This window comes from Chaetodon trifascialis, chromosome 5, assembly GCF_039877785.1.
Source record: "Chaetodon trifascialis isolate fChaTrf1 chromosome 5, fChaTrf1.hap1, whole genome shotgun sequence".
NCBI lineage: Eukaryota > Metazoa > Chordata > Actinopteri > Chaetodontiformes > Chaetodontidae > Chaetodon > Chaetodon trifascialis.
In genome coordinates, this window is record NC_092060.1 from 13,604,003 (window position 1) to 13,748,181 (window position 144,179).

The 144,179-nt window shown below is 42.0% G+C and overlaps 2 protein-coding genes across 6 annotated transcripts; one reads left to right on the forward strand and one right to left on the reverse strand.

Moving 5' to 3' along the window:
• Window positions 1-25,601: 25,601 nt before the first annotated feature.
• Window positions 25,602-109,399, reverse strand: gria3b (glutamate receptor, ionotropic, AMPA 3b). Of its 5 annotated transcripts, none has more exons than XM_070963456.1 (16): window positions 109,159-109,399; window positions 108,524-108,682; window positions 81,120-81,359; window positions 65,024-65,211; window positions 54,170-54,223; window positions 53,010-53,171; window positions 52,037-52,204; window positions 51,433-51,537; window positions 49,295-49,399; window positions 47,182-47,388; window positions 43,781-44,154; window positions 43,071-43,269; window positions 34,870-35,117; window positions 30,526-30,640; window positions 28,816-29,063; window positions 25,602-27,278 (listed from the first exon to the last, which is right to left on the reverse strand). In XM_070963456.1, exons 1-15 carry the CDS (start codon window positions 109,235-109,237, stop codon window positions 28,818-28,820), a joined length of 2,649 nt encoding a protein of 882 aa, XP_070819557.1. In that variant the 5' UTR covers window positions 109,238-109,399; the 3' UTR covers window positions 25,602-27,278; window positions 28,816-28,817. The 5 variants fall into 5 exon arrangements, 4 of the variants coding, with proteins under 4 accessions (XP_070819557.1, XP_070819556.1, XP_070819555.1 ...); XM_070963455.1 differs by lacking the exon at window positions 30,526-30,640 and adding an exon at window positions 33,981-34,095; XR_011602203.1 differs by lacking the exon at window positions 25,602-27,278 and adding an exon at window positions 33,981-34,095 and having other exon boundaries at window positions 28,925-29,063.
• LOC139331824 (zinc finger BED domain-containing protein 4-like) lies at window positions 83,407-87,451 on the forward strand. The gene is made up of 3 exons (XM_070963459.1): window positions 83,407-84,206; window positions 84,319-86,081; window positions 86,118-87,451. The coding sequence occupies exons 1-2, from the start codon at window positions 84,100-84,102 to the stop codon at window positions 85,424-85,426; spliced, it is 1,215 nt and encodes a 404-aa protein (XP_070819560.1). The 5' UTR covers window positions 83,407-84,099; the 3' UTR covers window positions 85,427-86,081; window positions 86,118-87,451.
• Window positions 109,400-144,179: the final 34,780 nt, after the last annotated feature.

The window sequence follows — 144,179 nt, forward strand, 5'->3', positions numbered from 1 at the left end:
TTCAAAATAGCATGCACAGAGCCACTTAGCGCTGTCGGGGGCTTTCTAACCCTAACGCTAACCCTCATCTGCTGTGTGGGAGACAGTCCCAGATGTTTCCCATAGAAAAGCTTAGTTAAGCGTCTGTGTGCTGCTCAGGTAGAGAAACAGATGCACAAACTAAACAGTTATTCTGTGTCCTTGTAGTATTTTGTCTTAACCACTTAACAATAAAGTAGTGCTTGGATAGTTTTCAGGTAAGTGATGTGCGCTTTCGAGTGTAGCACCTTATTCGCCTCATTCACGTCCCCCATTGGCCACAGGGGACAGTAATAAGGCCGTTCCACACTCTGAGGCCATGTTTACACTTAGGGAAAACGCATATGTTTTCATGCGGTTTGGCCTCTCGTTTACACGCAAACAGAGTTTTTTTCACAGAAAACGATCATTTTTAAAAGCTCCGGCCAAAGCGGAGATTTCTGAAAACGGCAGTTATTTGTTGGCGTGTAAACTGGGTTAAACAGCGTTTTAGGTTCTGAAACGTCACAACACGCAACTGAAAATACTTCACGTCATGTGAGCGACCCATGTTTACGCTTGCGCCCATAGGTTTGGCATATTTATGATTCGCTTGACGGCGTATTTATCCGGGTTCATGTAAACGACAACATTTTTGAAAACGATGTTGTGTGCACAATGTTTTGGAAACAGAGGGGCCAAAATACCCTGCTACGTGTAAACGTAGGGTAAAACAGCCACAGAAAATTGAGATTTTGCTTCACTGCAATTATGTTCAGACAGTGTGTTTGGCTTGACCAGACAAACTGCTTGAGAGCAGAGTACATTTGCTTCTCCTAGCTTTTCATTGGGAATCAAGGGGCTGAGGGCCACCATGACTTTTATACTGCAGCAGCACTTCCCTCTCATTCCCTGCATGTTTGAGACAGACTGGATTTTTTGAGCATAGGCTCTGGCCTCAGTTGTGTGTGGTTTAAAATTGCATATGTCTTGTTGAATTCACAATCCAGTAAAATTAGAAAAAGTAAACCTTTGTTTTGGATTTATTGAAGGGGCCATGACACATAAAGCCTGAGGTTCTCAATGATGTAGTTTTCAAACTATTAAGATTTAATGCTGCCAAGCCCCGAAAGCCTATTAGGGAATCACAATGACCATAATTCATTGGGCCTATATGGCACAGTGCATTTGTGCATCAGAGCGTCAGAGCTCCTCTGATTTGCAGCGTGTCTGTGGCAACACAGGCTGAAAGGAGAGTAAGTTTGAAATGTGGCCTCGGTGTTGAGGTGGAAGCACAGCAGTCAGACTGTTGCAGTGTCATTAGCTCATACAAGTGGGCTTTGGCAAATATGATGTCATGCAGTCGTTGCACTTTCTCCGCCCCCTTTTGTTTGATCAAGCAATGTTTGACTGACTTTTTTTCCCCTTGTTATATGCTCACATTCCTTAAGGGTTAGTTTTGATGTTAATCCATTCACATTAGATGGAGGAGGTAAAAGAAATGCTCACAAGCCATCACTAAATCCCCAAAAAGCGCCTTCCAAAACCTGACTATATAAAGTGGGTATTTTCACAGTACAATTTAATCTTGGCATCGTGAATTTGACTTCTTATTTTCCAGCCAGTATATTTAAAACAGTTGGGACACAGTGTAAAACATAAGTAATACAGAACGTGATAACTTGCTAATCCTAATCCTCAATTGAAAAAAAATCTATTTAAAATTTGACCTCATCAACTGTATTGATTTTTGTATGCTAATTCTGAATTTGATGGCAGCCACATGTTTCAAACAAGTTGATATAGGAGCAACTAAAGACGGGGAAAGTTGCTGAATGCTGCAAAAACACCTGTTTGGAACATTGCACAGGTAATCGGGTTGATTGGTAACAGGTGATAGCATCATGATTGGCTATGAAAGGGGCATCCTGGAAAGGCTCAGTTCTTCACAAGCAAGGATGGGGTGAGGTTCACTGCTTTGTGAACACTTGATTGTATGAGGGATATCAGTACATGGGCTCAAGAATAGTTTGGAAAACTGCTGTCAGTTCATTTGCAAATGTCTGCATTCTGTTTTTATTTACATTTTACACAGCTTCCCAACTTCTTTGCAATCAGGGTTGTATTTGTTGAAATGTAGAAAAGTGTTTCAAAGAGTGCAAGTTTCTGCTCCGAATATCTCAGTTTGACCTTGAAGAGTGCCTCAAACCCCCATCTGTCAGTTTGTGGTAAGACTTTTCTGCTGATGATCTCAGCTCCTTCACGCCCTCTATCTCCTTCCCTCCATCTCATTATCTCTCCAAATATCATAACTTATTCAGAAGCTCTTAAAAGGCAGACTATACCCTGACACAGCAATATCCACCAGGAGTCCGCCAGTTCATTAAAAAACCTCATCAAACATGCACAGCATAAACACACCGACACACACACACACACAAAGAAATACACACAGAAGCTAATTCAGCTTTCTGAGAAGTGCTGCCCTGTGGTGCTAACAAGTTTCTCTCATATATAGTGTCTTATCAGGGTGCAAGATGTTGACGTTGTCCCCTCTAAAAGGCCTTTGTCTCAGTAAAGTCAAATTTAATGTAGGGAGAGCGTGCTGTCTGCAACCTGTGAGCACCGTGTGCAGCTTTGGTCTGTCACAAGCAGAACTGCTGACCTGAAAACATTTATATTATGTCATCAGCTGTCACATACCCTGATAATTTTCCCTTCTGGTATCCAGCGCTCAAATTGCCCACACCTGGTTGCCATGTTGGTTGCATGTTTTTGATGAAAATCACTTGCCAAGAAGGAATGCTTTTCAATAGTCTCTCAGTAGAATAGCTTAGGGCTTTATTAGGGACCATACGCCTGTCTGACAACACACTCCTGATGTTGTGTTAAATCCCATATGCAGCTGTGTGTTATTCAGAGCCTCTTAAGGTATGTGTGCCTGTGTGTGTATGCTGTTGGGTAAACGGCCCTCTTCAGCTTTATTACCTGGCCATGAATCATGAGCCTTCATTACAGCCTGCTCATTGTGCTCTGAAGGTTAAGCAAACCAATTAGAGTTCCCCACACGCCGTTGGGGTTCTCGGCAACAACTGCATCCCCTCGTCTTGCATTTTAAATAGGCAGGCGAGGGCCGGGATTAAAGACAGAAAGGAAGTGAGAGCTAGGAATGAGGATGTTTAGGAGGCTGGGAAGGGTTCATGGTTGGCAGTATACAAGAGAGGAGACAGAAACTATGAGAGAGAGGAGGAAACAGACTATGAGAGAAAGAAAATGTGAGATGGAGAAAGAGAGAAAGAAGCCCTATTAAAAGAAATGACACCGTCATGGTTCACTGAGTGCCTGCACTGGGCGGCAGTAGCCCTGTGCTTAATGCTCTTTGGCTGTCAGCGCCACAGTCAGCAGCACTGCCTGGCTGCTCCCAGAGGGAAGCTGTGTTGGTCTATGCTCTCGATTAACTCTGCCGCTTATTAGAATAGATACTGGGAAAGGACTCAGCCAACCAAAGAGCAGATCCGATAGAGTGCAGACGTGGCACACTGTAATCATAATGTGAAGTGTAATTTTGAGAGTTCCTCTGCAAGACAGATCTGAGGTTTAGATACAGCCGCAGCGCCATCAGATTCTTTGATTGCACTGACGTTTGAACTCCTAGCGCATTGGTTTTGACTGATACGCAGAGGCCTTTTTAATTGTCATCACATTCATTTTCCTTGGATGAATGAGCAGTCAGACTTGCCTGTCAGGAGGATGTAAAAGCCTGTGTGCATCTGCATTGGGAAGAATCTGGCACCATGCGTTGAGACTGTGAAAGCACTCGTCTCTCTCTTATTCTAGTGAGCACCCTTGGGATGCAGGTACACTGAAAGAACTGTCAAAGGAAGTTTTGAGAAACAGCTGAAATTATGGCTTTCATCCACATGCAAAGTGGATAAAGGTGCCTGAAATTGGTTCTTTTCAGAGCGGTACAAAGAAAGGTCACTGCGCTGGCGAATTGTGACTAGGGGTAGTGGTTAATAGTATGTGGCTGTTTCTTTTTTTCCCCTTCTTGTCAAGGAGGATGCAAAATGTACATGACCACTGACCTTCTCCTCAGTTTGTAGGTATTTTAAATAAGCCAGAACTCTGCTTTTGTGCAAGTCTAGAAGAGGAGGCAGAGGGACTGAAGAGGGGAGAGAGAGAGCGATCTCATGCAGGAGATACATACATCTGAGGTGAAGGCTGGGAAAGGCTGACGCTGGCGCAGTAAGTTGCCATATTAGCATTTCAGAGAGAATAGTAGAGGAATCAGCTTGGAAACAAAAAGGCTGGATCAGCACTGACTGACAGAACCAAGGACTAATGTTCAGTGGGAAAAAAACTCCTCCTCTTCCTCCTCTTCCTCCCTCTGCTTTTCCTTCCAGCTCCACTCAGCCAGAACACCAGCTAAAGATGAATGACTGTCAGGCTTTCATTGTGTCTGGGCTCATTGTTGGTGCATAGACTTCATATTTCCACACATTCATCATTATTCTTATAAGAAAATAATGTGTTCTTGCTTTTTTGTGGCTGCAGTGGTTATGAAAAGGCCACAACTACAATTACTCCAGCATTGTTATTGAGTACAATTTGAGGTACTATGAGTATTTTTACCCACAAAACATATGCACATCTTTTAAAGCATGATGCATTCTTACAGATTAAGCAAACCGACATTGAATAAAATTGTCAACATTAGCTCCACTTCGAACAGCTACGACATTAAAAAGCTTCCTCCATGCTAAACGCTTCAGTAATAATAATCACTGAATACACCATCAAGAACGTCTTAGTTATTTTGCTATTGCTATTAACTGTAGGTGTTTACATCTCTGTACATTTTATACTTCATGTGTACATTTGCAGATGTATCACTGGCTGAACATGCTGTTCTGTTCTGCGGTGTGTGTAATGTGGCTCCAAGAGCTGCCCTGGCGGTGAGACAGTCCAGTCGTCCCCTCCTTCTGTCAGATTTCCTCGAAGCGGAGCCGGGCACAGGGGTCCCGGCTGCTGCCCTGTCAGCTTGACCTGCTTTAAAACGCCACCATCATCAGAGGAAAAGAGCCTTGAAATGCCTGTTAGTGCTGAGCCCCAGCTTCCCATTCACAACCCTCTGAAAGCCCCACTCACCACAACCTGATAACAGCTCCAGGTGTCTGGATGGCGTCCAAATAGCTGCCTATAGTCTTCACTCAGTTAGAAAGGCCCAGTCCTAGTGCCCATGTTGGCACCGTCTCCCCCCTCTACTCCCCCCCGCTCCTCTTTCATTTCATTCTCCTACTCCCTCTTTCATGCATGCACTCGTTTTCCCTACGCCTGTGCCTGAAATCTTTGTTAAAACCCCCTTTAAAGGACGATTCTGCGTTGACAAACTGAGTGCCTTGACAAAGTCACTCCAGCCTGTATAGTCTTCAGCTCAGTGCTTTCAGCGCCAGTTAAACTGTACTCTGAGATGGGAGTCATATTTACTGCAGTCAGCAAGTTTATTATGGCTTAGATTGCTTGGGTAGCTGCTGTTTCCATATGATTTTTTGTAATGTCACATCTCTTGGGATAGTTTGTATAAGGAAAGGTAAACCATTAAGTTTTTTTTTTTTTTTTTGCAATTTTATGGCCTTTGTGAATTATTCATGTGCTACAGTGTGGGTCATTCTGGGTAAATTACTTTGGGGCATCCCTGTTCTCATTTTGAACCCGCAGGATGTGTAAATTTCTCTTATGTTGAGCACAGCACTAAGTTTAGAGAGATTTTGGCTCCGATAACCTGTCCTTGAGGCAATGGGTCTAGGGGCAGAAGTAATTCTTACAACTTTTTCCCCCCTCCTCTATTCCCTTACCACAGCTGTGTTAATGGTCGGACACTAACTCCTTCCATATCCCACTGGAAAACAGCAGTCACCAAAGTTCACTCAAAGCTGAATTAAAACTTGCTCTCTTCTTTCCAGCACCCCAGACTACAGTACAATGCAAATGCTCAAAAGTTCTCCCTCCACTGAAGTTATGTGACTGGAATGTGAGAGCCAGTTTGACCCAGTTTCTCTATTATCACAAAATGTTGAACATGCAAAAATGGGAAGATGAGCCTTAAAATGAGAAGACCCAGTATATCCCTGAGGCATATGGCTGGAATGAAATCTACCCAACCCAGGCAATCTGTTTGCCAGGGAAAGAGACATTCAAGGCTTTTTGATATATTCATGTTGCACTCGTCCACTGAGCACCTACCTTCATCTCATCCCTGCCTTCACTTGCTTCTTGGCTTCCTGTGAGGATGGCTCCTGTCCCACGGGCCCTCTGGCACTCCAGGTAATGGAATCATGAGGCAAGTATCAGTTAGACATAGAGGATGTGAGCGCCTCTTGTCAGTGTGACTAAAGAGTCAGATGAGACGTGTCCTCGGCCTCCTGTCGAATCATAACCCCTACAAGTGTCATCATCGCTGACCAGGAGGACACCTTCAGCTGGTGGATAAGATGATAAGGTAATGTCATTACCTTTATGATAATGTTCAGACAGAAATCACATGTTTTACAATTTAAAGCAGCTGCCAGCTTTTTAATGTGGGACTATCAGTTCTCGGTACCTGCAATACAATTAGGATAGATTTAATAGAGCAATTAAAATACTGTCAAGGTTTTTCAATTGTGTTTGCATTTGAATTCTATTATTGGCGTAAAAACTGGCATCTAATCAAAATGTTGGCGAATTGACCACCTCCCCCAAAACAGTGACTGTCCTGTCATGGCTCAGAAATCATACCTTGGCTGGGCAGGTCTGTCAGAGTGTGGATTTCTTCACTTGTTGAGGCATCTCACATGGAACCAGTACATGCTAAGAGCGATACTCTGCAGCTACAGAACTTCAAGGGTGGTGTTTCTCTCTCTCGCTCTTTTTTAACTAGATCAAAATCAAAAACACAAGAGCAAATGTGTTAGCGGTGAATTACAGTACCATGTGTTTGTCATACTAAAGCTGTAAATGTTAGCATGTGCAGCTAACTAGCTAATTGCCACTTCCAAGGGCAAAAGCATTTCAATAGCTTACTACATTTTGTGGGCTTACGGGGATGTTTAAATAATGCTAATAATAAAAAAAAAACCAAAAACACCTATATAGCATGTGTAGTATTTCAATAGCTTACTACGTTTTTCTGGGATGTTGAAATAATAATAAAACTCTATATAGCATGCGTAGTATTTCCCCTCTGTGTGGAAGCTGGTCCTAGAGGCTATGATATCAGTAACACGGCAGCTCTGTCCTGCCCCTTTACAGGATTTTGGTAAGTTTAACCTCCAGCAACCGAAGCCAAACTTGTTATCTGAGATAGCATTGTGCACAGTGGCTAGTCTTCATCCTAAAAGCCTTTTCTTATATAATGTTAAAAGTTAAAAAGTTAAAGGTCTGACCCATTTTACTTGTCATACTTATTGTCATACATACTTACTCACATATATAATACTAGAACTAACTAGCTCTACGCTGCAATACAGGAACAAAATTATGTTCTTTTCATCAAGTCAGCAGGGAAGAGATAACGCTAACTTAATTAGACTGCAAGCTACAGCTAGTAAAATCTGTGGAACCATTTCAGCTGTCAAACTTGACGTTTGTGAGTTTGAGATGAGAGGCCTGCTTTTGTGCCCCTCTGTCTATTGTTTGTTTCAAAAATTGCCTTGAATTTCAATCTCTTTTCAATCTGCCACTCGTATCACTGTGGACATATGTATTGTGTGAGAGCAGAAAGCTTGACGGTAGCAGCAGTAACTGAGGGGGACAGGGCTAACGCACACTAAATTCACTCAATTCAGTACACAAAACATCGTGTTATATGCCAAACAAGCATTCAAACTGACAAACAGATGACAAGTTGCACCTGAGACGTGAGCTCTACTTTGGTGGAATTTCCAGTTATTAGCTGAAAATCCAACATTCATGCTGAAGTAATGGACGGAGCTTAAGTTGTCAGAAGGAGATGAAAAGTCAATGCAGGCTAATAAAGATGTGCAAAAAAAAAAAAAAAATTCTAAAAATATCAACTCTCTGCATGCACATTTCCGTGCACGCGCGCGCACACACACACACACACACACACACACACACACACACACACACACACACACACACACACACACACACACACACACACACACACACACACACACACAATTTGCTTCCTGTGACGCCAGCTGTAGGTTTCAGCGTGTATTTCTGCTTCTGTTGATTCCCTCATCCCTCTCACTTATCCAACGCCTTTCACTGCAGATGGTGCAACAAACAAACTGCAACCATTTGAGTCATGTTTCATAAAGGCAAGCCAATTATTGAAAACATATTCTTTCATCCATTTGCTATGAATGACTTAAATTAAAGCATTTTGGAGCCTAATTCACCCTGCATCATAGAAATTTCTGTCTCAGGGTCCAATTTACAACAGGGAGTGACGATGGAGGCTTAAGGCTTCCTTGCCGCAGTAGGAGGGTGGTATCATGATTAATTTAGGCTTGTTTTGTCAGTGCAGGAAGCCACGAAAAAGCTCATTACAATCAGCTGGGTTTTGTCAGTCTAGGTTCCCTCTAATCTCCCATAGAGAAGCAGAGCGATACTGCCTCTCTGAATATGCATTTGATGATGATTGCATGATTTATGCATGAGCGTCATGGCACCTTAAGACTATCCCACCCAATAGAGTCTTTGATATTCTCAAATTAGAGCTTTTGTCACTGTTCTCAAAATGTTTGTTTAGGCACTCGACTACATCACTCACAGGGCCATTCTTGATGTGAATGTGTCGGAATGCAGCTGAATAAGTGTTTAACATGGAAGTATAAGATAACAGTGGCTTGTTTGTTTGAATATTTACCAAATGCTTGTACAAAGTCATTAGGAAACATGTTGTAAGCTGTCAAGTTGAGTTCAGACTACATTCAGTATTCAGTTTGTTGCACAGCTCTGTTTGACTTTGGGCTTTCACTGACATTACCTGCAATTAGGCTGCCATAATTGCCTGACTTGCCAGCAATAGACTTGAATTAGGACGGTGATTGATGGTTATATGAGAGTCACAGGAGTGATGTGTGCATTGACCTTCCAGTGAGCTCCTCTCATGAGGGTGCTGACCCTTCGATAAACACAGACAAAGCATCCCAGACAGCCCCTGTGTGTGTGGCTTTGCAACATGCCCTAGAGTTTTCCTGTTAGCTCTGATAGATGATGATGCACTTGTCTGTTTACTCCTCCTACCAGGTTTTCTCCACAGTTGCAGCCTTTTACTAACAACCGCCTCACTCTGGGGTGTGCAGCGGTGGGTGAAGTGTTTAGACCTTTTATTTAAAGTAGTAATACCTCCATATCAAAATGCTCAAGCCCTGTATTCATATTCTATTTGAAACAGAGTGTTAGCAACAAAAATGTACTTCAAATGAACTATCAAAAGTAAAAGTATGTATAATACAGTAGAAAGTAAGATTATTCTTAAAGATGCATTAATGTGTAAGCACATTCCTTTACACATAATTAGTGACACGGCTGTCGGATAAATGTAGTGCAGTAAAAACTGTAATATTTCCCTCTGAAATGTGGTGAAGTAGACGTAAAGTAGCATAAAACAGAAGTACAAGTGCCCCAAAATTGCTGTGAAGCACACCACTTCAGCTGTTTTTAAATCACAGAGGACAGTCCAAGTGAAGTTTCATGTCTTCATGAGAAAATTGCAGGTCACGATTTAAGTCTTTCAGATCTGAAGAGCACCATTAAATGACACGGCGTTTGACTGCGTTCCTTTCAAAACTGTGTTTACAGCATCTTCACATGTTGAGACCAAGTCCTTTCAAAGCAATGGGCCTGATAATGAAATAAGCCAGTTGTGTGGCTTGGCTGTGCACAGCCAGCGTTTCACTGTCCTATTTAAGGCATGCCAATGATGATCGATTATTCCAACTCCCTGCACTAAGACCCGCCCCTACCCTGCTTTGAATTGGTCCGACTGTGACATTTTTTTCTAACCCTAACCATCTAACCCCAACCAAGCATCTTTCAGCTCAGTATTTTGGCTTCACATCCTGCAAGCTTTCTGTTTTGCTTCACTCTTACAGCTCATCAACCTCACTCACATAAGCTGTGAGCACAAAACGGCAGGAAGAGAAAGTTAGAGACTAGCTGGTAAACATAGCGGAGCATCTCGCTGTTAAAGAGCCAGATATTTCCCTCAGGAGTTGGTAGAGACCATAACAGAGATTAAAAAAAGAGTCAATATCAGATTTCATCAGTGGACCAAACCAAACCACAACTGAATGCTAATGTTGCTCTGTGTCTGCTGGATGTGGAACTGTTTGTGAACATGTACATATTACATGAGTGTCAAGTTTCAAGTTTCCAGTTTCCCACATGCTGGTGAAAGTGTGCATCCTTTGTCTCTGCCCGCACTGTGGATGAATAAACCAGCAGGCTCAGGTGGACAGACACATACGTCACAGTCAGGTTACTGAACGTAGACTATAGCGATTGACAGCTCAGGGTGGATGATGTAGGGAGGAAAATTCTTCTCAGGTAGTGTTCCCTCCTGTTGAAGTGGAGGCTGTGACGCTCCGTTACCTGATTGGCAACAACACAAAAAAGTCCAACCAAATCTTGAGACTTTGCTGTCCGTTTGCATGCCAACTCTCACTCGCCTCTCACCACAGACTAGTTTTTTCCCTCCCGCCCATTTATCCCCTCCCACTCTCACTTTGCTCTCCAACTTTCTTCTCTCCTCGCTCTCTCATCTCCCTCTGCTGAGCCAGGTCTCTTCCATATTCCTCTTGCGCAGGTCTGCGGGCTGAAGACAGACTTACTTAACAAGGCCTGGCAGGCTGGGTGGTGGATGTGGCAGCTGTGGAAAAGAGGTTGATGTGGCCCTCTCTACCACAGGAGAGTGAATCCCATGGAGGGGGTCTCCAGATGGGCTCGGTTTGAAGCAGTTCATCCCTGGTTCCCCTAGATGAGCTCCATACGGGATAACACGGCATATCTGAATAGTAAATGCAGATTGGGGGTAATTAATTACCTGACTGCATTTTGGTCTGTATTTACATACAGCACCTGACACTTCTTCCTGCTCAGAATGTGCATTATTTAAACTACATTTCTCATTAACACGAAAGCGGATGGCGCACAGATCCCATGAAGTCTGAGTGTGTTTTTCGACATTAATGCACACAAGAAACTGACCTCTGTCACCACATTTTCACAATATGTGACAGATACTTTGATCTATTCCTGCTTCAGTGCTCCTCTCTCTGACTTGTACGGGCTGCTGGTATTCTCCCTGCGTGCCTCTGTGCTGACACTGCTTTCCTCTGCATCCCATTGATTCAGGAGCCCTGAGTGATAGATGGGTTTAATAAAGCAAGGTGCAGTCCCCCCAAATAAATGAGCAAACGCAGGATTTATTACCCACATCTGCATTTTAAGGGGAGTAAACAGGGCCTAAGCTGGGAAACACAGTTTCACGATACTCCCACAATCCAAAGTCTGGGCCAGAAACATTCAGGCACGCACACAGCTGTGCACATAGACACAGATACACTAAGATGCCTATTACACACACACGCACGTGGACGCACACACTTGCAATCATTGCCTTTTCTCGTTTGTTGTCCTTCATTCTCTCTGTCATTTAGATCTCACATCTTTTGCCATTCATCTTCCTCCTTCAATGAAACGAGACCCTGGTTTGCAGAAGCTCTTTTTGGCATCTCTCTTCTTCTTGCTCACTTCTTCAGTCTTTTCTTTTGTCTTTCCACTCTTATTCTGACAGACATTTCCTCCTTTTGAAGCTGCGGAGCGGCTTCTCTTTGAACCAAAGTGCTCATCACGAGTTTGTCATCATATATAATGGTCTTTTTGTCATAAACAGCAGCACACTTTATTTGCCCTCTCCTTTTTTACCATGGCAATGCTACAGGCTGCTTAGTGGGGGTGATTTATCCATGCACGGTGTCAGTGGAACTAAATCTCTACTCCCCTTGGCACTGAAACAGTAGTGTGCATGGTTTAATTTCAGCTCTGAAAGACTGTCGTGCTGCAGTGATAACGCAGGCCTGTTTGCCAGTGATTGGACTAATTAAAGGGCTCAGAGATGATTCGTGGCTGTCTTATCCAGTCATAGTGGAGGAGGGCGAAAAAGGAAGAGAGAAGAAAGGAGAGGGCAAAAATAAAGTAGCTTGACCTGTGAACTTAAGAGCCTCGTTGGAAACGGTAAGTCCGCTCAATAACGTTCATGCGCACGAAAAAGAGACAGAAGCTCTCAAATGCCAGAAAACTGCTCTCACAGGTGACTGCAATTTTTCCAATTGGGTTTGTTTATTAACGACAGCCTTTTGACAACTCGGTCGATAATTACAAACACATTTAGCAGCTCCTCCGCGGCGCTCAAACACTTCTTCATTTGCCCATGTGTACTCCCCGCTGCTGCTTGCAAATGTGATACTCTGAAAGGTTTGAGCAGGACTTCGTTTCTTCCTCTCTCTCTCTTCTGTCTCACTGCAGATGACCCACTAAAGCTTTTATACTGTGAGTGCTACTCTGATAGCCATCCCTCTGTGTAATTACACACTGAACTGTGATTAAATGAAAGAAATGGTGTGTTTACCACACATGCATTAGTCAACTATATGATTCACGAGGGTGAGTGCTATTTATGCACAGACCTGACTATAGTGTACAACAGTTGGCCAATTTGTCCCCCAAAAATCTTAAATCTTGAATCAAGTCTAAGCTGTGTGTATGCACATTTTGCATCCCTTTTACCAACCCCATAGACTTGTGCTTGTTTGTCACACACATGTCTGTTTTCATCTGTGTCTGTAAATCAAGTGCATAATAAATAAGAAATGTCTTGTCTCAGTTTGAAATGTCTCAGTTTTAACAGAGGGCAACATACAGCAGCAAGAGTTCTCAAACGTGTGTGATTAACCCAGTTTATCCAATGTAGCAGCATTGATGTATTCAATTTACCCTCACTTGTGAGACATATGTGTGTCTCTGCAGTGGCTGGTGATGGTAGCAAGTTTGTGTGGGTGTCTGCAGACTGTTTTGCTGATTTTTAGTAGGGCTGTGCTCGCCTGACACACTGCACTAATTTCAGAAAGTCGTGGCCTGTACAGTATCTCCACTTGTAGAGTCACTGGACTATTAATGAAGCTGATCATAAATCATTACTCACCCTGCTGCCCCACTCATGTTTTACTGCTATCTGCTGTTATAGAGGGCCATCAATGTTTTAAAGGCAATCCTTTTCATTCCTGTCAGATTCAAAAACCCTCTCTATGTTCACAGTCTCCATAAATGTCTATCTAAAAGTGACTCTTTTTTTTTTGTTGGATCATGAGAACGCCAAAAAAATCAAATATGGAGAATAAGAGGCTCTGTGCACTTCAGAAACAGTTCTTGATAGCTCCTGTCAGACATGCATCACGTTACATAAATGTGATACGTTAGTTTAACATGTCTGAGTGAAGCCTCGCACACATCCTGTACATAAAAGTCTTGACATGAAGACGTCTAAGCACACTTGACTAAAGTTCTTGGCCATGTGACCTCTCTACCTTCCACATTTTTCTCTTTTAGCTGCACATAGTGTTTCCGTCAGTTGGATAGAGGCATTATTTTCTGCTGTTGTCTCTCAGATGTCTTTTTGCAGCAGAGACGCAGAGTCACTTTGGAAAACGCCTTGAATTACAAGAAATCAAGAGATGATTCTTCTCAGTATTGTGGCTCTTTGCAATCTTGTTGTGTCTGAATAAAGCTGTAAGGAGCATTTTCATAAATGTCACCTATATCTGAATCACATGGAGTGCACTTCACAACAGTAAGGTCCAAATACAGAAACTAAACCATGATATATCACAAAAACTGAGAAAGACATCATCAGAAATGATCAAGTGTAGTTTTGAACTTAGCTTCAAAATGGTCTATGATGCAAATATTTGTAGAAATATTTAAATTGTGTCTATTACATTACAATGTCCACTTTTTATCCAGCATATAAGCATAACAGACATTTCTGGGGGTAAATTGTCAAACAGTGCTATATGTCTTTTTTTTTTTTTTTTTACTTTGAGCTCTCAAAAGGTCTCAGTCCATTTCCTGGGATCACAAAGCACATGTGTGACAAGACCACAGAAGAACCTGCCGTGAGGCAGAGCCTAATCCAGGTCCAACCCACCATCAGAAGAGGAAGAGTGCAGTCAGCCCCGACCTAACACTAAGCCCCCCCAGTGGGGTGAGCAGTGTGCAATGCTACCTTAACTGCATAACACTGCTTTTCTGTATGGACCTCTAGGGTCAAAATCATTGTGTATTCCTGAGCTACTGGTCCAGGGTTGCTGGGGGGAGTCCGAGAGCACGGCAGTGTGTTGGCGAGCTGTTAGAGCACGGCTGTAAATGATTCATATTGTACAGGCAAGCACGTTCATGCTAGTGCTAATTTTAAAGCAGCAGCTGAGTGATGTCCTCTAACTCAAGGTTTGGGCTCCCCAAGTGGATATTACGCCTCAGGTTAGTCCTAATAATGAGGAAGAGGTGATTTCCTCCCCTCTCTGTAATGTTGTTCACATACGTTCCACGAGACTTTTGATGAAATGTGGCATTGGAGTGCCATTAGTCCAGGCATGTTCCAAGCTACTGCAAGGCTGATGGTAATCCGCTTTGGGGGAGCCTGTGCTGGCACCGCTCCCCCTGTGGGGATGTGTCGATCTACTAGCAGTGAAATAAACACCTCTCATACTTTACAGCCTTCTCTTTCTCCCTTCTCTGAGGGCTCATTCTCTCATCTTCCCCTAATCTCAATCTCTTTTTCTTTCTCCCACCTCATTTCCCTCCTGAGTTTATATTTTACCTCAGTCAATCCCCAAAAAGATGAATTGGCAGGATAAGGTCGTGGCATCTGTAAAGGCTCTCACAGGGGGTCTAATGAATACTATTAATTCAATCGGGGGACTTGTTTGGATGGCCATGGCCTTTGTCCACTCATGATTAAGCGATGCTATCAGTTATCAATTGTAATGAGCTTTTGTGGCCGTGGGAGACAGGCGCCGGCTGGTGAAATAATAACATCTTGGTCTGATGATAGTAGCTAAGGCCAGACACCTATCTCATCCCGACCTAATGATAAGATGACGTGTGGGAGGTAGTATTGGTATACAGTATTTCATAACTCAGTACTGGTCAGATGGAAACATCAGCACTTCCTTTTGTGCTGAAATAGTGATTATGATAATTCATTTAACAGTCTTTCTTGCTGAAATTATATATTAGTTTATTTCCTTAAAGTGGCTATAATCAGTATTTTAAAGTGATCTAATGACTATCTGCCATGTAGGGATTGCCCGTAATGACCTAATCATGATCCAGCTCTGCAGCTCTCTTCAGCTCTATAGACTCAAGCATTTTCAGGCGGCTTTCAGCAAAGGACTCTAAAAGCAACAGACAAAGTTGGCAACTGGCTGGCTGCCAGCTTTGTTTGGAATGTTTCCCATCTGAACACAGAGTAGCATTTAGCAGCTAAAGAGTCCCATCCTTTGGGAGCTGCTGGAGAGCAAAGCAGAGTAAAAAGGAGAATGAATGTTGAACTTACATTCACCGGGTGGCCAAAAACACAACGACAAAAAAATGCTATTATTGCTTCTCCATATCAGCTTGTTATCAGCATGCTGATAAAGTGTCTTTTTTTTCAACTTATTTCTGTTGCTCCTCTAAAAAATTAGTTTATGCAGATTTAAAGAGGCTAGAGACAATATTTTTATATAACAAAATCAAATGACAGTGTAGGAACAATGTGACAATGTCACAGGGTTCTCTTACAGGCATGAAAACAGAGAGAATATCACCCTTTTATAGCAAGTATCAGCTCATTGTTTCTCTATGGCACCTGGAAATTTACTGTTTTGATTCTCTCTCATAACATCATTTTTGGCCAATTGTATATAGAAATTAATATTGTTCTCATTGTGTCATTTTCAACTGCTTGGTGTGGCTGCTCTGTGTGTGCTGAACTGAAAACATGATAATATGTCAGCGTTGCCTTGACAGCTTGTTTCTGCTGCCCCCAAGTGGCCAAAAAAAAAAAAAAAAAATCATGCAAAATGGAAAGGTTTTAAAGTTTAAGTATATTTTATTGGGTTTGTGCTGGTTTCAGCATCCCAGAGAGCACTGATTTGGTTATTTGCAGTTCAAGAGATGTCAAGCCAAATCCAGTTTATTTGGTAAAGATAGCATATCACCATATTTCCCATATATTCATTAAAATGACTGTTAATGGGTGTGAAGCATATCCTGAGTACATGTTTTAATATTATCTTTAAAAGCTTTTAGAATTAGACGTCTAAGAAATGGGTTATGAAAAGACCATGTTTTGACTTAAAATACCTGGTTTAGTCTCCACAAGCACGGCTGGAAAACATCCCAACGCCATGTTAAAAATACCCAGTTTTGTAGGCACAAACACAGCTTGAACAGTACTCTGCTGCTTGGCAGCCATCTCACCTTGCTGTCACGCATACATCCCTCCTCCTCCTGATGATAAAAACTCAGCTCATATACATGTACCAGTAATCTGAACTACAGTGCTTTGATACCTATTGTAGAACTGTTGACATGACAGATATGAGATGTACAAATTTAATGAATCTGTGGTTTGCAGAAACAAGCAATGGCAACATTTTTGAACCCAGTTTTAACCAGACACCTTCTGAAAATCATTAAATCATGACTGATTTTCTGCTGATCATTTGTGGGATTGCAGGTTGCTTGTCATGTCAGAAATGATGTCCATGCTCACACATACTCATCGAGAATGCAGCGTCTGTATGGTCTTTGCCCTCCGGATTTAAATAATTCACACAAAGCACAGTCTCCATTCAGTTTTTATGAGCCCCCAGTGGCAGTTCAAGGCAGTTTCAGCCTGTTTATATCACAATCTCCCTTATGTTCCCTCATCCCAGCCTTTCTTAATTTTGCATTTGGTTGCAGCCTGTGAAGCCTATAACCTCTTTGTTCTCTCCTGGTCTTTAATAACAAGCCCCAGCACTATTATAAGGTTTCTGTAGCCTTTACAAAGAACTACTGTCTCTGTAAACGCTCAACACCACTATGATTCATGGCACAGGTTATATAAGTGCACATATGACTTTTAAGATAAACCCAAGGGCAAATTCCTGGATGGATCAGCAGCATACCAACAAACAAAAACAAACAACCCATCATGCAGGGACACCAACAGCTATGGGAAGAGCCTGTTGTACAGGATGGCTGAGCAGAGCCACACCAGGCCTGGAGTGATGCACTATATTCTCATCTCTCTCATAATGTTATTAAAAGTTTGAGCCTGGAGGCCATGAAGGTTTAGCAGAGGATTATTATTTCAAGCTCCCTGCAAAATAAATCAATCCTTTATCAAAGTCTGCAGTCCCCATGAACTGCGTAATCAAATTGAACACTGTTCTAGGCTAGTATCCCGTTACTGTTCTATTAAATTGAGCTATTGCTGAGGGAGATGGCTCAAATATAGCCTTCCACATAAGACACGGGTGTTATGCACAGACAATTGAAAAATCCCATAAATTTGGCCCTGTAAAACATTTTTCCTAAAGGATTCTTTCTTTGAAGTTTTTTCTCCCCTCATTACCTCCTGAATGCAGAAAAAAAGAGTGCGACTCTGAGTCCACGGTATGTAAGGTCAGCGGTGGTGGTCGCTATGCATTTTTAATATGCAGGCATTTCACTCCAGGTAGCAGCTGAATCCTCATTTCTTCAAAACTCTTTTTGAAGAAACTAAGTTTGCATGAGGTAACCGGCACTGCCTCTCTGACATTTACAGAGAATATGTCGGCCAGAGCCATTCCTATTGTTATAGCACATACTCCTGTGATGCAATTTCTGAATAAGAATATCTCTCCTGCTGCTCCGGCTCTCTCTCTCAGGCGGCTCCGCGCCCTGTGATTGGACGAGGCCATCCTGCAGGCTCGGCGCTTCTATTCAGTTGCTCCCTGTTGAATAGCGCCCGTCAAGCGGCGGAGCAGATGAAGTGTTTTTGCTGTTATGGTCAATGAAGGAAATGACAGTGAATTTGGGAATATGCTGATGACTCCACTTGAAACAGCAATTCCTCTGAATTTAGAAGAGTGGTGTTTCCATCACAACCCCCCTCCCGCCCAACACATACGCACACACACACATGCACACCGCCTCACAGGGTTTTCCATGGTACTGGCAGGGGTTTCACCTTGATGTGAAATTATACTGTACTGTCCAGAGCAATGGATACAATGTGTGTCTGAGACCACACGACAGGCTGTGTTTTTCAAACAAGGCTGGATTTCAGTTTTTTTGTTTATTCCAGTCAGTCCTCAGCACAACGTGGGAATACATAAATATTTGGATGTAAACATTTTATAGAACAACAACATGATGTCCCTGTGTCAGCAAACTGTACAGACTGAACCAATTCTGAGGCTGAGAGAAAATCACATGCATGCACATTTCCTGGCAAACATGGTTACCCTGAACTTACGCCGCTTTTGAGGGATGAAACTGGAGAGCTGATATGTAGGGTTAAGAGCCACTTAACACCTTTCACTTACTGAAAAAAATGTGAGAATAAATCAGCACCTCGTTAATTTCCCATTCAATACCAACAGCATTTTAGCGTTAAGCTCATCAACATGCGTGCAGAGGCTAAAATAGCTCATTAAAAGACTTCTGGCATCCTTACAATGCCGCTATATTTGGATAATGTAGCAAAACAGATTTTAAAAACACAATTTTGCAGAGATTCTTTGTGCTAGATCTTGTCATATTTTTTCATACGTGTGCTTGCAATGAGATTCATAACTGCTGTGTATGGAAAACACGGATGGCATTTGCACTTTATATCTTATCCACTGTAACCTAGTGTGTGTCATTAAAGGGAGCGTAGAAAGGCAATTTAAATTGAGGCTTTCACTGAACTTTTGATGATTGCTCGAAGGTGTTTTGAGGTACACCTACGCAACATACCTGGACGACAAGAAAGAGCCGCTCTGCTTTTACAGCTCTAATTAGGTTCTGGAGGAGTGACTGTGACAGGAACATCACTTCCTATTCAAAGACGTGGACTATGCTACTCATGTAGTGTACACAGTTTTTTTATTTTATTTCCAGCAGTAATGAGCTGGGCACATCCCTGTCTGTTCGACTCATGCAGGTTTTGTTTTTTACATTCTCGCCTTCAGACGGTACATTGTATTTATTTGCTCAAGGGCTTGTCAAATTTAAAAAGCGCTGCCATTATCTTGTAACGGCTGTCAATTGTGAATAGAAACATCAAACAACCAGAGTATTACCACATCTTTTCCTCTTCCTCTCACACTCTCTCACAGACACACTCCGGCTTTCTCCTCTGATGCTTCAGTGAATGAATGAAATTACTTCTCTGACTCTGCTCATTCTTGTTATTCAAGCAATGTCTCGACCTGCACCTCGTTCGACTTTGTTGTGAGAGCTGTAGTAGAAGCCTGGTGTTTTTAAACAACGATGAGGCCTCTTCCCCTGACAAGTGTCGACGGAGCCTTTTGCCTTTGATACACTGAGCTTCTAATGGACAGGCAACGACTCTAAAACAGAGAAGAGTCCATATTCACTAAATATGTGAAATGTGTTTTTGATCTTCCTAAGTACACTGTAAATTATGCACGCTGAAATGATTCATAAAAAATAGAATTAATTTTAAAGGTAGACGGTTACCGTAGTAAGTAAACTGTTTCTTCTTGGATGCATGCTGGTAACTGATCACCACCTTTTTCTACCTATGTACTGTTATTAGCTGAAGGCTACACACTCACTGCTCAAAGTTTGCAGCCCAGAAACGCCCTGAACACGGCAGAATAAGACGAAAATATAGCCAGAGGGCAGAATTTCTGCAGATAAATACACCGCCACATGCATTTTTTTTTTTTTTTGTAGGAAAATTCTGCTTAGCATACCTTCAGTGTAATCTAATTAAGACTCTATCTTGGCAAAGAGTGATAAGTCAGTAATTGTAATTGTATTTCTGCCTTGGGGCTAATTATTGTGAGCTTGAAAAGATTCAGAAGTCAAAAGTTGGTTAAAGTGGGTATGCAGCGAGGTGATGTATCATTTTTCCCCAAATTTTCCAAATAGACTTGAATGAGACAATTCTCACCACTCTCATGTCTGAATGCTAAGTTAACGTAAAGACCATAATCAGGGAAAAAGATAACCTGCTTTTCAAAAGATTTCAAAATACTAGCACCCCTAACAAGCCCTGAAACAAATACAACACACTGATTAGTGAACCTTCAAGGCGTTATTTTTGAACTTTGGGGATAGCAAAGAGAGCTGCTTCCCCCTGGTTTGAGCCTTTATGCTCCAAGAGCGCAGCTGCCACACGTCAACAGGAAAGTTACACTGCCATGGAGTAGCTGTTGCTATGTGTTACATCACTCATTGTGATTGGGAATCAAGCTTGTAGTCACAGACATTTTATTAAATGCCTTAAACCAGTATTCTTTCTAATGGCCATCAGGGGGCGACTCCAGCTGGTTGCAAAAAGAAGTCTAATCGCATGTAAGTTTATGAGAAAATGTTCCTACTTCTCACTTGATTTATTACATCAATAAACATTTTCCTTTTGAGTTAATGTCTCAATCACCAGTTTCATTTCTTCTTCAGTACATCTTGATGTTCATTTTGTAAATTTTGTTCATGTTTAGAGTAAAATAGACAATAAAGCAGAACATGCTGAGGGTGTGGCAACCTTGTGATCGACAGGTGTCCTCTGGTTCTTGGTCAGATCCAATCAGTAGAGAGGAATAGCAGTGTGTATCCTCCCCAGCTTCACCCAAATATGATCACTTTTGACCCCCAGAAACCAACCAGGCCAACCTGAACTGTCGTCCACTGCTTATATACAGTCTGTGATCAGAGCAAAATTTCACTGGTATATGTGTCGTTACATTCAATGACATGTTTTGAATAAAATCATTTGCCCTACAAATCGCTCTCCTTGTCAAAGTGCATGAACTCCCAGCAAGAAAGGAATTAAACGCATCTCTCGACATGTCAAACTATTCTTTTAAAGTGAGACGATCTTACTGTGTGTGTACGCCTGTGTGCGACAGTCATCTAGGCTTCAAGGTGCTGTTGGGAAACTTGGCTCTGATCAGTCTCAGATATCATTGCATATGACTCACGGAGGAGTCAACAAATGATGTAGTGGCCTTTCTACGGGCTGATCTGTTTATTTCATGAAAATGTGAGAACGTTATCATTCCCCACCGTTTAGTAAAAATCCATTGGCCCCCTTACACCCCCACCCTCACCCCCACCCTGTAGGCCAAACAGTGTCATTTAAAAAATGCTGCAGTTGAGCAACAACATGCAGTTGAACTTTCATCAAAAGCCAATCAGTGGTTTCTAGAGGGATGGACCACAGCTGACTCATATTCCCTTTTGTTATTGTGGGGAGCAATTATAACATCATAGAGAAACTGTTATGATGTTTGGATTACACATTAGACTGTAAAAGCCAAAGCTGAAGACCAGTGACCCAAACAAACAGTTACCAAAGCAATTTCCTTTTGTGAGAAATAAAACAACTTGCTGCATGGTGGCAGCTGATGACTGATGATCGCTTCATAAATGTAGACTGAGCTGTGCAATATATTTGGGTCAACATGAAATCTGCTTCAAAGGGGGTACTTCTGCAGTCAGACGTATGCGAAATCCGTTGCTGTATAGAAGCCTGCTCGCCTGAGCTGTAATGAAGAAGTGCAGTGTCCAGATGTGAAGTCACACTGAGCTACTTGTCACTTCTAATGGGGCGTATTAATGAAGCTCTGCAGGACTTAAACCCCTGCTACTTTTGCTCATTTCTTTCTGATCCCAACACGGCAAGTCCGTCCTCTGTCCTCCACATGTTCAGTGGAAGTACAAAACTCCATACATGAGCAATCTACCATAAACCAGGATAAGATCTGGGAACCACTGGAGCAGATTTAAAGAGAAAACCAGAGAAAACATCTCGTATACTGTTCATGATTCCTTCAAACTTCAACGTTTTGCACCTGCAAATAGTGTTAATAAATGTTTCATAACATGTAATCACATATGATTAAATATGATTATGATGTATAAATCAATCATTAACAGTTACCAATTACAGATGCTTGATAGATGTTTGAAGGTAATCTACTAAGAACTGCATTACAGAGCGTTCTAAACCATGCGGTGTGTTTACTGTCTGTGCTGCTTAGAAATGCTGGTGTCATTTTTTCATTTTGAAGTTAAGGGTAAGTGCAAATGTAGACGAGGTCACAGCACAGCCACAACGGCCTTTAATCAGACAGCAGTGTTCACCCATCAGCTTTGACTGTCTGCCCCTCAGAATCAAAGAGCACTCACACATTTTGCACTGGCGCTCCTGTGAGAAATTATCATTGAAGAGTAAGAGATACCAATTTCTCCACAGAGCCTCAACAATCAATAATGTAATGCAGCCGCAAGATGTTTTGCGTTTTGAACAAGAGGTTCACCATCCTCCACAAAGCTGCCTGAGCACGACTTTGCCTTTTTTGGATGGAAATGAGAGAAATGTAGGAAACCATGACCTGGGGTATGACTGAGGCAGGTTGAAGGAAAATGAAAACAACACTGACGATACGTTATGGAGCTAGAGGGTCTGAAAATTGACTTTTTCTTCAATCTGCTGCAACATTCTTGAAATTGGAGAGACTGTGTGCTTTGGCTGAAGTGTCTTTCTGACAAAGACAGAGTGAGGCCATGAAGAAATCCATCTGCAAAACAATAGCGTTTAATCACAAGTTGCTCAGGTGCACACAGGTTTAAGTTTCATCAGCCTGTAGCAGTAGAAAGCTGGATTTGCTGGACAAGGTGCATTTTTAGGTTCCGGGCTGTGACTTGAATGCATGTGGTCAGCCTTGTGATCAGCTTGAGTGGCCCTTGCCATTCTCATCTGACCTCTCTCTTTGAGGTGGTTTTGGTGTCAGGACTGCAGTCGGCTGTGTGTGTTTCTTATATTGCAGCACTCATTCTCTATTAACTCTAGACCCCGAATCTGTGGCACGTAAAACTCCCATGAGGACAGCTGTCTCTGCAGATGCTGGAAGTGGCACATCTCTCGCCAGCGATCACACTGTGCTCAAAGTCGAATCGTGAGTCCTGCCCATTCAGGTTTAGTCAAACAGTAACAGGATCTCCACTTTGCTATCTGCATGCTGTCTGTGAGTCACACTTGCATTACTCACCGTCTGGAGAAGTGGGGTTTTGCATAAATGGGAGACAAAACATGGCAAAAGTACATCTTTTGTGTCACCATTTCAATGCTAAAGAATGAGCCAGAGTTCATGTAAATCGTCGTTGCTTATTCAGAGCAGAAATGCTAATTGTGTTTGTGTGCTAATATTTGTTTTCTTCATGTGTCATTGTTTCAGTCATGCCCTAAAGGCTCTACATATGAACTCCATGTGTCATCTCTACATCTTTATTGTCTTTGCAGCCATTAAAAAGTGCTTTAAAGAGTGGAATCAACAGAAAAACTGAATTTAATTAGAAATGTTGAGAAAGGCCGATGAGGCAAGTGTGGCAAACAGATTAAAGAGCCATAAATGTGAAACACTGCTTATGTCAAAAAGCTATCTGAAAATATCCTCCTCTTCCTCCTTTTTTTTTTTTTTTTTTTTTTTTGCAAAATCTTTGAACTTTACGTGGTACATGGTTGGGAAGCTGATCAATGTCACCTGAACTTGAATGTCAAGTGCAGGTTTCCTCAGGTGCACTTGAAGATAGCTGAAGAGCCAAAGTGGAGAAAAGAGGGAAATGGAACAACTGAGCTGGAATCTGATTTATTCATTGTGTCCTTGGAGAGAGAGATAGGGTGAAACACTGCAGTACGCTGCAAAGTGAGGGAGCTAGTGAACCAGAAAGCTTTTTTTTCTCTTTCCTGTGGCTGTAATCAAAGTATCCTTCTGCCTTTTGAGTCCCCTCTCACGCACACACCCCTTTCTCTTCTCATGCACGCACACATAAAACCCTTAATGACAGAGCCCATGCTAGATCAGATTAAGTGTCACAGCCACGGGCTTGAAGAGACACCGAGCACGAGAGGCCGGCCTGTAGTTGCATAGTTCGACACATGCGAGAAGCGTGCGACGACGCAGTGGGGGATGATTAGCTGTCTCCTGGTGGAAGGAAATGTGCTCTCCTGCTCCTGCGTCTAGATTAACCGTTCCTCTCCTTGTGTCACTTTCTGAATGAAAAAGGCCTCCTCCTAATTGCTTGTTGCCTCTTGTTTTCCTGCTCTTCTTGCAGGACAAACACTGTCGCCCCCTCTGAGAGGTGAGTAAACTAATTCCAGAGAATAGTCTCATGAGCATCATGTACTGCAGTGCAGTGCTATCCTCGCGCACCACTCCCCCACATTGTCCTGTTTGAAAGCAGTCCAGGCATAACAAAGAAAAAAAAAAAAAAACACAAAAGGAGAAGCAGTGAAGCAAAGGAAGAACAAAAAAGCAATATCCTTTCATGCTTTGTCAGAAATGGGTTGTTTGGATCGTACAGTAGCATTTTATACAGCCTGAGTCTGTTCCACAGGACTGGTGCTGTGAATAATCCTGAATCATAGTGTCTGCATCCAAAAATGAAAGAAAGAAAAAAAAACAACAATGGTCTTTTGCCATGTTTGTTGGATTTGTTATTTGAGCTGTGGCAGGCTGGATCTCTGGAAGCAGGAATTCATTTTTACCACACAATGCAGACCCAGAGACCAGTAACATGACACAGACTGTCTGGGCAAGCTATTGTGCTGATTTACTGTATATTCGAGAATTTACACTGTGGGAATAAGCTAAGATTTAAATGATTAACTGTCCCTTTGCTGTATTTATTCAAGTAAATCTTGATGAAAATATCCTCCCTTGAATATACTTTCAAAGCTTAAAACTCATGCTGGAATTATAGGCGACACAGCATCCGTGTGCAGTATGTTTTGCAAGCACTGGTTATAATAATATATTGCTGATTGCGTCACAAAGCATCTTATAAAGAGAGAAAGATCACAGCCAGATGAAGCTGTCAGTGCGGCCCTCAATGAGGGGATGAAAGGCAGGAGAGTGAGAGTGAGGCAGATGGTGCTTACTATTGATCCAAAACATGCACACACACTTCCACTGACGAACAGCTCAATATTGGACTGTTACAGGAAAAACTCCTCTCTTTGTGTATCTGTCTGCAGGGGGGCGCCCAGGCTGCTGACACTCTGGAGTTAGAGTATGCGGTGTGTTTAACCTGAGCCGAGATGTGCTCCTGTAAATCCCCTCAGGCCACGAAATCATGCACAGTGTTTTATTGAAGGCAAACAGGTTCAAACAGCGTTGTGAAATGAGATGGACACAGACGCGGGACCCTTTCTGTACATTTTATTTACAAAATGTATTAAAATTCTCTGTACAGTGCCTCACTAATGAGGTTCAGCAAATTATGCATGCATCTCTTCTCTTTTGTACCCACTACTATGCCTGACAATTTTTTATTCATTTATTTTATTTTATTTCATTTTTTTTTTTGCAGAAGGTGAGGTGTACAAAAAGAAAAAGGTGAAACCGATTCGAAAAGAAAACCAGGGCTGGATTTCTAACGTCGACCTAAGGTCCGTTTGTGAGTAGCAGAGCTTGTCAAGCATCACTGATTTCACATGCAATTTCTTAGAAAACAAAAAGGGAAAAAAGGGAGGCCAATCTTTCATTGTGGAATATAAATAATTCTCATTTATCTAAATGTACACATCTTTCATTAATCAATCTTTATTTTTCTTCACATTATCAGTTTTTTTCTTATATATAAAACTATCTGCCCATAGTTTCAGGTGATTAGATAATTACCTTCCTAAATCCTATGGAATCACAGTCTTTTTGAAAGAAAAGATGATTACGGCAATATGGAAATGTGCTAAGCTTCAGGACTCTCCCTGGTATAACCTTGTATAAATCTATTTTCCGTTTGTATTCATATATTTTCATTTACTAAGTGAAGTCACCAAACACTGTAATGCTCATTAAAGGAAATCAAATTAAAAGCAAACCACAGCTCATTGTAAAATGTGCAATTGTTAAAGAAAATGGTAAGGTAATCCAAAATACTACAGTTTAAAAGCCATTACTGTTATCCTTTAATTGGATTGCTGTTAATCTACAATTGAATTACCCTTTTTGTTTGGTTTTACTTTCATGTACAGAAGACTCTAGACTTCAGGGAAAGACTGTTTGGAGCAGCGAACCTTAGCGAGCCTGTGCTCCTTTGATATTTTACAAACCGTAAATCACAAACAGATTTTTTTACTCAAGCATGAATACTTTGCTTTACACACTCTTTGTCATACAAAACACACTCTTGGCAGTATTGGAAGTGCGACTTATGACCTGGTTCTGTGGTGCGTAAAAGCCAAACCAGATCATTATCTCATCTTCACGAGTCCCATCGAACGTTCAGAAGACAGTGGCAGCAGCACCAGAGTTTAGAGTACAAACAACACACTCATCATTGTTTTTGGGCTAAATGGCATTTCACTCCAATAATATCTGTCTTTTAAAACAAGTACAAGGTCACTATAAGTGACTTACAGCAGTATAAAAGCTTTTGTCTAATAACCAGTGTCTTACAGTGCACTGAATAGATCTAATAAAATTATTTGAACACATATAACCAGTGAAAATCTGGCAGCAGAAGGATGAAGAGTAATCTGATCATATTGATTACAAGAAACCAATTAGACACTTGTCATATAAGATTCGTCCTCTATCTGGCACTTGAAAATGTGCTTAGGGTTGCAAATGATGGCTTTAGTTCTCTCATTCAACGTAACATGTCAAATATATATATATATATATATATATATATATATATATATATATATATATATATATATATATATATATATATATATCACTGCACCATTCTTCTGTTTTGTATGAGTTTCAAGCAAAAAGCAATATCGTTGTGAATGAGTTGCATTGATTGGACTCAGAGTTCCATAAGGCACTGAGAGGAGGGGACCGCATCGGCTCTTCCCATGACCAGTCCAGTCGTGTCGTCATTGCAGATTATCATGCCGTATCCGCCCGAGAGGATTTGGCTCGGAGCTCAATCCCCGTGATCCCGTCCTTTCATAGATGTTTAGTCACAGTTGTAAGGGACAATGGAAATGTTTCCTAAACCTGTGTCGACATACAGAGCAGAAGCAAACATGAGAAGAGCTCAGTTTATGATTGTCAGGAAAAATTTGCGTCTGCGCACGTTGGGAGAAAGTATGTGGCTGTATTCAAAGTGTCAACCTCAAGATCAATGAAAGCTGTTGTCACATTGCTTTTTAAAACTCTATTGCCTTTATTTATTAAGTTCCTGAAAACTTAGTTTCAAGCCTTGCATTTTTTTCAATAACACCAAATGTTTGTGGCTAAATAAGCAACAGTTGAAAATAAATTTCAGATCACATTGCAGACATAAACCAAATACAGACGGTTTCTCATGTTAAATAATCAAAACCTTTCTGCCCATTACTCAGCGTTTCTTACATATGCTGATCTATTTTCAGGGCCTTTAAATGATGTTGCTTTGTTGCACAGCTGTATTCTGTACACATTCCTACAGAAGGAATGGTCCATATGAAAGCTGTTGACAGTGTGCTCTGTTCTGGGGATTATTCAGAGGGACACTGCTTTCTAATAGCTTTTAAAGCTGCCCTAGTCAGTATTCTTATTTTAACTATGAGTTATAAATGACTACGTGTAATGTCACAGGGGTCACTTTCAGTGACAAACTATCTGTCTGCAACTTCACTGTTTTGGTTCACTCTCACGGCTCTCATCGTTTTCAGTATCAGCAGGCCGCTGTTTTCAGATCTGTTTTCAAACTCTAAAACCCAACTGTACGCTACCTGCCCAGCAAGAAATGACAGATAAAATTAGTGAATAGCTGGTGAATATAGTTGATTTGATTTTGTATCTTTTTCTATTTGTTTTTTTTTCTACCTCTCATTTTCACTCTTGCTGTTGTAACAAGTAAATTTCCCCAGCATGGGATCAATAAAGTCTTATCTTTACTTACTACATCAACTTTATAAGGTGATGATATGTAAATGTTGTGTTTACATGTTGTTCAATAATACCTCAAATGTCATTTTTCAATGCTGTGAGCACCACCAATTTAATTCCATTCACCTCTCTTGTATTGAAATGCAGACTGAAGTACAACCAAAAATATCTGCTTGGCTAGAGATATCATTAAAGGTAAGTGAGAAAACATGTTTGTTTTCCTTTGTAATTTGGGAGAACTGACCCTTTAAAGATCAGATCGCAGTACAAGCGAGGAATAAAACACACTTTAATAACAAGCTAAGCTCTTACACAACGCGAAACAGCTCTGTGCAGCAGTTCTCTGATACTGCACGAAACAAGAGCCTGTGCATCCGGTAACAAGCTACGATTCTGTGTTGTATCCTTCACGCAGCCTGAGGCACTATCCATGCAGCTATACGTTACAAGGCATAAACAACATCTCAGAGTTTTGTATTTGAGTGGGCTTGTGTGTTCTGTTGTGCCCGACATGACAACCGCAAACAATTTCACAAGCAGCAACTATATACTGCAACACATACAAATGAATTATTTACTGGAGCTGATATGACAGGAAGCTAAATGATTCATCTCCCGCCTTGCTCAGGGACTCTGTGGACAGTGAGGAGAGGTGACGTACCTCTAGATCTTAACACTCTCGGTTCCGTATACGTTGTAGCCTTCTCTGTATGTGGCAAAGTTCTGGGTGTTGGTCGGGGGAGCCGGCTTAAAATTCTGGGCATTCTTGGCCAATTTCAGCCGTTTGGTTTCTTGCCGTGATTTATAACAGAACTCTATCAGAGCCACCATCATGGCCAGCCCCAGCCCTCCAACCAGAATATAGAAGACACCAGCCACATTGCTTAGGCTGAGAGCACTTGTCTTGTCCTGGGGGAAAGTGAATAACATAGTTAAGAGTTTTGCAGTGGAGCAAGGGCAGCAGAACAAAATGCAGCCTGCATCCTTCAAACTGAGCCTCACATTGCCTTGACTTAAAACTGCTTTAGTGAATCATCATACTCTATCTTACTGGCACTACATGTGGCAGATTATGAACTAACTGCTACAAGCAACCAAAAATTGAAGATGTAATGAGGTGTTACGGCTAGAATTTCGACTGAACTGATTTTCCGATGGCTGCCACAAAGTTGTAAGGAACTTCAGACAGCCAAAGTCAAACCGTCCTCCACTAAGGAGAAAGAAGCCAACTCTTAATGCTCTATCTGCTGGTGAATGTAGAGCTTTCCCTTCCCTTCTATGCATGTATGTAAAATGGCTTCTGCTTGTGACCATGTTAGGAAGCTGGTCAGTATCGCATAGGTCGATAGCTCTGAAAATCCCTGTCTTTTTTAATTCTCTTAACGACATGTACGTATAACTCTCATGGCAACATTGTCATACAGTACAGTCAAATTCATATTAGATGAATGATAGCTCCATTAAAGTTAGAAAAAAAACACTAAGGATCAAACCATTTTGCTGCTGCTTACCTACCAAACATATTCATTAAAAATTTGTTCATTAGAGTTTTACTATTTGCAGTTTAACCCTATGAGCGTGATACCATAAAGCTATTTACAGTAGTGACCCTAACCTGCAGTCTGAGGCTTTGACTGTATCTCAGAGGGTTAAATAGTGGGTTTATTACATTCCTCGACTTCTTGTGATGTGCAAACAGAGCCTCTAACCTCAACTCCGAGCAGCCACAAGCTTTAGAGGACGCCCTACGGCGCTCTCGCTGCTGAGAGAAGTTGAATTTGAGTAATTCGTCACAATAAGAGGCTTTGCTTGTTCATCACACCACAGGAGGCCAAAGAATCTAATAGACACATCTCGATGCAAACTAGTAACAACACAAATAAATCAAATTTTCATTAACAGTTTGGTAAATAGAAACAGCAGCATAATGGTCAAAGTATCATGAATGTCAAGAGTGAAAATGAGCAAAAATAGCATTTATCAACAACTGTTAACTGCTGTGATTCAATTGAAAGAGTGTATCTGAAAGGCACTTTAGCAATTTCCCCTCAGTGTTATCATTACAGTTTTCACAAAAAAGAGAGTCTCTACATTTCAAATTGCATCAAAAAGTGTCTCATTTCTATGGCATGAAAAAGAAGAGAATGAACTCGGGGAAGCAGTGCCTTGTGTTAAAGCCACATGTGAACTGCGTTACAGTCGGTGGCGGAAAGACTGAAATGTTAAAAAAGAAAAAAAGGAAAAAAGGAAAAATTATGTGTAGCAAATAAACAAAATGTATACTATAGATGTTAGAGAAGTCTTGTCTTGCATATGAACAGTACGTCAAAATGCAATTTGGAATCAGTACAAAAGACCTGCAGCGACTGACCTTACTTCCAGAGTCCTTGGTTCCACATTCACCCTTATCGTACCACCATTTGTTTTTCAGCTTGTCTAAGATGCCTTGTTCACTGAGTTTCAATACTGCAAGGTTTACAGGAGTTCTTCACGTGGGAAATAACATAAATAACATTATATTATGTTATTTTATGTTATTCAACTTTTAAACTACTACATACTTTACAAAGCGATAAAGCAGGGCTCCTGGCTATGTCAACATCACAGAGAGCAGGCATTCTACCTATTACCTTTATAACCCCTAGTCTAAAGCCAGGACCTACCCATATCGCTTTGAGTAATCGGCAGACGCTGTTAACAGGGCGACGAGCAGGTACTGAATGTACAATCTGCAAGTCTGTGAGGATTAAAAAGCATCGGGGTACATTGGTTTGGGGGCAGGTGATGGATCACAGGGGCTTTCTGACCAGTATTTAACAAGTTCAGTCCAACAGGAGCTTCGTCTTCACAAACAGAAAAATCGAAGCGATAGACACTACCTTTCCATTTCCACAATATCAGCTTAATCCTGCGATGGCTAATACTGCTGATACAACTGTCACCAGCATGACAACAATCAATTCTAGAGGTATTACAAGCAATTTCATATCCAAGCAACTATGCCCAAAAGTGAAAGCTTAATTAATTCTTGCGTGTTCTATCCCGACATATCGCTAAGAAAACCTTATCTCCCAATTACGCCAGATTAGTGTCAGATGAAGCGTGTCCCAACCAAACTGCACAGAGCTGCAGGACTAAGCTCAAAAGTATCAGCGGAATAATTCCTCTCACATTTGCCTGTAGCTGCATAATCTAATGTCTGACACAGCTGTTTCCTGCCGTCAGCAGTGGAATGTGACTAATTACACTTACTCTAGTACTGTACTGAAGTACACATTCAATGCACTCGCATTTTACTTGAGTATTACCATTTCATGCTTCTTTATACCTCCACTCCACTACATCTCTGAGGTAAACATCGTATTCCACTAGATTTACTTACGAGTTACTTCTCAGGTTACATATTTTAAGACCTTTCCTGTCCAGCACAAACCATGTATCTCCAAATATGGTAATTTTTAATTTCTCGGATAAATTGAAGAAGGGTTGAGAAAAATCTGGTACTTCTTGGATTAGCTGGAGCTCATGAAAGTAGACTTTTTGGAGATAGGTGGTTCTCACAGGATGGTACAAATAGAATATGCATTAGTATATTACATATATTATAGTATTGGTAAAGCATGGCTGACATGATCAAAATACTGTATGTAAATTTCAATGACCATAATCTTTTACTGCACCAAATTATATCAAGAAAAAAGAAACAATTGCAAAGCTGAATAAAGATCACACTTTGTGATTGTTCAGTAACCTTTATGGTTCAGGTCAGTCTCTCTGTGTCAAAGAGAAAAACAGCATATTGATATATAAGTGACCTGCCAACTATATCCCCAGAAGGGATCCATGCGATGTATAATACACTGTGAGAAGATTACACCACTGTGTATCCCTCATAGCCATATCTGGAGAAACGGACTGTGAAGCCCAGACCATTGTCTCAGCTCAGAGAGACGTTGATTAACAATGCAATTACCCTGTAACATGCTCTGTGTCTGAAACTCAATCAAGGCTGCACTGTGTTGTGCCTGAGGGCAGGAAAGAGCTGTGTTCACTGTGTGCGAGTAGGGATGCATGCAGCTGCGTGGATGACTATCCGATGTCTGTTGGAACATGGAGCGGCGAGCGGGACGGGGCCAAGCGATGCACTGTTTGGAGCGGAGCGCTCCAGGCCGCTTTATTCCAGCTAATCCGGCCTTTCCACTGAGTCCTGGGGAGCTAAAACAAGCCAGGAAACAGACATACAGTACATACCTGTGCACGGTAAAAGATTGGTGACAGCGTAAGACACTGATGCTTTCAAACGGCTCCTGACCATGAGCTCTCAGTAGCACAGGCAGGCCTCCTGAGCTCAGCTACTACAGAATATAGCAATGTTAGCAATGCAAACTTTGAAAAAAGGTGACTTTTGAACACAAAATCCTTTTCAGAAATGAACCACAGGCAGTTAGACATATATCATTTGATCCATGCCTCATGCAGCCTCTTGTGTGGACGCTATTTTAACAGTTTAACTGTTCATTGAGGTCTTGGCCAATCCATGACAAATGACATTATGAGTGTAATGACACAATCTGGAGTCTTTGGGACGTTGCTGCTCATCTGTGATCTCGCCAATTACTTTACCCATACCATCACATGTGTGCTGACAGCATCATTTGTCATTAAATTGACCTGCATTGTGAAGAACATAATGCTTCTACCTTATAGGTAATCTAGTGAAAATAGCACAATGCTTCATGGCACATAATCTATGTAACATTACGCAAACTCGTCATGGTTGAGTACCATTAGCTTCCACAATGGATCATTCATCATTTAACCACAGAAGAAGAGGGAGAGATCTGATGGTCAAAAGGGTCACAGCTGGGTTATTAATGAGTTGGGGGGTAGGAACTGCATGTAGTGAAATCAAACCACAGGTGGTTTATCAGGAGACTCATTAAAAGGAAAATCATAAGTCTTTTGTTTAATTAGAATTCTCACGTTTGCCTGCAATGCTTAGTCCCCTCAAGACGCCGCTGTTCCCCTTGCTTTCCTGTCGGCCTCAGCTGAGCAGCCATTTTGAGGTGTTAAGTAGAATTTATCACGTTGGCTTTAAAGCTCATGGGTTCTGGGCCAGTGTCACGGATGTGAAGCAGCTGTGCGGTGAAGTACTGCAAAGCCGTGTACTTTACGGGATTAGCAAACTTCACCTTCAGGACGAAAGGCTGGAGGTTTACGGCCTTTACGATCGAAAATATTCTCTCTTCCTCTTGAATCACACGCGCGTGACTTCATCAGCTTCTGCTACTCAAACTGTCCCAGCTTCCTAGACAAAGTCCTAATGACTGACACCAGGTGATCTGCCCTGCACATGTGTAAGGGTGAATAAATAAAGCTCAACCTTTCACAACTGCAGGGCAGCCACAGTCCCTCGCTAGCAGGGTCGGACTGGGGCTAAAAATGGCCCCCCACTACTGAGGATTTGAGAAGAAGGATGTGGACTTAAAGTGGGCTGACGACGCATCTCTCTCACTTTTGTTTTTGAATAATGAATTTCTCCCAGTGCTCCCGATGGCCAGTCCGACTGTGCCTAACAGTCTCCCAGTAACATTACAGCCTCAATAATCATAAGCATTATTTTTCTGTTAGCCAAGCAAAGGCTCCTTAGTTTGATATGAGCTGTTAAAGCGTCTGGTCAGACTAGCATTTAATTTGGTGTTCTGCCGTGGGGCAGCAGCAGGTTGGTTGGGGCGGACAGTTGGTTTGGTTATGGTTGGGTTGTTGCAACAGCCTTGCCGATTACTCTGCACTATGGTACCCGATTGTGGTGACATCGAGGCTGACCTTGGAGTCACCTCCCCCGCTGCCGCACTCTCCCTTGTCGTACCACCATTTGTTTTTCAATTTGTCCAAGAGGCCTTGCTCATTCAGTTTTAAAACTGCCAGGTTAACAGCATTTCTTGAAACGATAAAACATAACTTGTAAGAAAATGCACAGGTCCGTGAGAAATCTAATGCAAAGTAATAATTGTACTAAGCATCATAATGATAATGGTAGTGAGACTACCAGTGTCAAAGCAGGGGCTTATGCACAGTCTGTTAATCAGAATGGTCTAGGAAAGGACAAATTGTTTAAGAATTTAAGGAATATGGAGAGATAAGAAAGGCTCATATAAGGTAAAGACAGTGTTAAATCTTGGAAAAGGTGGCATGAAGGGTTACGTAGTTTAGAAACTGAAGTGTGCGGGATGGGGACACTTGTCATTGAGAAGAAAAGTAACAACAACAAACATCATGCAATTAACATTCGTCACAAGTGACAGCGCAGCTTTTAAAGGCTAAATTGAAAAACCATTGAACTGTTAAATTAAAAGTGACAACACAACAGTCAGGTAGGACAGCACACGGGACAGAAGGAGAGATCGAAGGAGAGAGAAAAGCAACAGTAAGAGAGACATAAATATGAAATGATTGTTAGCTTTAGCCTTATCATCGGGATTTGATTCCTCTAGAAAATTAGCAGCTGTTAATAAACATGTAGAAAATACTGAAAAACATTGATTATCATTGTTTAACCTTTGTATTCAATGCATTGAAAGGCATACCACCGTTACCTCTGTGTCCATAGAAAAAAAAACAAGAAGAGGAAGAGAAGACAATGACAACAGGGGGACATCAGGGTAGGTGGAATACTATAACAACACGGAGAATATTGTTATATTATTCCACCCACCTTAATGCTGAGCCTTTGGGCGTCGCCACACCGTAGCCTTTCGAGTCGAGGTTCCCGCCCACTTTCATGGTGTCGCACGGCTTCCGCTGCTCGATGTACTCGTTCATGGTGGACTCGAGGAGAAAGGCGAATTTGCCCTTTGACTTTCGTACCCGGGCTACGCCATCGGGTGTGGTCTTAACAAACACTGAGGGCTCAGCGGATTTCATGTATGACCACATCTTCTCATACACTGCTATTTTGGATCGCTGTGCAGGGAAGAAGAAGGAGAAAAGAAGCGGTTTAGAAATCTCCAAAATCAGACGCGTTTAATGGACTTTGTTGGATTTTTGTGCCTAATGATCGTTTCATTTAAACTGGCATTGAGAAGTATTTATAGACATCTCGGAAAGTGGTAGTGTGATATCTTTAAATACTTCCAGAAAAGATAGCTGGTGGACTTTCACAAGATCATGAAGTACAAGAATTTACAAAATCCATTTCTCTTCATTTCTTTGTGGTCTAGCTTGAGGCTCAAATCCACTAAGTGTGAGTGAGGATCACACATCACCTTTACAGCACATAAATGTCATGCAAATTAAGTTTTAGTAGAAATACAGGCATTTCCAGACTTTGTTATGAAAAAATATCTGCAATAATGAAACTTTTGTAACAGTGAATTGTGGGTTATCGTATTTTATATGGAAACCTGCAAAAGTTTGCGACCAATCTCTGTTAGTGAATTTGAACCTTGCTTTATGGGCTTAATCTGAACTTGCAGAACTTATCACAGTCATTCGTTTCAACAACACTGTGCTCAGTGTAACATCCCTACTGTGACTCAGAGGTAAAGCGCATGAGAAGCAAGAGAAGTGAACAAGAAAGCGAGTTACACAGACACAAGGCATCGCAAAGTGACACAGATGAGCATTTTCCCAGCGCCTGGGGTCAGGCTTAGCGAGCCTGTAAAATCTGTGGGAGTTGAGCGCTATCTATAATAAGCATCAATTAAATTATTCAATGCCGCTGGATTTATTTTGGCATAGGCATTTCACACTTTGAACAGATCCTGGTCCAACCAGTGATGAGCCAGTTCCCGAGTGGCACTGTGTGTGCTGCAGACTGGATCCCACATAAAAAAGATACTTTCTTTTAGCAAAGGCCAGAGAAAGACGAAGGGGTTGGATGGTTTTCAAGAACCGGCTGAATTCAAAGATCTACTGTCAACCAGAGGGTTTGTGAATGGAATACAGACAAGCTGTTGATATACCAGCATCTGTCAGAGACAGTTCCCTGCAGCGGTTCTGACCTTATGAAGCCACAAGTCATCAGTTTAGCAGAGTAAAATGTGAAATGATTGGCCAATTAATTCATTACTTGATTGACAGAAAAATAATCAGCATTCATTTTCATAGTTAGATAATTCTTTTAAGTCCACAGCCACACTAGCACAGACCTAGAGCTAAATGCTAACATCACCATGCTAACATGCTCATGAAGACAATGTTGACATGCTGATGCTTAGCAGGTATAATGGACCACATTCACCATCTTAGAATGTCATTAGTTTTGCAGGTACTTGTTCACAAACAAAGAACTAGAGCCTGCCTCTCAAATACTTTCCCTTTGGGTCTTTGAACTATTTGTTGGTCAAAACAAGCAATTTGAAAGAGTCAACTTTCTACATTTTGTAGACTTAATGCACTTAATTGAAGGCTAGAAAAAAACTATTGTAAAGCTTTAACCTTAAAGTACATTTGTACATTTAGATAACTGCTCATGGATGCAGAGCTCTGTGGCTCTGCATGTCCAAAGATACTGATCAGAACACAGACTCATCACTGCCCTGAATTGGACGAGTAACCCCCCCCCCCCCCCCCTTACAGGATTATATCCATCTGTAATGCACTTCTATTAATAAACAAAAGCATTAACCTTGACCTAATGAAGGTACTTTACTGGCTTTATGTAATCATATACAATTTGTTTGTAGGCATCTGTCACAGTGCATCAGGCCAAGGGTGAGGATGAGATGAGACAGCAAGATAGCACAAATTAAACAGTCTGCATGATGAATGTCATCTGCTCAGATGAAAAAGCCTTGAAGTTGGCCATTCCTTTTTGATGCAAACACAATGGACTGGGGGGGTTGTTAGACTTAGATGTGATGTTTTTGTTGACAATCTTGTTCAATGAGTTCAATTTGCATGTGTCAGACATCATGGAAAGGACACTAGTTTGGAGGACAATTTCCCCAAAGACCCGGGGCTCATCTGCTCAGCAGTGGGAAAGCTCCAGCCGCCTCCTCAAATGAAGAGAAAAGAATGGATCTGGGCATTGATTACTGACGACAGAGTGTGCTGCCTCAGTGCTTTATGAAGTCAATTCATCAATATCAGAGCGGAGACGAAGTGCGACCAAAACCTAAATAGGCCGATTCCACCGCAACTAATGTCACCAGTGAGACACTAAAGGCAGATTCTGATAGAGAGAGAGAGAAAAAAACAAGATACAATGAGAAAGCCCAGCAAGGAGAGAGAGATGTTTGATTATTGACTGCTGGCACACAAATGTGCATACTCACAGAGAAAGACAGACACACACTTACTGTACACACACGAACACACCATAATACATTGAAAGTCTACACTCATCTCCTTTAAAATGTAATCATTCACATTGCGGTCTATAGTGGTCATTTAAAATTCAATTAGGCATAATGAGTAAAAAAGTCCATCACCAATGAACAATTTGTCGAACAGTTCTATATTGCCATAAATACAATTTTATGCATGTGGCTCGCCTTCACACCATATAATGGCCGTTATATATATATATAACGGCCATATACTGCTCTATTCTAAATGAGCTCCAAACAATTAACAAGGAGCGGCTGCATTTGATAGCTATTGTACAGAGTAAAAAGAAACAGGAGTCTATGTTGGGTAACTTGCAAACAGCATAATCCTCCTCCTTTTAATGTATTCAAATTATACTAAAGCAATCATAATGCTGCTCTATTCATAATGAAGTACCTACATAGTCCATTGCAGCCAACCCTCCTACCTAAGCGACACAGTTACATCATCTGTGTAGGTGTTCCTCCTGCAAATCTGTCTGAAGCAGTGAGTTTCCTGCTGTCTTTTAAATAAAGACAAACGGAGGTCTGTTATTCCAGCCTGGTGACCTAACATGAGGAGGGAAGAGAACAGGACATGCCTTCAGCAAGACAAGGTCAGAGGGACCCCAGAGGAAGTCTGGTGGGTGCTTATTATTCTTCTGGGGAGAAGTCTTCAAATTGCCACATCCAAATCACATGCAGATATGGCCACTCTGGCACGCTAATGCATGCACATACAAATGAAGGCTTCCTTAGAGCAGGGGTCGGCAGTTAGGTGCAAGCATCGGCCAGTTAATTCTCACGTTTTTTAACAGGGGGCCAAGCACTAGTTTAACACAGGCGGTGGAGATGCAGGTATGTAATATTTTTCCTGTGTATCTTTTCTTACACTTGCAGTAACTGAATTTTGGTCACTTGGGGGCAGCAGAAACAAGCTGTAAACAAAACACTGTCACATTTTCAGCTTTTAAAATTACGTGACGAACTTGTTAACAAAAGGACGCCTATTTACACATCCAGCAGATATGGAGCAACATTTGCAGTCGAGTGGAGTTTCTGGTCACCTGATGAGTGCAATATTCACTCTCTTATAGCTCTGTTTTGGTCTCCACTGTGTGGGCCAATTCATCAACAGCTAGCTGCCGATTTTGTTAGTGTGCTACTTGATGCTGGGCAGGTAGTGTCAGTAATTTGAGCTTTTTTTTCCCCATTAGGATCTAAGCAGTAATTCTTACAGGACCAGTGTGTAGGTGTTTAGTAGCATCTACATTGCAGATTGTGATCAACTGAATATGCCTATATGGAGAAACTAAACTTACAAAAAACGCGAAAGGCACTCTCTTGAGCCAGTTTGGTTTGTCCGTGTTGGGCTAATGTAGAAACATGGTGGTGCAACATGCCGGACTGCGTGGAAGAGGACTCGCTCCCTCTATAGATATAAAGAGCTCATTCTAAGGTAATGAAAACAAAATGATTCGTATTTTCAGGTGATCAGAATCTAATGACAGCATAACTATGAATATTATATTAAATTTCTGCCTATAGCGCCCCCTAAATCCCACACAGTGGTCCTTTAAGTGTTAAGTCTACATCTTTTATGCTAATGTCTGTTCTTGTTGTTGCACTCTGAGAATGGGGATTTATGTGTTACTTACACACAAAGGTGAAGGTGCAGTGGTTGTTACACTAAAGATACCTACAAATTACACTGGCTGGAGTTAAAATGCTTATTTGCCAGAATAAATAAAGCCTTTAAAATCTTCCTTGATGCACTGAAATGGACAGAAAGACAGACCGGAAGGATTCGCTGCTCTGTATTTTCTGAAATCATTAGTAAATCTAGAAATAGGATATTTTTTGTCCCAGAAGTCTCCACCAATGTCATTAAAATGTCTGAGACGGGACAAGTGATTAAAGTCCAAAGTCAAAGAAATTGCCCTCTCCATTCTAAACAACCACTTAATCTGTATTGATTTTGAGTTATGCAGCGTTTCCAGACCTCTGTCCACTGCCCTTCGAACTGCAGCCTGTTTTTTATTCTTCCTTTGGCGTCACAGGCTGCTTTCATTATGGCCTCTCCCACATACGCTCCACTGCTTGTGTATCTAAATGCCATCTCCAAACACCCACCACTACATTTTGCTTCTACTTAACTTCCCTTCCATTTTGTTTGTGGATATCACCACATTCCCCCAATATCCTGTGTGCCAGGACTACCTGTATCTCAAGTATGCAGAAATGAAAGTTGAGGCTCTGGGGGTGCACTTTGTCATTGAAGTACCACATGCTACGCCCTGAATACCAATACGCTCGTCTTTGATGCTTGTTTGCTGGACTCCAATAGCTCCTCTCGCGCCTGCTGTTGCAGCTCATCTAAAGTTCGACACGGCCCTCTGAGGACAGCGCATTCCCTCAGAGGTTACGCCTATCTCACACTAGTCTATCATCTCTTTTGTCAGCTTTCTCTTTTATGCAAACAGGCTCTAATCTTTATAGGAGCCTCCCCTTCACTCTGCACTGTACTGAACCACATAGTGACAAGAGCTTGGGGAATTGTGTTACAATGTGCTGCATATGATTGCAGGGCAACCTAAAGATTTCTTGTACAAATCTTCATGCCTGCTCCTGTTCGACCTTCAGCCTCTTGCAGGCCTGGCCTGTAATGCTCTAGGGTCGCAACGCTATGAGATTTTCACAGTACGATAGCCATCTTGGAAAATATCATGGTTTCATGGTATCTCAGTATAGAATCCGGTATACTGACGCATCCCTAGTCTGCTCTGCATGAAAAAGTCACATATTAAACATTATCTTGGACCATGAGGAAGCTATACTGTCTGGGCCACAATAGCTGAGCCTTGAAATTGATTTTCATGCTTCGTAAAATGCATTGCTGACTGCACTCAAGCTGTTGTACCCATCTCCACCACACCTGCAGATCAGTAAGATGCATGATGTTTGCTGTTGAGGCTTTGGGTAATGCATAATCTTTTGAGGGGAACAGAAAACAATGCTGTGGTCTCATTTCTCTGTGCAATTATCATTCTTTCATTGTTATGCTGCTAAATGAGGTGCATGATGGGACAGCAGTGTGGTTGTCTTTGATGGTCTCACCCCGGTCTTTACACGTAATTAAACAGCCACATCAGCCCATTTTATCATCTCAGCCATTATTACAATGCAGCCTCTCCTTCAATGTACATCTCAAAATGTAACTGAGCCAAGCCTTTGGATGGAATAAAACCTCATCAAGAGGATAAACATGGCCTCGCTGGTGCAACTCATCATTTTCTAATCATCCAAAACACAAATATTCAACTGACTGCATGAAAAGATCCGTGACAGGAATTAAAAATGATGAAACAAATCACAGTGGTGCAGTGGCACATGACAGCTGCTATGTTGAGGAAGAGCGACACAAAGCTTGAAGCTATCCCGCATTGTCTCAAGGTAAAGCAACAGACAGGCTGGAGACAGAGGAGAAGAGGGTGCCCAAACACGCAGGGTAGTCTGGGGAAGAGGAGCCAAGAGTGGATCGAGCCGCCATGCCAAGTGCCTCGAGCCATTCACTTCCACTGGGCACGTCGACGGGCTCCTGGGCCAGCTGTCCTAGTTGGTTGTGAGCAGCAGAATAGGGGCTTTCGAGGGGGATCTACTCTAACACCTCTCTCTTTGAAAATTCTTCTACAGCTCTGCAATGAAGACACACACGGCAATGCGAACACTGTCACTGTCAGGTAATGAGCCACGTGTCCAAACTGTCAATGTTTCAGGTGCTAAATCAACAGCCTTGGAGGAATATCTTAAACCACAGAAGACATGACGGTTTTGTAGCTCATTATTACGAGCCATATTCATGTTACTGTATCTTATTTTGCGCTTTCTGCATGGAGAGGGAGCAGAAAAAAGTATTTTACAAATGTACAACATTAGTGAGTTTGCTCTACCTTTCATGCAGCTTTGTAAAATGAACCAGGTGAAATCATCAAAAATTAAAGGCCGGGGGTGGCAGAGATGATGACATATGTCTTGTTTGAAACATTGGACTTGATTTAAAATTTCCAGCTGGCTGATGCCGTATGGGTCTAATTAAGCCCGAATGTATTTCCTGAAAAACAGATCTGAAATAGAACTTTAACTCCTATTAATCAGTGTGTTTTTTTTCTTGTCAGCCCTCTACAGCTTTAATTAAAAGTCCCTTGGAATTGCGGTTCACACATGTCATTTCCTATTTGAAGACTTGGGGATGTAACTAGGACACTCATTATACAGAGCAGAGGAAACTGCGACTCCCCAACCACCTCTTCGATTGTTCTAGCAGCAGACCTGTGGTGGCTCCATTGTCAGGCTGGAAGCCTCATCTGTAATTGGCATCCATCATGTCTATGACACGAAGACATAAACTGTAAATACACCTGAGCAGCATCTCTGATGAAAGGAACAGCGATGACAGGCTTTGAATTGAGTGAATAGAGTACCGTTGCTGTGTGTGTCATGTGCCATGTTTCCCAGGATATATTATCTTCTACAGACTTTTTCAGCCAGCTGCACCAGAATGTACAGACATAAAACAAAACTCTTTTAAATATTAAACTCGGTTATCTTGTCCTTCTTTGTCTGAAAAAACATGGGCTTGATTTTGCGTGTTGTTCTGAGCAGTTCAACCCAGGGGTAATACAAATGAATTGCTCTCTCTGCCAACAGGCTGCAGCTGTGAAACATATGAATTGTTTCTCTCCTGCTGATGAGTAATGAGGAGCATAAGATAAAAGACTGTCATATTGCCCTTTCGTCATCACAGGGAGAGCGCTGTTTCATTAATTCTTTTCCAACTTACTGCTCTGCAAATGCAAAGGATTGGACAGTCAATGGAGCCACGCCACAAGCTAAGACATCTGAACTTTGCAGCAGATGGGTGAAAAGATATGCATGTAAAGACATGCAGTGCTGTTTAACTCCTGCATGGTGAGCATGTGGTTGCCTTTCAGAGACTAATACACTTTCGCTTCAGATTTTAGTTAATTTATGACTTAATTGCCTGGCTAGTCCCTCAAGCCGACAGACATATTGCTTATTCCATCTGAACCGTCTTTCAGACTGCTCTATTTGACCTAGAGGGCCCGTCTTCATCAGGTCCAATTTGCCAGCCATGGTTGGCTAGCTAATTATATTTCATGAGCTGACCCTTCTGAGTTTGAGCCTGATGTGGGTGCTTTGATTAGCCTCCTGTTTTTATCACCTCTGAGTCTTCCACGTTGTTATCACACTTTCTGCTGACAGCCCCGGTGCCTCAAGGTTGCACACTGCAGTACTGCCGCATAAATTTCCCGTTCGTGTCATAAGAGTTCAAGAACTGCTTCTCTGTCAACATGCCTCATTTGGAGCAATCTTGCGCAGGTCACAAGTGCTCTGCTAAAGGTACAAAATGGAAAAGCTGCGAGGAGGAGTTTATCAAGGACATTACACAAAGTAGTTTTATGATACAATGAGCCTGGGTGCAAAATATTCAGGCTTTTGCATGTTTTTCCATTTTAAGCTGAAAGCAAACAGATTAGTAAGGTGCTGTGTGTGTGAAACCCAACAGTTTCCTGACTCTACTCACCCTAAAAAACTCCTTTGTGGAGCCTGAGTCCAGAGTGCCATATGCTATCTCTGTCTGCTTGGCCAGATCTTCGGCACTTTCTATAGGAGAGACCATCCTCTCCACTGTCAAGAAGGCAGCCAGGTTGGCTGTGTAAGAGGAGATGATGATGAGGGTGAAGAACCACCACACACCACCGACAATGCGGCCTGACAGAGACCTGCGAGAGGGGAGGTTGATGACAGGAAAACACAGAATGTAATTACACAGTGGCATGTGGTGCCTATCAGCCTGCTAAGATCAACCAGTTGTGTTTAAAGTACCTAATTGCGTTGTCATCAGAATTTCCTTGTAAATCAACACAATACTGTGTCAGCACTCTAAAACTGCACATTTCCAAGGAAAGTAGTACAGGTTGTTGTACTCTAATCTGAGTCTTTAATTGGCTGTTAAACAAACAGGGTCAAAGTTCATTTCAAAGCATGAAGAAAGGTATTGATGAAACCATTTGGTGAGGCTATCTCACATATAATAGCTGCAATAAATGTGAAACGAGTTTAGCTGCAAATAATGAACACCTAAAGGAAGAGAGGAGGAAATGAAGACGCTCTGGTGACTCCGTGTACTTCTGGAGCATCTCATCATCTCGCAGTTAAAATTTCATGTAGCAGTCTGTTCTTCTCTACTCTATCTCTGCTGCCCACTCCTGGAGTCTACTGGAGCCGACCCACCTGGGAGAGATGTCACAGCCCTGCTGCATGAAGGCGCCCAGAGAGAACCAGAGGGAATTGAAGATGCCAAAGTCATTGGGAGGATCGGGAGGTGTCTGGGGGTCTTTGGTCTCGTCCTGTTCCTCGAGGTTCCACTCATAAGGACTGAACCGACTGACCAGGAACAGGACCACGCTCACCCCAATATAGGCAAACACTATACACATCCAGATCTCATAGGCCAGCGGGTCCAGGAAGGAGAAAACACCAGGCTTGGACTTTTGTGGCTTCTTTATCATAATGGAGATGCCCAAGCTCATAAAGGGCTTGGAAAAGTCTATCACCTCCTCTCGAACCAGAGTAATGGTGAGAGGCGCAACAGCTATATCTGCTCTCTGGAAACAGGGACATGCACAGCAAGCATTAGTCATGACCTGCATAAAGAAACAGGTCACTTTAAATGTATGTGTGAGTGACTGGAGCTGCAGAGAGAGAAGGAAACAATGACGTCATTATCACACATTTTAAATATGATTAGAGGGAATAAACCTCCGGCTGTGACGTCTGAAGGCAGGCTGACACACACACACACACACACACACACACACACACACACACACACACACACACACACACACACACACACACACACACACACACACACACCACAGACTCCCTCCTGGAGACTTACTCTAACCATAACTTTAACCTTACCCTAACCTTAAGTCTTCACCATAAAATTTTACGATTTACATTATGGAGACTCGCCTTTTGTCCCCATAAGGAAGCCAAGTCCCCACAATGTGACTCTGCAAATTGATTTATGTGCCCACAACTTGAGTAATATATGCACACACACACACACACACACACACACACGAAAGGTAGAGTGGCATTTGCACAGTGTTCTGACGTCAGATGTTAGTGATAGTACATCAGAGATTCAAACTGTACAAAGTTGGGACACTGTGTGAAACAAATAAAACACAATGTGATCATCTGCTGATCCTTTTTGACCCACACTCAATTTGAAAACAGTACAAAGACAATATATTTAATGTTTGACCTCATCAGCTTCACTGATTTTTGTAAATATGTGTTTATTCTGAATTTGATGCAGTAACTTCTTTCAAACAAGTTGAGACAGGAACAACTAAAGACTGGGAAGTGGTGGAATGCTCCAAAAACACCTGTGGGAACATTCAGCAGGTAATCAGCTTCATTGGTAACAGGTGATAGTATCATGGTTGGGTATGAAAAGGGCATCCTGGAAAGGCTCAGTCTTCACAAGCAAGGATGGGGCGAGGTTCAGCTCTTTGTGAACACATGATTGTATAAAAGATATTAGTGCATGAGCTCAGGGACACTGTAAAACTGCTGTCAGTAAACACAGCTTGTTTTCAAACGACCGCATTCTGATTCATTTACGTTTTACACAGCGTCCCAACTTTCCCGGAATCAGGGTTGTAAAGTTCATCAAACTTTTTTACTGCCATGTTGCCACATTGGGAGTTAAGAAAGAGAAAAAAAAAAGCTCACATGGCCACCGCAAGACATTCAGAGAGACAGCTTGGAAAAATCCACCGAGGCAGATGGGTGTTTGAGTCATGTTTGACCAAATGCTTCCACAATCAGGACCCATGGAGAGTGGAAAACTTTTCAATTGTTTAATTCCTTAAAAAACAACTGATACTACATCTTGCCATGAGACTACTTTTATTGGACTGCTGGTACATTAAATCTGCATATTAAAAGAAAGTGAGCTGTCTGGTGTTTTCATGACAAGTGTAACCTTTAAAAAATAAATGGTTATAATTTAAACTGCATAATGTAGAGCAAAGAGGTTGCTGCAGAAAAAAAAATCAGCAAGCCAGATGCCATTCAGTCGGCTGGATTTCCCAAACACAGCTTATCCTAGCATTAGCTTTATTTTTTAATTTTCCAAGCTGTTTCTCTTTATCTCCCTCCTTTGCTCTGCTGCTTCAATCACATTATGTTATCAAAACACATCCATGGAGGTGGTGCTGCCTTTTTACAAATCACAATGGCTTTCTTTGTAAAAGCAGAAGAAAATAATTAATCACGTCGGACAGTGTTACTGCAGCTCGGGTGTATGTGATTAATTAAATAACTGCTCCTCTTCAAAGGAGCCACTTGGTGAAGGACAATTCTTTGTATTGTGCTCTGTTGTCTTTTTATGTCGAAATGGAGAAAACACTGGATTGAAGCGGCGCGAGGCAGAGAATGTTTCTTACAAGGTCAAACTAGGAGCAACACAAATAGACCCAATAAACACGGCTGTTTTCTTTACCTTGTCAACACAACACTGTGAAGGGCTATAACCATTTAATCCTCGTGCAGGCGTAAGCAGCACTCAATCAATGTTGACAGAAACGAAGCAATAAAGACCAGCCTCGGGCCTAACCTTTAAAAGACAACTAAAATCAAATTAATTTACTGGTCAAAAGGTCAAAATGTACAAAACTATTAGTCCCGGCCCACCTGCTGTAAAATTACGGGCCTGGAAGGACTTGACAGCGACGTGAGTGGGATATTTTTTTCGCCTTCCATCTGCAGGGAGTGGACTTTTCCCATTTGAAAGATAATTTGGTGGGGATAGCACATCAAACCAAGCAATCTTTCAGGCTGATAGTTGGGAAATTGAACAGATGAGGAAGCCTGACCCCTCATGCATTTTGCATTTGGCCCCTGTTCAACTATTGTGGCCTCGGAGAAAGGCAAGAAAGTGGGAACGGGGGTAGGGGGGTGTTAATTTAGGAATGCTTGAGGTGCTGCGAGCGCTCTGTCAGATGTAAAACACGGCACGACCCTTCCCTAATGCGAGAGGTTGAACCTTTATGGAGCGCAACACATATGGATCTTGTTGTTTCAAACCGCAAACCACCATTTAGCTGTTGATGCTAAAGCAGATTTTCTCAGCTGTGAATTTACAATGTGGCATTTTCATCATACACATCAAACATTGAACATAATTACACAATCACTTCAAAGGCATACAATCTTTCATTCATCAAAGTGATTACAGTGTGTTTGCCATATGGACTCATTGTTTTTATGCACCTACCTCTGTTTCGACTGTAAGAGAGAGAGAGAGAGAGAGAGAGAGAGAGAGCTTTCTAGGCTAAGCAAGGAGGATTAATTGCAACGAACAGCACTGAGAAATGATTTCATTTTCTCCGTCTCAAGATGATCACCAACTCCCCAATGCTTGAGGCTGCATTTGACAAATTCACTCACAGCTGAGCTTCCTGAGGCAGCATTAGGCTTTGAACTGGGCAAGAGCTGATGAGTTCACAACGGGTTGGCGATAACCTTAAGACAGAAAAATGAGATCTCCTCTCATGTTGAAGTTCCTTGCAAACTGTCATGTAATCAGCGAAATCGAGGCTCCCAGTACTCACCCCATAGACCAGTTCACCCACCATCCCGTTCCACGTCTTGGTCTCGGGGTCTCGGGCTCCGTACTTCCCATCCATTACTATAGACAGTTTGTACTTAATTCCAACATGTTTGGCAATCTCAGATGCTAAATCGACGCAGTAGCCTTCATATCTGTCATTCCCATCCAGATGCATATAATTTTTCTTGTACATCACATAAGGAGCTTCCTGTTGATTCAAACACACACTGGTTTATTCACTCCCATGCCCTAGCACATATTCAGTTACACAGAAATATGCATACATGCACTCATATGCGCCCGTGCATACACACAAACGCACCCACCCACCCACACACACACACACACACACACACACACACACACACACACACACACACACACACACACACACACAGCCACACACACACTCACACACAGAGAGATTCAAAAATATTATAAGCTGCTATAACCACATTCATGCAGTCATGCATACACAGATGATGCCCTGCGAATGCACAAATATACACTGATAACAGCAGCGTGATCATGTGGTCACGCTGCTTTCATCAAGCCGTGGCAGCCAGCAGACACCAAGCCCAATGCAACCAACCCACTTTGAGCCCAGGGGTGCGACTCTGTGGCGTAATAAAAGAGGGTTATGGGAAGGGAGAGCAAAGTTTTTCATTTCTCTGGGAGAAGACAGGAGGCCAGAATGAGTTTTTAATAGGGCTGGGAGTCATTGGTAGGCAAGGTGTGGGTCAGCTCAGAGGTGGGTGGGGATGGGAATGGGGATGGGTTTCATAAGTAAATGCCAGTGACAGGAGAGGGATAAGAGAGTGCCCATCGTATCTCAACATATTCAAGCACATTGCACCAATGTGCAGTTAAAGGCTGTTTCATTCCCAAAAAAAAAGAAAAAAGAAAAAAGAAAGAGCTTTTATTTGCTATCCAGCAAAATGCAAAAAAAGAAAAAAAAAGAATAAAAGAAAGAAAGAAAGTAATTAAATCAGGAGAGCAGGAGCGTGCTAGTTTTCCTCTCCTTTTCAAAACGCTGGTGCAGCTCGTCTTTTCTCTTACTGAGCACATCATCATTACCAAACAATAGGACTGCTCAGGAGAGCAGGCATTGTCATTACAGCCACACACAATTAGAGTGCAAGTAGGAGAGCAATGGTTTGTTTGTTCTGTGCTGAACGTATCCCCTAACCTTGGATCCTTTGAGTGTTTTCCTCCAGTTAACACGTTTACCTCCTGATCCTGACTGTATTTCTCATCTCGAGATTTTTAATGTGTCTTCTCGCTATTGACGCCGGCTTACACCTCAGAATACAAATGAAATCTAACGGTGCATAAATGCCACAGATCCTTATCGCATTTTTCTTTATCGTTTTAAAATGTTTGTTTGCAGAGAATGAGGTACGGCATCAGGTAATTACAATGCCATTATACAGTCGGTAAATGCATTTGCAATGGAAGCTATGCAATAAGCCTGAAACATTTAGTGGAGTAAATACAGTTGAGAATAAATAAATCTAAGGTATTTTGTTTGTTTATCATTCTTCAGTCTGGGCAAAAGTCCAGAAAATTATCACTGACTGGAAGTTATACTTCAACACAGAACACATGTAGGAGCAATACAAAATAGCTTGGAGAGGCGATAACCAGGACAAACACCACACCTACTTATCCCTCCTCCAATACTGTTTATTTTGCTTTGCCCAGCTGGAGAAACCATTGCAGCATCGTCCTCTAGTCATTCTTCGGCCAGTCTATCCCAAGTGTCATTGAACATTTACTTGATGAGGACAGACAGGTCTACTTACGTATGCGTTTGTATGCTTTTTGTAACTGATGGAGTCAACCATTATCATTTATACCATTATTGTGATGTCACTGCTACGACAGGCCACTGAAGTATGGAAAATCAAAATGCTTTGACACCCACACGGATACAGTTGAAACACTCCCCCGCTTTGGATCGACTGTTTCAACATGTAGTGAGTGGATGGAAAGCAACACAAAAAAGATGTGGTTCTACCCGCCCAGGACAGAATGTATCACTCGTTGGAATCAACACCATGACCTTGAGTGGCAGAATACGTGAAACATTTAAAACTGCATGGAAAGTGTACCATAATAGTAGTGACCACAATCGTTCGGTTTTCCACTGAGGAGTCGTTGGAGACCTGCGGGTCCATAATATTTACAAATCGCGCGTACTCGTTCCAGTACCCAATCTGCAAAGAGAAAACAGTGGTTAGTGATGCATTCCGACCCACTGACGATATATAAGTGAGCATATAGCAGAGCTACTTCTAAGTGTTACAGGGAACTGCAGCGATGCGCTGCTCATTAAAACAGCACTGCATTTCCCAGAGGCCTGCTGCCTCTGCCCTAAAGTTCGACCAAAACAGCAGCGTATGAGCAGAATACTAACGCGGTAGCAGAGGCCTGGTAATCTAAGCATGGGATAAACAAAGAGCTGATATTTCTGTACAGAACATGTAGTTAGTGTCATGATCAAAGACATTATGAAAATATACTGTTGGGTTTTCTGATCTACATCCGTTCAAATAGCCACACATGCAGGAGCTGAACTGCATGAGCATACAGAAAGACAACTTCAATCCTTCCCACCTTCAGCTTCCCAGGTTTTATGGTAAATAATTGATATTCAGGCCTGTGAACTGCATACACCTTTAATAATTTAGCATAATATTCCAGTGGCTCCACAGTTTCTTCTGCACAGTCCTGCCATTGCAGTTACGCTGCATTCTGCTGTACAGATGCTTAAGTCAAACCAATGTCAAGTGTTTGTTTGCCCATCTGAAATAATGGCTGCTCTGGCTCACGATGAAACGTGTTGCATATGTTGCTGCCAATAGTCTAACTGTTGCTGGCTAGGATTTTCCTTGTCACATCTGGTCCACATTTTTTTTTTCCTTTGGCCTCAGATCCTTAAATGTTTGGGCCAGACAGGTGTACAGCAGTGCAGAGCTTTTAAACACCAAGCGGAGGCGCTAGAAAGCAGTAAACTTCAGCTGCTGCTTCAAACTGTGCTCACAACTGTGGCTGCCTTTAGCACACTTGCCAGAATGGAGCAAGCTCTAAATGTTTTTTCTCTCATCCGGCAGCGATATTTGAGAAGCGCTGCTCAGGGGGACGAGACTGTGGGGAGCTGTGTCATGGAGTGCTGCTCCAGAGGCGAAGTCCTGATCTCACCCTGAGCAGCTGGGAAGGATATCAGCCCATACATCACTCGTGACAGTCACGGCTAAGAACCTTCATCCTCTAACTGTCAGTGGGGTGACTGGGGCTCCAGGTCCTGACAAACTGCTGCCCGGCTTGTCTCATCTTCCCTCGCTCCTTTACTCCTCCTCCCCCCCTGCCCAGACCCCCTTTCTCCCACTCTGTCTTCATCCCTCTCCTTGCTCTCTCCAGCTCTGTCTGGCTGTGCGGGACGGCTGTAAGAGCTGTGTGATGCGAACTGAAGTGTGGACTTCAGAGGTCTGAGAGGCAGGCGGCATAATCACATGTCATATCAGACTGAGCCCACACTTATCCAGCTAACGAGATATTCACAGCTGTCTCTTAGAACTGGGTGAGGTCATGATATAAAACCAGAGGTCATCATATGGTACCGGTTATAATGTGAATGTACCACTGGGAATTACCATTCTGAAGAGGAGCCAGAGGAATTCCTGGATCCCCTTTCTAGTAATTGGTTATTCGAATGGTAATTACTGTCAAATCATATCTGCGCTATCCCACGGCACAAAAATAGTCTTATATCATTCTTTTGATGGGACACTTTTAGTGATGATATGGCAGGCTGTGTGTGATTTGTAGGGCTTGCGATAGTTGGCTCATCAGTGCTGCTACCTAACAGAGGCAGAGAAAGGCAATCAGCATTACTCTGCACGGTCCTGTCAGTGCTGCTGGTCCCACATGACTGCAAAAGCCCTCAGCACTTGATGGAGGTAGAGGCTTATCTAAAAATGTTTTCTACTTTCAGAGCAGCTCATGGCAGCGTTGTGGCGCAGCCGAACATGTGGCCAGCATTAACCAAGTTTTGTTCTTTAGCACAGATGATCAATAAATCATTTAAAATTACATGTTGGCCGAATGCCACTGTTTTTGACGAGTAATGAAGCAAACCTTGATGTGCGCCAGCTGCTGGATGTGTTTTGATAAAGACCAGGATTTTTGATCAGGTCTGGATGTGACAGTTGATGGGTGAGAGCTGATAGAGGTCAGCGCTCCCTCTTACCTTCCTCGGCCCACCTGTTTTCATCTCATAGACATCTATGGTGTAGTTGGTCCTGCGGCCATAGTTGTCAAACTGGATGTTCCCAGTCATACCCTGCACTTGAACCTGCCGCGAGGGACAGACAAACAGACAGACACACACGCACGCACACACACACACACACACACACACACACACACACACACACACACACACACACACACACACACACACACACACACACACACACACAAAGACACAGGGGAATGTGTAATAGCCATCACTTTGCATATATAGCTGGTATTAAGGTGCTCGTGTCCATGGAGCTACTGGAGCGCGTGCAGTCTGTTAATCAAATGATGAACTGGATACGCTTTAATAAAAGATGTAGTTTTATGGTAATGAGGGCCTGGATTTGCGCGAGCTCTGTGCAGAGATATCTGGGGGCAGAGGGAGGAGAATAGCTCCGCACTCTCTTCCCTTCTCTCTGTCACTTTCCATCTTTATCGCACTCTCACTCGCTATCTCTGCTTCACTTCTTCTAGCCTTTTCTTTAGTTATCAGCTTGCCAACCCCCCCTCCGCACCCCCGCCCTCTCAGTCTCCTTTTCTCTTCACCCCCCTACCGTTTTTAGAGCTCTCTCAATGTCGATGCCTTGGCTCCAAGGTACAGCGGGATTGGCCAGACAGTCTCCAGCGCTGCCCCGGCGAGAGACGTCCACACGTTGCCGGCGCAGGTACCTGAAGGCCTCTGCTATCACCAAAATGGCATCATGGGTCAGAGCTGAAGTGTACTGTGCAAAACAAAAAAACAACAACAAAAAAAAGGCAGAACACACAGTGAGAGCGGAACACATGGCGAGAGGCAGATGATATAGAGATATCACTAGTGCGCAGGGATATTACTGTTTTTGTAGAGGTTGGTCGTTCAGGACAGAATAACTTGATACTGAGAGTAAAAAATCAGTTGTTTACATCAACTATGTGAATTTTAATTTTAATTTTAATTTTATTTTTTTTTTATCTCTCTAAAGGTTTTGTTTGCATAAGTTCTTGCTCATAGAAAAATCGCCCCCTGGTCAGGTGGCGTGGGTGCAAGCTCCGCCACCTTGCTCATGATAAAAATAGCATGATTAGACAGATTTTATCAGGAAAGCCAAGACTTGTCTGACGGTCAGGGACTCTTTCAAAACTTTCAATGCAGAGTTGGGGAGAAAATAGAGCATTAATGCGCAATTTTTATCTCCCACGCACTTCCCTCTAACTTCACCTGACCTTTTTACCACTGAGGGTTGAGCCACTTGTTTGTGGACCACTGCACCATGACAAAATCTAATTAAATGCCATTCAAGATCCATTTCTTTCTTGATCATTGTTTAATTAGATGTAAATTGAAGCTGCGATATAACCTTGCCTTGCACCGCCTATCAATATATTGATTGCTGAGAATGATGCAGAGCAAAGAGGAGGAAGCGAAGGGTGGGAGGAAAAAAGAACGACAAAGGCAAGCAGAGGAGGAGAGGAACAGAGAGAGAGCACTTCAGAAGGGATGGTCGCTGTATTCTGCATGCACGATGAAAGGCCTTGCAAGCAAAGTACCTTCAGAGGAGTGTTTCGGGCTTCTGGGAATTCTCTTTCATCTAGCCGCTCCCAGCGCTGCATAAACTGCTGCACAATCGGGTTCTCAGGGTTGACTATCTGAAACCCTGAAATGTTGGCTCCACCGGCAAAGACTTTGTCCAAGCTCACATTAGAGAAGCCCTGAGATGAGACACAGGGAGAGGAGGGAGGAGAGAAGTCACGTTACTTGTTTTTCTTTGAGTTTCTTTATTTTCTTACTTTACTTCATTACCCCGGGAGAAGAACCACAAAATATTAGCAGCTATTCTGGCAGTGTGCAAGGTGCATTTTATTATGAACCCTGTGCCATGTGAGAAAGCAACATGTGTTTGCCATTACACTGAAGCAAAATGTTTCCCTTCACACTTTGTGGCGTAACCTGAATTCACTTACAGATAAACAACCTGCCACTAGATACTTAAGTGTTTGTGCCTGATCATGCAGAAGACTAAATGTTTTACTTGAACCAGCTGGCCTACTTTTATTCAGATAGTTTTGCAGTAAAAAAACAAAACAAAACAAAAACTATATAACTGCTGCTTCAGCTGCCTTTAAATTTCCTCCTCCTTAGAGCCATGACATAGAGTTATTTCTTTTTATGGTCAAATTGCTGTTTTTTAAATGCAGCATTGTGTCACGGCGTGCAAGGACATGTGTCTGACTGCTGCATAATCACGTCTTCTAAAGTCGGGAAACAGCAGTGGGGGATCAGCGAGTGAGAGCAGGGCCGGCCTCCACTTTAAAACCTTCATGCTAATATCAAGGCTAAATGAATACTTTTCTCCCCAGACGGAGAGGAAGAGATGGCCGCCCTCCAAAGATGGTTAAAAAGGTTAAACGCTGTTTATTTTTTACTTAGGACATTAATTTATTGCTAAAAATTAATATATTCTCTGAGGTAAATATGCCGTGACTGCCAGATTGTGATTGATGAGCAAGAAACAGTAAAAGTCGTACATATACAGCAGAGAGGAAAAAAACAAATATATACATATCTGTTTTTTCTGGTTTCATACAAAAGCCTATAATCCACTTATTTTGCATGCACATTCGTGCCCATGGCCGAGACTAAGTCCTATCACATGCAGCAAGAAGCAGGTCCCACTCAATCCCAGGGGAGTGGCTTGGTTATTACTCACAAGATTGGCCAGAATGTAGTGGTAACCACGACTGTTCTTCCCCAGGGTCACAACCTAAGGGAGAAAAACATCGATACAGTAAACCACCCATGAGAAGGAAGCGAAGAGCCAGGGCTTGCATAAGTGGCTACAACACTCTGTGTAAATGCAGTAATGTCCTGTGAGTGCGCAGGATGCCACTGGAGTTGAAACAAAGCAGAGTTGGCTATGGGATAACAAGAGAGAGGGAGCGGTTAGAGAGGAAGCGTTCATTAAGGAGGCGCTGATGAGAGAGAAACGGGAACGACGAGGATCATCCTCCAATAGTCTGCTCACTTTGAAGTCATTCACGGTGCAGGAATTTCAGTCCTCAGCAACTGTTGGACAGAAGGTAGAGATAGGAAAAAATATTTCAAAGGAATTTACAGTGAGACAGCAAGATGTAGATCTCACTCCACTTTGAAAAAATCACACCTTTGGAGCATAACAGCATGTTTCAACCCACGCAGCCTGTCTGAAAATAGTAAGTGGTGTTCTAAGCCATTCCATCACTGCGGTACAAACCATATGCTGCCTTTTATTCTAGATCCTTCCTTTTGTTCTGGGCCTACCAGATAAATCTAATGGATTTTCTGAGCATTACATGCTGGACGGGGTTGTCAGCTGGGCCTCATGAGGTCTGTTCTTTATGAGTTTGCAGTCTGCTGTGGATGGACTTCTGAGCGGCTGCCATGCAGAAACCTGTCAACCATGTCTCGGTTTTCATCTGCGTTCTACAAACACAGCAACACAAGTTTACAGCGAAATCAGCATGTTTGCACATGTTCTGGCTCGGGCTCTGTCACAAAAACAAACCTTTGGTTCATCATCTGTTTGTGTGTGCGTGTTAGGCCAGGGACGCTGGATATTTGTTACTGTGGATCGTTTACGCCGAGTAGGAGAGAGTGATGAAAAGCAAACTTGTACCTTCACATCTCAGGCTGCAAAAGAATCTTTGAAGGACGTTTTCAGTTTCACCCATTTCAACTACAATTACAGCTTTTAATTTAGCCACGGTGAACTTCAACTGAACTGGGTGCACTAGTATACAGTAGCAGCAAACAATTTAATCCTGGCTTGGACTGAGCATCCTCCCAAATTAAATAAACCACTTCCCCCCCTCTTTTGTGGACATCTGAAGGTTGTCCGCTGAAGGGAAGAGAGTTTGCTGGTGTTTTTCCCGAAGAACGGCGCACAAAAGAGCACAAACACAGAGCCTTTCACTCACGCTATCAAGCTGCTTGGATGGGTCAGCGTTGTCTGACAGTTTCCCCATCATTAAGGCTTTAAACTTCCACCACTGCAGGATGTCAGACAGAGGGGAACAAACCAAGAAAGTAAAATAGAAACAAAGTGGAAATGAGCTGATTATAATGCAGAAATAGCAGGAGCTGGCTTTTACAATCCATCAATCTAATGAATAAGTGACAGAAAGCTCTATGAAAAGAAATGTCTGCAACACTTGCAGTGATATCTGAGCGAGATGGATCACGGCTACTGCTGCTGTAATTACTCACAGGTCTGAGTTTCAGCCCTGCTGCATTTCCTTGGACAAACCCCACAGCTCCTTCGCCATGTGCTAACCTTGACTCTGGCTGTAGGCCTCCTCGCACCTGCCCTGGAGCTGGGCAGAGAAAAGCCTTGCCCCCCACCTGCAGCCCGCAGCTCACAGCCAGCCTGGCAATGGCTACATGCAGCAACCTTGGGATGAAGTACAGCAAGACACTGATGGCACAGAGATACACAGAACCTCCGGCCAGATCACACCAACCTCTCCCCTTCACCTCTTTAATTAGGCAGACCCGGCTCCGTTGAGATGGACAGATTTCGTTGTTTCTAGCTGTGATGCACCGCTGACTGGCCTGTCCACAAAAACCCTCAGATAAGGCGATGACTATCTTTTTATAGTGTTGATACAAACTTATTTGCTTGTATATCCTTTTACAATGCAATACTATTTGAGCAAAAACACACTATTACTGGAAACAGAATTTCCTCAAATGAGACATCAGAAAATAAACATACTTGCACATTTCTGAATTCTGTGAAGTTGCAGACCTTTGAAGGCACAGTTTTGGGAAATAGACTAATTCATTTTTTTCTTTTTGCCAACATCAAAGCCAACCTTGTACCTATAGAGCTGCTGTCTGGATGTGATTGGCTAAGCCTAGCATAAATACTGCAAACAGCTGACCTGGTTCTGCTCATAATTCAAAAATACACCTGCCAACACTCATTAATTAACACATGGTGTCTCAAAATGTTAATGTCAAGACTTATGTGATGGATAAAAAGGTAAAATATTATTAATTTATTGTGGGGCAATAATTTATACATAAATACGATTCTACAATTAAAAAATATGCAATCTAGTCTGACTGACAGATTGTTATTGGTAAGACATGAGCACCAACGATACCAGTAGTTTAGCATAGAGACCAAAAGCCTGGAGTCAGGCTCGTAAGTAAAAAAAAAAGAAAATCCAGCTGCAAACACTTTGTGGATGGATTAAACACTTACAGTCACAATGTGTTAATTAGTGAGCTTTGGAGGTAGAGGGATGTTTTTTTTGTTGTTTTTTTTTCACTTTGGACAGAGCTAAACTACAGCTAAGCTAACATGAGAAGGAGATTAATCTTGGCATCTCACTGCAGAAAAGATGGTGAATTAAGAGTATTTCCCACAGTGCTAAACTATTCATTAACTTTGCTGCGGTGCTTTTGCTAATCGTCTTCATCTTAAAATGGATATGTACCAAAAGCACAGTGATCTCTTTTGCATTATCTTTCGAAAAATATTCCCGGATTTTTCTTCAGCCTCTACTTTTCGCCTCCCATTCTCCTCGAATTGATTTCTGCTGCTGTTAATCAACTTCAGAGCACCTACATACAAACACAAGCCTACTAACAAATTACTCTGTTTCCCCGTGACACAGAAGAGAAGAAATGTGTTTAGTGTGCTACCCCTTCAATAATGCAATTCCTCTTTTTCAAACAGTGTATCCTCTTGCACATTGATCCACTAGCTGGCTCCACCACCTTTTGTTCTGCTGCTGATGGAGAGCCAGCATTTGGCAGAGTGGAGTTTTCTTTAAAGCCTGATGGGGACAGACAAACAGGGTGACCTTGACTTCACCCTCATCCAGACTCTGTGCCTCAGCCCCGCCAGACAGACAGCCCTAAATGTAAAACTACAGCTACACATTTTCAGTAAGCGTCAGACTGTTTCCCTCCGAGTCTGACCTTTCCACTGCCGAGTTTGCCACAACACAGGAAGAAGCAGACTGAAAATGATAGGTTCCCCAGAGTTTGTAAATAACATACCATTCATATGAAAGACCAGCAAATAATGATGCAATTACTTTTAGCCTCTTCCTGAAATGTGACGACTCAAAGGCCGCACAGACTCATAACCGAACTGGGAGGGTATGTCATTGACATCAGGGCTCGATCTGAATATTTTCACATTCAGATAGTTGGTTATTGATTGATACATTTACAATTAACCAACTATTTAGAAAGAAAATCAATAAAAACCAATGACCTTCACAATTTTTAAAGCCTGGGGGTTGTTTTTTTAAGATTGTTTAGTCCAACACACTCACACACACACACACACACACACACACACACACACACACACACACACACACACAAACAAACATATAAAATTTACAGTAATACAACGAGAAAAGGCAGCCAAGTCCTCATACTGGAGAATCTGAAAACAATCAATATTGTGCATTTTTCCTTGATAAATGACCGAAATGATTAGTCAATTATCAAAATTACTGATTATTATTGTGCATTCCATTACTCAAATAATAATCCAGCACTAATTGGAATGGAATGACTGTAAAGATAAATAGTGTTTAGGCGAGGATCATTGGCTCAGTAGTACTTCTGTAGGGGATCATTGCTCCATCCATGGGGGGCAATAAACAATACTCTGAAAGCTACACACCCAGTGAGTGCCACAAACAAATTAAATGATTTGAGAAGTGATATCAGATATTACACTAGACATATCACTTTTTTCAATTTTTAGGAAACTACACAAATCACATAAATCAAAAATAGAGTGATCAGGGCTCTACTGTACTTGAAGTCCACTTGAAAATTCATCTGTATCGAAAAAGGCAGACATTCAGTGACAACAGCTACGTTACAATACCTTAAATTGTCATTTAATTATTCAAATCATTACATTCAAAAGTGAAAATATTCTGTCTGCTCGTGGCAATAATAGAAAATGCTGCTAAGTCATGTCTGACAATGAAAGCCAAAGATATCAGACATCATCTAAATTAAGCAGGAGCGGGAAAATGACTTGCACTTTAAGCTAATGGTAGCTGTTTTCCCTCTTACAAACATTTTCATTTTGCTGTTTGATTAACTCACATAAAAGCCCATTTCCCCCTCTGGGAGATCAATAAAGGATTATCTCATCTTAGCATAAATGTTGATACAGCTTAAAAAATGTAAGAATGAAATGCCTGCCAGCGACATTGATCCTACCCTTGATTTTATGGCCGATAACTGGGCGCAGGGTCGAGGCTGTGGTGACAGGACATTTTATGTTTTAGGGGGGTCAATGTCGCAGTGGTGCAGTCTGGCTCAAACACTGAATTACATTAGAAATCATACTTGCATTAATAATCAGAGTGTTAATAACAAGCTGCATGAATTGTTACACAAGATTTAAAGGCTGCAGAGATACCAAAGTGTTCCACTTCACACAGGATGGGACTGAAGGGTGAATTTGAGCTATATGCTTTGATACAAAAGGACTTTCCTCTACTTCAGTCTCCATTTCTGCTTCAGCGCTCTTGGTAGAAGTGCTCTTGGTGGAGCACTCCCTAATTAACGGCCAGCAGTGGCGTGGCTGAGATGCTTTTGCGGGCAGCCGCGATATATGCCTCTGAAGATAGCGGGGGCATCCAGTGTTGGCTTTCCACCAAAATCAGAACACTTTCGAAACACCTGACTCACATTCAGATAATTATGCTGATGATTGCTCTGAGATACGAGAATAATGTGAGACTTGATACCTTGGGAGGAAGGAATCGCTGACACTGCAGCTGAGGCGCCCTCATGTTTTAGTGTGCCAAAAATTGGCTTCGAAACAGCGAGATGTCCTTCTCTGTTTTCACTGAAACTGATCGGGGTCGTTTTTCTCGATTGATAACGGAAAAAAGTTCTGGTTTACAGACACTATTATTAAGACTGATACATTTCTATTACTGATACATTTCTAACTACATGTGCGGCACACCGGTCTCAGCCACTCATTCAGTGGCTGAGTCAGCAGGTCACATTCTGTTTAATGATAACACTTTAATCCCATTTAATTCTATAATCGCAGTTTGTAAATGGCCCTCAACAGCCAGGGTTGGCGCCAGGGATTGAAAGGACTATGTATCCCCGGCTTTACCTCCAGCAGGAATGCTTTGGCTGTATTTCTATCAGCCCCTCCTCTCAGTAGCCTGGGATGTTGGGATCAGGAGCACCGTTCTTATCAGTGGAGACATTAGCTCACGTTGCTGCCTTCTCCTCTATCTTTGAGAACAAATTGAGAAACATGCAAGGTAGTGTTACCAGAAAACGCAGTCAAAGCAATAAAGGAGCTTTGTATGCGTGAGAGGGTTTGTAACTTCAAACCAAAGCATGCCAGAATACGTTTATTCAGATTTTATTTCAGCTTGTAATACTTCTAGCTACACCTGTGTTTGCCAGGATGTTAAATGAGCATACACATGGCGTCCCCTGGTTTTCAAATGCCAATATTGGTCCTTTTTTCACTGTGTGACAATATTCAGGATTGAGGACCTTCTTTTTACTGCTGACATTCTGCTATCAGCTGCGGGCAATTTATCATCCATTCTCTCTCTTTTTGCCCCCCACTTTTTATCTCCCTTGGTCAAATTTCTTTCCCTTTCTTGAATTTGATATACAGGAAGATTTCACTTTCTATAATACATCCAACTGTGGATTTCTCCGAGTTCTTCATTCAAGAGCAGAGAGGGGGATATGGAGGATCTCCAGTTCTCCATGGGGAGGCAATATGGCCACCCTTCATGCCTCCACAGGCGGCAGAATGTTGTTCTAACAAATCCCCAGATGTACCTCTCATTTTTTTTCGTCTTTCTGTGAATCCTTTTCACTTCTTATTGTTTTTTCTTCCCCTGCATGAAAATGCAGCTTTGTGGCTGGCAGAGCGCTCACTGCCTGCCTGTCTTTGAACAGCTTGCGTGCCCTGGGCCTGTCCCAGACGCCGTGTTTTTTATTATTTTTTTTTGCCTGCCTGCCTCTCTTTACACTAGTGATGAGCAGGTTGTTGCCTCTGAGCAGACTCCAGCACAGAAATCCCAGAAGGGAAGAGGGCCAGGAAGGAGCATAAAGGCAGATATGATGCTATATGTGCAATCTCATAGATGGATCAGATTAGGCAGCAGCATGCGTACAGTCAAACACACGCGCAGGCACATGCACGCACACTCAAGAGACGCCATGCTCATACTCACTGTGAAACATCATCATTATGACGAGTGGTGGCAATACAAAGATGATTTTCTTATAGTCAATCTTGTTTATGCTGCCCTTCTTTAATGCCACAGACGTTTTTCTCAGCATATGATATCATAAACCTAGATGGTTCAATGAAACACATTTGTTGGATGTGATTCAGAGAGCAGAGCTGGTGGAGGCTCTCCCATTTTTGTCGTAAGGGAAGGATTGCCATTGGGTTAATTTATCTGCAGTGCAGTGTATTGATGGAAAAGTCCTATGGGCGATAAATCCTGAGTGGTTGTTCCAGCATAAAATGATAATAGCCTGGGTGTAGCATTCTCCTCAGCATCCCAAAACAAATTTGCCGGGAGACTCACTCTGCCTTATACAAGCACAACAAAACTACGCCTGATGCAGCAGTATGCAAATGCTCCTCTTAGTGCGTTTATACATCAGGTCAAGTGATAAATGAAGCTAATAAAAGTGACAGTCAGCTGAGTGTGCACACAACGGATGTAGAGGTATGTCCAATGTTTTTGTGTATGTAGCAGGTTAGAATTAGAGCTGAAACGATTAGTCAACTCACTTTTTAGTTTATTGAGAGAAAATGAAACTGAAAAATTGAGTATTTTAATGAAACAGCTACTTAAAGCCCCTGAAGACTCTCCGTAACATTAAATTCATGGTTAAATAAGCAATAATCAAAGTTAAAGCCATTATTTATTAATAGCTGAACACTCAAAACTGAGCTTATCTGCTTCATCAGGACTGCATCAAGCAAACGACACACAAATGTCATCACATTTCCATTCAAATGTCGCTAAAGTGTGATTGGTGCACGGGAGTATGTGAAATCATCTTTATACAGTTGAGCCCCACCCACCTAAAAGAGGCAGGAAACACACACATATATAGAAATCTCACCTGTAAAACAGCCAAAACTGTTCTAATACTGGCAGCATGTTCTGTGATTTGTAAGACTGCAAGAAGCTGATAGTGAAAATACGCTTTTAGGTCCTTTAAGTGTGAGGATTTGCTGTTTTCTGCCATTCTAAACCAAAAAATAATCAAAAGAAAAAAGAATGTAACGTAATAATATGTGTGTGTGTGTGTGTGTGTGTGTGTGTGTGTGTGTGTGTGTATACATACGTATATACATACATACTGTACATATACATATAAACATATATATTTATGGCTATTTACCATTACTCATGCATTCACATGTAAGCAGCATTTCAGTGTTGTAGCTGTCTGCTGTGGAGCTAAATTTAACTTTATGCTTTATATATCTAAAATATTGTGTCACTTTTATAGTTCATATGTTTTGTATGAAAATCGTCACAGTGAAATTAATGTTGGGGTGTAAAAAGTTAAATCCTCTCCCCTGAAGTCCAGTGGTACATAAGCATAAAGTAATAGATTACCACTGGGTGCCCCTTTAACCATTTAGAACGTTATTCAAACACGGAGAACCTCTAACAGTGCGGTGAACTAGTCGAGCAACAAAGGCCCAGCAGGACCAAAGCATGAACAGCGACTGGATCAAAAGTGGTGCTAATGAAGAGCAGCACAGAGGGCTTCCTTTGTGTGCCGCAATGGTGCCAAATTGTGGAAGCTCAACATTTGCCTATTCAAGATAACTCTACACTGCATGAACTTCTTTGGCTGGGACAAAGACTTTTATTCTGCAGTGGAATTACTCTGACGGAAATCATAAAAATAAGCCACTGAGCTGATTCCCATTTCCCCCAGCAATCAGCTAGCTGGATCTGTCCTGCCTCATGATCCCCTCTCAACAGCAGTGACCTTGACAGACTGAAGCGACATGTCGACATTGCGACACACAGACACTGGCACACAGGGTCTGTTCAAACTCTCGCTCCGGTCCTCCAGAGATGAAACACAATCTGTCTACAATCATTGGTTAATAGAACTACAGCAGCAGGTAGAAGCCGCAGGTTTCCACATTGCTGACAGTGGATGCCGTTTTTGGTGTGATTGCCCTCATGGGAGACGGTCCATCCCTTTTTCAGTTTATAATGGTACGGCCCAGTAGGGGGCAGCTGAAGAGTGAAGTCCAGCAGCTTCCCTGAATGCCTGTGACTCATTCATATTGGCAGAGCTAGCCAGATTATTTCAATTAGCTCCAAAAAAAAAAAAAAAAAGCAAATCCCATGCTGAGGTTGTCACTGAAACAAGGGGCAAAATGGAGCACACTGCTGCTTTGAAGGTTAGCTGCTGTAAAAACTTTATCTTCCCCTTCTGCACGAGAACAAAGTTTAGATGGAAAAATGCATGAAGGTGACAGCTGGGGGTGGAGGAAGGAAAAGAGCTCCCTCTAGAAGAAAAAGAATTAATTCATTACAAAGACAGAAACAGGAAAACATCAAACAGATTATTGCCCTGCATCCTTATTATTGTTTGCAAGAGGGGGGGAAAGCAATTTAAGACGCAGCCATTAATACGGCTCACATGTGATTTGTTATGAGCTTTTCTTAAAAGCTGATGCATATTCTTAACACAAAAAGGAAGCAGATTTCAGTATAGGCTCTGGATTGTAAAGGGAGAAAATCTGCAGCACAAGAATTAAATTAGACACAGCAAATTAATACTAAAAGCCATTCTGTTTTAAACTATGACTCTGGGATCAAATTAGATTCATAAAAAACAAGTGAAACTAACAGTCGTTGAGGGGATCTTGTGAGGCAGAGAGAAGCCAATATCTAAATGAATGTTAACGAGCAGAATCCAATTCAGGAGCTGATTGCCTTATAAGCAGGCAGCGGCAAGCAGAGGGGTTCAGGGTGGAGCGGGGCAGGCGAACAGAGAGGATGCATGGCATAATAGCCACTCATCTATTCATGGTAATTGTGTTTCCCCTACTACAAGGACTGGTGGACCTTTCATTTCCTCCTCAGGCAATGGACGTGATAGAGGAACGGAGGGGTTTGGGGTTGTTAGAAGAGGATTAAAAAGGATGCATCATCAGTGGTCTCTCCAAATGGCTGCTCACCGCTCAGACCTCTCAACCTCAGGCTCTTGGGCAGCTTCGACACACACCGATTTTCAAACAAGGCAGCCTCAAACAACGTCAAGCCAGGCTCCTCACACAGGCAGGATTACTGCCTGCGCCTAATATTCAACTTAACACACTGTTAAAACTTAATGAGCATACACAAACTTAACTTGGATCGGGAAAAACAACTCGATTTGTTTTTGAAATTAGGTATCAGCAACTTTTAAGAACTCGCAAAGAAAACTGGCAGAAGTACCAAAGGTAATACACAGGATATTAACTTTTTTTTGTATTAACATTGATATTGAAAGATGCTGAATTACAGACTGAATGAGTCCTCAAATTAAAGGGCCACCCTGCAATTGAATGCTGCACTGCCATGAAGTTAGGGGACTCACATTAGAAATATTAAATATAAAGCAGATTTTTTTTTGGCCACTTGGGGAAAAACATTGACACATCATCACCTTAAAAAGCTGATATCCAAACAGAAGCATTTACATATTGAGGAGCCATTGTGCAACACTAGCATTCCTTTAGACTGGACCTGAGGCCAATACCTGCTCTTCTTTTGGCTCTGTTTTGCTCTCCACCAGCTCTTGAGGGAATATTCTGTCTCTTTAGTTGCTAAACACTCTGCTATGTTCACCAGCAAGTGCAGAGAGCTTCTATTCCTCTGAAAACAGCCGCTTACTGCGGCCTGAAACTATGCTCATGAGTGGTGAGAGTGAACCAAAACAGTAAAGCTGTGGGCCCTAAAACCAAAACAATGACTTAAAAGATGCTGAAACGCTGTAGAGCTATGAGGAACTGCAAAGTCAGGTGATAATTCTGTTTAGGGTTGTGTCATATTATGTCATTTAATCCTTTGTTGATACTTAACATAATGATTGGAACAGCTTTAAAAAACAGTGGTCAAAATAGACTTTTAGTTGCTACTACATTTCCCATAATCCAACTCAAGAGCATCTTTTATTAGATCCTCTTTGCCTTGTGGACAGCTTTAAAACTCTGCATGCCCTTGTTGACATGTAGTCACTCAGTCCAACTCAAGATAGCTCAAGTGATGCTATCTGAATAATTACCTCAGAGCTACAGAGGACATGATGCAACAGGCTGAGTAGCATTCAGTGTGACCAATAAATTGACTTTGGCCCTTTAATACTTGTTTTCTAAATGGAATCAGCTTGGCAATTATGTGACTAAATCAGGAGGAAGCAACAACAGTGCTGCATGCACAATGTAGTGTAGGCGTTCAGTTATATAATCTACAGGCGTTACCACATGTACAGTGAGTCTGAGGCTCACCTGTTCTAATATGGTGTTGATCCTGGCCACCTCACAGTCAATCACAAAGCGCTTTTCCTGCCTCCTGTCCATCTCCTCAATGATGCGCTTGAACTCGGCGGCATCTGTTGTGCTGCTAACAGAGCGAGCGGTCACCTGCCAGTTGTTGGCCACCGCTGCCTCCATGATGGCCTGCAGTATAGAGAAACCTGGAGAGAGGTGGAGAGAGAGAGCGACCCAGAGGATTAGACACAAAAGAGACTGGCACACAGTTAACAGTTATGCAAGGACCAAGTGGCTGCTAATTTATTCTAGAGAGGTTTTTGCAAGAATCCAAAGGTTAAAGGCCATCTCATTACAATCTAAAATAGCATTCCAAAGTCTCCAGGCCCACTAAAATATTGTCCAGAGTCTAGACTTTGTGTGCCAGTGTTTAAGTGTGTGTGAATGTACATTTGCATATTGAGAAGGCAATATCATAATGAAGTGAAAGGACAGGAATCATATCTCCATATTATTAAAAGATCAGTGGGTGATGTTATTGCGCTTGGCATCAATTAAATTATGGCATTTAGCTCAGCCACATGTTAACTTTGACAGTGCAGTGAAACACATCATCGCGGCCCATGTCTCCTTGGAGGATTTTGCCAACTCATTTAAAGATAAAGACAATGAAAGATTCAACCCGGCCAGTGGTAAAAAGAGATCATTATGCTACCAGAAGAATGGAGAATGAGCCCTTCTAATGATTAATTCACACGTGAAATATTTTCATTTAACAGAGCGCTCAGAAACACCATGGTCAAATCACACACCACAGAATGAATAATGTAGTCCTATTTCTGGAGGGATAGATTGCACATAGCACCAGCTGAAATAAAAATGGCTTAACTCTTCTCCAATGTACAACGGGCCAGAAATGAACATGAAGGTTATTAATGAAAATCAAGCACACTGCTGGTATTTCATTAAGCCACGGACAATGCAATTGCAAGCTGTATGTACAATAAGCTTCTTTTCCCATATCTCTATTCATTTTTCAACGTACGTCGTGTGGTTAACTGATACAAAGAAGGGAAAGAGAAAAACTTGCAGCAACAGCAAATTCTGGCACGCATGCAGACGTGTAGAGATTTCATTTGACGATTAATAACGTTGCGTGTGATTGGATATTATGCAAATTGCCTGACACAGTCTGAGCAGCAGTGGGCAAAGTAAACATTTGTCATATGTTTTTTTTTTTTCTGTGAGACATTTCTCCTTACAGCCTTATCTCTATGAACCGGCTGCAGACAGCCAACAAAGCCAGCACAGAGACCAAAGAAAGAACAACAACAGCAATAAAAAGAAAACCACTTTGTGACTCTCCTCATTTCTCTGCTTTGCATTTCCCTTCTTTTCCATTCCATCTGAATGGTCAAGCAGCCTTTTTCTTGACTTGTAAGCGCTCCTGAGACTTCTGCGCCATGCCTGTCTGCACCCTGGCAGATGATCTTTTGGCGAGCGGCGCAGCGAGTAGCGGAGAGCGTCGCACAGTGTCTCATCTGTCCAGAGGAGCAACGGCACACTGCCTGGACACATCAGCCCGCCAGACCTCAAGGTTATCTGGCAACCCGGTTATCAGGTCACATCTCTGAGGAGTTCGGCCTATAGTTTATGAATGTTGCTTGTCGCGCCACACTGAGTTCAGATGATATGTGGAGAGCGTGCAGAGGTACACATGTAGTCCCTTTATGGCTTCTGGGTCTCAGAGCTGATTAACAGTAGCAACACGTGCACATCTGCAGAGAAAAACCATGGCACAATAAGAATATGAAGCTATTTTTTTTTACCTGGACAAAAGCCCCATTCCTCTAAGGGACAATATCTGAAGCTTTTCTGAAGTACCATCATTTTTACATGAGCACAGCAACAGCAGTCTCTCATGTACTATACCTCCTCACATGTCCCCGACCAAAAGCAAAAGTTACAGAGCGAAGGTTTGAATAACATGGATGCATTATTCATCTTCCTCAGGCATATGCTCAGAACCTCACCCCCCACAAGCCAGCTGGATAGCGTGGCAGTCTTCCCAACAATAAAAGCCTCTCACATTAAGAGATGTCACACAGATTAACTGGGTCAAAGTGGTCTCTGTTGGTTCGGAAACTGTCAAGAATACGACTGGTAAGAAGGTAAAAATGCTGATGAACCATTCGATGCGCAGTAATCACAGGGAGTGTGCAACACGCTATTCATATGGGTTCAAATGACAAGGTGGGTATTTGCTTCAGGGTTGAAAGTACCAGTGCAATCACTGTTTCCTGTGCTGCTTGAAATACACAACATGTTTCAGAGGAAAAAAAAAAACCACAAATGCTCAAAGGGATGCTCTGAGGATTTGTGCATCACATTCTGCACGTGAGCATCTGTGCATTTCAAATTTCCATTTCTGAGGTGCAAGAAGAACATGAATTATGCTAACTCTTATGTGGAAGAAGGAAACAATGTCCTGTCAATCAGATTAGAAGCACACAGGGCTTTTATTTTGAAATAGCTGATTTGTGCGGCGCTCGTCTCCTCCTGCCTCCAGCAAACCCTGAACTGTGTTGGAACAATTGGATTCATTTAAGATTCACAGAAGATTCCATGCCTGCCTAGTTTTACATTTGTATGGAAATTAAGAGATGGAATCTGGTGGTGGTAAATAGTTTGTCCAGAAATGGATTACTTTTGCTCCAGGTTTTTTTTTTTTCAAGAGTCAGCAGAAAAGTTTATGTACAGTGATTTAGACTTAAAATCAAAACAAAATCCTTTAAGCGCAATTTAATCTAACAGCAGCGACGAGACTGACGGCTCCTTTTTATCTCTACCAGCAAGAAAAAAAATGCTTCTCTGCACAGATTCACATATGCCAGTCACCTTTCTTGGACCAGTCCATTTCAGCTTCAGCCAATCAATGGATTCAACCTCGTAACCAGCATTGCAGACCCTCATAAATGCTTTTGCTAGTGATATTTACTTCCAACATGCAGAAAAGCTATAAATCCCATTCACCTCTGGGCCTTCAGGAGCCCCACAGCTGTGTTGCATCTAAAAATGTACCACAGTCAACTACATAAATTATGGAAGACAACAACAAGATTTCCTTATCACCACCTATAAATCCCTGCTGTACAGACGCAGCAGCAGCAGCAAGCAGCAGCTTCTGCTGATCATGGCTCTCACAGCTAATCATTGCGACGGGGAGAGTTTTAACATGTTGTAATGCACGCTGCCGTCAGCCACATTATGTTCTGTACACACAGAAACATACAAACAATGCTTGCATAGTACATTGTGCATACTTGTACACATTTGGTATGTTAACTCGAGATACACATGAGCTGCTGTTCTTGTTATGTTATGTGTTCATATTCATACACAGATAGAAGAACTAGTAATTGTGCTGAATGGTAATTTGTGACTTAAGCATTTCATTTATGTGTGTATTTTGCACTTTCATATGCTGCAGAATTGCGCAGTTTATTTTTTTAATGTCTTTTTTCGTATTCTTATTTAAATTTTTATCATAATCATTATTATTCATGGCTCTAGTCTTTTAGCTGTGAGAGTATGCCACGCTGCAAGTCACTGCATAGAGACTATCTGAGAGGCCAGCGGGAGTGCCACCGGTTCTGGGGTAACAGCGAGGGCAGGGCCGTGGGGGTGTGTGTCCTGGTCTGACAGCCTTTTTTTGAACAGTGTGTTCCAGCTAAAATGGGGTGTTAAGCGTCTCTTTAATCTCAAACACACACTTGAAACAGCTCCGTAGTTTGTGGAGCAGTGCATAAACTGCTGCGATGGGTGAAAACTCAATTATTTCTGCATTTTCCTTTAAATCTATGTCAGAACATTGCAGAGTCTGCTATCAAATCCCGACGGAGCCTAATGACGCCCCGTGTGCTTATAAATCAGAGCTGTTGCGAATGAGATGCTGTGGCAGCGTAGCATACAGCAGCTGAGTGAGAGCTGCACTCCTCTTCTTCGTCTGTGAACCAGATCTTAACAGGATGAGTTTTGAAGCGTCACCCGTGGCGGCTCAGCAGTAATTGAATTGAGTTGCATCTAATCTCATTGCCCAGCTCCTTTGGTTCCCTGCCTCTCATTAGGGTACGGTGCAGAGTGTCACAGGCCTCCATCTCTCTCTCTCTCTCTCTCTCTCTCTCTCTCTCTCTCTCTCTCTCTCATATCTCGCAGCTCATCTGCGCTAACTGGGTAAATCAGAGGAACCATATTGCAGATTTCTCTAAGCATACACCTTGGAATTGCCCACAACTGACTGTTGGCTTTAGAGGTGCGGCTATACCACTTGCTTATATAACACTGTATGATTACACTGTATCACTTTTGGTATTACATTAATTCACATCAATGCAAAATTTAATCCTGAAGTAAATAAGTTGCCATCAACTACGCACTAAATGAAGAGAACAAACAAAGCAGCATCACAAACCACAAACCGAACTGATTTGAAGGGATCAAAATCACACACGAAAAAGAGACGGTGGTCGCTGAGACAAAAGTAAATGTGGCTGCTCTTCCTTCTAACTTGCCAATCCTCTGGTAAATGAGGGTCTCTGGCGGGCCGAAACGCCCTGCTGAGCACTGTCCAGGGTCTCAGAGGGCATCAGAAACAACTGAGTTGAAACCACAAAGATAATGGCTTCGTCTCATAATTGTTGGACTTGCTTTATACTGAGCTTAGGACCGAATATCTAAAGAAAAAGTGAACTTTTGAGATGCCGCCGTGATTTCCTTCCTGCCATATGTTACTGTATATTCCTTAAAGGGGTAGTTCACCCAAACTTACTTACTTACTCTCTTACTTTCTGTCCAGGATTTTACATATATGTCTCCACCTTGGTGAAGGCACAAATCTTATAGACAAATATTCAAAACAAGGGTAACTAAAATCAATGGCTTGATACCACTAAAGAAAGGTGTGAAAATATGAATATAAATATGAGTTTTTCTACTCTTAATTCTCAGTGAGAGACACTGTCTAACAATGCATAATAATTTAAGGTTAGTCATATCTTTTAAATGTGTACTATGAAGGTTTTCCTTTAAAACAAAGCACCGACTCATACAAAAACAATCCATCCCAATCATCACTTATGATGAGTGTCTTTGTGTGTTTATCTGGAGAGACTCTGCCCTCTGCCTGTATTTTCATATATTTGTCTTATTTTTCTGTGTTTGGGATGTTTCTGGGCTGCAACCTTCGGGCAGTGGGTGCGTAGCCTCCAGCTAATAACAGCACAAAGGTGAGGTCAGGACTTTATGAAACAGTATAGAGCAGGTGCCAGACTGTAAGCAAGCAGCAGGCATTCTAGAAGAAGCTACTAAAACGGTGGACACAGCAGGGAAAAAACACAAATATAGCAAGGCAAAACTGCAAATCTGGGGTTGGCTTTCACCTGCTGCTAAGCACTGAAGGAGAGGATGGGGGTGAAGAGCTGGGATTGGCTTCTCCATAGTCTTTATTTTCATTTTCATCCTTATCTCAATCTTATTTTAACCTTCATTTTTTATCTGTTTTTATGTCCATTCTGTTTTGCACTCACTTGGTGCGTGTGATTTCTATCTTGTTAAGCACTTTGAGCTGCAATTCCTGTATGAAAGGTGCAGTGTGCATACAAGCAATGTGCTTCTAGTGGCCTTGAGCTACGGTGGAGGGACCAACAGGGACCAGTAATCAACAGTTCCTGCATAGTATACCTTTAAACTTCCTAATTTCCCCGGTCTTATCTTATCGTAAAGATTTCATTTCTGATGTTTGTTTGTACTTATATTACAGCTTATATGCAGTTAAGATGAGGGGTGTAAGCACGTATGTGTCTAGCAAATTGTAATCAGTGAAGTTCATGCAGTACATTTTGATAGCACATTCCAGTTACATATATTTTCATTAGTGATGGCTTGATTACACGAAAACAATCTTTTCCTAAACCTTTGTACTAGTTAAGATCTACACAAGTCTGTGCAGTGTGGAACAGGACATCAGGGCGGTGACGGACCGGTCTGAGATATCATCCCAGTCTCCTGGACTTGTAAATTCACAAGATTCAGCTAAAAGAAATGTGTCTAATACTGTGAATCCTAGAAAACCAAACGGCCTTGGAAGTCAGTGTGACAAAACAGCCACTCCAAGTCGGGAGGTCACGCAATAACAGCTGAGTGCTCTCTTCACTCTCCCTGTGCTGTGAGCACACTAGAAATGTCTACTTAAAATTCTCAAACTGTCACTCTTCATTAACTGCATCTCTGTGTATGTTCTAATTTATAAATATTCCCACAGATGCTTTGTCTCCATTGTCTTTTGAGGGAGCCTAAATAAATACTTACAGTATTTAGGGCCTGGTGAGTGTTTGCCCCTGGGCTAAGTATGCTCACAGGGCTCTGAGGATCCCTCCAGTGTTTGTGCAGTGGAGATCAAAGTCTTGGGCTTGGAGAGAGAGAAGACTTTTCCTCTCATTAGTCATCTGGTATAGGCCCACAATTTATATAAAATAAGCTGCGGTTTGCTGGGATTATATGACCTGTGCTCTTGACTTCTCCAGCAAACGATATCCCGAAGCAACAAACAGGCGAAGTACAATAAATGTCAGATGGTTGATGAGGAATGAGATGAGCATCTCTGAGCAGCTGTAAAGACGTGGTAATTGAGGTGCCTTTGAGGGAAGTGTTTAATTCCTGACAATTAAACCGGGAAGAAAATATCGTCTCAAAAAAAGGCCCATTCAACTCATATAAGTCAGAGGAGGAAATAAAAGTTAGTAGCGTGAAAGCAGTCAGGGCTACAGTAGGAGTATGAGCTCCTCCGCGTCTCCCTGCCCACGGGAGAAGCAAGCTTTAGGCGTTTACCTCGACGGTGGAAACACAGCGTTCACCGTGAAGCGAATGCCAAACTGGCCCAACAGCATGCAGCCAAAGCTTTGATGTGGTGTTTACAGTAGGCCTACAACCAAAACAGTCTCACTGCCAAGTGTTGTCCTAATCAAAAAGACAGCGCATGTCAAATCAAACAGAAGCAGCATGCTGTCTGTATCTTTAGAAGTGCATACATGCAGGAGGGAGGAGAGTGGCGCTTTTCCACTGTGAAAATCCACCCACAGACTTTTCAGAGCTTCTCCATCTCTCCCTGTCTGTCTTTGTTCCCTGGTCTCTCACTCACACTGCATACTGTGACATATCAGCACATACACAAGAATCTTGTCTCTGTGTGTGTTTGAAGGGATTGATCAAGTGCTGCACAAAACTCACCGGGCAGCTTTGACTGATCGGCTGAAACTGAAGAAAAAATGACAAAAGGCTCGCCTCTCCTGAAGAAAGCCCAAATATGACTTTCCTCTCCTGTTTACCGTTGAGGATGACGTATATATTTCATTTGTTGTTTCGACAAACAAATTGGCCCTGTGACATGGTGTAACATCAAAGCAATCAACTTCTACTATGGCTGCTTGAAGCAAAGGCCAGGACATTTTGTTATAATGAAAAAAGAAAAAGCTCCCAGCAGTAATTTCATGGCTGCTGAAGCTCGCAGTGGGTAGGTGGTAAAATGGCTTTATTCCACGTTCAGTTAAAAGAGGACACTGAGAGAGCATAGAGGTTTATTGTGTGCTTATTGTGACAGACGATGGCACTCGTATCACTTTTTTTAAGGCACAGGTGCTTGACTTGTAGTTTTTCAAGGGGTTACTGAATTACAGAGGGTGCTGCTGCAGGTTGGGCTATCTGTATATTGGGATGTCACTTTGCCAGTGATACCAGTTTATGTGTGCAAAATAAAACGAGAGAGAAAAAAGCCAGTGATGCATAGCTTCATCCATATTTCTTTAATATTATTTTTCTTGTGCATTTTATGGCTTCTCTGATGTGCCCTTTCTTGTCAGCGTGTCCAAGCTGATTTATTCTCCTGATGCATGCATAATTTAGTTGTTATGAAGCCGGCGTGAAGGAGAGGGCCACTAAAGCACAAGAGGCATATGTGTGTGCGTGTATAAAGTCCCAGCTGGGTGCAGCTGATGTGCCATTATATTGGCTGTGATGAGACCACAAAGCCGAGGAAACAAGCTGCAGTCTATGATATAGACATGGTTGCAGTCGGGAGCTGGCATTCACACTTATTATCTCACATTGTGAGCAGAGAGGATAAATCAACAATTGTGGGTGACAATATTGCACTTGACTAGAAATTATTTGTGTGAAATGTGTCAGAATGGCATAAAAATTACTTGCATAACAAAGTGAAAAGGGGGAGAAATAAAAAGCAGCCGAAGGTTTTAAGTTTCACACAGAAAAACATGGCTTTGGTTCATCTGCAGACTAATGGTGGTTAAAAGATGAAATGCAAACGAGAGAGACAAAGCACACGACGACATGTCACCACACCTTCTTTGTTGGTCATGCAGGAGAAAAAAGGGAAAGCCATTTCATGCCTGTCTCCATGTGTTTTATCACAGGAGTCTGGACTATCCTTAGTGCATTTGGTGTTGTGTCACATCTCTTGATTTGTTATGTTGTTTACAACGGTAAGAGCAATGCCAAACGACTACAATCAAACCAAAGGACAGACTTGATTTGGTTTTCCATCAAAGGCATCCAGGAGAGCAGCAGGAGGCATTAATTATTTGACTCTTTTAGGGAACAAAGGCAACTGTCTCTGGATAGCCAATTAGAGGGATTGCTGAGGAAACGGGAGCAAGGTTCACTTTAGTTACAGTGTATCTGACTCTGCCTGATTGCCCCCCCAGCTCCACCCCCTCATATCTATCTTTCTATCTGCAGTAGCTTGGCAGGAACTAGCAGAAATGAGGCTAACTACATGCGGTCATCCAATCCTCCCATTCACAAGCCTCTTGGCCCCGTTGGCACATCACTCTGCCAATTGTGCCAGGCTGGAGTTATCTTGTCTGCCTGTTTAACAGCTGATCAGCAGTGTCTGTGGTGAGTTATGAGGCTTTAATACAGAGCCAAATGGCCTTTGATTGATGCGACCAGAATATTCTGAATCTGATAGAGGATGTTTTCTATGTTTTAGCATGCTTGCAAAGGATTTTATTATCACTGACATTAGCAGCCATTACAGAGGAACTCACATGTTCAGGATTCACGTCTATATAAAATGAGTCCAAATCTTTACAGTATCCCCAAGAGATTGAAATTGAAATGGAAAAAGGCTGCGAAAATACAATAATGAAATAAAGATTAATGTTATTTATTGCACCTGATAAATAAGAGAGAGAAATTGAATATACTTGAATGAGCAGGTCAGGACTGTATTGAGTGATTCACATTAGTAATCTCCTGTATGTTGAATAGCTCAGCTCAATTCTACTGTTTGAGACATTAGACTACATTGTTGTTACTACACGTGACTCAAATATTACACAAGCCACGTCACACAAGCAGCGTGTCAGCAGTGTGTGCATGTCCTGTCAGCGTCACACTGGTTCCACTCAGTCATTTGTGTCACATGCAGTCAGCATCGTCTGACTGAGCCAACAGACCCCCAGTATGTAACAGGAACTTAAAAGCGACCCTTTTTAATGTTGATTTGCTGCTCTTAAAAGTTTAAAGTGTCCGTTTCACATTCTTATATTAAAGAGGCTAAGATGTGTCGTAAGTGGTAAAAAAAATGCAACATCAATGGATAATTTAAAGGGAAAAATGAGGCCTTTGAGTATGAAGGGAAACCTGCCTGCTCCTGAAAAAAAAAAAAAAAACAACGTATCCAATTATAGCAGAGGCGAAGTTGATCAGCCCCCGGACTATCAGTCTCACTTCATTCTCCAGTTCATCAACAACCTGTAGTTTTACTGCAGTTGCTAAACTTCGGGACGCTCAGTAGGTGCTGGGGATCTCAATTAAATTTGTCTTCTGATTTTAGTACTTTATTACTTGATGTTATTAAGTCGGGGTTAAGCTGCTTCAAAGTAATAACAGAAAAACTTTGTCTCCCACAACAATATATTTGACAGTAAGACAGTAAGACTGGAACCACATATTTGCATAGTTTCATTCGTTTATATGAAGGACAAATTCTTTTTATCAATTTATTTGTGTTTAAAAACAACAGAAGCGCTGTGAGAAACGCTGTGAGAAACTCAAATTGGCTTGTTTGATTGAGGTTTACGTTCAGACTGTTGTCTGAGAGACAGCTGCCTGTGCGATAACGAAGGAACAACTAACTTCTTTTTAGAAAGTAAAAAGATTTCTCTCGAGGACAGACTTGGTGTAGTTCAACTTGCCTGTATGAGGAACACAGCCAGACATTTTTATATTTTTATTCAATATTGACATTTCAAGACCTTTAACAATATAGTGACAGAAAATTGACTTAAATGAATTGTTTTTAAGCGCTCGCATACACTTTGGAGACCATACAGTAGGTCAGAATTTGCACATATTTGCATATTTCATCATAAGCTATTCCCTTTGTGGTTATACAATCAACAGCAACTTCTTATGATCAATACTGTACATAGGCCTTATTGTTCCACATAAGTTTGCTGAATTGACTGTTGCAATTGCAGCCATCGCAAATATTGACAGAGTGAATGAAAGAAATGCCCTGGAGATATTTTCAGTGTGAATGGTAAAAAAAAAAAAACAGCTACCACCTGGCAGATTTATGTTCAAAGAGCATTTGACTTCCTGGTGCTATAATGAGGCTGTGACATCGAACACTATTTCAACTGTAGCTTCAACTGTCAGTAGTTAAATGATAAAAGTAAATAGCTCTGTGCTTCTGTGCAGCAGCTACATGTTGGATCATTTTTCTCACGGCTGTATCTCATTCAGAATATTGATTGGTGGAGCAAATGATGGAAGGAGACGGCTGGAGACGCAGCATTGTTCTTAATATGTCATCAACACCTTGGTGTGGCGATGGATATTGTGGGACAGGCTAAAATCCCATGTCTCACAACACCGTAATGGATATAAAGAGGTGGCAGCTCCAGGTCTTCCCACAAAATACCACTGGCATTGTTCTCTGCAGATTGGTATTCACAAAATGTCAATGGAAAATATTAAGTGCTTTTACAGTGCCAGAGGACTCAATCAGTCATATTTATATCTTCATTCACGCTGCTTTATTTTTTTGTCTTGCTGCTCAGTTCAAGGTGAACTGGATTTTCTCAAGACGGACAAAATAAAAAATAAGGCATGGAGGCAGCGGAGCAATGAAGGAAGGATAGACATACGATCACACCTTTGCTGAACCCTGCCCCCAAACAGCAGGCTTGTCAAGCTTTAGATTTACAGTGATCCTCTGCATTTACATTGTTCGTCGTCCTTTTATAGCCTTTCCAAAGGAAATGAGTCGAGAATAGATTGTCTGTCCTAACGTAAGATGCGACTGGTAGCGTCTGGCTATCCAGCTAAAAACCAACAGAAGTAGACGAGCATTAGGGCTAACATCAGCCTTAGTTTATAGGGCTACAGGTTACATTGCAAAAGTGCCTAATCATGGATAGCAATCCACTTCAGTATGTTCAAACTGAGTGGAAGTTGGTTCTGCGTACTGTCAGAGTGTAGGGAGACATTAGAGGCTCTGTCCTGCTCTTTATTGGATCTGGGGAAGTTTCCAGTCCAGCAGCTTCAGCAATATATAGCCTTATGTTTGCCAGACACATTGGTTAGTCCTCATCCTAAAAGGCTTTTTTTGGGACTTTAAAAGTGACAATATACTGTTTGAAAACATGAACAAGTATGTGAGTTCAGCAGCCAAACAGTGTTAGTACAACTCTATTTTAGTCTATTTTTGTGACTAACTAGCTCTGTTCTGCAACACGGGATGCTGTTTCTACCTTTGCATGTCATGTACACGAATCAGCTGATGCGCATGTTGACTTTTGGTCTGGGTCGTGTTATCTTTAGCCTCAGTCTCTGAGCAAAATGCCATGCAATGAAGCCATAATCATGACCCCTTTTTACAGGGTGCTTCCTTCAAAACGAGCCAGATGGAAACATTAAGATGTCAGCTGGAGGTGTTTTCAACCAGCTCATGGAGCAAACATTAGCTTAATCAGCTAACTCGCTAGCTACAGCTGATAATATTCGCCAGGCAGAAATAAGAAGCATGATTTTGTCTCCAGGAGTTAGTACGAATTTTTTGTGATAAATTTAAATCTGTTGTCATTGTAAACTGCACACTGTACATGCCGACAAACCACTTATTTCATAATTCATCTTTTCTTGACCACACTGCAGCATTTCAGAGAGGAAAGGTTGTGATGGCTGGAGTACAGTCACAGCTGGCTCAAAGCTAAGACACTCAGGAAGCCAGGACATGAGAGAAGGCTAAAGACATATAAGGAAGAGGTATGGTATAGAGTGAGTAAGGGAGAAAGAGAGAGAGGGACTCATAAATCAAGTAGAGGTGAGATTGCTGAATCAGGGTTGATTGTGCCTGGGAGAGACAATAAAGCCTGTAATCATCTGTCTCTGCTGCACAGACCTGGCAATTATCTGCCCATACCTGACCGCCACAACAGAAAGGGCAAGATCCATCTACCTTCACCCTATGCAGCTCGGTAGTTTGAAGGGGAAATTCGCCTGCTGATGCAAACTGAAAGGACAGAAAAAAGAAAAAAAAAAAAAAAAAGAGGAAAGAACTGGGAAAAGAGGGGGTTTGGTTGAAGGAGTGTTGCAGGGATTGTCAGTTTTTCAGATCACCCATATGTGATGTTTGGGGGTGATTCAAAAGATGCGCTTCAAGATCTGTTTGGCGCTTTCATCTTTCGCTACCCACACATGTGTTAACACACATACACCGTCCATATACTACATCAGATAAAAGAAGAGTAGCCACTCATTAGGCTGGTATAACACTGCCTACGGAGGCTCCATTTGCTTCCAGTGCAGCTCCTTCATCATAATGTCTGCTTTCAAACAGCTGTCTGATATTGGCATTTAGGGTACAAATTTACCTCCATTTCCCTTCAATACATCTGAGGCTGACGCATATGGACCATCACTCTCCGACTGAAAGCACTGCACTAAGGCCTAAAAGCATTTTTTGCCAGCCCAATAACAGAGCCAAATGAATAGTGTGGTTGTAATTAATCTTTTCTATTGACTGAATAAAACCTCTTGCTGGAACTCGGTTAGCTGTGTTTTCCCACCCTAATAGAAGAGTTTGGAGAATAATTACAAAGTTACTTCCAGTGCTGTGGATGATCAATGCTTTTATCAAACACAAATCAAAAAGCAAAAGGGCACTCAAAAAAATAATTCATGGCAACAGGTGCTCTGCGGCGCACATCGTGAGCAGAGGGTCATTTGTCATTTTGGTTGATTTATTCATTCAAAGTTTATCTTGGGTGAAATTAGAAATCTGCCAGAACCGCTTGCTTACAGCTGTGGTGTCTTTAACCTTTGTAGAGGTTATTTACACGTCAGGTCAGAGATCACAAAATGGCTTTTCTCAACATGTCAATTCTCTTTTTCAGACAATGAAAATCACGGTGGAGTAATAACACCGTGGGCTGCAAGACAATGATCTCTCATTGACTCTCAATTAGGTGACCCAAAGCAGCATCACTGAACAAAGAATTAAACAGATCAGTGACTCCCACCCAGGGGTACTTGCACCCGAGGGTGTACTTCTGCAGTCATGAGAAAAATGTGTGAAGTCGCTCAACTAAAAAAATATGTATTGATTGAAAACATATGTATATATTTGCGTTTCGGATGAAAATAAAAATCCAGACAGAATTATAAGTTGGTGTGAATCTGATTTTCAATTTATTTAATTTATTGTCTCAATAACCAGTAAGCGACCAGTTACTGTGAGCTAATGGGAAATTCCACACCAGCATGAGTCAGAAATAACACCTTATGTTGAGCGTGCACGAAAACGACTTAGCAAGCAAGCAGAGAAGTCCAAATCATCAGCAAAAACAGTTGCAATTATTAGCCACAAATGATGGATAAATAGCTTAAACACTTAGCTTATTAGGGAAACAGTTAGCTAAAAGTTACTTGAAAACAGTGGAAATAATTAGCCAAAAGAAATGGATAGTGTAAATAATTTGCTCAAAGTAACCAGCAATTTAAGCAAGTAGTTAAAGGTAAATGGTTGAAAGGTCCAGCACTCAAACTGGTAGTTAAATGGAAACATGAACAAAAGGACATAAACATTAAATACTCAGTTCTACATTTTTTTTAAACAATATCCACTTTTATAGCGTTACTGAATGTCTACTTTTGGAATGTGAGGAGTGGGGTCAATGAAGGGGCACTCGAGCTCATCTGACAGAGTTAGTGTATGGTAGCCATTAAAGGTCGTGAACCACTAAAATAAACTCAAAATAATACACACGAAAGCAGTTCTATTACCTCTTGGCCAGAGGGTCAAAAAAAAAAAAAAAAAAGCATCCTTGAAGACTATTTTCCCTTGTCACTCCTCTTGGTTGAGCCAGCAGTGTCCATATTGCCAGGGGAGCTGCACTACCTGATAAGCGGAGGTAGGAGCTCTCTGACACATCTGTCTGCTTGATGAGCCAAGTGTCAAAGCCCCCCAAAGTGCTGGATGGAGTGCATCAATAAACGACTTTAATCCCCTCCTGGGGCCAATGTCCTCCCACTAATAAGGGATCGTCTTACACCACTGGCTGTAAGGCGAGAGGTAAAAGTGGCTTGGCATGGGCCTCAGCACGGGGATGTACAGTACACGGGGAATTGTCTGAACACAGGTAACAGGGTGTAAATCACAGGCGCCGGCTGTTGCCTTAATTGCTGGACTGAATTGCTGTTTTGCTTCCTCCTCCTTCTCAGTTCCCCCGCCCACCTTTTGCCCTCTGTCCCTCTCTTCTCTCTTTAAAGTATATGTCTGGTTGTCATCACTCATTCTCTCTCCAACACCTCTGCTGTGTTTGTATTTCAGGCTCTTTTCCCCACCTCCGCTATGTGTCCAACTGTGGCCCAGACAGTCTCACTTGCCAGACAGAAGGGGAAAAACAGAGGGATGGGGACTGGTAGCTGGGCAGTATTGGTCGTACTGAAGGACGTGTGGGTTGCTTGCATCCTCAGGGAAGATCCAATGAGTGTTCTAGTCAGAGTGACCCTAATTAACCACATATTATCTGCAGGCTGTGTGGAGGATTAAGGCCCTCAGCTCTGGACTCTACAGGCCTGGAGACCCAAAGACAGAGGACTAAAGCACACTTCTTCCTCTGCCTCAAAGCAACGCGCACAGAGGTGGGGGTGTGAGGCTGGACCAAAAATAAAGAACCATACAGGGAGCAGAGAAAACCGGTGGCTTGAAGCATATCTGGAGGTCAGGACCTTTCAATAATGAGCAAGTAAACATAGCAAATCCACGGCGCTATGTACAATTCAGGAGGAATGTGTAGCCACCCATGACATATTGTATCTTTGTCACATCCTAAACATATCCTTCCTTCCTGCCCAGGTGCTGTTTGAACAAATTGACATTTCTGTAGGAGGAGGTGATCATCATTCTATTGAGAGATAATGAGCTCATTTTCTCGTTTGACATTAGAACAGCCAGAAATGAACACTTCGCCACGTTGACAGGTCGTCACATTGCACGGCACGCTGCTGCATTAAACCACTGTCTATTGTCAGCAAGGCAATGCAATCTGGGAACTACACAAAAACCCCCATTGATGCAACACAATAAGCAGCCCCCACAGGCAGGCAGAGACTCGGATTTCTGGAGAAAACATTTTAGCAGCAGCTGTGACATATCTCATTTCAGATGAAAGACGAGCCAATATCAACAACATGATTAAACAGAAGATTAAGTGACACCAAGCAGCCAACTGTTGGAAGAATCCAAAGGTTATAGCTCATAAGATATGCCATTTCTTCAAGCGTAATATGCTATTACAAGTGTTATGAGCTGCCAGTGAATTTATTTCACATTTACATACCACCAAACTACTGTATAAAATAGTGCAGTGTTAACAGTTCAAGCATTTGCAGGCTTTCATCAAGTATTACAAGGTAAATCCATCCCCTGCTAACCCCAGCGTATGGCTGCTATTCTGACTCACTGTAACATTTTCTTTGCTGTAATTCAAGCTCTGAGTCCTGACTCAAGGCCCGCACTGTCACTTACCTCGCTCTGTGTCGTAGAGGTAGACAAACTTCTGCCACTTGTAGTGAGAGAGCAGACTGAGGACAGCACCCCGGAGGGCGGGGCGCATCTGGATGACAAACTGCACCTCATTATCGGTGGGGTAACTGGGTGTGACAAAGGAGGTGTGCAGAGCACCGCAGAAGGAGGTCAAGGTGTTCATGGACTTCTTGTCGTAGAAGCCGAAGATGGCGTACACTCCGCGGGAGAACTGGGAGCAAACTGCAGGGGACAGCAGAGGGTGAGAGGACGCAAGTGTTAAGGCTTTAATCAGCATTAAAAAAAGGGTATGCACATTGGCAAATGTGTGCGTCATCACTTTACACTGTAAAACATTTATAACACTGTTCATAATAATGGCAAGAATGTGAAGTTACTGAAATATTTTTCTGGTTTTCTCGTTTTGTTTGACCATCAGTCCAAAACCCACAAAATATTCACTTCACTATCAAATATGAACATTTTCTTCTTGAAAAATTACTAAAATGAATAATTGAGTTTTCATCAATCATCAGCTGATGGATGAATAGACTTCTGATTTTTCGCTGCGCTTCTTTGATTTCAGATTGCTCTTAATTTAAATCAAAATTTTGCCTGATTCAGAAAATTTCATTTCGGCCAAAAGTGAGTTCTTGTGTTTAGAAGCTGAACATTTGAGAACTTTTGCATCTATTGTGAAATGAAGAGAAGCCTTTCAAGAAAAAGACGCTTATATTTCTCAAGGTATGGTAGTTATTTAAAGTAAGGTTTTGGTATTATTATTAGCGAACAAAATGCAATGATGCTTCGTTTTTGGTAGGAACTTTGCTTCTTTGTCTTCTGTGACAGTAAAGTGAATCACTTAAGTGGTCAAATATGATAACATCACCGTGTGTTTAGGGAAACTGTGATGGGAATTTTCACTGTTTTACATTTCATAGACCAAACAATTAAAGGGGCACAACATAACCCTCATGATGTCATCAGGGGTATCTCGACTCGCTTTTAGAGCCAACAAATAAGTTACAGAAATCCAGTGTTACAAACTACTGTGGAGTGCAATTCCCAGGCAGGAAGCATCTAATTAAAGACACTATCAAGCTGCATTATGGGAAGCATTGGAGCTTGTGTTGTTTGAGTTTGACCCACACGAGGGACTAAAAATCAGGATATCTCAGCCTCTGTGCTGCTTTGAGTCCCTGCTAAATCACAGCACTGCCAATTTAATGGAGAACATAATCAGGAGAGTAATTATTAATGAAAAAAAAAAAAAACAGTTGCAGCCTAATGATCCCTAGTGATCACACTATAAAATCCCATTTACACCTGGTATTCAGTGTTAATTTCGTCGACTAAGACTAAGACGAAAAATATTCGTCAACGAAGCTTTTTTAAGGACGAAGAGGAAGACGAGACGAGACGAAAAGTGTCTGTACATGACGAAGACGGAGACGAAAAGTGATTGACACGTTAGTCAACGAATAAAGACTAAACGAAAATATTAGGGCGGGACGAACGGATGTGAGATCCAACCAAAGCTACTCTTTTGTGGGACCAGTCGAGAAGGAATCCAATCACAACGCGCCAAATTTTCAGCTAGGTTGATCCTCCCGGAAGCAGAGCCATATTAGGCGCCAGCATGGTACATGCTGCAACGCAACCAAACGCAATGTATACGACTGTCCATCAAACACCTGCAAAAGAGTGAGTCCCCTCGACTCACAGGTGGAGAAATAAGCAAGCAAAGGTACGGCAGTTTAGTTTGCAGCATACAGTTTGCAGAATGATATTATAAATATAATGATTTGATTTCCGTTGTATCCATTTTGTTTCATTCAGTCGTCTTTTTCCCCCTCGCAGCGGTCCGTGACCAGAATGTCACAACCGGAACCGCCTTTCGGTCGCAAAAGACGACGTGACATCTGGTCCAACTTTACATATGACAAAATAGAGGACAAGACGACATGTAAAGTTTGTGAGGTCAAATTGAAAGGCAAAAATACCACCAACTTGAGGCGCCATTTGGAGACTCACGAAGAAATATGGGCTAAGATAAACACACAGTCACACAAGTTAATGTTATTTTGTATCAGATAAACCACTGTGGCATGAACTGTTCTGAAAATGGAAAAGACACGACGTAAAGTGGCTTCTCTTGAATAATAAAATGCCCTGCCTTCAAATGAAAACAAATGTGTTCCACTGGACTGCCACAAATAACTGTAATGAGTGGATGTTGTTGTATATGAGACAACGTGTGTGTGTGTGTGTGTGTGTGTGTGTGTGTGTGTGTGTGTGTGTGTGTGTGTGTGGTATAGGTGATAAAGATAACTCACAACTTCATTCCTTCCCTTCTTGTTCACCTTAACAGATACAGAAGACTAAAGAAACAGATGAGGCAGAGGCATCTACTTCATCCCAGGCCCAGCACATGGGCCAAGCAGCCAAGGCCAAGGACCAGACCAAGACCAAGGGCCAGACCACCCTCCTTGAGGCCTTCCAAGCTAACACAAAGTACAAACCTGAGTCTAAAGATCAAAAGAGTAGGGTGCAGGCCATGGCACGATGGATTGGACGCACTGGTTTACCAATCACAACAATAGAAGACGAGGACTTTGTGGAAATGATGGACATAATCGATAGAAGACTGACTGTTCCAAAGAAAACTAAAATAAGCAATATGATTGAAACAGAGTATGCAGAGGAGAGACAGAAATTCAAAGAGAGACTGGCTGCTGCGCGGAGAGTATCCATTGGTCTTGACCTGTGGACCAAAAAAGGACTGACAGCCTAATTCCTCGCCATAAGTGCTTGCTACTTCAATGTTGAAAAAAGTGTACCTGAACACATATTGCTCACTCTACAAGAAGTAGCACACCCTCACACTGCAGAGTCAATTAAGACATGTGTGGACAAATGTCTGCAAGAGTGGGCCATACCAAAGGAGAAAGTCCTCACAGTGATAACAGACAATGGGAGTAACATGGTGGCAGCCTTCAAGAACACCCCAGAAGAAATCCTCACTGAATCTGGACAATCTGATGAAGACGACCCTGACCCCGAAAGTGACTCTGAAGTTGATGACCAGCGGTGAGCCATAGTTAATTATTTTTACATTACACTACGGTTAATTATCACATGAAAAATAAAAAAGAATCAGATCTTTATGTTAGACTTATTTGTCTCTTCCTCTCATTATTAGGTACCATCAAGTCAACATGGATCGGACATCATGTGTGGTGCATACCTTGCAGCTCGTGGTCCTTATGGTGCAGAAGGAGGTGACTGTCAACAGTCTCCTCGATAAAGCAAGGTCTATGGTGAAGCTTTTTCGCAAGTCCTCCATTGCAACACAGAGGGTACTGAAAGAGTGCGGTCTTATTCTTATACAAGACTGCCCCGCACGCTGGTCAAGCACTTTCAACATGGTCGCACGACTCATCAAACTCAAAGACACAGTCTGCCAGATTGCAAGTGACATGGGATGGGACACCTTGGTTACTAGTGAGTGGCAAAGGCTTTCATTGGTGTATGCCCTGCTGTCACCTTTTGCAGAACATACTAAAACTCTCCAAAGTGACACCACATCCCTGTCCCAAGTGGTCCCTTCACTCTTAGATCTGCGCAGCCACCTTACTGAGTTCATACGGAGCACTCGCTACAGTGGTTTTGCCACTCTTGCAGAGAAAATGAAAGCAAATCTGAGCCAGCGTTTTGCTTGTCTTCTGGATCCAGCTGATGAAAAGTTCTCACCACTTGCAGCAGCTGCCTGCTTTGTGAACCCAACTGTATGTGAAATGCTTGTTAATGTTAATGTTAGTGATGGAAATATCCAGGAGCTGCTGACTCAGGCAGAGGACTATGTGGCCAAATCCACTTTGCCACCAAACATGGCAGAGAGACAAGAGGACGAGGAGGACCCGTCAGAAGATGCAGAGGGGAAGAGTGAGGAAGCAGGAGCAGCAGCTTCCTCCAAGCAGCCAGTATTCAGGTTTCTGTCAAAGTGCCGCACCACAAGGCCTAAACAGAGAACCCCCAAAACCAGCACCAGGCAGCAGATTATCAAGTACAAAGAAGAAATTGCACATCCAATCACAGAGGAGACAGCAATTGGCTTTTGGCTTGAAAAGAGTGACACTTTTTATCACAGCTTAAAACCTTTTGCATTAGACTTGTTGTCTATGCCAGCTTCTCAAGCTTTTGCAAAGAGGGTATTCAGTGTCACAGGTGATCTGACAAGAGGGAAACGCAACAGAGGAAGGGTCACTTTGGAGCGAAGTGCCTTACTTAAAATGAACAAAAACAAATAGAATTGTTAAATTGCTGCTGCAGAGCTACAGTATTGACTGCATGCATTTCAGGTTGTAAAGTAAAAGAAGTAGACGAGTAGTATGCTCAACTAAATGCCAAAATGGCTGCTGTAATTTTTATTTTTTCTCTTTTTATTTTTTGAAGAGCAGCCAGCAGCAGAGATATTTTGTTGTTCTATGTAACATATTTCACAGCTCAGCTCATTGTTCCTTGTTATAATCATTATCAATCAGAGTATCAGACTCAGGAATATTTCAAGCTAATTGATCCTTGTTATAATCATTATCAGAGTATCAGACTCAGGAATATTTCATTTTCTATATTCAGTTTACTAGCGCACTCACTGCACTGCGTAAAGCAAGCAATCACATTGGAGGTGTACCAATACTGCCTACATGTTTTGGTATGTTCTACCTAGTTTATATTGAGGTTTTTTTGTTTTTTTTTGCAGTCAATGCAAAGAGTAACAAAGAGAGAACACAGAACTTAGTTGTAGAGGATGATGCTTACTTATATTGACCTGTGTTTTCTTTTCCTTTTTTTGTGACAAATATAACAAGAAGATATGTTTTACAACAACTACAAGTCTGCATCTGTAGTACTTATATGGTGAATTTGTGATTTTGTATAATTTATTTTCTTCAAAGACTAAAGGTAGGTAGGTAGGTAGGTAGGTAGGTAGGTAGGTAGGTAGGTAGGTAGGTAGGTAGGTAGATACTTTATTCATCTCAGAGAGAAATTCACAGTTCCAGCAGTTCGAAAGAAGGGAACAGGTTCATGCAGGTACAGTACAGGTAAAAGAAGAAGCAAGGTAGCAATACAAGTGGTTGGAGAAATGTAGTAAGAGAGGTGCTAAAGACAGTAAGACTAGAAGACTAAGACAGTAAGACTAAGACTAATCCCAAAAGACTAAGACTAAAAGACTAAGACTAGACTAAGACTAAAATATTTTGATATTTAGTCGACTAGACTAAGACTAGACTAAAACAATTTCAGAAGACTAAGACTAATCAAAATTTTGTGTTTAGTCTTAGACTAAGACTAAGACTAAATCAAAAATTTCTGAAAAAATGAACACTGCTGGTATTAACATTCATTGTCTGCATCTGGATAAGAGAAATGCATGTTAGCACACAATGCACAAAGAGACAGAAAGCACTGCATCAGAGAGTGAACGGCTCGGCTTCCAGCAGCCTGCATTGTGACAGGAAGTCAGCAAAAATTATGCAGGTGTAAATGCAGGGTGTCTGTGTTGGTAGAAACGTGGCAGCCAAAGGATAGAAACGTCACAGCATTGACCGAAGGTCTCCAGCTCCCACCAGGAGCCCCCGCCAGTTACCACTCTGTTTCCTCATCCACAGTGAACGACTCACTGCAGCATTCACAGCAGCTGCAAGCGCTACCGCTGCCTGTCGCCGCTTCTGTTGCCTCCAACGAAAGAGCTGAAAAAGACAACTCTTTCTGCCTCGGGTGAAAAGTGAACAGTTTCACTTTCAATGACCTTAAACCCACAACATTTGTTTTTGTTGATGCCACGGCGTCAGTCACAGCTAGATACTTTGTATGTCTGCATAGCTTGGACAACAAGCGAGATCTAATGAGAAAGTGTTTTCAGTTATACATATAGAGATCACATTTTGATAGAAGACTGAGTCGGTAGGTCCATTTTTGAGGGGAAAAAAACAACCCTATTGACAAGCTGCACAAAAGCTAGACGCTGCTCAGTGAAATTACTATCTGAGGCGTCCAAAGGTAAAAGAAAATAAACAGTTACAAAATCATTTGAATGTTTTTCGCTGTAACAAATCTATAACAACCACTTTGGGGGAAAGAACATCTCAGTAATACACGCATTTTTTTTAATCAGCATGTGCATCTGATGACATGTCTTCAGAGGCAGAAAGAAACTTTCTGTTTGTTTGTGTATTCATCCTGCGCTCTGGTGGGACAGCGCAAATTGTCAGGCAGGAGCAACTTCCATTCAGTCAGAAGCCATTAATGTGTAAACTAACATTCGGAGCTACAGATGTGTTTTGCCTTCCTGCGCTATCATGAATGGCTGTTCATCTTATTCTGATTGAAAGTGTTCCCGCTGGGTAATCAAGCATTCTTAACATCCGTAAATACTTTCCAGTATTCTAGCACAATGGCTGGATGGCAGCACAGAAGGCTTCATCTAATCTCACGTAATGGCTATGTCAAATATTTGCTCCTGTTTGGCTAATGAACATTTAGGGCTGTCACTGTCATGAACTTTTAGCTGATGATTAACTGTCATACAAATAATTAAAGATTTAATTGTCTTTTTCTGTTCATTTAAGTCACTTTAAGACATAAAGCTCATATGAGCTGAAGCAAAAGACCTTGTCCAATAGTGATAATAATATTTGTAATAAACTTTATTTATATAGCACTTTTTTTAACAATGTCTACTGTTGCTAACATTAGCCAGGTTTCCATCCAGCTGTTTTTATACAGGTGAAACGATCACGGTCAGCTCAAATTTATTATCCAACAACTGTGACAGGCATAGAGATATTCATTCAGTTCCTGTAGTGAGATACACCAGACGTAGCTTGGGCTCTTGTTTAAATAAGGCATTTAAGCATTCTCTGAGGCTATTGATGCTGAACTGGAAACAATTCATCACCGACATGACAGCTTGTATTTTTGCCTTCATCCTAATGAAGCACAAGATCCAATCACACAGGGACGCGCACACAATAATCATGTTTTGTTTTATTTTTCCTGGCGGTGAGAATCTTTGTGCTACAGTATGTGCAAACCTTTCAGAGGACAACATGACAGTGCTCACGTACTCGGCTTGAAGCACAATTGCTGTGTGAATGAGAGATCTAGTCACTGGTGGGATTTGCCTCATCCTTTTTAATTCTATTCCCTCCCTATCTGTCCTGGTACAGACACCTCTCCCAAGGTATAAGCATCCATTCTCAACAACACACACATACACAAACAGGCAAAGCTCTATGCTCGCATGCATGCAGACACACACACACACACACGCACACACACACACACACACACACACACACACACACACACACACACACACACACACACACACACACACACACACACTGCTTCCTGATAAGTGAATCAACAGATGGACAGCAGTATTGTGGTTAAGTGCTGCAGGGTGAGTGGTGCAATCTCCCAGACTGAATGGGAGCCACTAGGAGTTCCAGCCCTCGTCGAGGCCCAGTTCTCTCCGCACTCCCTCTTAATTTGGGCCAGTACTGACACAGCACCTATCCTCGGGGACCAGATCTGGCAGGCTCTTTCTCTCTGCTCAGCTGTCCTCTGCTTATTAGGTTGAGCTTTGAGCAAGCCCAAGCTTCAGTAACAGATACGTCCACAGGCCGCCATCTCACTCCCTCTCCCCCTGTTGTGCTCTCGCCTTGCTCCCGTTAGTGATAGTGTCTTTGTGCTGCAACCTTTTCAGGGTCGCCCTGTTATTGCAGGGGAAAGGTTTGCATGTTGTAGGGATCCCGAGAGCTACGCCATCTGGAGTGATCTGAGCTCCGGGTAGGTTCTCCCAAGGCAGCGAGTTTTAGAAGGATGTTCTAGACAAAGAATGACCTGTTGTGATTAGGGGGCATGCACTAGCCTGTCTCACTGGACCAGATCTGCCAGCAACTGTGCAACTCTGCCCCTCAGACACAAGTCACCCTGCCACAAGAGCTGCACAACGCTTTCCTCACAATGAACCTATTCTACAGCTTCTCCAGAGTCTGCCCTCGTGGGCATTTGTGACAGGTTACATGGCTGTATGGGAGTGGTATTCACAGCCACACGTATGCATTGCCATAAATAGACCAAACCACGGTGAGCGTAACACTACATACACTTAATGGAAGCAGTGTTATTGATTTTCAATGGGTGCCATAAGCTGTGCTGTGCAGAAAGCTCTTGTTTTCTCACTCTTAATCACTATTGGCCCATTTCCATGGTCAAAGGCTAACTAGCCCACACTACTTGTGGAGGCTTCCTGGGTTCTGGTGGTGTTTCTATACTGCAGCCTGGAGGTGATAGTGAATCTCAGCTGCAGGAACTTTCAGGTGGAGCTCGCAGTGCTGTTGATCGCAACCGATTAGGCAAATGTGCCATCTCATCAGTAAGAATTACCCTCGCTTTGGCAGTCTGGGCAGTTACGACCACCATTTTCACAAACTGAAGCGAGAAAACAGTGGGAAACAGTGTAGGTGTTGGTGGGATCTCATGTGAGGAATGAGCAGGTGGCTTTTCAAACTAGCCTCCTTCTTTAAATGACATACTTTTGTAGAAAACTGTATCTTTGTAATTCATCTGGATTTTTGCTACAAGCTGCACTAATTTGCTACCTCCCTAATTTGTGGCGCATGTAAATTTCTTAACCATTTCAATTTGAATAAACTCTAATTGTCTTTCAGTCAAGGGTGAATAACAAGGCAGCAGAACAAATGAGCAGAACACATACAGTGGCAAGTTTATTAATAGGAAATAGCAAACAAAACAGCAATCAGTAGAAACATATTGACCAAGTCGAACTCAGGAAAGTCAATTGCACCAAGATTTCAGCTTAATAACTTAATTAAAAGAAAAATGCTTCTGCTTTAATCACAAAGGAGGGGTTGGACCTTCATTGTTGAACTCTTATGTGTTTAGCTTCCTATTATTTCTGATTCTTAAGAGCCAAACTGAGCTGTTTCTGCAAGGTTCCACATACAAGACCTGTATTCTCTATATGTATGTATTCCTACACTTCACTCACTTTCTCCCAGAGATGACTGTCCATGCAGTACTGATCTCCCACCCCCTCCTTCAACGCCTCTCTCCACTCTCTTCCTCTCCATCCTCACCACCATATTTGACCTCTCCTTTTCTTGCCTGTGTTTTGCCTCAGCCATCTGGTCATCCCCCAAAGCATACACCCTCTTCAAGCGTGGCAGTATCTCTCTCCACCTGAGTGCCTCTCTCTTTCCCCTCTCACATTGTTTCCCCCATAATATCGCCCCGCTCCATCAGTGGAGCAGAGATTGGTGTTGGACTTGTTGGAGAAAAAAAAAAGTGCACGTTAGAGTCAGGAGAGAGGGCTGCTCGAAGGCAGTGCCCCAGCCTTGGTCTCATCCCTCTCAATAATTAAATTAAAATGAAACAAATGTGGTGCTGCAGGTGGAAATAAGGCGGCTGAACCTGTTTCCAACTCTGAAGGAATAACACATCAGTTAATATAATGCAATGATTCTGTGTCACCTTGAATTTCAATAATGCTAATTTACTCACAAGTCCTCAGACAACCATGTGCATGTACTCGGAGTCATTAGCTTGCATGAGGGCTGAGAGGTAAACAACACAGAGATAATTCTGCTCCTTCTCTTTTCCTTCTTCTCCAATCTCATTTTTCCTTTTTTTTTTCTTTCTCTGCAGCTAACCGTGTCTCCTCTCCTCTCCTCCTCCTCCTCCTCACCCCCCCATCCTGCTGCAGGGAACCATGCATCCCATCTCCAGTTCACTGGTCAAACACACACAGTGTGCCGCCCTCATTCCCTTCTATAATCAGGACACTTGGCAGTGCTACAGGGATGTTACATTTCTGATGCATCACTTGAGATGGCTGGCCTGGAATGCTAGTTCAGAGGGATATGTGGTGTCCTGCAGGCATGCTGAGCTAATTCATAAAAAGAAAAAAAAAAAAAGAAAGAAAAAAGAAAAAACCTTTTCATGCACTCAAAGTATTAGTATCCCATGTTCTTTGGCAGCCCATGAGCCAGAGCTTTGCACAGCCTTGGGAAGGGGGTCGGGAACAGTAAATGTCAACGATGATTGTATCTCTTTAGCTGTTTTTCTCCTCTTTCTTACAAAACCCACGTTCTTTCTCCTTTTGGCTCCGTTGTTTCTCCTCTCAGCCACATGTCCTCCAATTCCTGCCCATGTCTCCGTCTCCTTCTCCCTCCGGACCTCGCAGCTCCTCTCCTGGTGCCCCCCCCCCCCCCCCCCCCATCACACACCAGCCTACATCAGGACCAGCCTGCTCTGTAGACGGGATGCTGTCACTGGGAGATAGCTCGTAAGTGCCCTGGGGGATTGCATCAGCTCTTGTCATATAGAGATGTGAAGTGTTTCAAACTGTTAACTCAAATGGTAGACCCACATTCAAGAACGACTCAACTGTGACGGCGCCGTGCAACGTTAAAGGAAACTGTTACTAGTCCTGCTCCATCAACATCGAGCACCTATTTACACTTCAAATAACCAGCTGAGTTCAGTCAGACTGTGGAAAGAGAGCAAAGAGACTCCCACCTTTACTCCATACAGTCAACGTATCCAGTAACTACAGAATACAGCAGAATCTGTTTTAATATTACAACTTCCAGTGGAATTGTATCAAGACAAAATGATCGTGTTGTTGTTGTTTAACAAAAATCTGTTGTTGCATTTTTTTGGATTCAAGGCAGAAATTGAAGATAAGCTTTTTTACACATACAGTATGAAATGTTTTTCAGAGGTAATGCACAACAATGGGTTTTGCAATACACCAATTTGATTTAGGATTTTTGCCTACATTTTTCTTATTATCATATATATTGGAAAAAATATTCTAATTAATATTTTTGACATGACTGTAATTTCTTTTTTAAATATTTTTTTCCTTCTTTTTTTTTTTTTTTTGGTGTCTTAACCCTCAAGCTGTAGTGGCACCCCACATCACTGTAATTTCAGACTTACTGCCCAGCCCGCTGTCATAGGCTGTGTTTTCCAAACTGATGGCACAAAAAATTCAATTTAAAGATACTCTGTGGAGGTTTCAACAACAAGTTTTTTAATGGAAGCACATGGAGGCACATGGGTGATACACAGTCCTGCTAATGGTTTCACAGTATTCCACTGATGGCCGGTGGCAGCTGAGAAACACAGCAATGTGCCAGAGAAATACATGGAAGAAGACTGCTCGCAAGTAAACAAAGACATAAACAAAATGTTCAAACAAAATCTGCTTTGCAAATTGCTTTTTACGGTTTGAACATGTTTGTTAGGTCTCAAGGATACATACGATATGTTTTGGTGAGTGACACTGAAGGTAAACAGAATTTCTGATGGCTTACAAGAACAATCCAATGATCTATATCATCTACTCAAATATGCTAAAGCAAAGCAGCTGTTTTACAGGTGATAACATCTAAAACGCACTTTTTGTACAGAACCGCTCCGTACTAGTTTGCTCACCCTGCCAGTTTGAGATTCTGTTCAGAGGTTCGTCTGTGTATGTGACTGCTGGAGTGCATGATGGATGATATAGGGGATAAGGAGCCTGGACGGGGGATGCTCTGTCACCAGGGCTGTTAGCCTGGAGCTCACCAGAACCTCACATGCTGAGGACAGGTTTCTAACTTCCTCAGCTCCCGAAGTCAAATCTTATTTGTATCTATTGTGGCTTTGACTTTGTTGATGACTGAATAACTCATCTCCAGAAAAGGATATACTGTTTCATAAAAATTCATATATCTTGCTGGAGCCAGGTAAAGCTGCAATAGACCATGCATAGATTTAGTAACAGTCTCTGGTGCATTCAGCTGCAGACTGTGAACACTCAATGCATTTCCTTCTCTGCTATATACATTAGTAAAAGTCACATCAAAAAAGTTTACTGGCCAGCGACTTTGATGGCTCAGATTAGTGTTTCTCTATCAAAGAGGAGTCTGAGTGGCTGCCTGTAATGTCTGGCTATTAGAGGAAACAGACAACATGGCAGTCGCATGTGTGAGATTTTTGCTCACAGTTACAAATTTGATCTGAACGTAAGGTTAGAAATAACACAAGCTCATTTTTCCAAGAATATATATAGAACGGTTTTAATATCTAAAGAGGTAATTTTTTGACACGTCAAGCCCACTACATGGCTGGCATGGGTGTGAACAAGCAAACTGAAATGTTATATGCATTTATTAGCATGGCACCGTGGTAACATTGAATATTTACTTGGTGTGTGTGAAACTGATCACAGTATCCGTCAATAGAAAACATGTTCACAGAGCTGCATAGTTCAGGTAAACAGTCAAATGTCCTCTGTGAGGGAATTAATGGATATCTGTGGGAGGGGGTTTGTTTGTTTTTTTCCATTTTTCTCGGAGTTCGACACAGAGTAGTGCATCCAATTGAGAAGGACATTATGGAAATCTGTGTGAAAGCACAACATTCAGACTCTAGTTAGCATGATTTACATTCTCTTTGAAGCTTAAAGAATCAGACCTAAAAGGCATCCATAGGAGAACCACTTACTCCACACCACACACTGTCAGAGTATTCTGACGAAAGGCTCATGTACAACCTACACAGTCCTAATGAGATGTGACTGGACCTCTGCTCTCACAGCAAGAAATACAGAATTAAAAGCTGAGGAATCACATCTGATGTGAAATGATTCTGTTTGTCCAATCTTTGCATATTTGCCAAAGTAAGCCGAGGGACGATTACTTACGCAAACTAGAATTGTCGGCTTCTTAAATTGACCCAAAATTCCAATTAAACAGAATGTTTTTGAATAATTTTGAGATGTGACTGAATTACAACGATTCATGATCATGGTTTATGACATCATTTCAATTCTCTTTTAAGACTCTATGACAAGTGACAGACTGCTGACAAATGTCTCCTTGAAATGAAGCATTGATGAAGATATCTACTGTCTACCTGTATCTAGTTTTAACACTTATATAAGAAAATATTCACTGTTAATTAAATTATTTCTACTCTCATAATAACAATCCAATAATACAACCATGATTCAAAAAAAGTTGGGATGCTGTGTAAAACCTAAATAAAACAAAAAAGTCATCATTTGTTAATTCAACAGGTAAACAGGTTGATTGGTAACAGGTGATAGTATCATGATTGGGTATGAAAGGGGCATCCTGGAAAGCGAGGTTCACCACTTTGTGAACACATGATTGTATAAAGGATATTACTGCATGGACTTAGGAACACATCATGAATAATTCTGGACACATCAAAGGTTTGCCTGCTGCAGATGACTATGTACTATGTAGTAAGTTACTGTGGTCAGATGTGCCCTGCAAGTATGTACTTCCCAATCACTTCAGCTCATTAACTACTCTCTTTCCTCCTTTGTTTCTCTCTGCAGCACTTCAACCAGCCGCTCCTTTCTCTTCCCCTCCACCTGCTATCTTGCTGATATAGTTCTGTACTTCTGAGAGTGGCTGGTGAGCAATCCCCAAGGGAGTCAATGACTCTCAACTCCATCTCCTTCTGACAGATACTTTCACCTTCAAGGTCTTACCATCATGCTTTTGTTTGAACACAGAACAACACGCGGGGCTGAAAGCCCTGTGAAGGTCAAACAGACCTACACGCCACAGTGGAGCTGAACATGTGGCGGTGTCTTCATTATCATGGCCCTTCGTTTGACCAAACAAAAATCATTGTGCTGGTTGAAAGAGTTTGAACAAGTATGCTGTTCAAATGTTCAATACGTTGGACATTTCAATAGTCCAGATAACAGCGTTGTGGTGGAGGCTATGAGACTGGTGGTAACTCCAGGGAAAATCAGCTTGATAGGACTCTACGATACATGCAGAAATCCCACTTTGCATGCCCTCATCCGCTGCATGTCATTTCCTTGACACATGCAATTAAGGACTATCTATGTGGGCAGATAACAAACCTAAACCCTTGGCCCTGGCCTCACCTCGAGAGCCGTGCTCCGAGATACCGGCCCATCACGCTGAACAAATAACAATCCCGTCTCCGACAGGCTCATGCAGTCCACCATTTGCTGCAATGCAGAGGCAAGAGGAGTGCTACGGGACTTGTCTTTCCTTTCAAAGATGATCACTCCTCTCACCTTCAGGAAGATGTCACCACAGTCCACAGCAAGGACAGCTGCTTAACACTGACCCTTTGAGTGTGGCTGTGCGCATTTTTAAGGAGGATTCAGCCGAGTATGAAACATGTAAGGCTTATGATATTCTGTAATTGGATTTCCAAGAAAGCTGGTGACAAAGTCCCTCACACACCACTAATCCTCCCAATCAGCACTGCGGGCCTGGAGCGTGCTCTTCTTTGCAGATGAATACGGTGGAAAAGAAAGAGAACGGAGTGTGAAGCGAGGAAGAACGAGGGGATCTCTGATGAAGAGGGATGCGGATTGCGTCGGGGCAGATGGCCGCTGAGGGCGTGCCGACGAGTCCTAACACACGGCCTAATCACCATCTCTGTGCTGGGAGCGAGACGAGCTAGAGGAGGCAGGGCGTCCGGGACAGCTGCGAAGAGGAACGAGGGAGACAGAGTTCAACATGTCAGACCACAACAGCAAACATTCAAACTGTTGCTGTCAGAAGTGGTCTGGGGTTCTGCCTTCACAACAAACAGGCCAGATTAGCTTTGCTGAATCAGAGGAAACAGTTCACTTTAGGACTCCATGACAGATGCCTTCAAGAAAGAAAGACACAAGGAGAAAACTCTCAGCCATATCAAAGAGATTAAAATAATACTTTAAGAAGACGCCTCAACATTATTCGACCTGGGGAAAGATTTGTGGAGATATTTCAGGAAAAGATTGCCGCACCCGATTGACTTGTTTTGAATCCAATTCTGCACAGCAGGGGAATTACCTGGCAGAGGAAAACCAGAGCAAAGTTTGTGGATGTGTGGCAGCCACATATATTTTTCCATCAATGTCAAAACGCCGCTTTGTTTGTCTTGCCCCCCTGTATAAATCAACTCTATCTATTCTTCAGTGTCGCTTGCTTAACTAGCTTCTGTTTGTCATTTTCGCTTTTTCCTCAGCTCCCAGACAGGACGGCAATGAGTCTTGAAATTTCCATATTCCAGTTAGAGTGCAAACCATCTGAGTTTAATGCTTCCTGACTGGTTGTTTCTGTCCTTTAGGGAGATTTCTGATCTGAGTGTCTCGTGCATGGCTTAGTTGCACATGCAAAGTCATGGGTGTGCGCACAGGGCCACCAAGAGGGGATGACTATCTCCCACTCTCACGAGGTCCACTTCCTGCGCATGTAAACTAAGCCTTTGCCCCCGGTGTCACTAATCAAATTACATGTCACAATTCATATCCTATGGCGATGAAACAAACCGAGCAAAGCCATTGAGGGATTTGCATTGTGAAGCTTGATTGCGGGGCTGAATTTTAAAACAGCACCTCTCCAGGACCAGTCTCTCCCAGGTCTGCGCCTTTCTCCGAGAAATAATGGAATAAGTGAATGAGGACGGGAGATGGGACCAGTTGTTTAACCTTGAAGACATCACGTAAAGAATTCCGTCTCCTTTTCAGCCTTAATCCAGACCTGGTTAAGCATGTAGAGTCCAGTGCCACTTTTCATCTTATTAGTGCCCTTGCTGAGACAGTGCTCCTGCTCCATGCCTGAATTATAATGCTGGAGGTAGAAGGGACAGAGAGATGGAAAACAGAGGGCGACGACAGTGAGTGAGCTGTAATCCTATATATTCCAGGTCTCCAGCACGCAAACCCTTGAATATGTCTCACTCACCTTACTTTTCTAAAGCAAATTTCCCCACAAAAACCAATAAAGGTTTTCAGCAAGGGGCTTCACTTTAGAGCCATTTCATACAGAGACATGAGAATTTTCTCACATTAGATGAAAAGATGTGCTGCGTTTTGTTCTCAGAGGACCTTTCATTGTCTGGATATGTGCTGGGCACTAACACCAATAGGAAAAATCTCAGTCTCATTTGCTGGCAGTCTGATATCTTGTCTGATATGGTCACTGTGCCGCCGTGTAGCCAAGTCAGAATAAGTCCCAGGTTTAGAGATATCAGTCTCATGACAGCATGATAAAGATGCACTGAAAGGATAGACCAATCAGCAAAACCAAAAACCAAAATAAAAACCAAAAAAGCTAAATTGACAAATTTGCCATGAAATAATGATTTTGTATTTGAAGGTTGGTGGACATAAATTTCAAAAAAGCATATTTTCTCCCCATCCTGTGATGATGTAGATCATAGAAAGCACAGTTGTAAATAACTGTGGTTCTCCTTTAACAGCATGTTTTCAGGGTTATCCAGAGTAAAAGGAACCCTTCATTCATCTCAATGAATATCTCAGTACTCGGGTTAATAAAAACAATGCTCAATGCACCACTAGTTGTGAGGGGTCTTTTAAATCGTCCCTCCATTTTGTGCTCATCACATTCTTCGGTGGGTTGCGTAAATAATGTGGCTGCGGCACAACTTCTACAATAGCAAGCTCATCATGCAACAAGAGTCTTCATTATACCTAAATATTTCATTCAGTTACAGGGCATCCCAGGGCTAAAAAGCTTTACTCTGAGACAAACCCCTGAAATTGGGAATGAAATGTTCACTGACTTTTCACAAACTTCGGCCACATGAGAGCAAATTCCAAACTTAAGCTTCTTTATGCATAAAAGGCCCAAAGTCTATCCCCTTACAGCTTAGGGATGGGCCTACAGTGGCAGCAGCAGCAGCACTACAATGAGCAGGAGGAAAAGACATTGTGCAAAGTGTTGAGAAGAACGGAAGGGAACTGAGACTTCTCTGTGCCCTCGATATATTTAAGAAAGGTATGTTATTCAGTCTCACTACCATTTGCACCAGAATGAGCAAGGTGCTATCTGGCTTCAAATGTTCGCACATATTGTACGCTCCTTTATGGTCAGTTAATTTCACAGTGGACATCGGGCTGCTTTTGGCCCCTGTCCACGTCACAGCCACTGTGGGTCTGATATTGAATGCCTGCACATCATCAGGCAGCATAGTGTGGGCAGTATAGAAGGCAGGTATATGCAGAGATAAAGAAAGCCGTGCTATGTGCTTACAATCCAGTGCACATCACACACACGGGTATACACAAACACAGCGGTCGGTCACTTCATCTCTCCATCTTTAGCACTGCACCGCTCTCCTCCACGATTTCCTTCTCTCATAAACATAGCTAAGCCACTGAACTCTCCCAAGTCCTTTTTCATCATATTCTAGCACCGCCGGGGCTGCAAAGGGCACAGGCATCTGAGAGAGGCTTCCCATTGAGGCCTTTGGAATGGATTCACTCCAAACGGCCTTTTCATTCTGCAGCTGCGATGGATTAGCTCTGTCACGGGTCCAGATGAGGTTTGCCTTCCTGATCTGCACGCCATGTCGGGCAAAATAAAGCCATGCCAGCGAGATAAAAGAAAGAAGGAAAAATAAAATTAAGGGACAGGAATCGCGCCGCCGGCGACCCAATGGTCGATGATAGAACACTTCAATATTTCATCACAGAGTCATGCATGGACACACAAACACGGACAGCGGCCTGGGAGCAACCGCCCACAGGTTTTATGTAGCCATGTGTGAAATGGCAAGAGCCACACAACAGCACTCTCCGAATTAACCATTGGAGGGAGAAACAGAGGAGGGTGACGGTTGAGCGAGCACATCATGTTCACTTAATTCTCACTCATGGGGATAGTGAGCACTAGGGACAGGAGAACTGCGGTAAGACACATGTAAAGTGAGTCCACACCACTGCGTCACAATGAGATGTTTTCCTCCTTCACACCTACAGAAGCATCCTCTTAATTTAAGTTGGACAAACTGAGGACCGGCGTCCGGCTCCCCGACGACCCAGCAGCAGATGAGTCAAAGCACCTTGGAGCTTGACAGTCGCCTACAACCGAATTATTCCAAGCACATTATTTATGGCCATTTCATATCAGGCGCTCTTTACGGCATTTGTGCACATTTGATTAAGTTTGCGCGTTCTACGTGAATCAGTGAACAATATAAATATATTGGCGCTCGTTGCTGTGACAACACAAAGTGATTTGAGCGGCTTGGGTGGGCTCCTCTGGCGCCGCCAGAAGATGTTTCTGTTTCAGTGTCATCAACCGCTCATTCCAGCACATCAGCGGATCCTGCTCTGACATTGCTGGGGTCTTCAATCTACAGCTGCAATCACAGTTGCGGTAATTGTCTATAAATCCACTCGGTCTCCGGAGGTGTTGGTCTGCATTATGTCTTTCATTACATAAGACATTTTTAATATTAACCACAGAGGCTATTCATGGCACGGCATGTCTTATTTGCATCTCTGTATCACTGCAAGGAATATGCTAATATTAATTTTTTCCCTCCTCTCCTTCAGCCTGTATGCTAGAGTGCCCGTACACTAGTTTCACAAGGTTATGATGCTTCAGTGGCCCGGCGACTGTGAACTGTCACAAGCAATCAGTTATGATGGAGCCCTTGTTTCTGCACAGACATGCAGCTTTGGCAGGGCTCTGCTAGCGACTGCCTCTTTTGAAACAGGCCAGAAACGTGCGGATCAATCTGCTCAGTCGGCAGACGGAGAGCTGGAAGCTGGAAGCCTCGTAGCACTGTGATCCAATATTTACTAGTTGGGAGAGCGCTTCGTGACACTCCCTGTTGATGTTTTGTATTCATCACAACACCGCCCTGATGTCCTCCTCATTTTTGACTGTCTTTTCCTAAGAAGCTATACTCCACCACACACACACACACACACACACACAAACACACACACACACACACACACAGAGGGAAACCAAAACAATAAACAGCCAATAACGCCGTCCAAGTGGACCGAGAAGATTAGACAGAACATAGGTGCAAATTAATGCTTTTCTCCAGGCTCTTCAGAAATAATAAAAGGCCCAAAAGTGTTTCCTTTCATAAGCTGTCTGACCTTGGTTAGGACAGTGCAGTCAGCAGCTCCTATTGAGGAAGACTACAGAGTTCCCTCTTTTTCTTTTGGACCCAGTGAAGCCAGGCCAATGCAGCAACTTCCGATGAGGCACGATGCGGATGTGCTATTCCAGCTCAAGGAGGGGATTACTGATTCAGTGATTATGGGTATTGTAGGGGAGTCTAGTGAATGGCCAATAGCTATCTGAGTGTGACTGCAACGGCTGCAGGAACATAGCTGTAATGGGCTTTGTGGGAGAGATTAAATATATATAAAGAGAGAGAGACAGAGAGGGGGAGTAGAAGTAAAAAATGCTGACTGCAATGTCAGAGATCTTTACAAGTGACAAGTTTTCAAAACGCTCTTCCTTTCTTCTTCCTTACTGACTGTCTCTGCCACTGCACGACTGGTGCATGAAGGTAAATTCCATTTTTTTAGATGACAAATAATCTCCGCCACAAATGACGTATCCCATTCTCCTTGAGAGGTTTTGCCCATTGAGGAAACAAAATGGAAAGCAGCCATCACATGGAGCTGAGCTGCTGGCAGACATATCCCCGATGCACCTGAGATGAATAGTTCACAGCAGAAGTCTGCCCCCTGTTCATTTTACTTAAAATGCACCACATGTACATCCTTTTTCTATCATAAACAGTTTTTCCTCACGCTGAGCACAGCGACGAATTCTTGCAATGCATCACTAAGATTTTGTGCACCCTCCTCCTGTGTGGTCCCTTGTAGTGTTTATCGCTGGCTTTTTATATGGTCAGCCAACTCCTCTTGTTCATCACAACACGGTGCTGATATCATCTTCAATAACAGAACACAGACTTAGCCTGTCATTGCTGACTTATAGTTCAGAAACCGCCCCATTATTTGAGCAGTGGTGAACAGATGTGCGGAGCATAGATGTCATGTTGCATCATGTCTGCTGACGAAAAAGGGGGCTTGATCTACGGCTTTCATTCATGGATTTGCCATAAAGCTCCCAAATGGGTCACTGTTGCACAAATTGTTCTCAAACTTATTCTTCGTTGCTTAACGGTAACATGAGATTTTTTATTGCTCGACTGTCAGTTGTTTTTATACTTGTGTCAGACCTACTGCAGCTACAACTACTGTATTACATAAAAAACATCAGTTATCATGTTAATACGTTGCTACACACAGTAATTCCATGTTGGCTGTGGAATAACTGCAGGCTGTAGTTGATGATATCTCAGACCGCTCTCATTCCCAGAAAGTCAAATACTGACTTTTCATCAGGCCCCTTGACATCTCATACAGACACACAAGGTACGAGGGTCTGTCTGAGCTACACCAGGCTTTCAGCTAACTCCAATGTCAACCCAATTTTAAACAATTTCAGAGCAAGGTGACCTAATATAAAGAGCAAAAAAGTCTGTGTATGAAGGAGATCGGGGTCGATGGATGGGTAAAACACAGGACGTTCATCCTGAAGACCGGGGTTTGTGTCCCGTTTGAAACCAGACGTCAGCCTTGAGTTATTGTAACTTGCGTACATGAGTGAACTTGCATAACATACTTAAGCAATGTCACATACATAAATGGACTTATTTGAACCCAAACCAATATTTTAGTGCCTAAACGTAACCAAACAACAACCATTTCACAACAATAACGTGTTAGAAAGGCTTTCTGATGAATGAGAATGCCATGACTGTCCATAATCATTTCACTTTAATCCCTCTTATTACTTGCAATTTATCACATCCCCTGAAATCGGGCAGATAAATAAAGGAAATCAATACGAAATTCAAGACTCCAACATCCCCACAGTAGGTCTGACCACACCACAAAAGATTGCTAACTGCCAGGGCTGGAGAAATCTTTGAAAAGTACCAACATAAATCTATGTTGCCATTTACTGACTTTCCAAATCAACAGTCTGCCTCTGTCCTATGTGCTTTTTATTTTCCATAGCTGCTGAGATGGCCAAAAGCCCAGTGTTTGTGAAAGATATATGGAGATACGAAGCTACCACAGCAGCAAGGGAGGAAAGCTGTTGTTTTATCAAACAACATCTGCCAGCCTCATTGATTCCAAGACAAATAACACTTCGACAGCAACTCTTCTCCTCAGGTTGGGTTTAAGAGGATCTTTTGATATTCTGATTAAAAATTCATTGTGTTGAATCAGCCATAGAGTGTGTTCTATGTTTTCTATTCTGAATCTAATTACTGCTTCAGCTGCGCGCCTGACTGTAGGATAAATAAATAAATAAATAATAAAAATACAGCGGAGGGCATTTCATGACCAAAAATTGGGTCAAAATAATGTTCCCTTTGGAGGTTTGGCTTTTGGAATTTTTCCAGCCTTTCGTGTGTTTGCTATATGGAAAAACCTTTAACCTCATGTGACCACCACAAACTGCAGCAGGGATCGTTATCGTGCCAGTAAGACTTCAAGAAATCATATAAAATGTTATTAGTATTTCATCAGGAGTCAATCTCAGCGAGACACGCAGTATTTTGCTCTAAATGTAGAAGCAATTACTCTAACACTTGTGGTAACAATTAATATTACTTTTATGGAAATTAATTCAGTAGAAGTGTCCCTAAAGAAACAATGATAATAACTCTGCCAGACATTTTTAAGCTTGAATCAGATTATAACATGCAACTGTACTTGACAAAAACTCCACCCTTTCTCTGCCTCATCCTTTTCGATCTGCCAGTCAACCCCTCCTGCCCCCCTCTCAGAGGCCTTGCAGTTCCCAGAGCATGTAACCTCACCCAGGCCCGTTACTGTACCGCTCATCTGACTGAGGCCCTCGACATGCCTCTGAGACCACGCCCGGCCCGCTGGCCTCGAAATCGCAGCATTACAGTATGGCGGCTCATGTTCCTCTCAGAGGCTTTCGCACTGTCATGGCACTTATCAAATACGCTCGATGCTCCTTTAGTCTTTCCATTTGACATAAATCCTAGCCTGCATCTATTTCAAAAATGGTACTTTCAAAAATTGTGTCAGTTGGTTGCACAAAGAGACGTGGGGTGAGCCAGCAATATCTTTTACTATGACCTTTACTTTAGATGAAAGATGAAGTGGGTCATGGGAGTTTTCGTACAAAACAGTGAGATTTAGTCAGTGACAAATGTGAAGACGGAGACAGGATGTGTCTGTCTATGCATGTGTGACCGCATATGCCTACAGTGTCTGTGTGTGTGACTCTGTGCATATGTGCGCACACACGCATGCATATGCACATGCCATAAACAAACCTCCATCTGTGCCTCCAACACAGCTGGACTGTGATGGCATGTCCCGGTACAACCCCCATAGCCTGGAGAAGTCTCTCAGTCACACACTTATTACTCTCTATATAAGAAAGCTCTAAAACATTCTTTAATCAAATTCTTTTTCCTCTCGCTTTCTCTTACTGCAGTCTCTGTCTCTATCCTCCCACCACTCACCCCACCCCCCACCCCCGAGCTTTCCCAGCTTCCCCTGCCATGTTTCCCCGGTCACACCTTTCAAGCTGAGTTACAGCCTGCAAGAAGAAGAAGTGTGGCACTACTACAATTACCTGAGGAGCTTCTCTCGACCATAGCCTGTCTGCAAAAACATGTCTGCCTTGTCGCTTTGTTTACCATCTTTTCACACACCACCACCACCAACAATAACAGCCCCAAAAGCTATACTCAACAATACACACTGAGATTTGGTAAGGGTCCTTTCGTCTGTGCCTCACAACATATGCCATTTGCCACATGTGTTCAGTCATAGTGTAGGCCGTTGGTGTAAAGAGACTGTTAGTGTGTCTGGGCAACATGTGCAGAGCTAGCACTCTCTGGGTGGGCGTAAAGGTCAGTGAAGATGTTTCTAAGGATGCGCTCTGTCTAGACAAAAATTACAATGTTATTCAGTGTTTATGATAATCCTAATCAATGATGTTTATGTCCCACATCCATGTAAATACAAGCATCTGCCGGTGTTTTCTTCCCAACTTTGACATGAAATGCCATGAGTCTTAATGAGCTCTGCACACTCTCTGATCCTGATGCTGTTCGCAGGATGACGCGGCTCACACATAATCGCCGTAGATCACCCTGCAGCAAGTGGAATCCAACATCCGGTCAGAACGCAGCCCACAATTACATGCAATAAATCATTTTCTGCACGCCACGTCACACTGACAGCACAGCAACAGGAACCTCTAGCGTCACGAAAGATAACTTCTATTCAGTTGAAGCAGTGTTAAAGGAATAGTTTGACATTTTGGGAAATGCACTGCTTCAACTTGTTGCCAAGAGTTAGATGAGAAGATTGATAGACTCTCCTGCCTGTAGACTACTGTAAATATGAATCTAGAGCCAACTGCTGGTTAGCTTATCTTAGCGGAAAGACTGGAAACAAGGTGGAAAAGCTAGCCTGGCTCCATCCAAAGGCTTCAAAACCACCTAGCAGCACCAAAGTTCAATAATTAACACATTGCATTTTGTTTGTTTAATCCATATAAAAACCAAAGTATAAAGAGATTGCGGGGGGGTTATGTACAGGGTTATTTCTTGGCGGAGACCAGCAACTTCTTGGAATCTCGTCTGGTTGCCTGACCAAGAAATAATCCCTGCCACCTGTAAAATGATATTTTTTCTAAAATTGTCAGTTATACACTTCCGCTTTTTGTATGGATCAAAGAAATGAGATATAATACGTTAATTAGTGGGCTTTAGAGGTGCTGGTAGACACACTTTGTTACCTTTCAAGCAACCAGGCTAGCTGTTTCCCCTGTTCCCAGTCTTTTTGGAAGGCTAAGCTAACCAGCGGCGGGTCCCAGCTTCATAGTCACTATACTGACATAAGAGCAGTATTCATTTTCTCATCTAACACTTGGCAAGAAAGCAATATGCATATTTCCCAAAATGCCGAACTATTCCTTTAACCTCATCTTTGTTTGATTTACAGTAAGACACATGTCACCTTACAATCACTCTGCTTTTTGCTCTTGCCCCTCCTTTTCCTTGCCTTTGGATATGACGAACACACTCAAAGCAACTTCTTTTATCCTGTCTTTTTTCCCCACACTATTGGAACAAAACTGTTTCTTCTACAGTAGCTAACAGCGGTGGGAGAACAGTGCAGCCAAAGAAGCATCTGCTACTGCCAGGGTTTAAGGACCTGAAGGATTCAATAAAAGAGGGGTAGGCACATGTAAAAAGGCTGGCAGAGGGGACACAGACCATTAGCTTAATGACAGAATGAGAAATGAGGAATAGGGAGATGAGATTCAAAAGCCAAGCATTGCAAAATTTTCCTTTAACAGGAATCAAGGCGAGTAATCTAGTAAATAGCATGGCAAGGAGAGGCGGAGGGGGGGCTGATGTTTTTGTCGCCACAGGTAGGGAAGGAGAAGAAGGGTAAACAGGAGAGAAAAGGATGCCGATGTCATTAAGTTGGCTAGCCATGACCATCAGGAACGTTAATGCTGTCTGCTGTGCTTTCTTTAAACGCATACCCTTTGCTTTGAACTACTCCTTCTGTGTGAGCATACCTGACTCCTAGCTCCCACTGCGATTATGGACCCGGCACTCGTAATTACACATTTCACAATTTCTGATGTCACTTCAAAGCAACAACAGTCTTGCCACCAAAGCACACACCATGCCTCTGCAGTACAAAGCCAAGCCTTAAGGATTACTGAAGCCACACTTTGTTTTGCTAGCGGTCACTAATTCAATTAATAGAATAAAGCTTTAAACTGACTTGAAAGAAATTCTTCTGACACATGACTGTGCCTTCATCGTTTCCATATTCTGTTTCTAAAAAGCAAAGTAAACTCTATGCAAGTTTAACCTGAATTACTGTATGCAGGTCCTCTTGTTCCTCGGCCTCTATTACGTTTAAAGGATGTACAGCAAATGAGGGGGAGCAATCTACACGATGAGTCAGAGAAGAGGGCTTTGGCAGTGTGTCCCAGAGTAAAGGGAGAATGCACGTTAAAGCAAAACGTCAGCTTCAAGAAAAGAGGAGTCCGAACGAGAGAAAAAAAAAAACCAAAAAAACAAATGCTGTCATTTCAATGACTCTGCAAGGCCCGAGGCAGCCAGATCTCATCTTGATCAAAGCAATGAAGCTTGGCTCAAAATAGATTTACTCCCCAAACCCACATAAACGCCACTTTTGTGCAATCTTACTTTGCCCGATCATAAAATAGATGTGTGTTAGTGCTGACAAAGGTCTGAGTCACCAACACGGGGCTATCGATGACAGAGGGAATTTGAATGTCCACTAAATAATTGTGACAGTTTGCAGAACAAACTACAGCGCTGACAAATCTAAAACTCAGAGCACAGGAGGTCCTCACTCACCAGAGGCAAAGCCTCAAAGGCCTGGAAGTCAGCAGACAAGTGATATTTAATAACCATCGTCTCTGTTTTGTTCACTACATTGGTAGAGACAATCTGAGGTGCTTGTGGACCGTTATGAGCTCAGCATGAGCTGTCTGCGATTTGCGAGCTCAGCTTGACAAGAGTCTCAGGGCACTACCTTTAAAATGGTCTCAGATCATACATTACACAAACCAGATTGGAGAGAAACCTGCGTTGCTGACTGTTTTCAGGGCAGTCTTTGCTCAAAGTTTGTTTATCATTTTACATTTTTACAATTATATGGAGGACTCTCAGCGTGTTAAGTGTAAAACTTCTTTCCTTTATAATGTAGCAGCTACACATTCAGCACAGAAGAGGAATTTCTAGCCGAGCAGATTATTAATGTGCACATCAAAGCAAAAGCGATGCTCTCACCAAACATTCTAATGACATTTGACAATCGCTCTCGTATTTCTGCATCACTGAACAATCAGTTTCTTTTAAGCACTGGTTGCTTTGCATCATTAAAAGCTCACAGTTTTCTTGTATCTGAAGTTCAAGGCAGTCCTGAGACAGTGCTCTTGATGGAGAGATGCTAAGACGTGGCAGCAAGAAACAAGAAACGGGGCCACTGCTCCCACAGGATCCCCTTCCTCTCACTAAAGCTCTGTCTGCCCCTGAATTTAATTAGATTCTGATATCAAGTCTTTTTCTCCTATGCTTCCCTTCCTCTTCAACATGCGTGAAATTGCATGGCACTATCTATTATTTATTCACTCTCATTTGCTTATTGTGTCTTATGGATGCCTTCGTTAGGGCACTTGCAGTTCTGCAGCCTGTGATATGACGCTCTTCTTCATCCCCCTTACTGCTCAGACCCACCTCCTCTGCAGGTCTGAGCCCGACTCATTTGCTGCCGTTGGTTGGGGAGCTATGGATTTTTTTCCCCCCTTTCACCCAATGACAGCACGGTGAGGTGCTATGAGGGCTGGGTGCTAATGAGCTGACTCTGCAATGCTGGGGGAGATGCTCTGTAACACAGGGGGGAATCAGGAGGATGGAGCAGGCAGGGAGGCTCTGGCACAAGGAGAGTCAGAGGGGCCATTATGGCCGTGCCACACAGGGGTTAGAGGGACTCAACTGCACCAGTCCGGCTGAGCCGCGTGTCTCCAAAGTCGGCCATTCAGCCAAACTGAACCCATCATTTAGAGTGGCATCACAAAATGGCATTCTTGACTCCATTTCCTCTACTTTTTGCCCGCTCTGTTTCTGCCGATTTCAAGAAACTGCAGCCAAGGGGGTTATAAGAAAACAGAGATTATTTGATGGATCGCCCACTGTACCAGCTGCACAATGGGATGGACAATAACCACATAACAGGACCCAAGGAAAGGCATGGAAAAAATTAGTTTTATATAATAGCTACTAGCCGATATCCTTGGATGAGAATGTTTTATGTGATGAAACTGAAAGATGTCAAACATTCAAGTTTTAAAATCCACTTCATCCATCCAGGTTTGCTCCGCTATACAACACATGAACTCCTCAAGCGCTGACTCCTTGACACAGGGTTTGTGTAACTGGCTGTATTTTCTTCTCAAGGCCAGCATATACACAGCATGCTGCCAAAGGAACTTGTCTTACAGTGTGGAATTCATGAATTTATAAAATATCACCTCTGTAGAGCTCAAGACGGACAGAAATGCTGGAAATGTGGCAGCAGTGTTGTGGATTCCGACCATAGCTACTGCTATTATTTGTAAAAAAAAATATATATATATATATTTTTAAAGGGTGAATTCATTTGCAAGAAAACTAAGCAGGATAAATATGGGAAGAACACTGTGCATTAGCTAAATGTGTACTCGTACATGTTCACATCATTCCCATTGAGACTTTGTGAAGCAGGGTGAAGTGACATGAACTTGACTGCTTCGCCTGGATTGAGATGTAGCTTCTATAAGCTCCAAACTGCACGAGTTGGACATAAATTATTCTGCTCATTCTGCGTGGACACAAGCGGTGTGGAATGTGGACATGGCTGAAAATAGAAGCACACTTACACGCATGGGTGACTGAAAAGCTGTTGGACGACTCGAGGTTGTCGACGTTGTAGTTGAGGTGGAAAGGCTTTTCAGTGGTGTTTTGGTTGGTGTTGTAGAGTTGGACAGCGAACCTGAACGCGCTGTGCTCCTGCACCGTGGAACGCATGAACAGTCCCCCTTGAAGAGATGAAAACCAAAGATCAGACAACGCTCTCACACTCTGCTCTGCGCCTTTTTATGAGTCTACGGTCAGCTTATATTCAGTGAGGAAGAACTCCATTCGTCCCATTGGAACATAAAGCAGACTGATTGCTATTTCAAAGAACTATCGTGCATTTCTGACCAGAGCGCCTGTGTGCAACTCTTCAGGTCGAGCGGGGGGAACTGACCGTCTCCCGTCCTCCTTATCATGCACTCCACTTATCTTCAGCCACTGATTAAAATGACACAGTCAATACTACATGTAGCTGTAATCTACGTAGTTTTTCAGCGTCTTTAAGCGTGCAGCATCTGTAAAATCAAGTTAGTCTCTATCATTGCGCAGAGCTCCGGCGCTCCGTACGGATCAATCTGGTTTAAAATTACAACCTTGCGTCTCATCTACCCTGAGAAAAGCGTCAATCTGCAGCCGTCTAACACGGCAAAACACTTACCGATATTAATCTGATTAGGAAATCCTGCGAAGGATCTGTCAAGGAGCCACAGTAGGAACAACACCACACGTTGTGCCATTTTCTCCGACCGGTCTGTTCAACTCCTTAAAAGGCTGTGTCTAAGCAAATTCATATGTTCTGGATGAAAGCCGGGCGCGATGGAAATCCAGTGGAAAGAAAAGATGATGGTCGCTCACTGTGCGCCAATTAGGTTCATTGAGGTGCAGCCCAGCTGCAGAGCAACTAAAAGAGAGAGAGAGAGAGAGAGAGAGAGAGAGAGAGAGAGAGAGAGAGAGAGAGAGGAGGGAGGGTTATGCTGGTGGGGAAGAGGTGGGGTGGTGGAGGGGACGGAGGAGCCGATCTGAACTCCGATTGGACCCGTCGCGGCGGGCCAACGTTGGTCAAACTTGATCTGACGTTAAATTAAAAAGCCTCAGCCGCTAGATTACGCCGGCCTGGAAAAAGCGCAGCACTTGTCAATAGTAGCCTTCTGTTGGCCGAATCAATAGAAACACTGCAATCTCAGGTGGCCAATGACTCTGAATAGCACGGCCGCTTCCAGCAGCTGCATGTCTCCAGAACCCGCGGAGAGGCTGCAGGACGCGGGACGAACACGGAGACCAGCGCTCATTCTCCACTCACGGAAAAGTTTGTGTTCACCGGTGCCCATGTTGTGTCTTTTTCATCTATTCGGCTAAAGGACTGCGTGGCTGAGAACACGGTGGCGATTTTAAGGTTAGAGAGGGGTAAAGCAGCAAATGATTGCAAGATGAAAGGTTCAAAACACTCACACACACAAACGTACACACACGCACAGGGTAGATGAGGGTGGAGGGGAGGAAGGGACAGAGAGCCAACAGAGCTGTCTGTGGTCCTGAAAGTGATCATGAAAAGGCTGAAAGTAACTGAACAAGACTGTTTTATTTACCTCAGCACAAATCACAAACACATAAAAGAAAAACCCATTCTTTGGAAGCTTGACCATAATCAACCGACTGAGGGCTGTGAGTAAAACCTGCATCTCCTTTATTTACTTTAACTTTTACATTGTGTCCAATGAAGCATCTATCATTCCTGTGATTCTGCCTTAGAGAGAACAATTAAGGGATTACTGGCCCATTTATCACCCTCAGCAAAGCGCTTTGAAAATTGAGTTTTTAATTGCATTGGAAATGGCTGGGGCTTCGGCTATTGATACTGCAATGCTCCGAGTTCCCTCTAACATGGGGCAGACTGCGGGCCCTGTTTTAAACTGGTGTGCACCGTGTAACCCAATCATAAAGAAGAATGAATGGCCAGTCACTATAAATTAGAAGGTTCTGCCCCGATAAACGATACAGTAACAGATGGACACAGGGCTGTGGTATCAGTGTTAAGAGAAAATGACTTAATGTTCAAGATTCATTATATTTCACAGCTGAATCACAAGTGATCATGTGTTCGAGGACATGCCGTTGATCATTCGCGTTGATCAAGTAATGATGTGTGGTGACCCATCAGAGGGGAGGATTTCCTTTCCAAACGGGGTCAAAGTTGATCTCTACTCCCACAACTCAGCGGCTCTCTGGGGATGAATCTGAGATGACATCACATTGATTCTGTGGTCCCCGCTGCCTCTGTGTCAGAGTCATTGGACGTTGGTTGCCTGACCTTAATGGCCGAAGTCATAATGACCAATGTCAAACTGTGACCCGCTGACTTCCCTGGTCAGTCAACTGTCATCACATCACACCTGAATGTGAAATGCTGAAGATTGCTTTAATGGAAGTGAGAGGCCACCTGTGATGCTGCTGTGCTAAAACATTTGTGTAAAACAATTAATTGAAAGAGACATTTAATTGGTCATTTGCAGTGCATGCTGCTTCTCAGTGTGAACTGTGCTTATCATGCATCATTTCAAACAAAACCCATAAAGAAAAAACATTATTCGCTACGAGGGGAGCCCGAGCAGTTTAGATAAGGCCTTGATGTAATAGATATTAAATGGTGATGATTCCGCTGCATTATTTGCAATTAGGACATTTTGGCCACGCTGTGTTATCCTCAAGGCTCAACCTTTGCAGGAATTCAATTTGGTGTGAAAAAAAAACCACAGATATGATCTATATGAAAACAAATAATTATATGATATGCCTTTTTGGATTTGAAAACACTCACAGGAGCGTTACTCGAGCGGGCGAAATGAAAAGACTGAAAAACAGATGAAAAGATGTTGCCTTTTATCTCATGATGATGATGATTCACAGGCTATAGCTCTGAGCAGTGAGAGCCTCACCAGCAAGGATTATTCATTTGCTCCCTGCCTTCTCTTCCGAGCACAACAGGATGAACTCTTCATCTTTGCTTCTTTGAGGATACGTGAGCAAATAAGTTAGAAACTATAACATTTATTAAAAAATGACAGTCTCTCTCTCTCTACAGGAGTCTTGGGGCCGTGAGTGTAATCATTTTTTGGTCTGATTTGCTCCTGATTACTTGATAATTGTTCTGTCATCTTGACAGAGCCAGCTTATGTTTTTGTGTGTGTGTATCACAAACTGTCCTGTAGTGATTGTGAGATAAAAGCATGTGTTATGTGGTAATTATCTATGGTCAGCAGGTAGAAATATACCTGATGGCAGTGATTCCCAACCAAGGGTGTCAGCGGTTAACAGTTAATTGGTTAAACATGAATCAGTTACACATCAGTCTAAAGTTTAATTTGCATATACACACACTATGTTAGCAGCTTCATAGGCTGGGGCTAAGTGCAGTGTGAAATGTGTATAAGGTAAGTGCGCTAAATGAAGCTCAATGTGGAAACATTTTCTCCAGAAAAGACAACAAAGTCAAATGTAAATGATGTGATGCTGCTCTTCAGTTCTGTCACAGTAGAAGCACTATGCTGTACCGTATTAAGAACAAGCATCTGGCTACATGTCCGAGGATGGCACACACCCAAACATCACGCTGCTAGCTAGTGGGAGAAAGTGTGACGCCGTGTGATGTCTGAGGCCATCACCCAGTTGCTCTGCCAAATGATTGAGACTGATATGCTGCCGCTCAGTGTGGTAGAGGGCATGGGAGCCACTTCAGTACCTGGAGCCCAAGAACATAGAGTCATCAACTGTGACTAAACACAGTGAAACACACTTTGAGGAGAGGAAGGATGAGCTAGAAGTCAAGCTAGCCAGGACAGACAAGCTAGCTCTGGCCACCAACTGCTGGATGTGCCCCCCCCCCCCCCCCCCCAAAAAAAAGCTACCTCAAAACTATTCATGTCGACTCATCAATGCTGACTGAGAGATGCAGTCCAGTTTGCTCCTCAGCTCAAAATTAATCAGTTCATTACCATTTACTGGCTGTCTGGTAACCAACACCCAAATGAACCAAAAGTGAATTTCTTTTTTACCTAAACCTAAGCAGGACATCAAAAATTATGTGTAGTAATTATGTGTAAAATGGTGTAGTGGTGACTCTTGGTACAGTCAATCAAACAAAACAGTTTTCTGCGCCCAAGACAAGTGACGTTATTGCCTAAATTTAACATGGGAGAGTGAGTGAAAACACCCACCCACCGCTGCACTGTTCAGCTTTAATCTGCGGCTCCAGTGTGTCCAGCTCCACACAGCCCAGTTGGCAGCGTTCCTTGCAACCGCGCTGGTGACTCTGACTGGTTGGTTGGGACGTCTGCCTGGAGTCAGGGTTAAGATCTGCGGGAGATTATTTGAACCTCTGCGTGTGCGACACCCTCCTGGTGAAGCTCCACGCTGTCAGGGGAAAAGAAGCAGCTGGTGACTCCATGTGTATCGCAGGAAGCGCAGGGCTGTCTACACCCACCCTTGGAGAGCAGTGGGTGTTGCAACGGCGGGTTCTGAGGTACATGGGGATTTGGCCTTTACAAATAGGGGGGAAAGGGGGGGGTAAATGCCGAAATGGAAACAAATAAATAAAAATAAACACTTTAGAGCCGCCTGCAGCTGCCACTGACCAAAAACTCCCCGTCACATCCTTTAAATATTCAGTAGTGTCATTAATTGTTGGATTACAGTATTGTGAGAATTTTCTCCTTTTTATCTAAAGACTGTACGAAAGCAGTTTTTGGCAAATGGATTATGAACTTGATTGCAAGAAATCAAAGCGTATCACGTAGAGATAACATGCTTTGATCCCCTGTGATCAAAACATGAACATAATCGATTGGTCCATCCTGCTCATGTCATACTGTTGTGAGACGAGAACAACAGCGTCTCAGTGTGACACATCTGCTCCACCTCTCTCCGTAAGCGATCACAGGCTTGGCATCCAGTGACTTGCAGATACAGAAGCAGGTGTTTGGGTAAATTCTTAAATCTGCTGCAGATTACCTTAGAGCTTCAATCTAATGGGCTGCAATGCATCAGGGCCGCACGTTTGAAATCTACGATGATGACTTCAATTTAGAGAAAAATGTGTGCACATCAGAGAAAATTGCTTTTCATGTCAAAGATTTAAACACTGAACAGCTTGAAAATTGAATATCGTTCCGACTCATAACGTATGTTCAGGACTGGTCACGTCGTATTTCATTTCCTTTGCTTGCATGTGACCTGACTCACCTTTCAATTTCTGTGTTTCCTACCACTTAGCGTGCCGCCTCACATCAATCCTATCCCGCTGAGGACTGAAATTCAGTAATCATAGAAATGGGTTCCTCTGGTGAAAGACACATAATGAGAGGGGTTGAATTAGTATTGTAGGAAGGATGCAGTTAAACAAGCATTATGCAGCTCAAACTCAATGATTTGGAGAGCTATTCCAAGAGCCCATCAGTCTTGGCCAGATGTTGGAGGCTGATAAGAGACTCTGCTCTCAAGGAGCTCTTCTTTATTCTGTCAGTGCCACTTCCCATGAAAGAGGCTCGGGGAAGGCAATGGCCTAAGGAGATAGAGAAGCACTTGCCATTGTGGCGAAGTGTCACACAGATGTAAAGAAACAACAAATCTAGCTGAATAAAACATTCTATGCAAACACTGTACAATGCAGAAATCCCATTTGTTTAACAAAGTGTAAAAAAAATCTCATGTGGGATAAAACTATGTCAAGTCGCAGAAGACTGTGATGGGAAAGATGTTTGGGATGAATGGTTGTGAACTCCCCATGAGGAAAATGAAAACGCATCATGTGGCATAAAATAAATGACGTGACATAGTTCAAGGGATGAGGAGAGAAGTGCCTACCCCAATTTCACTATTTGAACGCCGCTGCGTGCTGCGTCACAAACCCATCACGCACTTTGGCTCCCCGGCAAACACTCTTTGGCCTGAGTGTGACAGAGGCGGTGTTATCAGCTGCACAGGCTGACACACTTCACTCTCTTGCCTCAGGCTTTGCAGAGTCAGAACCATGCAACTGCAGCAGTCAGCGCAGCGTGGCAGGAAGACATCTTCACCACATGGGGTTTGAGCTCCGCGGAATAGGCCGTCTGCAGGCAGAAGGGTACCCCGCCCTCAACACACAAATATGTACAGGACAAACATGTTCCTGCGCACACATGCACAAGGCAAATCACACAGCATTTGTGGTTAATCATGCTATCAGTGCACAAGTGTGGGTAATCAGAAGGTTATATGTGGTCCAGCGCTTAAGCTATTAGTTGATTGCACAATTCGTGGGTCAACAGAGAAATTATGGAGATCAGTGTGATAACTGATTAAACGCTTGTCATTTAAAACACACAAATGTCAAAACATAGTGCTACAAATGCTACTTTTAACTTCTAAAAATGCAGGTTTTAGCCAAAATGCTAGTTTAAGCGACAAAAATTGCTAGTTTTGCTAATTTTCTCTTGTTTACATCATTATAAATTAATATCTTTGAGGTTTAGATAATAAATATAAATAACAGATTAATTAATGGCAAAAGTAAGTATATTCTTTGCAGCCCTAATGTGGTCATTGTAGCGGAGCAGGAAACACTTGATCATACAGGATAAATGCTGAATCTCAGATCCTGCATGCGGTTATTAAAGTCCTGTGTGTTAATGTAAATGTCCAGCCATTTTCCAAAGAACAAACAGGGCTACATATAACTATAGCTCAAGGAACATGTTAAATCCCACTTGTCTGCTACTGACTGAATTTCATTACATCCCTGGCTTGTTTTTCTGCTTAATATCCTCTGCACACCAAAGAGGTAGAAAACACACGCCACACACAGCAAAAACATCACGACTTTGATTCAGGTTAGGTTTCAACGACCCAGTCATTTTAGACCTCCAAAAGGGAGTGACAAAGGTTTAATAGCAGAGGCAAGTTATGGTGGAGAGAATAAAGTGGAATGAAATGTAGCCAAGAAAATGCTAAAAACAATCCCTTTGCAGCAGCAGCAGCAGCAGCAGCGGTAACAACAACAGCAGCCTGTTATTTTCCCTTCCCCCATGGCCTCTGTTGCCATATCGCAGTAATAGGAGATGGGTGTTGCTCACTGCCTGCGTGCCTAATTGAGAGGAAAACAAACTGGTTGCTACAGATAATGGGAAAGGTGAGGCAAAATACCATTAATAGTCAGTGATCCTTTTAAATAATTACCAGTGTCCACTATGTCACATTCCCGGCACTGTTCCCGTGATTGATTTCCCAGCTATTATGGGTGTTAAGATAAACCTGCTAATGTAAAGAGAAATCAATCTTGCATATTAAAACGTATGATGGATATTCTCTGCGAGCAAATACCACAGTTTAAGGTGATTTAACAACTCTGTTACATGAGGTTTTGTGTAGGCTGAACGGCAAACATGATGAGCAGCACATGTTCATAAATTGTGGCAAATAATGATTACCACTGGAAAAGCAAGGGAAATATTTATCTTTATATAACCTGACATGCAGGTTATAGTACATGATATTAACCTAATGGTAGTCCCTTATGGTTTGATTACATGTACAGGGATGCATGAAAGCAGCAGTCAAGGTCAAGCTTTTCATAGGAACAGCACACTAAGCTAACAGTCAGGGCGCATAATGAATCTAGCTGCCAATGACTGGTAAACTGAAAAACAAAACAGCGGCCAAAATACAATATAAAAGTAAGCGTAATGCAAGTGAGGGTGAGCAGCGAGGGTCAGTCAAACAATTGGGATACAATTATTGATGGTCATACTTTGCATACCGCCGCCAGTGTGCAGAACAAAACATGGTCAATCACCTTATGCGCTGTAGTGACGAGAGTTTGTGGTGAAGTAGCCCGATTTAAACAACCAGCCAATGGCGGCTGACCTCGTTTATTTTCTATGCCGACGTATATTTTTACTTGCATTTGGAGAGTGGCCAATGCTAATTTTGGCCCCTGCCAGCAATGCATGATAAATGATAAACATTTGGTAGGTAGTCTGTGCCATACTTCTCAGCAATGCACTCCACATCTCTGCAGTTATAATGAAACATTCAGGAGCTGCAAGTATAAATATTGCATGTCATTAATGGATCAAAGAATCAAGAGGGCAGGAGCCGATGTATGTTTTTTCTTAAAGTGTGTGTCAGCGTATGTCCATGTAAGTGTCTGTCTGTCTGTTGTCTGTCTGTCTGTCTGTCTGTGTGTTCCAGTGTTGTTTGTCAGGAGGGAGGCTCCTGCTGTTTGTTAGTCCCTCACAGACTGTAATGCTTCAGTTATCCCATTGTTAGCTGGTTCTACTGTACCTGCAATTAAATTTCCAAAGTCAGAGGAGCTTAACTAATTACTCCCAGCAAATGCCCTCTTTTTCCAAAGCAAATAACACCGCAATACGCTCTAATAGTGCAGGAAGCCGTTATATGGGCTTGGTGAATCTCGCACTGTCAATCAATATGAAATTGGATTTGCAACATAATGTTATGTCAGCTATTTCCGCGCATTCATTTGACAGATAAAACTATAATCAAGCTAATGCAATGCTCTCAACAGAATAGTTTAGCAGCACAAGTTGAAATGAAGCCACTTTTTTCTTTTTGCCTGACTGAACAGAACCCAACAAGTCTCAACGGCAACATTTCTCCTGTATGATGCTGACGAGTGCTTGACAAGGCCAAAACCTGGTAGCTCGCCTGCACGCGAATGAGAATGATGCATTTGTTTTTTTATTTCCAATACGAATCATCCCCCTGAAATATGAAGTTTAATGGAAATGTTCTCAGGTTTGATGCACATTTGCATATTCTCATGTAGTGTGCTGTCAGTGCCAGCAGCGGGTGGTGGTGGTGGAGCACAGAGAGGCTTCACTGTTTGTTCAGTTCTGCAGACAACTATTGCTATAATTATATTAGGACATCTCCAAGGCCACTGACGGCCTATAAACACCACCTGCGGTACACAAGGCCTTCAAAACCATCCCTGCATGCTTGCGTGACTCTGTAAAACAGAGTCACAGAACAGTCTCAGAAAGGTTTCCATCAGCGGTGACTCATATGTGATAAAATAATGTGAAAGAAAATAGAAAATAGACAGCAAGACAGCAAACATAGCCCCAAAACATCCGCACTGTGTATTATTCTCTCTATTAGTGTTACTCTGAGCAAGTGTTTGGGAGTAAATTCATTTGTTCTTTGCATTAAGATGTTCTGTAACGATAGCTCAACGATGGGTGATATAGATGAGTGGTACAGCTGATGGTAATAGTTCTACTGACAATACACAAAATAAACTTGCAAGGAGCTAATAGAGTTCAGGATTATAGTATAGAAGTGCTGTAGGTTTAAGCACAGTTCCCATCTCTAGTGTGAATGGCATCAGGGCTGCTCACTGCATCATTGTGTGAATTATGTATTAAGTCAGGCTGCAGATGCATAGGAGTGCATTATTTACTGATACCAGCAGAGGAAAGGCAGATGCTCAACTGTATGTGTAGAATATACAGTACACCTGACAGCTGGAGACTTGATTCTATAGTCACTCAAGTCTTCATAACAATTACTGCTTGCAGTTGAACTGATAACCACAGAGCTGTCGTGGCAGGAGCGCATGCTGTGTTTTGTGGTTTGGAAAAACGATCCACTTGCAATATTGAGCAAAAAATAACTGACAACATAATCTCAACAGTGATCGTGCAAGAACAAGACTTTTTTTCACCACAATTTGCGTTTTATTTTTAACATCGTGGGCTTGTGACATTTCCACGACAGGCTGCAGTTTATCGCATCGCTTTTCCTGAACACCATATTCCTCTTAGACTCATTAAATTTTCACATATTTTCTCTTTTTCTTCTGGAGGTAAAGTGCAGTAGATGTGTCATCCACGTGATCCAATTCACTCTGGCAGAAGCCTTTATTGCTCGGCCACGTTTGCTCTGCGTGTATGGTATGTCCTTGCAAAGCAACCCTTATTCATTTCCATTTATTTTGACCAGTGGTGGAGCTGCAGCAACACTGGCAATGAAACAGCCCATTTATTTGACATGAAAGCTAATGATTACTAAAGACAGCAAGAGTGGTGACAACAAAGGCAGAGGAAATTCAGAGAAGATAGAGTTGGATTGATCTGCCTTAGAGCAAACAAATGGCCCTGTCACTGTGGGGAATAGTTATAATTTGTCCTCTATCGCCCATCTAGTTAAGCCAGATTTTTGTTTTATATTATGTAGAAATAAAGCACCATATTGAGCACAAACCTAATATGACAACATTTCTAAGTTCTTCAGAAGTCTGGACAGGTGGTTGTTATGTAAGCCCACAGACAGGTCAGTCCAGCTCAGTGGGAGTTGTGCTTTGAAAGGGGTTTCCAAGAACATATCTGGACTATAACAAATTGCTCTGAGCTCTAAGATTCATCACTGTCAGAGCTTATTTTTCGCCACACTTCTATAGGTCATCATGAGCCCCCTAAAAGAGGAATTTCCTGAGAATATGGCACACTTGTTTTAAAACCCTTTCACCTGACATTTTGAAAGGTTAAGCTACTGGGAAAGGGCAAGCTAATTAAATAATCTCTTCCCAAAGAGAAATGATCAGCTAATCATTTTGGAGACATATCTCACAAATATTAGAGAAACACTCTGGAAGAAGCAGTGGCTGCAGGTCAGATCAAAGATACAGTAATAGAGGGAGGAAATACTGTAATATGATGTGTAGTTTAAGTCTCACTGTTAGAAATGCAGCTCCATATCGCTGATTTCTGTAAGTTAAGCATGCTGTGTCACACTGCAATAGGAAAGAAAGAAGGTGCTTGTTGTCTTATATGGATCACCAAATGACGTGTGAGGACTTTTGCTTGGGAGCTTTGGCCTCAGTCTTTTACTGCTTGAGCTTCCAGGATCTCTGCCCTCCAGCCTGTCTGCCTCCTGCTCCTCAGCTCTGCTTTCCACCATCACCTCTCTACCTTCTGCCGTCCCTGTCATCCTCACTCCCCTTTATCCTTCCAATTAACCACTTTTCAATCAGCTTGATTGCATTGTACTGTGTACTGACTGTAACAGCAACACAGTCACTAGTAGCTCTAATATACTGTATATCATTCCTACTGCTCCAGAGGATCTAATTGGAGTGGTGAGAACTTACATAATAATCACATCACTTATAAAACACCCACTCCATGCACTGAAGTGACAGGTTCAAGAGGTGTGTTCAGCCTATTGTTCGGATATTAGACATCCATTCTTGCCAAAATGAAAATCTCATCACATGTAACAATGTGAACAATGTGTCCTTGCGCCCTCTGCACAGACACCCACACAAACAAACCCTACTACTCATGGCCTCTGAGCCCCACGCCACACAGAAACATCCCCTCTAACTATCACACATGCAGAAATATTACAGTAAACTGATGCTTTTCATGTGATTTTTCTCTGGGTCATACAGGAGAGCGTGACCTCTTGTTCCTGAGCCGTTTCTGCTCAATTTACACTAAATTGTGATTTTTCAGAACTCGGCTCGTGTTGCTGCCTGGACATGACAGCAACACAGACCAGCTGCAGATACGGTGATTTACCAGGATTCTTATGTACGGACATCATCTCACCAAGACATCATGTTCTCGCCTTTGCATAAAAGAAAGCATTAGTGTGATTAGGATCAGTGCAGGGGCGATAATGCTCGGTGGAGACTGTGATTTCAGATTTGACACAGCGGGTTATGATATAAGACTGTGTCCTATCAGGCAGGATGGAATGGACGGACGAGACCGGTGGACTAATGCAGAGTGACACTTGCTCTCTCAGCGACTCCCCTAATGGCCCTCAGATAGACGAGCAAAACCGGGTGGCGTGAAGGGCACAGGGTTACAGTTTTATTCAACCACGTCTCTATCCAGTCAAATGTGTTCTATTATTGTAGCGTTCACACCCAGATATCAGTGATACAAGACCCTGCTGTTATTCAGAATAAACCCATTCTTCATGCAGCTAAGGGCAACCCTTGTATTTTTATCTTCCCTGTTTGGTGTGTGAGAGTTTTGAGCAAGGTTCGGCTTTTGTATGAAAAAGAAAAATCTCAGTGTGTTATTTTGGGCATTTCACACACACACACGCACGCACGCGCTCACGCACGCACGCAAGCGCGCGCACACACACACACACACAAATAGCAAAACAAAACAGAACTACAGTACATAACTGTAATAAAAGTGCAAGTAGGAGTTTAGCCAAGTGACAGCATTCATTTGTCACCTTGCAGACTGCTGGTGGTTGACTATTTGGAGCGCAGGAGTAGAGGTTGCATGTGGTTGCCTTTGTCTGTGTTTTGTGCAAGTTTCCAGGGAAAAGTGCTGGCGGCGGAGATGCTACTGACAAAAACATTATTCTGCAGGAAGACTGTGATTAGGAATAAAAGATCGTATGCTTTAACCAGTAGCCCTAAATATGAGAGCATGCATGTTGGCATGTCATTTCACGATTCATTAAATTCAAAAATCAGACTGACAAGAACGGTTAACACTGTATGCACTGTGCTTCTTTTGATTTTTTTTGCTGCTTTTTGTTTGTCTGGCTTTATTAGTTATCATGTAGTATCTACGTCAAGGGGTAAACAGACACATCACTGAGAGATTTCATCTGCCTTGCTGTACAGTATTAAGACGTTATATAATCTGCCCATGCAGTGGCCCTGAGCACCATCCAGGCTGCTGTTGCCACTTCAGAGTGGGCACATGCCTGCAGAAAATGTCCTGAAACTGAAAACAGTTTTCGCTCAACTTAGCCTTCTGATGCTGTCAAGAGACACCGGGAAGGCTGCAGGCGGAGCGAACGGAAGCTGTGCTCAAAGATGCTCATGTTTACGTGCTTCCTTAAGTTTTCTGAGGACGTAAACAAGGACTCTCTCTACGTGTGTGCTTTTTCTCCTCAGCATTTCAATATTAATCTTATTATGTACAACAAGTTTTCCACTTCATCAGTAGATGGGTTTTCTATGTATTCCCACTCACAGCAGCGAAACACGCCAGCAGATCGCTGCTGTGATACACGAATAAAGACTCTGCCATGATGGCAGTGACAGCACATCATCACATCACAGACAGAATTACAGAACATGCAATATGATTACATAGCAGATTTCAGAGTAAATTCAATTAATAAACCACATTATTTAGGGGATTAACCCAACACAACACAGATGACTGCCTTTCATTCCACCTCAGGTTTTTCACAGAGGACACTTCGACATGTCATGACAAGTAATAAAATGAACGAAGGCTGAATTCCATTTAGCTGCTTCACTTTCGGGGTCCTGGTATCCTGGCTCCCTATCCCACTGTCATGGTTAACTGGGATACAGAGCCATAGTTAATGTTATTTATAACACCTGTGATTTTCCGACTATGATCATGTGTGCTGTAAAAAAATGGTCAATATCAACTTTGATGAATCAACACAACAGACAGGTGCCACCATGGCAACATAATAATACATGTGTATTTGCAAATTATGAAGGTAAGAATTGGATCACACAGATTTACAAGAATTCACGGAGACAAAAGTAAATAAATCAATCAATAGACATATATAAAATCAAAATATGAGTAGAAATAGATGAATAAAAGCAGAAACTACACAAGAGCATTTAAACTCAAACTTACATGCCAGGCAGTATACATACAGAGCCCGCGAATAGTGTTGTACTTAAACTAATAGTGCTCATAGTGTCTGAAGCGAAGTGACATGGTGGTGTCATTAATGGCTGTGAAAATGTAATATGAAACCATCTACTATAACATCATTCACCACAATGAGAATATGATTGACTAATAAGTGTTTGTCTGTGTTAAGGTAGGAATATTATATGGTAAATAATTTAATAAAACAGTTTAATGTAACATAATATGGTATAATATAATATAGTACAATAAAATCTAAATAAAGATGAATGTTGTAATATAAGTAATTTAACATGGTGCAGCATAATAACATAATAAACATAGTGTAATGTAGAATAAAATATAAGGAATATCAAATTATAATAATAATATATAATATCGTATTTGTGGAATGGGGAAGGAGAGTGCCAGACACTTTTCTTATCTATATGAGCCCTATATTTTATAGTAATAAAGTCTGTGATCCAGCTTTGTGGCCAAGGACTGATAAATATGTGGATATTTCAGTCTATGCTTTTGCTTTTGAGTCCTGACTAAGCGTTTTTTCCCCCCTCTTTGCTATAAATACACAGCTTGCCACAGAAAATCTGTCTATCTAGATGAAATCTGAAACAGGTGGAGCAGAATAGTGCACTGGTGATTACCTCGCTGAGAAGTCTTTAGAAAGTCTCTGACTGAGATGGGCCATGGCACGTATACTGTATTTAAAGTATGAAACTATATGAAACCTGGCAAAGACAGGTCTGAAGGCCTGCAGCAGGGTCTGACTTTTGTATGATTATGATCATCATATCAGTGTTGGTTTTTGTTTGTTTACTTTGTTGCTTTGTTTCCTCGACTGACACACACCATTACTTATAATACAACCCAACTGTCCTGTTAATCCATATGTGGATACTACACAATAAACCCCTTTAGAGCTGCAATAATCAGTGAATTAATCCACTATCCAACAGAAAACTCTTACCTATCTCCATAACTGACTAATCATTCAAGTGATTTTCAAGCAAGAATAACAAAAAAATGTGTTCTTTGCTGCATTATAATAAATACTATAGTATATTGTACATTAGCCTGACAAAAAAAGGCATTTGATGACGTCACTTTGCACTCTAGGATATTGTGAGGGACATTTTTCACTTCTTTCTAATGTTTATCCCCCAAATGATTGATTGGGAAAATTGGTAGATTCATCGAAAATGAAGTAACTGTTAATTGCAGCCTGAAACAAGGCACTGTGGCCTTCATGTCAAATTAAACACTGGATCCTCCCCGAGACAGCCCCAAATCTCTAAAATCACCAGCGGTGGATCGAGGATTCAGAGCCTCTGAAATTATACTGAAATACAGAAGTACCATCATCAAACTGCACTTAAAGTATCAAAAGCGGTCCTTATTCAGTATGGCCCCCATAATATATACTAAATAAATACATACATACTTGAATAATTGAATAAAACAATGATCAGTATTGATGCAATAATGTGTAAGCAGCATTTTAAAGTGCCTGATGGAAGTGAATGTCATTTAAACTACATGAATATTTATTAGGTAGTTTAATGTAAATCAGTCTATCCTACTTAATACGATGGTCATCTGTTCTGTATGTGAAGTCTTAAAGCTCTAGTTATCAATGTAGTGGAGTAAAAAGTAAAAATGCATTACAGTAAAAGTACAAAGTAGCAGCAAATGGAAAGCGTCCAGTAAAGTAAATGTACGTGGGTAAATTTACTGACATCAACACTTTCTCCCACTGAAAGTCACACAGCTTTTAATTATTTTTCTCTGATTGTATAAGCTGCTGTAATCATACTTTCTAATGAAGCGAAGAAAAGACGAGGACAGCTGTGCTTTTTATTTGGCCCTTAACACAAAAAGCTTCTTCAGAGCTGTGAGTGTTTGAGGGGCTCCATCCGTTCTGCAGCCACTCCTGCCAACAAATCCATCCAATATCCAACCAGGATAATCACAAATATGTTTATATTGGTTGTGCAAGTGTTGCTGTTGTTTACAGTTCTTGCTTCCACAAGGCTGTAAGTAATATAATTTGTATAAATAATTGGCCCTGCCTCTAGTTGTTGCCACACAGTATTTTGTCTGAAAAATGAACCTGCATTAAAATAAAGGCTCTACTCTCATGTGGTAACTTGTCAGGCAGCTACAATAATTGGTAATGGGATTTTCACTGAGCTCTAAAGGGAGAGTCAAAACATCAATGTACTATAAAATGATTTATTTCTACATGGGCCCCAATTGCAACACCTTTGTTTTTCCACCGAATTAACTTAACACAAACTGTATGACACAAGCCACCCGCAGCTGTGCGCTGGAATAATACACGACTTAAAATGACCAGATTAAAGGCCATTAAATCAGCAGGTACCGTCTCTGTTAAAGAGAGGAAAATAAGACAAAAATTGTCTTCATGGACTTCACGTGTGTTTTGAATAACCTATCACTGTGGAACTCTGTCCTTTATCATCCAAAGGTGAGAAATGCAATGTAATTCCGTCTAACCACTATATTATGCACATGAGGGGGTGGCTGAAATAGTGTAGTGAGACAAGGACAACAAGGACTGGAGAGTATGATGCACACAGGGCTAGAAATGTTGATTCATATCATATTTAAACGATTCGTTCAAGTTCCTCCAAATTAAATCACAAAATCTCCATTTGTGTCATTTCCTTTTGAAATGTAAGCTTGTTTTATGATGTAACAACACGATGGTTGAGGTTTGGTTGAAAAATGAGGTCATCTTTTGGATTAAAAAGATGGCAGCATCATCATCATCATCATCATCATCATCATAGTGACAATAAAAACACATGGTTTAGGTTATGGGCCAGCTGGAGAAAGGTAGGTAAGAAGGTCAATACCACGGCTAAATTTAAAGATACCGCCAGCTCCTGGTTAGCTTAGCTTAGCATAAAGACTGGAAACAAGGAGAAACAGCTAACCTGGCTCTATCCAAAGGTAACAAAATCTGCCAACCAGCACTTCTAATGCTCATTAATCAATGCTGAAACATTTTACAGTTGAAAAACAAACTTCCCTGATTGACAGCTATTTATTGTTGCCACACAACAAACCTTGATGCAGCCTTAATGAACACTTCAGCTGTTTAAATCCAAGCCTAACCCAAATAAAACTCGCCCTCCCTCACCAGTTAGCTAATCATTTATTTGGCAAACAGTTGAAAATGTGTTGTCTGGTCGCATCATCCAATCAGCACCGGACAAGCATGTCCATGTAATAAACATGCTCATGTCTATGAATTTCTAATAAAGCTTTAGATGAGGTTTGGCAGTGCTGCACACTCACCATCGGGCCCAGCCTTCCCCCTGAGGTCTCTCACAGTTCAAACTGTGTCCAGTGGGTCCTCACTGTCTTTAAGATATCACAGTTCATTGACGTGAGCGTGTCTGAAGCGAACAGCTTTCATTCCCTGGGCACTGATCCCTCTTCCCGCAGCACTCCTCAATGTGTTCTGCTCTGTTTGGGATTGTCACCCAAAGCTGCTGTGAACAAGGTGAATGAGTAAAGACAAGGCAATAGCAGAGAACCATTCCAGCCTGGAATACAGATTACACACTGGGCTTTGACTCAAGAAAATGTTGAAATTACATTTCATTTCTTGCAATAAAGAGAGTGTCATCACCAGTCCTGCTACTCTACTTTTATAATATGCTACGTTACACAAACATAGTGTGACTTGGTGAGAAAAGGGACAGTTTGTTTACAGCTGGGCTTTTGTTTTTTCCATGATTTCTGGTGTTCAAAGGACCTGAGGGCAAACTTTTACATTATCATTAGCTGAGAAATGTGTGTTCAAATTGTCTTCTCTTTCTATTCTGGCAGCTTTGTCCTTCTATGTCTGGAGTTCTGCCATTTTGATTTTTTTTTTTTTTTTTTTTTCTATGACGGCTCCTTAAAGCCTCCATCCTGATTAGGCAGCAGTAGTCATTTGGCAAACTGAGGAAACTGTTGCCTGTTATTGTTGAACTAGACTATTGTGTCTTGTTTATCTTGCAGAAACATTTGTTTCTGCAAAGGTTTATGTAAAAGTTTCTGGTCGTGCTGCTGAAAACATTGTACTCAGTTGAATCAGGGCATTCTTAAAATACTGGTGTTGCACTATTCAGCAGAATGAGAGACCTTGCAGCCTGCATGAGGAGAGATAAGATAAACTATTGAATGATCAGAGTCTCCTCTGGTTTACAGGAAAGGTCCAAACAGACAGGAAAGTAGCATTTTGAAGTTTGTTGTTTTTTTATTATGATTATTTTTTGTCTTTTTAGAATTTGCACATTTAAACTGCACATATAATCTCTGATTCCACATAATTGAACAATTTCTTTATGATCTATTTGAATGCTGCTTGTCTGTGTTAAATTGCCCCTGAGCATTAATATACAAAGTGACCAAAAAGACAAATTTCCCAAGGGGAGTAATAAGCTCTGTGCAGTTTATGAACCTCAGGCAGAAATGGAACGCTGCTCTGGCAGTTTTCATTAAAGTCGAGAGAAAATTTCTCTTCCAACAACTCGGCATATGCTGGTTACAAGCTGGACATATGGGAGCTTATGGGTGTGTTGTGACTCTTGTTTTACATTAATTGAACTAATGCTGTTATATATAGGTCTTAATTAAATGTGCTGTCATGATAAGAAAAACAAAGCTATGACAGCTTCAGTGCAATTCAGTGGAAACGTGAATGCAAAGAAGAGTAGTCTAACAATTTGAAATTAACAGCATTTATATTCTCTGTTTATTTTACAACTAGAAATTTTGACGTTTGTTGGAATAAGAATAGAAAATAATACATTTTGTGGTGTATTCAATCGTGTAATGTAACTAGGTAATTACTGTCCTTAAGCAAAATATTGAGGTATTTGAGTTTTTATGCTACATTATACTTCCACTCCACTAGATTTTAAAAGGAAATCCAAAAAAACTCCAATATCATGATATATAACATCAGAACACAGATGCATAATGAGTACTTTGAGATACATTCAGCATATTTTGCTAATATTTTTTGTATTTTTGAAAAAGAATCACCATTACATACATCTTCGACTGCGTATCTTCTCCGTCACACAGGTGAATGTCACATAAAAACACAGTGAAACTCTGAAACTCCTGGTGTAAAAGTAGCTCTTCTATAACTACATTTATGCTGTGTGATTTATAGTATTCATGATGCAATTTGAACCCCTACCTTGAGTGTAGTGAAATCAGTGAGAGAGAGAATAATTAAATACACAAATCAAACCAGAAAACTTGCATTACCTCTTCATTGTATAATAATGGCAAATGTAGAGCTGCCTCACTTTGTGTTCCAGTTTGTTTGTTCTTTCCTGTTCTTACATTGCACATTCACGCCGTGCTCCAATGTGGCAGAACACAGCAGAAACTCTGCTCTGTGAGCCGGGGTTTTTGACAGGAACACCAACTACAGTATGTTTTTTTTGCTTCTAGTAAAATATAGAGGGAAAAGGGTTTGTGGCATATGTGTTTCTGACAATAAAGCATGACATGAGCCTCGGATATTCCCTTTCAGAGTTAATACGCAGAGCTGAACTTTGAATGCGCTAGAATATACAATCAACCTCTGCCATTAGAAATGATTGCACGCTGAAAAAGAAAAAAATGCATACGGCATTTTGATCAGTTATGGGAACAGCAGCATAAAACGACGGTGCTTCCTTTGACAAAGCTGTCTTGAACGCTTCTGTTTACAACAGAAGTAACAGCAGATTAGGGTGTTTCTATGTCAAAATCCACCCATTAAACAGACAGTCACTTTTTTTATCCCTGTCCGCAGCTTTAAAACCACTTACTGTTCTGTAGGAATTTAGACTGCTCCGTTGAAAGGCTTCTCGCTCTAATTCTCGTTTGAAATGGAAAACAGTAACTCTATCAACATAGGAAGCAAATTGTGTGGAGCAAATTTACATTTCCTGGATGTGAAACATGCAAAAAAAAAAAAAAAAAAATACAATCACAGTGCTCAGCAGCATAATGTACCTTCCTGCTTGTTATGGCAAGTGTTTGAGTACGAATTCTATAATTTGTTTGTCCTTTCTGCATTTCATATTTCAGGCCTCGAGCCAACCAAAAGCTTAAAGTAGAGAGTAGATATGCTGAACGGTGATTAAGACAAAGAGAGGCCATCTCTCATTCTGCCAATACTTGTTGTAGCACTAGTGTGACTAACAGCAGGGCCGAATGTCTTTTGTCAGTAAATGAGAGTTTAATACATTGCACCATGGAGATGCGACGTAGAGTGTGTGGCCCCTGCTGTTTCCTTCATCAATGCCTTGGCTTGTCACCGATCGCACCGCATGAACCCACTCTCATCTTCGGTGACAGGAGTCTGAAAGAGCACAAACCTGACACTTTTATAACGGCCTCCTGAATTGCTTTCTGGTGTACATTCATCAAGACGGCTGGCCTCAAAGTTACCTAAAGGTACAAATCTCCATTAATATTCTCACCGACGAGAAAGGTCATTTGTCTTTTTTCCATTAAAGGAAACTAACTGTCCACAAAAAATTAATGACTTACATTTATTTCCAGCTGTTTTTGTGTTATGAAAGCGCTGATGCATAGGGCTATTTTGGTATCACGTGAAAGTAGTGATTGGTTGTGGCCAGTTTTATAGAGTTCAGGGTGTTGACGACAAGGTTATAACCATTTGACTTGTATGGGTTTATGAATGATTTCAAACCTACAGGGTAGCCTGTGATGGTAAGTCATAGAGACTTAAACTAGGTAACTTACACATATCAAGATACACTTATTACCTAGATGCCATTTTGCCCCATTGATGTGTTCGAACTACCTGCCTGACCTGAGCCTCATCTGTCCTGAATAGGGATGGAAATTTTGATTAACCTTGCTTTTGCCATGAATCGGAAACTAACCGGTTGATTTTGAGCTGAGGAGCAGACTGGACTGTTTCTGTTTGGCTAGCTTGACCTTTATCGCATCCTTCTTCTCTGCATAGTGTTTTTCAACGCGTTCAGTCGCAGTAGCTCTGGGTGGCATTACATACTCGAGCTTGAGGTACTGAACCAGCACTTTGAATCCCACACCCCCTACCGCACTCATTGGCAACATATTTCTCTCAGTCATTTGGCAGACCAACTGGGTCATGGCGTCAGACTGGCAGGCATCACACTTTCACCCCCTGGCTAGCTATCTTTGGCTGTGAGTCATCCTCTGACACGGCAGCCAGGTGCTTGTTCTTAATGTCGTACAGCATGGTGCTAGTACTATTACTAAACTGAAGAGCAGCATCTCCCAATTTACATTTGACTTTCTGTAAGAAATGTTACTACACTGAGGTTTGTTTAGCATGCGTTGTTTTTTACCCCATAGGCTTTTTACACTGCACCTAGCCCAAGGCTAAGAGAACTGTTGGCCCCAGGCTGAGGGAGTTGCTAGCCCTAGGTTAAGAGAGCTGCTAGTCTCAGGCTGAGGGAGCTCTTAGCCCTAAGCCAATAACGAGGTTCTGTGTCTCTGTATGCAATTTAACTGACAGACCAACATGTGTAACCTGTCAACAATATTATCGGTGGTTAACTGTTGCCATTCCTCGTCCAGACACAGCATCAGGTCTGGGTTCTGGTCTGGGTAGTTTAGTTGCACACAGCTTCAGCTCAGGTCTGGTTCAGGTTTGGTTATTTTCAAATCCAGAAATGATGTCCAATGATCCGTGATGAGTGTCATGTGTTTAAGTGGGACATGCAAGGCCCAGCAGGAAAAGATATTTCACTCTCATTTTACTGGTTATATTAATGAAGCCAGTGGTAGTAGTGGGACTGTACGACAGTGTTTCATAATAACAAACATGGCCATCGCTTCCGTCTGTCCCTTGTCTTTGTCCCGTGAATGAAACTAACACATGGTAGCATTACTGTCTACAGTACACCTGGTAAATACTGACTGTAACAGTGAATGATTCTGACCATCAATCACTTTAACAAACCAAATGGCCACCTATATTTATCAGTAAAACAAATGCTTGTGTCCCCCTCAGCCCCCTTTGTGTTTCCCCAGGCAGCTTTAAGTCTGTTCATACGTCACTGTCCCTGTAAAAGGAATTGTTACAGGGTGCAGAAAGTGATAATGTGGATTTTATTTTTTTAAAACAGCACAATAGCTTTGACACAGGACTGTGATGAAAAAAGACCCTTAAGTGAGAGCAGTGTCATTACCACTCATGTGAGTTTTACATAGCTTTAAAGCCTCTTACAGATGGAGCCATCAGATAATGTAGAAGACATATCAAACGGGACTGACGTGGTTTCTTTGAACTAAATGATGAAAGGTCTTAGAAGAGTCACACTTTCTTTGATGGATTATATAATGATAATTATAGATGTCAGAGTTGATCATGGACATGCATAGTTTATAATCACAGCTTAAACACTTTACACATTACAGTGCCCATGGATACCAGGGGGCATATATGATCCTTTGTATCTTGAATCATAAGAGAAGTCGCTGATCTACAGTAAAACTATGCACCATATTGAATATGTGCAGACAGTAGGTGGAAAAATTGTACAAAGCTCAAGCAAAATCAGTTAATTACATTGTTTTTTTGTTTTTTTTTCTACACTGCAGACAGCATATATGCAACCCAGTGGTGATTGGTGTTGTGTGTGAAGCTTGATGTACTGTAATATATACAGACCCACCTGCAAGAACAACATATGGTGATATACTTAATGATACTGCCAAGACTATTTTTGAACTGGAGAGTTCAGCTTCAAATATAACAACCCAATTAGGCAGTATACATGTTTATTATGCATTCTCTGGAAAATAGATTACATTGTGTCTCAACATTAAATGCGTCTTTGTTAAGAGGAATGTGTTTTTATATATTGTTATTTCCGTGTATCACCATTTCTTCAAAGTTAGCTGCCTTTATGTAGGACCCAAAGCACCATGTAAGATCAGTGAAGCAAAGCTGGCCTAAAATAAGGACACACTTCACTGTGCCCACAGAGTGACATCACTTCTGAATTTGAACCAAGTTTGAGCTGGTCCAACTTTGGAAATGTATTCTTGCCATTCCCTTAGGGACGTGGAACACAAAAGGCCCCCATGAAGAAAATTAACATTTTTCACAGTTCGTTGAGCTCATTTAAATGAATCAAAAGATGCAACTGACTCATTTTCATATAGTATGGCAAAGCTGATGCCAAGCACTGCTTGTCATTAGGCCCTACTGTATTTACATTGTTGTGAAGAATGTGGCATCAGAGGGGGTTGGGGAGGGATGCTTAAGTGTTAAAAGTCAGGCTTCAAATTCAGTTCTTGTCTGCTGACTGAAAACATACAGAAGTGGTCATGAGCTCTTATTATAAACATAAACAATACTACCCAAAGGTGACCGTATATGTCCAAGGCCTCCGTCTGGACCACATTAACAATAAAAGTACTGAGATTTTGCACATGCATGTGAGGTTTTCTTGGACCACAACATTATATTACATTATTATATCTAAACAAGTAAGAAGAAAGAAATTAACAATCTAACACAAAGTCTCCTCTTCTGTGCACTGGTGGTTGAAGCTCATTTTGATCATTTTTGGTTATTTTTAAAATTATCTCCAGTAATCGAAAGTTCTTTGAAACCAGTCCAAAAGAAGCAGCTCGTTTAATTCTCTTCGAGGTTTATGTCAGAGTTTGATTTACAGCATATTTGGGGTATTTTGCATAGTCTCGGCATATTGCCACCAAACCAATCCCATGAAAAGTTATTTCCCTTGGAGGACCATTTATTTAGTCAAGGCCGGAGTAGTTTAGCGGGATGGCTTTCATTTCACGGTTCATACTCTCAATGTGATTAATAAGTAAAATGCTGTTGAAAAGAGAGAAAAGCCGTCATTCAATCCTATCTTCCTGGAATGGTAGGAAGACAGAATATCCTAGGGCATTAGGCTCTGTTGTCAATCACTGCATGGAAAATCAGTATATTTGGATCTGGTCTGAAAAGTCCTCAACTGGTTTGCCTATTTCCACAGCTACTTAGAGCAAGATAGGAAATACAGTAGAGTAGATGGAACATCAGTTTAGCACTGAACACCAGTTCTGCAGTTATAGTGGCCATACCAGATCATCTGCAGGGACCTTTTCTCTCTATTCTTTTTATCTTATTTTAACTTAGATGATGAATTAATTTGATGTGTGCCATTTGTTAAGTGATTTTAAAATAAGTCACTAGTCCCTCTGAGAAATGAACTACTTAAGACAGCAGTACAGCAGTATGAGCTGTGGGGCCAAGAGTTCCCTACAAAACATTGCACAGCTATTTGCTGAAAATGAGCATGGGTGGATTTTGTTTTAGTGTTGGTTTTGTGTGACAGGAATTCATGAGGAAACAGAAATTTAAAGATTATGAGCTTGTTCTTATTAATGCATCAGGCCAGAGAGTATACAGATGGGTTAGGTGACGGGATGAAGATATGGTCTGTTGGTGAGTCCATCACTGTTTTGTTTTGGGGGGTTTTTTGCTTGTTTTTTTGTTGCTATTTTTGTCATTTCATTTTGCTAAGTTAATGGTCTGTCTTTGAATAAGTGAGAGCCAACCAACCAAACAAGAGATGGTGATTGCTGGAACAGCGGAAAGAATAACCAAGACAGTTTTGGTGAGTTCTAATTTGTTTCTGTCAAGTTTGAGTGAAGTTTGATGAGCTAAGTTGGCAGTTGATGGGCTTAGTTTTGCAGAATTGAGAAACTGGAATTCAGAAGGTGCAAATTTGTATTTCTCTGTTTAAGGAAAATAAGTGTAGGAATAGCTCCTTTCCTGCTTTTTTTCTGTTTATTTTTACAGTTCGAGGTACAATCAGACTGCCTCTTGAGATACAAAGTTTTATCATAGACACAAGACTGGCCGGGTCAAGCTGGAATCCCGTCCTTGATGTTCACAGGTTTAAAATAAAATGATGTTGTCTTTGGACAACCCCTTCAGAATGGTTTCTTCCATATGCTGCTGGGAATACCATCTCCTGTGGCATCAGTGACATTTCAGTGTTTCCTGTGACTTTTATATCTCAGGTCATGTGCTGATCATGTGACTTCTTAATGTGCATTTCTTGTCAGACTTACTTCCTGTCACTTTTTTTTTTTTTTAAACAATTTACAACCTGGGGCGGCACAGTGGAGCAGCAGGTAGTGCACATGCCTCACAGCAAGAAGGTCGCTGGTTCGATCCCCAGGTCAGTCAGGGCCTTTCTGTGTGAAGTTTGCATGTTCTTCCCGTGCATGCGTGGGTTCTCTCCGGGCGCTCCGGCTTCCTCCCACAGACCAAAAACATGCTCATTAGGCTGATTGGTGACTCTTAATTGTCCTTAGGTGTGAGTGTGAGCGTGAATGGTTGTATGTCTCTATATGTTGCCCTGCAATCGTCTGGCAACCGGTTCAGGGTGTACCCCGCCTTCCGCCCAATGACAGCTGGGATAGGCTCCAGCCCCCCCCCGCAACCCCGAAAGGGATGGTCAGGTATAGGAAATGGATGGATGGATGGAATTTACAACCTGGATGTCTTAGACAGTGACTCTACATAGACGTAATGCATAACGTGGTGGCCTTTGAGACTTCATTGGTCCGACACCTAATACTTTTAAAGCAGAAGAGCTCAAAATCTCCATCCCATGTCAGATGGATCAGGGATGCCATGTTTCAGTCTGAGTTGGCGAATGTAAAATTTACCTTGAGGGGCAATAAGGCATTTTCTGATTTTACCAGTTTAACAAACTGGGATTCCTCTGGACTTGAGTCTGGAATGGCCCAACCTGTATTAATTGTAGGATGGGAGTACTTCTACATGTATATTTAGAGAATAATGTTGAAGCTGTTTGTTTGTTTTCCTTATTGACTTAAAGGTTGTGTACTTACTGCCCTCTGCTTTTCTCTCTCTCTCTGTTTGTCTAAGATTTAGCTGTGAGTAATTTATTACTTTTTTTTAATTATATTTCATTTAGATGGTCAGGGAGTGTGGGGGGTGAGGATTTAGGGAATGGGGGGATTTATATGTAAAATGATTCAATATGTAATTTGTACACAAACACAAATCTGGAAATGTCAATAAACAGATTAAAAGAAGTAAACACACTGACCACATAATTAATTTTGATGGTAAGTGCTCCACGATAGCCAGTGCTGACTACATTTTTGCCTTTATGCCAAAACCAAATTTCAAATTAAAATTCCGAATGATAGCCGACTATTAGTGTGCATGTAAATGTAGTCAGTGTCAACACTGAAGATGAGGACATCAACAGTACTGATTTGAGCTTCTGACAACAAAAATGTTAAATAGCAGCAGCTGCAACAACAACACACCTAAATTTATTCTGATTATTGCTATGGATTTTGTGCTTCATCCAGAGCTCATTTAATTTAAATCTACATCACAACAGTTACCCTTAACACATCAATTTCTACTATTCAAAGTCTGTTGTCCTGCTCTCTTTTCATTTTCATAGTTTCAATTACACAACATTACAACACATTCTCAAGCGTCCGCGATGGCATGTTTGATGCTACTTGAGCAACTGCACGGATCAGTGTATATACTTAATTTCCTACATGTTGCACCTCTGGCAAAGCAAAGTGTTTATCATCAGGAAGATACAGAGTTCAGCTGAAAACTCAGTATACTCCCTATGGGAATGTATGCATGATTAATACAGCTTGTGTGTACACAGCAGTCACCATATAACCAGCGTCTGCCGTGATTCATACAGCCTTTGGCAGGTGGGACAATATCCATCTCATTTCTGAGGAGTGTGTTGGTACCATCCTCTGCTTTGTCGTTTTTAACAGTGTGCGATCACCTGTCATTTTGATTGAGTAAGCTCTTGAATCTTCTCTGGTGTTATTAACTTCAATTTCCATTTTTCCCATACATAGCTAAACACTGAGGCTAGATGGAGGAGAGGATAAAACCTGTGAGTTCTTCTGAAGTCTGGTCTCTAATGACTTGTCTCTTTCTGGGTGCTCAGCAATGTTTTAAATATTCCATCAACATTCATGGCTGGATGATGAATGGATGCTGGTGAAGTATTGGTAATGCAGTTCAAATATAGAGTATCTGACCTATACAATACTATTTGTGTGTGTGTGTGTGTGTGTGTGTGTGTGTGTGTGTGTGTGTGTGTGTGTGTGTGTGTGTGTGTGTGTGTGTGTGACAGAGAAAGAGACTGTAGTCGGACACGAATGTTGGATTCAGGGACTTTGTGCAAATGTCAGCAGGCCTCTCAGCACCTCCCTAGCAGTCTAACTGGAAATGGCACTGAGACACCACTGACCATATGGCTCTTGTAATTAATCGTGCCGATTAATTTTTGGCTCGCCCTCAACGTCTGCACAGTCGCTTATGTAATACCAGAACCCAATGAGCAAGCGCTTCCCCAAGCCTTTCATAATGAGCGCTCGAATGTGAACAGAAGGTCATGCGGTGGCAAGGTTAACATCACAGCAGAGAGCTTGATTTCATTGAGAAAAACTTAGAGGTAATTTAGATCAGTCTAATTGTTTTATTCTTCTAAACTCATAACATCAACAGAATGGAGTTACTTATAAATGACAAGGAAATATGTTCTCATTAGTAAGGACTTCCCTCCTTTGGCATTCAAAACAAATTTGATTTTATGCTAATTTTTCATGTTAATAAGAAAGCCACTGAAGTGTATACTGTGAGAGTTACACCCACTTTGTCTGCTTATTTTAAGGGAAAAAGCCGTCAGCCTAGGGGAAACACTGATAACACATCCAAATGTCTGACCAAGCTGCTAGTGGTCACGTGCATTGTGGGTAATGAAGGCACCAGGTCCATCATGAGTATGAGAGTGTGTGTGTGTGTGTGTGTGTGTGTGTGTGTGTGTGTGTGTGTGTGTGTGTGTGTGTGTGTGTGTGTGTGAGCAGTGCCATGCTAAATCGCTGGTCAATGCTGCACCTTACTGAGCCTCCACAGGCACCAGTATCAGGAGCATGATGGGTGGATGACACACACAGTCCTCCATCACAGTGTATGTAATTTCTGGAAAATCAATTGAAAAACTGTTCATGGATAAAACAAGAAGACAAGAATGCGTGTTTTTGTATAATCCAGCAGTTTAAATAGCTGACAAAGAAATATCACATTGATTCGGGAATCATATAAAAATGTAGCACTGTCAAAAAGCAAGCCTGGTCATTGATTTGCAGCATTGTCCACAATGGCCTAATTAAAGTGGCCCAAATTAAAGCGGTAGGTGGTTAGGAGTACTGTAAAATCTATATGCAGAAAACCACAGTGGGTATTTTCTGACACCTTGTATACATTGTACAGAGTGCTAGCTAAAAATAAAGGGGCGGCGGAAATTCTCATTTGCTTGGTTCACCGTCATTTCACATAGCTCGTGACGTGCAACCATTGCAAGCACACATGGCCTTGATATAGGCCAAATCACTTCACCGTACAGAGTTATCTATTATGTATTGTTTACTGCTCAGCTTAAGTAATGTATCCATGAAAAAGGTGAAGGATAGCCTGTGGGCATTTACCAGATGTTCATTTATAAAACAAAATATATTCACTTAAAATGCTCTGCTCGTTTCAGCGCACCTATACTGAATTATTCAACAACTCACTGTGACTGTGAACAATATGCAACACTGTCTTGTATTTTTGGTGTGAGATAACCAAGGTGATGTTATCTTTGTGTCATATACTGAAGACACTGAGGCTTGTCTGCATCACGGTCTATGAATCTCTGTCTGCATCTTTCATCATGTTCGTCTCTGTTTGTGCCAGGCATGATTGTCTGTTTTTAATTACTTAATTTATTTTCAGCCCAGAGATTTGAGGTGACCTATAATTGAGGTGTACAGTTTGTCTACCTTGTACAGCAAAAGCTGTAATTAGTATGCACTGAGCCGTCAAAGAATCTGCGTCACCTTCTGTGTCGTAGGGCGCCATACTAATTGTCCTTGGATGACTAAAGAGCTCAGATTATGACATTGTTTTTCCCCCTTTTTTCTCCTTATAGGAATGCAAAGGTCGGCCCTTCAGAATATTATTCGCACAATCTGCGTGTGGGGAGTCAGAGGGCGTCGCTGAGGGGAGCCTGAAGGGCTCATGCTAGTTGGTTTTCCCATCTCATCCTCCTGCTGCTCTCTCACCTTAACTCTGAGATTGATAAGACTTTTGCTCCTGCAGCTGTGCTGCTCTAGAGCCTTGCACAGTGATAACAGACCAGCGAGACATCAAGCTGTTATCTCCTTGATGCTGACATTCACCTCATATACTTGGTAACATGTGTCCAAAAGGTACAGTGCTCTCACTGAGACAGCTGCAGGGACCCAACGGGGCAAAGGAAGACTGCTCTCATTTTGATTGAATTAATCAGATTTTATTTTATATTTTGCACAAATCCTAATGACAGTTACACACTCATCTCAAAGATGCAGCTTAATTATACGAACACAACTGCACAGAAAGTGTCCATGTAATTCAGACGCCCAGTCAATAAATGCGAGAGGACACAATGCAGGCTTTGAAGCCATCGTTCTTTTTTGTTTCAAACATGACACAAGTTGGACAGAACCTGTTGTGAGACAATGTGTTTTGAGACACTTTGTTCTTCAGAATTAAATTAAGTTTTACATTAAAACGAGGTTTGTACTTCATAAGCGCTGGCAATGAAAGGGAAGGATGTACCTTATCTCTGCCTGTACTCTCGCTCACTTTTATTATGGAGGTAATTTGCATTTTAATTTGGAGCTTGAACCTGTGCTTAATAGAATTAAACTGAGAGACACATTGACATGGTTTTCTGACCCCTCCAAGGCCTGCTAGTACAGGAGGGCCAGAATCACTCAAGTTGTAGCGAGGCATGGGGTTGACCCCAGCTGAGATAAGCCTTAAAGGTAAACATTGGCTCCTTAAATGCCAATTATTACCATCATTTTCAACAAACTCCCAGCAGAGGCAGTGCATTAACCTGCAAAATGGTGTGTTACTGAGAAAGCACAAATCAACTAGATATTTTGATTTAGCTCTCCATGTAAAATATTACTTCTTGTACAAGATTGGAAGACCTTGCACAGAAAGCAGAACAGCATTGTCTTTTTCTCTTTCATGCAAAGCAAGATTGCAGTTTGTTTTGCCATAATAACTCCCAGGTCTGTATCTGTGAAATTGGAAGTGGGCTTTTCAGACATTTGAATGTTTACAGCAGCTTTGAATTTCCAATTCCAGTCAATATTAGGTTAGGCTATGGGGGAAATAGCTTGAGAGAGGGAAGTGCTATGAAGCATGAACAGCCTAGCTGTCGACCTACGAGAAAGAGAACCAGACAGAATGAAGTTTGGCATTTTATAATTAGGGAAGGGCTGGAGCACCAAACAATGCATTTCAACTGGCGCACGTCAATGTCTTCTACTGTAAGTACAATAGCAGGAGTGAGATGTAGCATGAGATGCCTGTCTCATATTATAACAGCACATCTCCACCAAAGTAGGTGATTGTTTATTTTATTATTATGTGATCAGTTTCGCTGCTTTCAGTGCTTTAAACTTAACTAAAAGAGGTTTTATTGTCTCCACTGAAAAGGGCTGAACAATTCATTGAAATACTGTCTGATGAATACTGACGAAGTTGCAATGTGGCCGAGTGCAATATTCAAATTACAGGAGCTGCAATTTTTTTTTTTTTTTTTGATAAAGGTAAAATTTGGAAAAACATACCATTATAAATACATTATAAATAAATGCATTCTGGTGCCACAGAGAGGCCCCCGCCCACAAATCCTTTCTCTATAAGAGAACATGCTTGTTTGGTACAGACCCCAGCAAAAATCACATCATTATCATTTCCATTTGATTTTTTTTAGTGAAAATGAAAAGCAAGAATCACCATTCCCACTAAAATCTCAACTCATATTGTAATCACAATATCTGTGAAAATAATTGCAATATGATTTTTTTCATATACTTCAGTGCAACCACTGGCATTTTGTTGGCTTTCTATAGACTCTGTGCCTCCGTCTGTATCAGCGTGAGTCATCTAGTCATAGACAGACAAGTCTAAACACCATGTTCTTCCAATAGTTGTCAGCCTTGACCTTTAAGGTGGTTTTAATAAAGGTATAATTGACACTGAAAAGACTTGTGGAGGAAATACAAAAAGCTAGCAAAGGTCTAAATGGAAATAATTCACCCCAAAGCCAAATTACTGAGATGTGAATAGACAGTGAGCACAGTCAACTACGTCATACAGTATGTACAGCTTTGCAATGCAGGTGTGTGTTAATGTCTGCCCACACACCTTATACCTAGATGTTTACCAAGCATACCCCTGAAACATGAATAACTTCAAGTGTTCAAACAGTAGGAATTACACGATATTGCAGCTATGTAAAAATTTTGACAAATCTTCTTTCACACACAGCAATAGATAAGAGAAGAGCACATCTAGCCAGCTTCTAAAGTCATGTACTCTCTTCATCTCTGCAGAAACCATTTCTTGGTGATGAATATAGGAGATGAAGCTGCCATCAACCATGGATTAAGAGCAGAGAGGACTGTGGGCCAGCACACAGCGGGGAGCCCCCTAACCCTTAACACTGGCAGCTTACATGAAATCCATGTCATTTCCAGAAACAAAACAAAAATTACTACAGAAAAACACGTTGTTCAATAGCTGCATGGTAAGTAGGTAATGCTTCACCACTTATAAGCACCAGTATGTATGAATACAAGATGTTTTCAGTAAAGATGAGTCCTCTTCCACAGAGTCTGCCATGTTGCGCTGCCATGTTTCTATACTAGCCAAGAAGGGACAACATTAACACTGTTTTTAGTGAGTGTCTTCTGCAGGTTTAGTGGCCATCATAAAGGAGGGCGATGGTGTAATCTACAGATTTTGATGCCACTAAATCCTACACACTGGACCTTAATGCTGGCTGGCTGCACAGGTCATTAATGTAACTAGCTAGCATCAAAGTCAGCTGAATGGAGTTTTTCTCCGTATTTGTCATTTCACTAACTCTTCAGAGTTATTGTTGTAGGTGTCAGGTTCTTAATTTGCTTTTTTTTTTTTTAAAAAATATATATATAAATAACACAATCCCACATCTGAGGGTTCATAAATTTATAATTTGTTTAGCACGACATCTTACACCTGTAAGTGTGCAACAGCACCTCTCTGTGGCAGCCAGAATAACATAATGATGATTTAGGGCAGTACTGTGGAGAAAAGAAAGAATGCCATGCTCATGTGTTTTGTTATCTCCTTTTGTAAATGAAACATTGTCATTCAAATAATTCTTAGCGTTCATCCTCTACTGACTGAGTGACACTTTCATTAAGATAGACGGAGGTTTCCAGGGTGGTCACAGCTATTGCAAGCCGCCCCCTGCTGCTGCCCATTTGTGCACTACTGATAACTTTAGCAGTTATGAGCATTTTCCATCACATTGTATTGAGGTTGTTTGTACATCACACTGTATATCATTGCAATTCTGCTTCTGCAATATAATGAAAATGTGTTTGTTTCCCTCCACAATGGAAAGGAATTCAATCGCCCTCAGCAATCCCAGGACAAAAGTGAATATTATTGTATGAAACTTTGTTGGCTTATTTATTTATTCCAGATACAGAAAAACATACACAACACTTTATCCAGTACATACCATGTGGTCTAATCTTGCCATTTTTCACACAGTGGCCATGAAATGTCAATACATGTTTGAAGCCTTAGGCTGTTGCCACTAGAAAAGAATGATTAGTCATAGCAGAGGTGTTGCAGAGGCACTGTGCTGCTGGCATCACTAGGGAGATTCACAATGTAATGCCTATTAATTCTGAGAGACAAAGTGTGCAGTCTGTTTGATCTTCTTTTTACCCCATGAAATGAAACGCTGTATTAGTAATATTGTTTGTTTGGCACTTCATGAAATACTTTGCAGACAAAAACCTTACCTAGGTATCCTTGTTGCTTCCAGGCAAGTTTGTTAAAGTACAGTAAACAATTTAAGCTTAAGCTTAAATTGAACATGGTATTTATTTTCTCTTATTTTCCAGCTGAATTGCTTGAGTGCATATGCTGATTTATGATCCAATGAAAATGTTTGGTTTAATTGAGGCTACACTAAGTTCTTAAGACCCTCAAAATCAAGCAAAGCAAACAGACAAGCCACCCTGTGGAAAAGTCACCCTCATTGTAGTGATGTGACATGGACTGTCCAAGTAAAAACACATTTTAATAATGCAAACCTTTATTATTATAAAGCACATAGCTTCATATATTTTAGATTTTTTTAAAAAAAATTGCATTTGGTGTAGCTGAGGTTTTACTTTTCAACATCTTAGGCAATACTTAAACAGTCTATAGTAGCTTTTAGATGTAGCCTATGTACACTGCAGTTCAGGATTGTCCACAACATTTACTTAACTACGCTGTTATTTTTACTTCAGGTTTCTACACTAAACTGTCCCACTGTCACCCAAACCCACTCCATGTTGCTGCCACCCTAAACGAAGTGGGTAAGTGAAAATAGGCAGTGCATAATGTGAATTAATGAACACGTGTTTCAGATGCAAAAATAACAGATGCATATAAATACATGTAATAAAATGCTGAAACTGTGGGTGGCGCCAAAGCGGAACCTCGGGTTGTGTGCTTTTGTTCTCTCAGGCGTTAATTAATGACGGGACATAGACACTATGCGCCTTCATTAGCTAAGCTAGCTAATGCAAAAATCCAACATTAGTTTGACTTTAAAAATTTTACTTTTACTAGTACTTGTGAGTCTACTCTTCAACTGTCAGGAGTCCAGATGCTGCAGCTCCCGAGGAAACAGGTGTTTGCCGGCGAGGCGAGTGTAACAATTGAAGAAAAGTAGCTTAGCTCAGAGAAAGAGAAGCTAACACATCGGCGGCTAGCGTTAGTCTGTCGCCCTCTTCCGCACCTCCAGGCTGTGTCTCTCCGGGAACCGTTGGGCGCTACAGGCCTCGTCAACAGACTGACACCAAGCCAAGTTTATTTACAAGCAGTCCGTTTAAAGGTAAAATGCGTTAGTGCTGAGTGCGTAGCGTTTGGGGGTACGCACTGGTTAGAGTATACCGCGGAGGAAGAAGCTGCGTATTTATGGATGGACACTCGAAGATTTGACACTGAGCATCAAGAAGCTGTTCTTCTCAAAGGCAGAGAGTCCAACAAGTGGAGTTGACCTTTGAGAGAAACATTAGCAGGTGAGAAGACGATATCCTGAAATGGTTAAACACTGCCACTCCTCATCTCTTTTAATGGTGAGTAAATCTTTTATTTATACATCTTTTGTCGCCCAGCTTTCTTTGACTTCTCATCATTATGTTGCTGTCCACGGGGTTGATGTGATGTTAAGAAGCTGATGCTGACAGAAGTTAAAATGGAAAAAAAAATATTACTTGATTGATATAGAAAATAATGTGCTCTGCATGGATGGACTTAGAGTCTGTGTTCTTATCTGCGGGGTAAATAGACCCACAGTGATACTTGGTGTCCAGCCTTACCAACGGGGGGGGGGGGGGGGGGGGGGGTGACACATGTCTGCTCTGTTTACAAACTGATTGTTCAATTAAAAAGGAGAGGAGAGGGATGTTCCAGTGAGAACAAAACCAACGCACCAGAGGGATCTCAACAGCATATGCTATATTTCAAATTAAATAAGCTCCCGCTGCACCAATATAGCAATGCTGTGTAACAGAGATGGCCAGTGGAGTTTGTGAAATATGTAGTTCCAGAAATAAACCAGATGATGATGAAAAAAATATTATACATTTTCTGTTATTTTGCAGTGAACCACCAATCCGAGAAAACATCATTCAGGCAAAATATCTATATTTACTGAGATTTTTAAAGCATCATAAGCATGTTATCGACATCAAAGCCTACAACACCCTGCTCTTAAAATAAGCCTTTTTTTAAAGTGCAGAATTCATATGTCTGAGCAAACAGATGGTAGTTTCGCACAGTTATTCACTTTGAAGCTCCATCTTCGCAGTGGGCCTCTCCCTCCAAAGCCGGAGAGCTCTGGGTAAAACTATCTCCCAACTAGAACATACTGACATGATTTCAAATAGTCCTTCTCTCTTGCTCTCTGTGGCTGCCGCTGTCCTCACCGCAAGCAGTTTAGAATGTGAATGTGTTTTGTGTTTGTTTTGCTGAGGGAGAAAATGCATGCACTCCAGAGTGTGATCTGAAGGAAAGCAGAGTGAGACGGGCACAGTCCTGATCTATAATTGGGATCTGTTGTTGGATGTGGAGAGTTTCGAGCGCCTATCCTTCCAAAACCCTTTCTCTTCCTAATGGGAAAGAAGCGCGTGGTCACGTCGTTTTAGATTTCAGCTTCTGCTTGGCACTCTCAATAGAAGACTGTGCTGTTGTTCAAAAATATTAATGCCGCAGTGCACAATTTCTCCTCGTAATGCCACCAAAAAGCTTTTATTCTTATGAGTGCAGAATTGACGTGCATCTTCAACAACATCACACTCATGTGCACTTATATGTGATAGACCACTACAAAGGCCTATCACATATTTACGGACATATTGTTGACCATATTGGATGGACATCATTAATGCATTCAGTTCCTTCTTTTTGTACTCTCGAGTCCTGTGTCCCCATTGATTGGCCCATTATTGGAGACACAGACGCGAAGCCGTCTGTGGTGCTAATGGCATGCTCTCTCATTCATACAGACACTGAGCAATGGTAAACCATTACAACATGCAGCTCCCCAGCATAGCCTGTCACTGCAGCCACTGATTCGGCATCCATCCTCACCAGTAGACCTGTAATTGTAGTCAAGGGAAAATGATTTGGCTTGTTAACAATTTTGGAGGAAAACCGATGTCAGGTGTAATCTGTTTTGAAAACCAATAGCCATTGTGGTAAATATCTCAAACACAGTCGCCATTACAAATGAATCTCACTGGATGAACAGGTCTG

Excerpts from the sequence above, each read along its gene's own strand:
- gria3b (XM_070963454.1), bottom strand. The coding sequence starts at position 109,237 with ATGGCACAACGTGTGGTGTTGTTCCTACTGTGGCTCCTTGACAGATCC. Across the intron at positions 65,212-81,119 it reads CCTCTACGACACAGAGCGAG|GTTTCTCTATACTGCAGGCC; the intron begins GTAAGTGACAGT and ends ACCTCTCTCCAG. Across the intron at positions 47,389-49,294 it reads TTGTGGTCACTACTATTATG|GAAGCTCCTTATGTGATGTA; the intron begins GTACACTTTCCA and ends TTGAATCAACAG.
- LOC139331824 (XM_070963459.1), top strand. The coding sequence starts at position 84,100 with ATGGTGGCAGCCTTCAAGAACACCCCAGAAGAAATCCTCACTGAATCT. Across the intron at positions 84,207-84,318 it reads TCTGAAGTTGATGACCAGCG|GTACCATCAAGTCAACATGG; the intron begins GTGAGCCATAGT and ends TCTCATTATTAG.